Source organism: Zea mays, chromosome 9 (genome assembly GCF_902167145.1).
Source record: "Zea mays cultivar B73 chromosome 9, Zm-B73-REFERENCE-NAM-5.0, whole genome shotgun sequence".
NCBI classification, from domain to species: Eukaryota; Viridiplantae; Streptophyta; class Magnoliopsida; order Poales; family Poaceae; genus Zea; species Zea mays.
In genome coordinates this window covers 122,187,183-122,331,361 of record NC_050104.1, presented here as the reverse complement: position 1 = coordinate 122,331,361, position 144,179 = coordinate 122,187,183, and the positions used below count along the sequence as shown (strand labels likewise).

General features: G+C 47.3%; 2 protein-coding genes, 2 non-coding genes and 1 pseudogene across 9 annotated transcripts; 4 read left to right on the top strand and 1 right to left on the bottom strand.

Annotated features, from left to right (window-relative positions):
• Window positions 1–60,559: 60,559 nt before the first annotated feature.
• Window positions 60,560–104,441, top strand: LOC103640244 (probable xyloglucan galactosyltransferase GT19; annotated as a pseudogene).
• Window positions 104,442–104,789: 348 nt separating this feature from the next.
• Window positions 104,790–104,860, top strand: TRNAG-GCC (transfer RNA glycine (anticodon GCC)). The gene has a single exon. It is a non-coding gene; the product is annotated as a tRNA-Gly (tRNA).
• Window positions 104,861–107,768: 2,908 nt separating this feature from the next.
• LOC100275618 (uncharacterized) lies at window positions 107,769–111,298 on the top strand. 3 transcript variants are annotated; one of them, XM_008660129.4, is made up of 5 exons: window positions 107,769–108,213; window positions 108,310–108,417; window positions 108,506–108,595; window positions 108,680–108,995; window positions 109,876–111,298. In XM_008660129.4, exons 3-5 carry the CDS (start codon window positions 108,506–108,508, stop codon window positions 111,024–111,026), a joined length of 1,557 nt encoding a protein of 518 aa, XP_008658351.1. In that variant the 5' UTR covers window positions 107,769–108,213; window positions 108,310–108,417; the 3' UTR covers window positions 111,027–111,298. The 3 variants fall into 3 exon arrangements, with proteins under 3 accessions (XP_008658351.1, XP_020399173.1, NP_001143138.1); XM_020543584.3 differs by having other exon boundaries at window positions 108,287–108,417; NM_001149666.2 differs by lacking the exon at window positions 108,310–108,417 and having other exon boundaries at window positions 107,851–108,213; window positions 109,876–111,227.
• A 10,315-nt stretch (window positions 111,299–121,613) lies between these two features.
• LOC111590242 (U2 spliceosomal RNA) lies at window positions 121,614–121,803 on the bottom strand. Its single transcript, XR_004852942.1, has one exon. It is a non-coding gene; the product is annotated as a U2 spliceosomal RNA (small nuclear RNA).
• Window positions 121,804–131,668: 9,865 nt separating this feature from the next.
• On the top strand, window positions 131,669–139,303 carry LOC100273607 (Oxysterol-binding protein-related protein 2A). 4 transcript variants are annotated; one of them, XM_035962151.1, is made up of 11 exons: window positions 131,669–132,174; window positions 133,222–133,575; window positions 133,982–134,069; window positions 134,647–135,074; window positions 135,649–135,804; window positions 136,002–136,169; window positions 137,916–138,056; window positions 138,137–138,373; window positions 138,470–138,577; window positions 138,772–138,971; window positions 139,104–139,295. In XM_035962151.1, exons 1-10 carry the CDS (start codon window positions 131,845–131,847, stop codon window positions 138,967–138,969), a joined length of 2,208 nt encoding a protein of 735 aa, XP_035818044.1. In that variant the 5' UTR covers window positions 131,669–131,844; the 3' UTR covers window positions 138,970–138,971; window positions 139,104–139,295. The 4 variants fall into 4 exon arrangements, with proteins under 4 accessions (XP_035818044.1, XP_008658267.1, NP_001141495.1 ...); XM_008660044.4 differs by having other exon boundaries at window positions 131,845–132,174; window positions 138,464–138,577; XM_008660045.4 differs by having other exon boundaries at window positions 138,772–139,303.
• Window positions 139,304–144,179: the final 4,876 nt, after the last annotated feature.

Here is a 144,179-nt window from a genome sequence, read left to right as displayed (position 1 = left end):
AAAGGCTCATATATTCATTAAGTGCTAGTTTGAGAACCACATTTTCTTAATGGATTCGTATTTTCCACACTTTCATATACTTTGATAAAGAATGAATCTGGAGTTGATGCTAATTAGATGTTTCTTTTGTAGCTTTTGAATTAGAGGATATGGTGTAGAACTTATGAACTCTATGTAAAACTAACTGTAGCCTTTTTCCCTTCTGACCAGAGGGGTTTTAATGAGGCAGTCATTGCACAGCTCTAGTAACTTAATAGAAACTTAGTAATTTCATTTGTCTTGTTTTTTATTCTTTTTTATTAGATTTAATGTGTTTTTTGGATTTTATAATTTTGTTTTTTGGATTTTATAATTTTGGACAGTCTAAAAGTAGCTCGGCAGGTTTAAGCAATAATACGTCGTATCGTCGGTCGCCTCGCACAAGTTGGCCTAAAATTTAGATGTGGTGAACCTTGAAGTAACTGCATTGTTTACATAATATAGTTCGAAATATGAGATGCGGATGAGTAAGCTGTTAGAGATAGTTTAATAGACTCCACGTCATATTAATGATAATGTATAAGAAAAAGAATAAAGAGAAGGAAAGTGTTAGACAGTGTGTGGGTCGGCACTACTGTTGGACTACAGGTCCATTAGGGTTAGAGTTAAGTATATATATGTGTAACCTTCTTCTATGCAATACATCAAGAGTTCTTCCAGCATGGTATCAAACTAGGTTACGGTTAGGGTTTTCTTGTCCCAACCCCACAACCACCACCTTTGCCAACTCCTAGTCGCCGGCCTACCTGCTTCCGCTCCGTCGTCCACGGGAGGTTCGTCTTCCCTCCCAGGGCGGCTCCCCTTCCCATCCGCCAGCCGGCCCTCTCTTTGGTTGGCCCCGTCCCCTGCTCGCCTCCCTCCACAGCCACCCTGACTGTCACATACGCGTGCACTGCCGCCGGCCTCCTTGGCGGGGCTCCTCGACGACCGAACGATGGAGGAAGCAAGAAGGTCCCTCGTTTACTGCTTCTCTTTTGTTCTATCGTCCCGTCGACCGTTGATGCTCGAACGTTGACCCCTCCCGAAGAACAGACTACTGTTATGTGTCTTTTGACAACGCACCACCTTGATTTCGGCTACCTTGGCATCTATCGACTATAGTTTCCATGGAGTGCACGCTGGTCTCTACTCCAGCCACAACATTCGCACCTTCACGACATTGCGTCTGCAGGGGGATTTCAACCCATCAACTCCTACCTTCAGCTTCTACTCTAGTCTCATCATGTGTAGTGCCCCCGTTGTGACTTCAGGGATGTAGACTGTGGGGTGGGCACCACTGTTGGGCTGTCGGTCCATTAGGATTAGGGTTAGGGTTGAGTCTATCTGTATATGTAACCTTCTCCTATGCAATACATCAAGAGTTCTAGTTTCCAACAGAAAGCATGTTGTTGTAGGATCTAGGACACCGGCTAGAGGGGGGTGAATATACGGTTTTGACTAAAATAAAAAACACTAGAGAAATTTAATCAATATGACAAGAGGTATAAATTCTCTAGTGACAACAAGTAAACAATCTATGAGAATCAACTATCGTGATTGTAAACTCGAAGAACAATATGCAAAATACTAATCACTTGCACGACAATAAGTAATGCAATAAAAGACAGACACCGGATTTTATCCCGTGGTATCGGTGATTTGCCGATCACCCCTAATCCACGTTGAGGTGGACTTCAAGCTCTCACTTGCTCCTCTATCAAGACACGGCTTGATCTTTAAGCCAAGTGGACAAGAAATCACTCAATACCTCGTTTCCACTAATGTCACCTTTGCCGCTCCGGCGAGGTAGGCGCGAACCCCTCACAATTAACACCGCAGCTCCTTCACAATCTTCTTGGAGAGCTCGACGGAGACAACACCCGAGCCATCTAGGAGGCGGCAACCTCCATGAGTAACAAGTCGATGACGCTTGCTCGGTGTACCACCTAGTGCCTCAAGAATCACCAATGTACGCAAATGCACTAGGAACACTCAATCTCTCACTAGAATGCAATCTCAAGCAAGGAGTGTGAGAGAATGAGTTGGAGGATCACAAATGAGCTCAATGTGTGCAAGGAATGGCCAAGAGAACCCTCACACACGAGCTCCCCTTCTATTTATAGCCCACCTCACAAATCCAACTGTTATGTGCAACTTGCACATTTTCTGCACACACGCGGACGGTCCGCGCCCTAAGGCCGGACGGTCCGCCGTACATATGATGGCTATTTTTCTCGTTTGAAATCTGTCAGAGCTGTCAGAAAAGTGAGGTCCGGACAGTCCGCCAACCTTGGCCGGACCGTCCGCGACCTGGCAACTTGGAGCACCAGGGCTCTAACCAAGAGGAGTTAACACATGCGGACCGTCCGCCCTACAAGGCCGGACGGTCCGAGACCTAGGAGTCAGTACTGTCCGGGCTTATCCTCTGGACAGTTCGTAGTATAAATCCCAAAAACCACACAGTCCCTGCCCAAACCAATTTGGCACCTGCGGATAGTCCGCCCTACAAGGCCGGACGGTCCGCACAATAATACAGGGACTGTGCCGAGAGCAGCCTTCTCTGGTCAGGACTGCGGACGGTCCGCAGTACAAATGAACAGGACCAGTCCAAAGTAAACATACTTCGGACCCCACTGGAGGATCGCGGACAATCCGCCCACATAGCCCGGACAGTCAGCCCTATCCCAAGATTTAGTAATTTTCAAACACGCTTTTGAAAAGATTTTTAACTCTCAAAATTGGAAGCGTTGTTAGTCCTCATGCAAATGCAACCACTAGATGCTCTATGAGGCACTAAGTTTTACACAGATGAAAGTCAATGACCCTCTTAATAGTACGACTATCTAGCCTACTAATCCGATCAAATATCTTCTCTAAACTCCTGGAGACCGACAAAAACAAAACTAATGTTATACCTTTGCCTTCACTTGATTCACAACCAATGCTTATAAATCTCCAAGATTTTCTGTTCTATGTGGTCCAACCCTGGATTCTTATTTATCCCAGAACCGTTAGTCCACAAACAGTTGTCATTAATTATCAAAACATCACTAAGGGGCCTAGATGATTCACAATCTCCCCCTTTTTGGTAATTGATGACAACACTACACATTATATCCAAGAGAAGTTTTGGTTTTTAAATCTCCCTCATACCTTAGATATAATAAGGATTTTAGAGATGAGTTTCATAAGACTTATCTTGATTTGAAGTTTCGTCCGAGAGATAGATAAATCCCAATAAAACTCAGAATGTAGGAATAGCTCCCCCTATGTGTGTGCATGATATTTCTAGTTGAAGATACAACACACATAATCGATCGAAGTTTTGATGGAGATCTTCCTACAGTCATGGTTATCGAGGCATACAAGAAGTAATATGTAAAGTAAGCACAACAAATTTAATCACTCCTCGATCAACCATTCAAAGAATAATTCAAACTAATTTAAACATAAGATTTAACACACATAGTTCAACCCACTGAATATTACAAATAGTTGTCCACAGGCATAAGACATAGTTCACCAAATGCATAAGACATAAAGGAGGGGCCTCACTGACCACCAGGTGGAGGATACATGCTATAATAGTAAGTGCTGAAGGTGTCAAAGAGAGATGAGAACTGCCCAAAGTCCTGCTGGAGCTGCTCCTGCCTCTAACTTATATTTTGAATGCTTTCATTGGTAGATAGATTGTCAAACTGACTAGACACATCCCCTATATTGTCCTGAAAACTCTGCTGCATGTTGTTCAGTCTGGTCATGATGGGACCAGTGACATAGTCTTGGATGTGACTGCGAAATTCAGAAAGCTTAGAGTTTATCGCATCCAAGTTATCATCAAAGCGAGATTGCATGGCATCCATGCGCTGGTCCATATGGGTCATCATTCCCTGGAAGCGGACATCCATGTGGGTCTGAAGCCCTTGCTGCATGTTCTGAAAGTAAGTGTCAAAATAGCCTGGACCAGGCTGCCAGTACTGCTGAGGCTGAGGAGGAGGTGGAGGAGGAGGCATCTGCTCTGCATCAGCTTCAGGAGCTTCTCCTACATCATCACCAGCTTCTTCCTCATCATCTGGGAAGGGAGTAAGAGGCCTGGTGAGGAACCCAATCTCATTCTTGAAGGGCCTAAAAGGTATGTGAACTATCTCATAGTGCCCCTCAAATCTGATCTTGGCTTTAATGAGAGCCATAATGTATGGAGCATAGGCTAAGTTCTGGTTCTTGTCCATTTTGAGGTCATTTAATTGTCTCATCATGAATAGCACAACATTCATTACCTCACCATTCATGACATGGTGGATAATGTTCCAGAACTTGTCCCTAATTTTGCTCTTGTCGCCACTCTTGGGAAGAATTGTGACTCTGGCAATTTTGTTAATCACAGCAGGATGATGCCTCAGTCCTACTATCTCACCAAACCTCCTAGGAATTCCCAGCCTTGCTGGCTCATAGAATTGCACAAATTCTTTAAAGTTATCTTCAGTGTACAAATCAATCCCAGCTGAAATTGTATCATAATCCAGACTGTTGGCAGTACCAAATTCAGCAAATGTTGCAGAATACCTCTTGAAACCAGTCATCCATGTGATGGATTGCTCATCGATATCAATCTCAGCAGTGGCTAGGAATTGCTTTACAGTCATCTCACTGAAATCAGTCCTCTGACCCATAAAGTGATAGAGACCACATGCCTCAAATTTTGGAATCAGGTCCTCCATAACTGATTGACCCAGCATAAATGTCCAATCTATCACTTGATGCTTATGAAAGTTGGTATCCATCAGTGTGCCCCAAAAGACATCAAATTGGAGCTGAGTGTGAAAGAATTTAATATTGGTGTCTGAGGGTAGAGCATATTGATTGACAGTCCTCCTGGAGCAATATTCTGCCATAGAGAACCTCCTCTTTGGATAAGTCCATCTTGTGATGTCAATCGGATAGTCAGGATGAGCATGTGGAACATCTTCTGTGTCCATAGAGACACTACCCCCAGCTGAAGATTGGGCCTCTAAGTCTGTGGTTGGATTATAGTCTGCATCATCTGCACGAGGGCGCTTTGATTTGAAACGACCGGCAAGCTTCTTCCGAAGATCACCCAGACCACTGCAATATATGTGAGAAATAATCATAGGTGAATTGTTGATAACGCCACAATCATAGAGAAAGAAAGTGCAACTTTCTGTCAGGGGCCGGACTGTCCGCGCAAGGGGTCCGGACTGTCCGCGCAAGGGGTCCGGACAGTCCGCGCCAACCTGGCGAACGGTCTGCGACCGTCCAGGGGCGATTTTGCTGGAACCCTAGTCGCCCCATCCATTCAATCGACGATTCAACAGAAAATAGCCACCAAAACTCGTTCAAATTTTTGCACAACATTCACAATGAGTAACATTAGCAATTCCACCAATCATATTTGTAAATCCACTGCTCAATTCTAGATCAGAGAGAAAATCTGAAGAATCCCCAAATCTGAAGAAATCAGATAAAATCCAAGAGATTTTGAAATACTGGGATGAATACATGATTGTTGAACTTCCAACAAGCTTTCGGACAGTCCGTGCGCAAGTTCGCTTCATGGTCCGCTCACAATCGACGAGAGTCTCCTTTAGACGTGTGGAGAGTGTGAGAGGAGAAAGCAACGGATGAAAGTGACCATTTAACTGCCTCTTCCTGACATAAATGCATGTCGCGGACGGACCGCACAGGGACGGCGGACGGTCCATGCCCTGGTAATTCAGACTGTCTGCTCTGCTGACTCGGACTGTCCAGAACCTGATTGTCACACCCGACTTTAAAGGACAAAGTCGGGTGCATCTCATACATGCGCCAAGAAGACAACATATATAATAACAGAGTGTATAGAGATAAATGTCATAAAACATCAGAGTATTTATTACATAGCGGAAGACTTATTACAAAATAAAAGAATAAACATAAAACGAACTAAGGATCGTTGGCGCCAATGTCAACTGAGAAACGCCACCTAGATCAGATCATACTCCTCGCCTTGTGGCTCCTCCTGAACCACCTGCTCTTCTCCTGTGGGGGGGTGTGAGACAGCAAGGGTGAGCTCACACATGATCATAGCTCAACAAGTTGTGGGGAACCAGTGTACATAAACTCACAAAGGTGTGAGTTCATGTGATGTGTAAGGCTAATCAATGATAGGGGTTAAAGCTGAGCATTGCTTTTAAGTAGTTGGTCAAACTTTTATTAGCAGTTACTAAGTGTAAGTAAATACCAAACCATAAATAAAGTAATAGAACAAATTAATAATAAACCCATGCATATGCAAATGACAAAATTGAATTTAGGTTCCATAAATTAATCATCAGAGAGTCCTGAGCTGCTCATGACCGTGAGCTCGGCTAGTATACCAGTTTTACACTCTGTAGAGGTTGTACCCTTTACCCACAAGTCATGTTACCCATCTGCCAAGGGGTCGCGAATCCCATACACCTCTACCTAGGAAGCGCGGCAGGGCAACACTACGAGGCCTTTACAAAGTTCCACTAGCTTCTGAAAACCCGCTACAGTTTATAGGAAGCTCCAATGCAGGGTTCTTGGCTGACCGCCATCGCAGCAAAATCAACCAAGGACCTCCCTACACTGACCACTCCCCTACTGCCCTTGCCCCTTTCGGGTAAGGTAGTCTTCCACTAGCTTTCCTAATTAGTCAGCCAAGGGCGTCCCATTAAACCCTTGTGGTGGCACGTGGTTCTCAAGTTAAGCTCTATGTTCCAATTAACATTAATGATCTCAACATGAACATATATCGAATAACAAAAAGAATTGGAACATAGAGGTAATAAATGATTATCCCAAAACCATATAAAGCAATAGCAAACTACCCAAGTGATTCAGGGGTAAACAAGGTAATGAGATAAACAATCTAGGGTGACATATTGGGTCCCATCAAAATTAACCTATGCATGGATAAATGATATTAAAGAACATTATTGGGTAAAATATGGTCAAGGGCACAACTTGCCTTCAATGAGCTCCTGCTCAGCTACTTCAATCTGCTGCTCACCAGGGTCCTCGGTCACGGGCTCTTCTACTCGCCACAATACAAACAAGCACAGCGCGTATAGAGAAATTAACATTACACCAAACATATAAACAAAATACACAGTAATAATATACACATTAAAATAAAATCCTAGGAACAGGAATCATAATTTTTGGAGTTATAGATTTTAAGTTATGAATTTTCCAAGGTTTTATGCATTTAATACAAGATTGAGTGCTAGATAAATTTTAATGAGTCTTTCATGCCAAAACAGAGGCACTATTTGATAGAATAATATTACAAAATTATAGGAACTGGAATGGACCAATTTGGAGTTTATATGCATTTTCTATGAATTATACAAATTCTATGAATTGTTTTTATATTAAAAACTCATTTTCTAATTCATTCTCCCGATTTTATAATTCTCTGGACGAGGCCTCATTTTCTGGAAAACGCAGGGGTCTGCTCGCTAAATTCCCACAGACTCAGCCAGCCACCTGGATGGAGTGCGGGTTGATTCATGTAAAGTGCGGGGTCTCTTTAACAAAAATGCACGGCGAAGGGGTATGGAGTATTCAAATCTGTCCGATCTAAAACGGACCGCCCAGATCAGATCATTCCACGTAGTGAACCAGTGCCGTCTACAGGCCGTTGGATCAAGATCCGAGGGCCCAAATTCATTTCTACATGAGCTAATCTCAGCCACGCACGAGCAGATCAACGGCCCACGGTGCTTTCTCCCCAGATCTAATCCCGGCCATCCAAGAAAAGATCAACGACCAGAACTTTGTCTTCCTCCTCAGCCGGGCGGCGGCTGCGCGCAGGCCCTCCCGCGGTGGATTCATCGCACGAGACCCGAGGCCGGCAGCCAGCCATCACCTAGCCCCCACTGCCACGCCGCGGTCAAGCAAGCCCCATGGCGGTGAACCAATCCCGCGCCCAGGTGTACTACCTCCCAAAACCGACTGGCCTTCTATCATGCGGAGATTCAGGCGAGTGTGCGTGTAAGGGCACTGTACCGGTTCCTAAGGCGCAGAGAGCCCATGCTCGTATCGATGGCCGATCCATAGCGGTCACTTCCTACGGCAGGACGCGACAGCGGGGTACTCCGTACTCATCCATGGCGGAGGCCATGGCCAGCGCCCCCAACACGGCCCCAAGGAATACAGGGAAGAAGCAGACCCGCCCAGGCGCATGGCTACCGAAGCGGACGGAGTTAATCGATTCATAGGTCGTGGCGCATCGAATAGAGAACTTACCGAGGGTAGGTGCTACACCAAAGAGATCATCCAAGGGACGCAGTGACATGGTGGTGAGGGTTAGATTCCGATGATCCCGGCTTCCACCTCCACACGACAAGAACCCCAACGCCCTCTGCATGCTCCGCCCAACGCCCATGATCGCCCCAAGGGACCCGAGGTACAGCCAGTGTGGATTCACAACTTGGCGGACGATTCACCCACCAACTGCGTTCACGGCCGTGGAGGTGCTGTCGCGAGGTGGTGGTAGAGGCGAAATCAATGGGCGATGAACGCAGAGGAGAGGCTTCGGCTTGATTTTATACTCGTAGATCCACGGGAATCACGGAGGATTTGTGGGGAGTTAGTTGGGGAGCCCCCGCGCACAGCTCGGACGCAGAGAAGAGATAGGGGAGGAGAAGAGGATGGTTCTGACCGGCGGGTCCAGATGACAGAGGAAGACCATGGCCGAGCACCAGTGCGTGACTGTCCTGGTTGACCCACACATCGGCACCGCGAGATGGAGTTGGGTCTGGCGCACGCGGAGGGAAAAACAGTAATGGGCCGAATGGCGTGTAGTGAGCCCATCCAGCGTTTTTACCTTTTCTTTTATATTTTCTTTTATTTCTCTTTTTTTCCTTTTTCTTTTCAAATTCAAAATTTGAATTCCCTTTCCAACTCAAACTTCATGACAAATTTGTTCTCTCATTAAAGACTCATTTTAGACATGGTATGGATACATTTGTCTAAATTTAGTATTTACTTCATGATAATAGTGCTCTCTTTCTCAAATTTTAGAGTTTCTTTTAGATCTTAAATTCCCATTTGGGTATTAATATGTTTCTCTTTATTTTATTTTTGTATTGCCACAAAATGCACACAAAATAAAGTCCAGCATGATGCACAATTTAGTGACTTATCTTTTATTATTTATTTTTTTTAAATATAGTGTTCACATGTGATGGTAAATATATGCAATACACATATAAATAAAGAAAAAAATAATATTTTTTCTTCTCCTTTTATAATATCACTTACAAATTGAGTATTACAAATCCTACCCCCCTTAAAAATAATCTCGTCCTCGAGATTTATGAAAGACTAGGGAAAATGGGGAGAATCTATACGAAGCTCTTCTTCTCTTTCCCATGTACCTTCATCTTCTCCATGATGGTTCCATTGTACTTTGCACATTTTTATAACCTTATTTCTTGTAACTCGTGTCAATGTGTCAAGAACCTTGATAGGATACTCCGTGTAAATCAAATCACCCTGAACACTGAACTCATCCATTGGTAGCTATTCCTTAGGGACACGGAGACACTTCTTAAGTTAAGACACATGAAATACATTATGTACATCAGATAGATTATCTGGTAGCTCGCGTTGACAGGCCATCTCTCCAACTTGCCTAAAGACTCAGAACGGTCCAATATAGCGAGGGGACAATTTTCCCTTGACTTTGACTCTCCTCATTCCATAAAGTGGTGAAACCTTGAGGTACACATGATTCCTTTCCTTAAATTGCAATGGTCTTCTTCTATTATCCGCATAGCTCTTTTACCTGGTCCGATCTACCCTCAAATTCTCTCGAATTATACGAACTTGTTCCTCTGCTTCTTGAATAAGTTCAGGTCCGAAGAACTGTCTTCCTCTAGTCTTATCCCAATATAGAGGAGTCCTGCATTTCCTGCCATACAGAGTCTCGAACGGTAACATCTTCAGACTTGCCTGATAACTATTATCATATGAAGACTCAGCATGAGGTAGACTCTTGTCCCAACTATTACCATGCTGAAGGGCACAAGCTCTCAACATGTCTTCCAATTCTTGATTAGTCCTTTCAGTTTGTCCATCAGTCTGAGGTTGGTAGGCCGAACTAAAATCCAACTTCGTATCCATATTCTCACGAAAACTTTTTCAAAATTTGAAGGTAAATTGTGATCCTCTATCCGAAATAATCTTCTTCGGTACACCGTGTAGAGACACAATCCGAGCCATATATAACTCTACCAATTGAGATCCTTATAAGTAGTCTTGACCGGAATGAAACAAACTTTAGTCAATCTCTCTACAATCACCCATATAATCATATCCTTTCTGGGTGCGAGGCAATCCAGTAATGAAATCCATACCAATCTCTTCCCACTTCCACTCAGGTACCTTCAGTGGGTGTAACAATCCAGCTGGCCTCTGGTGTTCAGCCTTAACTTTTTGACATACATCGCACATAGCCACATGTGCAGCCACATCTCTTTTCAATCCATACCACCGATACTTCCGTTTCAAATCCTGATACATCTTAGTACTACTAGGATGAATAGAATAATCTGAATCATGGGCCTCCTTTAAAATAGTCTCTTGAAGGCTTTCAATATCAGGAACACACATTCTGTCCTTGAACCATACGGTGCCCTGCTCATCTTCGGTAAATTCCGGAACTCGACCTTCAGTAATCAAATCCTTAATCTCTTTTATTTTAGCATCACCAATTTGTCCTTTGCGGATCTCTTGCTCCAAAGTAGGTTCCACATCAATAGTAACTCCTTCAGTATGAGCAACTATCCCCAGGTTGAGTCTCCTGAAATCCTCAACAATCTCATCGGGTAGCTGGGCAACAATAGCTGAATGAACATGCTCCTTGCGACTCAAGGCATCTGCAACCGAATTCGCCTTGCCCGGGTGATAGTGAATCTCCAAATCATAATCCTTAATAAGCTCCAACCAACGGCGTTGCCTAAGGTTGAGATCCTTCTGAGTGAGTATATACTTCAAACTCTTATGATCCGTGTACACTTGGCACTTGGTCCCCATGATATAATGTCTCCAAATCTTAAGTGCATGCACAACGGCTGCCAATTCCAAGTCATGAGTGGGGTAGTTCAATTCATGTTTCCGCAACTGACGAGATGCATAGGCGATCACATGTCCTTCTTGCATGAGCACACATCCTAAGCCTTGGCCACATGCATCACAATAGATATCAAATCCTTTCTGTAGGTCTGGCATAACCAATACTGGTGGCGACATCAATCTTTTCTTCAATTGATCAAAGATGTCTTGACACTTCTCATCCCACTTAAATTCTCTTCCTTTCTCCAGAAGCGAAGTCATGGGTTTAGCGATCTTAGAAAATCCTTCAATAAATCTCCGATAATATCCAGCAAGTCCCAAGAAGCTCCGAATCTCAGTAACTGTAGTGAGTACTCTCCATTCCATTATCTCCTTAACTTTAGCAGGATCCACTGATATCCTCCCATCAGAAATGATATGTCCAAGAAATGGCACCTCGCCAATCCAAAACTCGCATCTGCTAAACTTGGCGTAGAGTTGAATATCTCGTAGCTTCTGTAGCACCAATCTCAGATGTTCCTCATATCACTTTCACTCTTGGAATAAATAAGAATATCGTCGATGAAAACCACAACGAATCTGTCCAGATCATGAACACCTTATTCTTCAGATCCATAAAATAGGCTGGTGCATTAGTTAGTCCAAATGACATAACAGTGAACTCATATAAATCATATCGAGTCGAGAAATCCGTCTTAGGAATACCCGATGGCCTAATCTTCATTTGGTGATAACCCGATCGGAGATCGATCTTCGAGCATACCCTAGCATCTCTCATCCGATTAAATAATCCCTTAATGCAGGGTAATGGACACTTGTTCTTCACAGTGACATCGTTAAGGGACCTATAATCCACGTACATCCCTTATGATCCATCTTTCTTCTGTACAAACAGTACCGGTGCTCCCCATGGTGAGGAACTCGGACGGATGTACCCAGCCTCTTGTAATTCCATTAATTGCTTCTTAAGTTCCTTTAGTTCTCCTACGAAGATCCTATATAGCCGTTTAGAAATAGGAGCAGTCCCAGGTAAGAGATCAATGACCAACTCAACTTCAAATCTTTGTCCTTTGGAACTGGTGAGTTCTACGTTTCCCTTAGCACATTGTATATACTGCCTTTGCCTTTCTTAACCATGACATACCAAGAATCACATTTATAGTGCTCTCTTCTAACACTATAGGGGTAGCCCATCTGGGTTAGAAACATAGGGTAAGAAAGGAAGAATTGTAGACGAGGCGAGTAATTACGAGAAATGTTACTGCGGGGGATTTATTAGCTAAGCAGATTAATGTTTTACCTACCATAGCTAATTCATTACCTTATGGTGGTACATGCTAAGATGTCCATCTATAATAATTCAATCAATCAAAGAAGCAAATCAGACATTTATCATCAGAACAATCAAACAACATTTTTAAATAGAGAAAATAGTTTTAATTTTGTCTTAGGCCTCCTATCTCTTAGAAAGATCATAGTGGTAGGATTCCAAGGTGTGAAATCCATCTTGTCTTAGAGTAGAAAAGATAAGATTAACTAGAGTAGAATAGAAAAAGGTGAGACAAGATCAAGATGAGATGAGTATAGAATGAATCAGAATAAGGTAAGTAGGAAAGAGTTTGTCCATTTCTATCTAGGTCTCGTCCTACAGTCAACATTTCCTCTGATACCACTTCTGTCACACCCGACTTTAAAGGACAAAGTCGGGTGCATCTCATACATGCGCCAAGAAGACAACATATATAATAACAGAGTGTATAGAGATAAATGTCATAAAACATCAGAGTATTTATTACATAGTGGAAGACTTATTACAAAATAAAAGAATAAACATAAAACGAACTAAGGATCGTTGGCGCCAATGTCAACTGAGAAACGCCACCTAGATCAGATCATACTCCTCGCCTTGTGGCTCCTCCTGAACCACCTGCTCTTCTCCTGTGGGGGGGTGTGAGACAGCAAGGGTGAGCTCACACATGATCATAGTTCAACAAGTTGTGGGGAACCAGTGTACATAAACTCACAAAGGTGTGAGTTCATGTGATGTGTAAGGCTAATCAATGATAGGGGTTAAAGCTGAGCATTGCTTTTAAGTAGTTGGTCAAACTTTTATTAGCAGTTACTAAGTGTAAGTAAATACCAAACCATAAATAAAGTAATAGAACAAATTAATAATAAACCCATGCATATGCAAATGCCAAAATTGAATTTAGGTTCCATAAATTAATCATCAGAGAGTCCTGAGCTGCTCATGACCGTGAGCTCGGCTAGTATACCAGTTTTACACTCTGCAGAGGTTGTACCCTTTATCCACAAGTCATGTTACCCATCTGCCAAGGGGTCGCGAATCCCATACACCTCTACCTAGGAAGCGCGGCAGGGCAACACTACGAGGCCTTTACAAAGTTCCACTAGCTTCTGAAAACCCGCTACAGTTTATAGGAAGCTCCAATGCAGGGTTCTTGGCTGACCGCCATCGCAGCAAAATCAACCAAGGACCTCCCTACACTGACCACTCCCCTACTGCCCTTGCCCCTTTCGGGTAAGGTAGTCTTCCACTAGCTTTCCTAATTAGTCAGCCAAGGGCGTCCCATTAAACCCTTGTGGTGGCACGTGGTTCTCAAGTTAAGCTCTATGTTCCAATTAACATTAATGATCTCAACATGAACATAAATAGAATAACAAAAAGAATTGGAACATAGAGGTAATAAATGATTATCCCAAAACCATATAAAGCAATAGCAAACTACCCAAGTGATTCAGGGGTAAACAAGGTAATGAGATAAACAATCTAGGGTGACCTATTGGGTCCCATCAAAATTAACCTATGCATGGATAAATGATATTAAAGAACATTATTGGGTAAAATGTGGTCAAGGGCACAACTTGCCTTCAATGAGCTCCTGCTCAGCTACTTCAATCTGCTGCTCACTAGGGTCCTCGGTCACGTGCTCTTCTACTCGCCACAATACAAACAAGCACAGCGCGTATAGAGAAATTAACATTACACCAAAAATATAAACAAAATACACAGTAATAATATACACATTAAAATAAAATCCTAGGAACAGGAATCATAATTTTTGGAGTTATAGATTTTAAGTTATGAATTTTCCAAGGTTTTATGCATTTAATACAAGACTGAGTGCTAGATAAATTTTAATGAGTCTTTCATGCCAAAACAGAGGCACTATTTGATAGAGAATAATATTACAAAATTATAGGAACTAGAATGGACCAATTTGGAGTTTATATGCATTTTCTATGAATTATACAAATTCTATGAATTGTTTTTATATTAAAAACTCATTTTCTAATTCATTTTCCTGATTTTATAATTCTCTGGACGAGGCCTCATTTTCTGGAAAACGCAGGGGTCTGCTCGCTAAATTCCCACAGACTCAGCCAGCCACCTGGATGGAGTGCGGGTTGATTCATGTAAAGTGCGGGGTCTCTTTAACAAAAATGCACGGCGAAGGGGTATGGAGTATTCAAATCCGTCCGATCTAAAACGGACCGCCCAGATCAGATCATTCCACGTAATGAACCAGTGCCGTCTACAGGCCGTTGGATCAAGATCCGAGGGCCCAAATTCATTTCTACATGAGCTAATCTCGGCCGCGCACGAGCAGATCAACGGCCCACGGTGCTTTCTCCCCAGATCTAATCCCGGCCATCCAAGAAAAGATCAACGACCAGAACTTTGTCTTCCTCCTCAGCCGGACGGCGGCTGCGCGCAGGCCCTCCCGCGGTGGATTCATCGCACGAGACCCGAGGCCGGCAGCCAGCCATCACCTACCCCCCCAGTGCCACGCCGCGGTCAAGCAAGCCCCATGGCAGTGAACCAATCCCGCGCCCAGGTGTACTACCTCCCAAAACCGACTGGCCTTCTACCATGCGGAGATTCAGGCGAGTGTGCGTGTAAGTGCACTGTACCGGTTCCTAAGGCATAGAGAGCCCATGCTCGTATCGACGGCCGATCCATAGCGGTCACTTCCTACGGCAGGACGCGACAGCGGGGTACTTCGTACTCATCCATGGCGGAGGCCATGGCCAGCGCCCCTATCGGGGACCATAATTAGGGGTACCCTCAAGACGCCTAATTCTCAGCTGGTAACCCCCATCAGCATAAAGCTGCAAAGGCCTGATGGGTACGATTAAGTCAGGGGTCAGTCCACACGAGTGACTCGATCATGCTTCACCCGAGCCTAGCCTCGGCCAAGGGCAGCCGACCTCGAGAGACTTCCGTCTCGCCCGAGGCCCCCTTTTTATGGCGGACACATCACCGGCTTGCCCGAGGCCTTGGCTTCGCTCAGAAGCAACCTTGACTAAATCGCCACACCGACTGACCAAATTGCAGGGGCATTTGACGCAAAGGTGGCCTGACACCTTTATCCTGACACGCGCCCCCGGCAGAGCCGAAGTGACCGCCGTCACTCCACCGCTCCACTAACCAGTCTGACAGAGGGACAGCGCCGCCTGCGCCACTCCGACTGCAGCACCACTCGACAGAGTGAGTCTGACCGGCAGTCAGGTCTTGACAAAGGCGCCACGGCGAACTCCGCTCCGCCCGACCCCAGGGCTCGGACTCGGGCTAAGACCCGGAAGACGGCGAACTCCGCTCCGCCCGACCCCAGGGCTCGGACTCGGGCTAAGACCCGGAAGACGGCGAACTCCGCTCCGCCCGACCCCAGGGCTCGGACTCGGGCTAAGACCCGGAAGACGGCGAACTCCGCTCCGCCCGACCCCAGGGCTCGGACTCGGGCTAAGACCCGGAAGACGGCGAACTCCGCTCCGCCCGACCCCAGGGCTCGGACTCGGGCTAAGACCCGGAAGACGGCGAACTCCGCTCCGCCCGACCCCAGGGCTCGGACTCGGGCTAAGACCCGGAAGACGACGAAACTCCGCCTCGCCCGACCCTAGGGCTCGGACTTCGCCCTGGCCTCGGCCGAATGACTTCCGCCTCGCCCGACCCCATGGCTCGGGCTCGGCCACGGCAACAGAAGACGGACTCGACCTCAGCTTCGGAGGAACCCCCACGTCGCCCTGCCTAGGGCACAGACCGCCACGTCAACAGGAAGCGCCATCATCATCCTACCCCGAATCGACTCGGGTCACGGAGAACAAGACCGGCGTCCCATCCGGCCAGCTCCGCCGGAGGGGCAATGATGGCGCTCCACAAGCTCTATGACGACGGCGGCCCCCAGCTCTCTTACGGAAGCAGAGCGACGTCAGCAGGGACTCGAACGCTCCAACAGCTGTCCCTCCGCCAGGCTCCGCCGCACCTCCGACAGCCACGACATCACACCAGCAGGGTGCCCAGATCTCTCCGGCTGCCACATTGGCATGTACCTAGGGCGCTAGCTCTCCCTCCGCTAGACACGTAGCGCTCTGCTACACCCCCCATTGTACACCTGGATCCTCTCCTTACGACTATAAAAGGAAGGACTAGGGCCTTCTTAGAGAAGGTTGGTCGCGCGGGACCGAGGACGGGACATGCGCTCTCTTGGGGCCGCTCGCTTCCCTCACCCGCGTGGACGCTTGTAACCCCCTACTGCAAGCGCACCCGACCTGGGCGCGGGACGAACACGAAGGCCGCGGGACTTCCACCTCTCTCACGCTCGACTCCGGCCACCTCGCCTCTCCCCCCTTCGCGCTCGCCCACGCGCTCGACCCATCTGGGCTGGGGCACGCAGCACACTCACTCGTCGGCTTAGGGACCCCCCTGTCTCGAAACGCCGACAGTTGGCGCGCCAGGTAGGGGCCTGCTGCGTGCTGACGAACAGCTCCCCGTCAAGCTCCAGATGGGCAGTCTCCAGCAACCTCTCCGCCCCGGGACGGTGCTTCGTTTCGGGACTCTTGAGTTCATGTCCTTCGACGGCAGCTACGACATGATACTTCTTCCACCGCCGCGCGACTACGACAATGGCGGCCGACAACCCGCCAGCCGGCGGCAGAATCGACGACGTCTTCCCCGCGTGGTGGAAGGGCAACATTCGGGCTCGCTCCGTTCTCTCCCCCGCTAACGGAGGAGACAGGGCCGTCAAGGCCAGGTGGGAGGCCGCGCTTCGTCGGCCGTCGAGCAAATCGACGCCCCCGACACCCCGACAGAAGGCATGCCGGACGTTGACCTCGCGTTCAAGACGGAGGCAAGCGCCGTCCCCCCGCGGCACGCTGACCCCGAGCAAGAAGACGGCGCCGGCGCGCTCGCGGAAAGCCTGCACGACGTCGCCCTCGGACCAGAGATGATGGTGCAACCAGTCCCCGATGTGACTACGTCGCTCCTCGTCGACCAAAAGGTAACGACTAACTCCCATCTTGCGTCATTTCGACTCGGCCTCAACCCGCCAAACGACCTCGTTTTGGCGGGCGCTCTCATTGAGGCGAGTGCAACCCCACTGAGGTTCCGTATGCGGTCGCCTTGGGACCGACTGACGAACGTCTCGACCTACGGGCCCTCTGGGTCCGAGGAAGATGACGATCCCAGCATCGGTTGGGATTTCTCCGAACTTGGCAACCCCAGCGCCGTGCGGGACTTCATGACCGCATGTGACTACTGCCTATCCGACCGTTCCGATGGAAGCCGCAGCCTTGGCGACGAGAGCTGCGGCCCAAGCCGCGAATGTTTCCACATCGAGCTAGGGAATCCCTCCGAAGGCAACCATCTTGGCATGCCGGAGGACGGTGATCTCCCTAGGCCAGCGCCTCGCGCCGACCTCCCACGGGAGCTAGCTGTGGTCCCCGCTCCGGCGGGGGGTTACGACCCACAACTCGAGCAAGTCCGCGAGGCACAGGCCAGGCTCAACGAGGGAACAGGAGCGCTTGAGCCGATCCGTCGGGACGTCGGACAGGCGTGGGTGGGCCAACCCCTGGCCGGAGAAATACATCACCTGCCCCGAGGTCTCCAGCACCGCGTCGCCGACGATGTCAGGATCAGGCCGCCGCCCGCATCCAGCGGGGTTGGTCAGAACCTGGCAGCCGCAGCAATGCTCATCCGCGCGATGCCGGAGCCGTCAACCACCGAGGGTCGGCGAATCCAGGGAGAACTCAAGAATCTCCTGGAAGGCGCTGCGGCCCGGCGGGCCGAGAGCACTGCCTCCCGAAGGCAAGGTTGTCCCTCGGAACCTCATGCCGCGACTTCCCGATTCATGCGGGAAGCCTCGGTCTACACCGGGCGCACGCGCAACACCGCGCCTGCGGCCCCGGGCCACCTCGGCAACGAGCACCATCGACGCGACCGTCGGGCTCGCCTCGACGAAAGGGTGCGCCGAGGCTACCACCCCAGGCGTGGGGGGCGCTACGACAGCGGGGAGGATCGGAGTCCCTCGCCCGAACCACCCGGTCCGCAGGCCTTCAGTCGGGCCATCCGACGGGCGCCATTCCCGACCCGGTTCCGACCCCCGACTACTATCACAAAGTACTCGGGGGAAACGAGACCGGAACTGTGGCTCGCGGACTACCGCCTTGCCTGCCAACTGGGTGGAACGGACGACGACAACCTCATCATCCGTAACCTCCCCCTGTTCCTCTCCGACACTGCTCGCGCCTGGTTGGAACACCTGCCTCCGGGGCAGATCTCCAACTGGGACGACTTGGTCCAAGCCTTCGCTGGCAATTTCCAGGGCACATACGTGCGCCCCGGGAATTCCTGGGACCTTCGAAGCTGCCGGCAACAGCCGGGAGAGTCGCTCCGGGACTATATCCGGCGATTCTCGAAGCAGCGCACCGAGCTGTCCAACATCACCGACTCGGATGTCATCGGCGCGTTCCTCGCCGGCACCACTTGCCGCGACCTGGTGAGCAAGCTGGGTCGCAAAACCCCCACCAGGGCGAGCGAGCTGATGGACATCGCCACCAAGTTCGCCTCTGGCCAGGAGGCGGTCGAGGCTATCTTCCAAAAAGACAAGCAGCCCCAGGGCCGCCCATCGGAAGAGGCTCCCGAGGCGTCTGCTCCGCGCGGCGCCAAGAAGAAAGGCAAGAAGAAGTCGCAATCGAAACGCGACGCCGCTGACGCGGACCTTGTCGCCGCCGCCGAGTATAAGAACCCTCGGAAGCCCCCCGGAGGTGCGAACCTCTTCGACAAGATGCTCAAGGAGCCGTGCCCCTACCATCAGGGGCCCGTCAAGCACACCCTCGAGGAGTGCGTTATGCTTCGGCGTCACTTCCACAGGGTCGGGCCACCCGCCGAGGGTGGCAGGGCCCGCGACGACGACAAGAACGAAGATCACCTAGCAGGAGAATTCCCCGAGGTCCGCGACTGCTTCATGATCTATGGAGGGCATGCGGCGAATACCTCGGCTCGGCACCGCAAGCAAGAGCGCCGGGAGGTCTGCTCGGTAAAGGTGGCGGCGCCAGTCTACCTAGACTGGTCCGACAAGCCCATCACTTTCGACCAGGCCGACCACCCCGATCATGTGCCGAGCCCGGGGAAATACCCGCTCGTCGTCGACCCCGTTGTCGGCGATGTCAGGCTCACCAAGGTCCTGATGGATGGGGGCAGCTGCCTCAACATCATCTACGCCGAGACCCTCAAGCTCCTGCGCGTCGATCTGTCCTCCGTCCGAGCAGGCGCTGCGCCCTTCCACGGGATCATCCCCGGGAAGCGCGTCCAGCCCCTCGGGCGACTCGACCTCCCCGTCTGCTTCGGGACACCCTCCAACTTCCGAAGGGAGACCCTGACGTTCGAGGTGGTCGGGTTCCGAGGAACCTACCACGCCGTGCTAGGGAGGCCATGCTACGCGAAGTTCATGGCCGTCCCCAACTACACCTACCTGAAGCTCAAGATGCCGGGCCCCAACGGGGTCATCACCGTCGGCCCCACGTACAAACACGCGTTCGAATGCGACGTGGAGTGCGTGGAGTACGCCGAGGCCCTCGCCGAGTCCGAGGCCCTCATCGCCGACCTGGAGAACCTCTCCAAGGAGGTGCCAGACGTGAAGCGCCACGCCGGCAACTTCGAGCCAGCGGAGACGGTCAAGGCCGTCCCTCTCGACCCCAGTGGCGACACCACCAAGCAGGTCCGGATCGGTTCCGGGCTCGACCCCAAATAGGAAGCAGTGCTCGTCGACTTTCTCCGCGCAAACGCCGACGTCTTTGCGTGGAGTCCCTCGGACATGCCCGGCATACCGAGGGATGTCGCCGAGCACTCGCTGGATATTCGGGCCGGAGCCCGACCCGTCAGGCAGCCTCTGCGCCGATTCGACGAGGAGAAGCGCAGAGCGATTGGCGAAGAGATCCACAAGCTAATGGCAGCAGGGTTCATCAAAGAGGTTTTCCATCCCGAATGGCTTGCTAACCCTGTGCTTGTAAGGAAGAAAGGGGGGAAATGGCGGATGTGTGTGGACTACACTGGTCTCAACAAAGCATGCCCGAAGGTTCCCTACCCTTTGCCTCGCATCGACCAAATCGTGGATTCCACCGCTGGGTGCGAAACCCTGTCCTTCCTCGATGCCTACTCAGGGTATCACCAGATCCGGATGAAAGAGTCCGACCAGCTCGCGACTTCTTTCATCACGCCGTTCAGCATGTACTGCTATGTCAACATGCCGTTCGGATTGAGGAATGCGGGCGCGACGTACCAGCGGTGCATGAACCATGTGTTCGGCGAACACATCGGTCGCACAGTCGAGGCCTACGTCGATGACATCGTAGTCAAGACAAGGAAGGCTTCCGACCTCCTCTCCGACCTTGAAGTGACATTCCGGTGTCTCAAGGCGAAAGGAGTCAAGCTTAATCCTGAGAAGTGTGTCTTCGGGGTCCCCCGAGGCATGCTCCTAGGGTTCATCGTCTCCGAGCGAGGCATCGAAGCCAACCCGGAGAAGATCGCGGCCATCACCAGCATGGGACCCATCAAGGACTTAAAAGGGGTACAGAGGGTCATGGGATGCCTCGCGGCCTTGAGCCGCTTCATCTCACGCCTCGGCGAAAGAGGTCTGCCTCTGTACCGCCTCTTAAGGAAGGCCGAGTGTTTCGCTTGGACCCCTGAGGCCGAGGAAGCCCTCGGCAACCTGAAGGCGCTCCTTACAAAGGCGCCTGTCTTGGTGCCCCCGGCGGACGGAGAAGCCCTCTTGGTCTACGTCGCCGCGACCACTCAGGTGGTTAGCGCCGCGATTGTGGTCGAAAGGCAAGAGGAAGGGCATGCATTGCCCGTTCAGAGGCCGGTCTACTTCATCAGCGAAGTGCTGTCCGAGACTAAGATCCGCTACCCACAAGTTCAAAAGCTGCTGTATGCTGTGATCCTGACGAGGCGGAAGCTGCGACACTACCTCGAGTCTCATCCGGTAACTGTGGTGTCATCCTTCCCCCTGGGGGAGATCATCTAGTGCCGAGAGGCCTCGGGCAGGATCGCAAAGTGGGCGGTGGAAATCATGGGCGAAACGATCTCGTTCGCCCCTCGGAAGGCCATCAAGTCCCAGGTGTTGGCGGATTTCGTGGCCGAATGGGTCGACACCCAGCTGCCAACGACTCCGATCCAACCGGAGCTCTGGACCATGTTTTTCGATGGGTCGCTGATGAAGACGGGGGCCGGCGCGGGCCTGCTCTTCGTCTCGCCCCTCGGAAAGCACTTGCGCTACGTGCTGCGCCTCCATTTCCCGGCGTCCAACAATGTGGCCGAGTACGAAGCTCTGGTCAACGGATTGCGGATCGCCATCGAGCTAGGGGTCAGACGCCTCGACGCCCGCGGTGATTCGCAGCTCGTCATCGACCAAGTCATGAAGAACTCCCACTGCCGCGACCCGAAGATGGAGGCCTACTGCGACGAGGTTCGGCGCCTGGAAGACAAGTTCTTCGGGCTCGAGCTCAACCACATCGCCCGGCGCTACAACGAAACCGCAGACGAGCTGGCTAAGATAGCCTCGGGGCGAACGACAGTCCCCCCCGGACGTCTTCTCCCGGGATCTACATCAACCCTCCGTCAAGCTCGACGACGCGCCCGAGCCCGAGGTACCCCCGGCTCAGCCCGAAGTACCCTCGGCACAGCCCGAGGTACCCTCGGCCCCCGAGGGCGGGGCACTAAACATCGAGGAAGGGCAGAGCGGGGCCACGCCAGATCAAGATTGGCAGGCCCCATACCTGCAATATCTCCGCCGAGGAGAGCTACCCCTCGACCAAGCCGAGGCTCGGCGGGTAGCGCGACGCGCCAAGTCATTCGTCTTGCTGGGCGACGAAGAGGAGCTCTACCATCGCAGCCCCTCGGGCATCCTCCAGCGATGCATCTCCATCGCTGAAGGTCGGGAACTGCTGCAAGAAATACACTCGGGGGCTTGCGGCCACCACGCAGCGCCCCGAGCCCTTGTCGGAAATGCTTTCCGGCAAGGCTTCTACTGGCCAACGGCGGTGGCTGACGCCACTAGAATTGTCCGCACCTGCGAAGGGTGCCAATTCTACGCGAAGCGGACACACCTGCCCGCTCAGGCTCTGCAGACAATACCCATCACCTGGCCCTTCGCTGTATGGGGTCTGGACCTCGTCGGTCCCTTGCAGAAGGCGCCCGGGGGCTACACGCACCTGCTGGTCGCCATCGACAAATTCTCCAAGTGGATCGAGGTCCGACCTCTGAACAGCATCAGGTCCGAGCAGGCGGTGGCATTCTTCACCAACATCATCCATCGCTTCGGGGTCCCGAACTCCATCATCACCGACAACGGCACCCAGTTCACCGGCAAAAAATTCTTGGATTTTTGCGAGGATCACCATATCCGGGTGGACTGGGCCGCCGTGGCTCATCCCATGTCGAATGGGCAAGTAGAGCATGCCAACGGCATGATTCTACAAGGGCTCAAGCCTCGAATCTACAACGACCTCAACAAGTTCGGCAAGCGATGGATGAAGGAACTCCCATCGGTGGTCTGGAGCCTAAGGACGATGCCGAGTCGTGCCACGGGCTTCACGCCGTTTTTCCTGGTCTACGGGGCTGAAGCTATCTTGCCCACTGACCTGGAATACGGCTCCCCGAGGGCAAGGGCCTACACCGAACAAAGCAACCAAGCTAGCCGAGAGGAATCGCTGGACCAGCTGGAGGAAGCTCGGGACAGGGCCTTACTACACTCGGTGCGGTACCAACAGTCCCTGCGACAATACCACGCCCGAGGGGTCCGGTCCCGAGAACTCCAGGTGGGCGATCTGGTGCTCCGGCTGCGGCAAGACGTCCGAGGGAGGCACAAGCTCACGCCCCCCTGGGAAGGGCCATTCGTCATCGCCAAAGTTCTGAAGCCCGGAACATACAAGCTGGCCAACAATCAAGGCGAAATCTACGGCAACGCCTGGAACATCAAACAGCTACGTCGCTTCTACCCTTAAGATGTTTTCAAGTTGTTCATATACCTCGCACCTACGCAAAGTTTAGTCATCAAGGAAGGGTCGGCCTAGCCTCGGCAAAGCCCGACCCTCCCTCGGGGGCTAAAAGGGGGGAGACCCCCTCTGCGTCGAATTTTCCCTCGAAAAAGGATCTCTTTTTAGCAGGATTTCTTTCGTGCTTCTTGACTACTTCGAAAAGCAGATCCTGGAAACAACGGAGTACACGTAAGCAGCCAAGGCTGACCGAGCCGAGGGACTCCTACGCCTCCGGGATACGGACACCTCACTCATCACCTTCTGCGATAAGTAACTTGCGCTCGGATAAAGCGACCCCGTGGACCGAACAAGTCTTCACGTTCGGAAGTTCTCCTGCCGAAGCAGTCCTTCAAGCTTTCTCGACTGAGTCGGGGACAGGGCCTCATGGACGGGTGAAAGTACGCGTAAGCGGCAAGGCCGACCGAGCCGAGGGATTCCCACGCCTCTGGGATACGGATACCTCACTCGTCCCTTCCGCGAAAAACAACTCTCGCTCACACAAACATCCCTGTTACCGACAGAGTCCAGATGCTCGAAACAAGAGGAAAAAAGGCGCAGCTTCGCAAGCGCGGCGAGGGTGTGTTTTTTCTGGCCTCGGCGGCCGCAGAAAGCACACGCTACAAGATGATCTGATCCTGCAGGCTCGGGTCTTCACGCTGAAGGGAGCCATAGCACCCTCGGCATCGACGACGTCTTCAGCAAAGTCCGACCCAGCCTCGGGCGGCGACGCGATCCAGGGACTCCTCCGGGAATCCGGCCCGAGCAGGCGGCTCAACCGGTTACCCCCGGGGCCTCGGTCAACCGGCTTCCAAGGGCGCCAGCCCGACCCGAGGCCTCAACTGATCGACTTTGGCATCGGCTCCGCTGACGGACAACATGACTAGGCTCCGGCCAACCAGGTTCCCATTCTCGAGCCAACTCCGCCTCTGTTCATACTGATATCGCTACCCCTGGCCTCGGTCCACCGAAGGGCGGCCGAGGGGTCTCTTTAACTAAGCTAGAGGAGCCCCAGACAACAAGGCCAAACGGGCCGAGGGATTCCTACGCCTCCGGGATACGGATACCTCACCCGTCACCTTAACACGGGGCGACTCATGCTTGGTAAAGCGGTTCAGATAATCAACCGGCGAGACTTAGTGCTCGAAAATGAGGAAAAAACACGGCTCCGTGCCGAAATTACATACATGTTCAGGCCCCGACAGCCACAATGAACAAAAAACGCTGGCATTCGAAGTGCCATTATGAACGGAACTCCGGTTCCCCTCTCCGCAGGTACGAACGACCCCATTCCATGGGGAAGGCCTGTGGAGCAACAGAAGACCGAGCACGCTGCAGCTGCCGGACGCCACGGGCAATGCCCGCTTCTCCCCCCATCACTGAGTGAAGGAGCGGGCCGCCGCCCACGCAGGGGCCGACCCCGACTCGGCACTCTCCCCTCCCCAGCCTTGATGATGAAAATCCTTGAGGCTGAGGGAGGGGCAGAGGCCGCAGCCCGGCTCGCTTTCCCCCACCATTAAGCTGGAGGTCGCCCTCTTGGGTGACCGCCGGTGAAGGGGTGCGACCGGGCTGCGCGACGAAAATCCTTGAAGCCGAACGATGGCTGAAAGGTACCAACTCCCATGGAGTTGCGTTCCTCCAACGAGGAGGCGGAAAGGCGGCGGATACCCCCCATCCGGGGGCTTGGAAGACGGGAAGGCACGACGCTTAAGGGAGGAAGAAGACATGGTTGCCTTCCGAAAGGAGTCTCCCTCTTTTAAAGGCAACTCTCCCTACGTGCGCCCCCAGGCGCCACAGGCTGAGTCTTCTCCAACACGCTCCAAGGCCCTCCCCTGCGACTCGGGGGCTGGGTCCCGCATGTCATGCAAGCCGGCTCAGGGCAGAAGAAGCCAAACCGCCGCGCGTGGTGCGCACGACCATCCAGCGGTTACAAGCGACCCCCATTTTCGCCTAGACCAACGGGCAGAAGGGGCGGGCAGCCATGCAGGCGGCATGCAACCGCGCCAGGTGGATGCGCTTCTCCAACTTCTGACACGTCAGCTTGGGAACCCAGGCCCACGCGTCGAGCAACCGGCGCGCCAGTTGCTGCATGCAAGCAACCGCACCGCTACTTGTGCCGCCATCGCACCTCTTCGGTTGCGGAGCCAATGCCGCGACTCGAGGCAACCCAACAGCACCAGCCTGGCGCGTCGGTCAAAGCGACCGAAAGCGGGCCGGCAGTAATAGCGGTGGCAGGCGGGCGGGCGCAGCGGTCACGTCGTCAGCCAGGCTCACATCCCATCCCGGGACAGCAAGAGAGCCACCTCTCACGGCGTGGAAACGGTGCACCCGTGACCCGTTCCTCGAACGGATCGCACACGCGCAACGGCCGCCCCGCCAACCACTCGCCCCGTCGCATTTACTCCGTGGCGGGACAGGCGGCGTCTCTGACGGGAGGAGCGCGCGACGCTTCACCTTCGCCATAATAACCGCGTCAGAAAAGGTACGCCACGTCGTCCGATTTCGTATCCTTTTCCGTTTTCCTCTTTCTCTATCTCTTGCAACAGGGACCGGGAAAGGGGGATGCCCCGAAAGGGATCCTTCTCCGCGAAGGAACCGGGCTCCGAGCCCCCCACTACTGATCAGGGGTTCGAAGGCTGGCCCTCCGAAGGGTTCAACAGCCGCCTCAGATCGCGTGGGCCCGACACCCACTACTGGTCAGGGGTTCGAAGGCCAGCCCCCCGAAGGGTTCCATGGCCGCCTCAGGCTACTCGGGCTCCGCGCCCATTACTGATCAGGGGTTCGAAGGCTGGCCCCCGAAGGGTTCACAGTCGCCTCAGACACCGAGCGAGGGATGACCAGGGGTACGTTCGATACATAACCGAGGCTCGGGCTGCGCTCCCGAGGTACCCTAGGACATTTCCGAGACCAGCGGGAACAATCTTGTAACGGAATCCCATCGGAGGGAGGCATCGAGCCCTCGGACCCCGTCGCCAGGGGACCGGGTCCGGCAAATCACCCACAGGTACTTTTGGGCGTGCCTCTGGGCCCCTAGCCGACCCCCAACGAACGGGGCACGGACGTCCACTCGGATTACCCGCTTGCAGCTCACCGGAGACACCATGTTCGGTGCCCATCGAGGGTAACATGGCGCACTCCCCCCCTCCTCCTTGCGGAAAGGCGACGTAGGGGCGTATGTAAAAAGTCGAGTCTGTCCCTGATCGTCCTCTCGCCCTGTGCGGAGGCTCGGGGGCTGCTCTCGCAAAAACCGGCTCCGGCCAAATCGTTGACAGCGTCAACATACCAGCCCGAGAGCTTGGGCCCCGACCGTGCACCCGGGCTACGGCCAGTTCGCATGAGGGAACGACCAGGCCAGCCGAAGCGTTACGCGAGGTATTAAGACCTCGAAGGAGTGTAACCACTCCTCCGAGGCCTCGGGGGCTACACCCGGCGGGTGCGCTCGCGCGCACCCGCCGGAACGAAAGGCAACCGAGAAAGGCTGGCCCCCTTGCAAAAAAGTGCGACAAAAGCCTCCAAGCGAGTGCTAACACTCCCTTCGAGGCTCGGGGGCTACTGTTGGGGACCATAATTAGGGGTACCCTCAAGACGCCTAATTCTCAGCTGGTAACCCCCATCAGCATAAAGCTGCAAAGGCCTGATGGGTACGATTAAGTCAGGGGCCAGTCCACACGAGTGACTCAATCATGCTTCACCCGAGCCTAGCCTCGGCCAAGGGCAGCCGACCTCGAGAGACTTCCGTCTCGCCCGAGGCCCCCTTTTTATGGCGGACACATCACCGGCTCGCCCGAGGCCTTGGCTTCGCTCAGAAGCAACCTTGACTAAATCGCCACACTGACTGACCAAATTGCAGGGGCATTTAACGCAAAGGTGGCCTGACACCTTTATCCTGACACGCGCCCCCGGCAGAGCCGAAGTGACCGCCGTCACTCCACCGCTCCACTAACCAGTCTGACAGAGGGACAGCGCCGCCTGCGCCACTCCGACTGCAGCACCACTCGACAGAGTGAGTCTGACCGGCAGTCAGGTCTTGACAAAGGCGCCACGGCGAACTCCGCTCCGCCCGACCCCAGGGCTCGGACTCGGGCTAAGACCCGGAAGACGGCGAACTCCGCTCCGCCCGACCCCAGGGCTCGGACTCGGGCTAAGACCCGGAAGACGGCGAACTCCGCTCCGCCCGACCCCAGGGCTCGGACTCGGGCTAAGACCCGGAAGACGGCGAACTCCGCTCCGCCCAACCCCAGGGCTCGGACTCGGGCTAAGACCCGGAAGACGGCGAACTCCGCTCCGCCCGACCCCAGGGCTCGGACTCGGGCTAAGACCCGGAAGACGGCGAACTCCGCTCCGCCCGACCCCAGGGCTCGGACTCGGGCTAAGACCCGAAAGACGACGAAACTCCGCCTCGCCCGACCCCAGGGCTCGGACTTCGCCCTGGCCTCGGCCGAACGACTTCCGCCTCGCCCGACCCCATGGCTCGGGCTCGGCCACGGCAACAGAAGACGGACTCGACCTCGGCTTCGGAGGAACCCCCACGTCGCCCTGCCTAGGGCACAGACCGCCACGTCAACAGGAAGCGCCATCATCATCCTACCCCGAATCGACTCGGGTCACGGAGAACAAGACCGGCGTCCCATCCGGCCAGCTCCGCCGGAGGGGTAATGATGGCGCTCCACAAGCTCTATGACGACGGCGGCCCCCAGCTCTCTTACGGAAGCAGAGCGACGTCAGCAGGGACTCGAACGCTCCAACAGCTGTCCCTCCGCCAGGCTCCGCCGCACCTCCGACAGCCACGACATCACACCAGCAGGGTGCCCAGATCTCTCCGGCTGCCACATTGGCATGTACCTAGGGCGCTAGCTCTCCCTTCGCTAGACACGTAGCGCTCTGCTACACCCCCCATTGTACACCTGGATCCTCTCCTTACGACTATAAAAGGAAGGACCAGGGCCTTCTTAGAGAAGGTTGGCCGCGCGGGACCGAGGACGGGACAGGCGCTCTCTTGGGGCCGCTCGCTTCCCTCACCCGCGTGGACGCTTGTAACCCCCCTACTGCAAGCGCACCCGACCTGGGCGCGGGACGAACACGAAGGCCGCGGGACTTCCACCTCTCTCACGCTCGACTCCGGCCACCTCGCCTCTCCCCCTTCGCGCTCGCCCACGCGCTCGACCCATCTGGGCTGGGGCACGCAGCACACTCACTCGTCGGCTTAGGGACCCCCCTGTCTCGAAACGCCGACAGCCCCCAACACGGCCCCAAGGAATACAGGGAAGAAGCAGACCCGCCCAGGCGCATGGCTACCGAAGCGGACGGAGTTAATCGATTCATAGGTCGTGGCGCATCGAATAGAGAACTTACCGAGGGTAGGTGCTACACCAAAGAGATCATCCAAGGGACGCAGTGACATGGTGGTGAGGGTTAGATTCCGATGATCCCGGCTTCCACCTCCACACGACAAGAACCCCAACGCCCTCTGCATGCTCCGCCCAACGCCCATGATCGCCCCAAGGGACCCGAGGTACAGCCAGTGTGGATTCACAACTCGGCGGACGATTCACCCACCAACTGCGTTCACGGCCGTGGAGGTGTTGTCGCGAGGTGGTGGTAGAGGCAAAATCAATGGGCGATGAACGCAGAGGAGAGGCTTCGGCTTGATTTTATACTCGTAGATCCACGAGAATCACGGAGGATTTGTGGGGAGTTAGTTGGGGAGCCCCCGCGCACAGCTCGGACGCAGAGAAGAGATAGGGGAGGAGAAGAGGATGGTTCTGACCGGTGGGTCCAGATGACAGAGGAAGACCATGGCCGAGCACCAGTGCGTGACTGTCCTGGTTGACCCACACATCGGCACCGCGGGATGGAGTTGGGCCTGGCGCACGCGGAGGGAAAAACAGTAATGGGCCGAATGGCGTGTAGTGAGCCCATCCAGCGTTTTTACCTTTTCTTTTATATTTTCTTTTATTTCTCTTTTTTTTCCTTTTTCTTTTCAAATTCAAAATTTGAATTCCCTTTCCAACTCAAACTTCATGACAAATTTGTTCTCTCATTAAAGACTCATTTTAGACATGGTATGGATACATTTGTCTAAATTTAGTATTTACTTCATGATAATAGTGCTCTCTTTCTCAAATTTTAGAGTTTCTTTTAGATCTTAAATTCCCATTTGGGTATTAATATGTTTCTCTTTATTTTATTTTTGTATTGCCACAAAATGCACACAAAATAAAGTCCAGCATGATGCACAATTTAGTGACTTATCTTTTATTATTTTTTTAAAATATAGTGTTCACATGTGATGGTAAATATATGCAATACACATATAAATAAAGAAAAAAATAATATTTTTTTCTTCTCCTTTTATAATATCACTTACAAATTGAGTATTACACTGATACGGCGGACGGTCTGCAGTCCTTACCCGGACGGTCCGCGGCCTGATACTCAAATCTTCAAACTTTGTCCACTTTCTGATTTTGAATTTCAAATTTGATTTGATGCTCATATATGGACATTTCGACCAATCCAAGGGTTAGTATGCATGCATATACACATTATGTATTTGAGGAATACACATTTTCATATAAAACTACTTAGATCAAATGAGAATGAAAAATTCATCAAAAATACCCAATAAATTGCCTAGAGAGCATATTTAGAAGCGAAATGCAATACCACACATGTGTGTTCAACCTCAAGCCACATTTGAGAGATCTATCACATTCATTTCACTTCTTAATGTGCAAAATCTCGTTTCATCCAATGGCTTTGTAAATATATCGACCAATTGATCATTCGTGCCAATTGAATATATAGAGATATCTCCCTTTCCAACATGATCCCTCAAGAAGTGATGTCGTATATCAATATGCTTAGTTCTTGAGTGTTGGGCCGGATTTGTAGCCAATTTTACCGCACTCTCATTATCACACATGAGAGGCACATTCTTAAAAATGATCCCATAATCCAATAGAGTTTGTTTCATCCATAATAATTGAGCACAACAATTACCGGTCAATATATATTCCGCCTCGACGGTAGAAAGAGCAACGGAATTTTGCTTTTTAGAAGACCATGAAACAAGTGATCTTCCAAGAAATTGACAACAACCGGAGGTGCTCTTTCTACCAACCTTGCACCTCGCATAATTCGAATCCGAATATCCAATTAATTCAAATTGAGCACCTTTGGGATACCATAGACCAATATTGGGAGTATACTTCAAATATCTTAGAATTCTTTTTGCGGCCTTTAAGTGAATCTCTCTAGGTGAAGCTTGAAATCGAGCACACATGCAAACACTAAACATAACATCGGGCCTAGATGCGGTAATATAAAGTAAACTACCAATTATAGAGCGAAAAAGTTTTTGATCAACCATAGTACCTCCCTCATCTAAGTCTATATGACCATTTGTTGCCATAGGAATCTTAATAGGCTTTGCATTCTCTAAGCCAAACTTCTTGAGCATATCCTTCAAATATTTTGATTGACTTATAAAGATTCCATCTTTCAATTGTTTGATTTGAAGACCAAGGAAGAAGCTCAATTCTCCTATCATAGACATTTCAAATTCTTTTGACATCATTTTTTCAAATTCCTCACAAAACATTTCATTAGTAGATCCAAAAATAATATCATCAACATAAATTTGACAAACAAATAAATATTTGTCAATTCTTTTAGTGAATAGGGTAGTGTCAACCTTCCCAATTCTAAAGTCTTTGGAAAGCAAGAAATCCCTAAGCCTTTCGTACCAAGCGTGTGGGGCTTGCTTAAGCCCATAGAGAGCTTTAGAAAGCTTAAACACGTGGTTAGGTCTTTTGGGGTCCTCAAAACCGGGAGGTTGTTCAACATACACTAGTTCACTAATCTTACCATTTAGAAAGGCACTCTTTACATCCATTTGGTAGAGCTTGATATTATGAGCACAAGCATAAGCAAGAAGGATCCGGATTGCTTCCAATCTTGCCACGGGAGCAAATGTCTCACCAAAATTCAATCCCTCTATTTGAGTATACCCTTGTGCAACTAATCTTGCCTTGTTCCCTACTACTAATCCATCTTCATTGTGCTTGTTGCGAAACACCCATTGTGTACCAATAACATTGTGGTTCTTTGGTCTCTCAACAATCTCCCAAACTTCATTTCGAATGAAGTTATTTAATTCTTCATGCATTGCATTCACCCAATCAACATCAAGTAGAGCTTCATCTACACGGTTAGGTTCCATACAGGATACAAAAGAGAAATGTTCACAAAATGAAGCTATACGAGGGCGAGTTTGAACACCCTTACTAATATCACCCACAATTTGATCAACCGGATGATCCTTCACAATAGAATGATGAATTCTTGATACCGTTTGATAATTGCTAGTTGAAGCTTGAGGAGGAACCGAATGACTTGAATTATCTTGATCATGAGTATCCATAATTTCATCATTTTGTTGGCTTTGGTGATTTTCTTCATTTAGGGTTGAAGAGGATGGAATGACAACCACACTATTTTCATCATCATCTTCCTTTGGTTTTATTTCACCAATGGTCATTGTTTTTATAGCATTTTTCAATTGAGTTCCACCAACATCATCAAGATTATCACTTTCATCTTGAGATCCATTAGTTTCATAAAACTCAACATCATATGCTTCTTCAATAATACCATGAGTTTTGTTGAAAACTCTATAAGCCTTACTATTTGATGAATATCCAAGTAGAAAACCCTCATCACATTTCTTCTCAAATTTAGAGAGCTGGCTTCCCTTTCTCAAAATATAGCATTTGCAACCGAATACTCCAAAATATGAGATATTTGGCTTTCTACCAGTGAGCAATTAATAGGGAGTTTTCTTCAAAAGCTTGTGACAATATAGCCTATTTGATGAGTGACATGCGGTTTTATTGCTTCAGCCCAATAAGAATCTGACACATTATATTCCGCTAACATAGACCTAGCCATATCAATGAGAGTCCTATTCTTTCTTTCAAAAATACCATTTTGTTCCAGAGTATATTTGGAAGAGAATTCATGTTTAATACCCTTGTCATCACAAAATTCATCAATTCTTGCATTTTTGAATTCCAACCCATTATCACTTCTAACTTTCTTGATACCAAAATCAAATTGGTTTTGAGCCAATATAGCAAATGACTTGAATGTTTCAAACACATTAGATTTATTCCAAAGAAAGTAAACCCAAGTGAATCTAGAATAATCATCCACAATCACAAGACAATAGGAATTACCGCCAATACTCACAAACGATGTTGGCCCAAATAAATCTATGTGAAGTAATTTCAAAGGTCGATGAGTAGACATTTTACTTTTATTTGGATGAGTATTTGCCACTTGCTTCTCGGCTTGGCAAGAGCTACACAATTTGTTCTTCTCAAATTTCACATATTTCAAACCACGGACTAAATCATGTTTGGTTAAACGATTGAGTTGCTTCATCCCAACATGACCAAGTCTTCTATGCCATAACCAACCTAGTGAAGCCTTTGAGAATAAGCAAGTTGTGAGCTTTGCCTCACTAGATGAGAAATCAACAAGGTAAAGATTTTAATATCTAAAACCTTTAAACTTAAGATTGCTACCATCAACACTAGATATAATAACACCATCAACGATGAAATTACAACTAAATCCCAAATCACATAATTGATCTACATATAGTAAATTAAAATTCAAGGACTCAACCAAGAGCACATTTGATATGGAATGATCATTCGAAATAGCAATTTTACCCAAGCCTTTAACCTTTCCTTTGCGATTATCTCCAAATGTGATACTATCATAATTTGAGCAATCTTCCTCACTCATTTGGGTGAACATTTTCATATCTCCGGTCATGTGTTGAGTGCATCCATTATCCAACACCCAATGATTCCCTCCCGCCTTGTAGTTCACCTACAAAAGAAAATCAATCTCTTTTAGGTACCCAAACTTGCTTGGGTCCTTGGATGTTAGTGACCAAGGTCTTTGGCACCCAAATAGCTTTGTTTTTGTTGCCAACAATTGAAGTACCAACAAATTTAGCATGAACAACTTTTGCATTATGAGAAAGAACATAACAATGCTCAAAACAAGTGAAGGATACATTCAAGAGCTTAGGACAATTCTTCTTAATATGTCCCTTCTTGTGACACTTGTGACACACTTTGTCACATTTTTTCACAAACAATGTCTTTTGCTTTATAAAAGCATTGTTTCCTTTCTTGGGAACATATCCAAGACCCTCACGGTTAAGTGAGCACCGTTGACTTCCCAATATGAAATCCAATTTAGCCTTTCCACCATATGCCTTCTCTAGGTCATGAGTTAGAGCATTTACTCTATCTACTAACACTTCATTCTCAACAATGATTTGTGATTCATCAAGAGCAATATCATCATTCATAAGAGAAATTTTGCATTTATCACAAATAGAGTTAGTAGGTAGTGGTTCACTTGTAGGACTATCAAGTAAGTCACAAGTGACTCCAACATCCTCGGTGACCACCACAACTTCATGCACAATAGATGAGTTTTGAGCTTCTGCAAGCTTCTCACAATTCTCTTTTAGATTGTTGTGAGAGGTCTTGAGCTCCTCAAAAGACACTTGGAGGTTTTTATACAATTTCTTCAAGGTCTTAAATTTTTCTTTTTCTTTGTGCATGTAGTCATCGGCCTCACCTAACATTCTAACAAGATCATCATATGAATAGCCATCATCATCATCATCAACATCATCATTTATATCATTTAAATCGGTGATGATTTTTACCTTAGCATCTCCCTTTGCCATGAGACAATGAGGGGATGAGAAAAGTGAAGGAGCTTCCTTTATGGCGATTCCGGCATTAAGCTTGGATGAGGTGTCATCATCATCATCCGAGCTATCATCTGAATCCCATTCAACTAGGTAGGCTTTGTCATCTTTCTTCTTGTTGTAGAATTTCTTCTTCTTATCATCTCCATCTTTGCCCTTCTTCTTCTTGTTAGGGCAATTCATGGAAATGTGACCGGGTTCCCCACACTCAAAACATTTTCTATCATTGAAAGCATTTCTTCTTGATGTTTGGCCTCTTCTAGGTTGACCTCTCTTCATCTTCATGAATTTGTTGAATTTCTTTACAAATAGAGCCATATCTCCATCACTCTCACTTTCATTTTCTTCATCATCACTATCTTCTTTTTTCAATTGCCTTAGAAGCTTTAGCTTTAAGAGCGATTGATTCATTCTTCACTTTCTTTGCCAAACTTATAGCATTGGCTTGAGATTTCTTGAATATATCTTGAGTAAGAATTTCCCCCAATACTTCGGTTGGAGAAGCTGTAGAGAAGAGATCTAAGGAACTTATGAGTGAAATCCACATCTGGTACATTAAAACCAAGTCCCTTGAGTTCATTCACTATCTCATTTAACCGGTTGAACATATCAGATACACTTTCATCTTCTTTCATAATGAATTGCTCAAATTTTCATTTGCACACATATAGCTTGGCACCCTTCACAATTGTAGTTCCTTCATGAATTTTCATTAACTTAATCTAAATCTCATGAGCGGTTGTGAGATTCTTGATACGGTTGAACTCATTTATATCAAGAGCATCATAGAATACATTCATGGCTTGATCATTTGTAAGAATGTTTTCATTGTCACTAGCCGATGGTTCATCTTCTTTCAACACAACAAATCCATACTTGTGAAAGGGAAATGTGCCCTTGGGCCATTTCTAAGTATTTTGGTGATTGAGTGCCAACTCGAGTGCTTAAATGTGAATTTATGCCATGGATGAACAAAGTGCAAATCTAGAGCAAAGGTATGTTTCTAAGTCTTAGTACATTGGTTTTGTGTACTAATATACTTGTCTAAGTATTGGAAACAGGAAGAAAAAGAAAAGAAATAAGTTGGCTGTGTACAGCCAGAAGGCTGTTTCGGTCTGGAGCACCGGACTGTCCGGTGGTGCACCGGACAGTGTCCGGTGCGCCAGGCTGCCTCGGCAGAAGAGGCCGCTCTCGGGAATTTGCTGACGGCGTACGGCTAAAATTCACCGGACTGTCCGGTGTGCACCGGACTGTCCGGTGAGCCAACGGTCGGCCGGGCCAACGGTTGGCCGCGGATTCTGCGCGCGACACGTGGCCAAGCCAACGGTCGGAAGGGGGCACCGGACTGTCCGGTGTGCACCGGACATGTCCGGTGCGCCAACGGCTCCCAGATCTGCAACGGTCGGCCTCGCCAATTAAGGAAAGGAATCGGGCACCGGACACTGTCCGGTGTGCACCGGACTGTCCGGTGCGCCCGATGACAGAAGGCAAGGATGGCCTTCCAGATTTGTTCTCAACGGCTCCTAGCTGCCTTGGGGCTATAAAAGGGACCCCTAGGCGCATGGAGGAACACACCGAGCATTCCTACAACATTCCTAAGCACCAAGACATCGATCTCACGCATTCGTTTCATTGTGATAGCATCTAGAGCTCCTGTTGAGTTGCGAACTCTTTGAGTTGTGTTGCGAGCTCTTGTTGCAACTTGTGTGCGTGTTGTTGCTCTGATCTTTTGAAGTCTTGTGTGCGTTGCTCATTCCCCCTTTGCTCTGTGTTCTTTGTGAACTTCAATTATAAGGGCGAGAGGCTCCAAATTGTGGAGATTCCTCGCAAACGGGATTGAGAAAAAGCAAGCAAAACACCGTTGTATTCAAGTGGGTCTTTGGACCACTTGAGAGGGGTTGATTGCAACCCTCGTCCGTTGGGACGCCACAACGTGGAGTAGGCAAGCGTTGGTCTTGGCCGAACCACGGGATAAACCACTGTGTCATCTCTGTGATTGATCTCTTGTGGTATTGTGTTTTGTTGAGACTCCTTTCTAGCCACTTGGTAATCATTGTGCTAACACTTAACAAGTTTTTGTGGCTATAAGTTTAAGTTTTCACAGGATCACCTATTCACCCCCCTCTAGGTGCTCTCAATTGGTATCAAAGCCGTTCTCTTCAAGAAAGGGACTAACCGCCCGAAGAGATGGATCCTAAGGGGAAGGGAATCGTGATCAACGACAAGGAAAAGGAGTCCTTCGTCAACGAGCCAAAAGATGACAAATCCAACGACTCTGGCTCGGGCCACAGACGTAAAGATGGGAAGAAGAAGAAGACAAGACGTATCAAGGAGATCGTCTACTACGACAGCGACGAGTCTACTTCTTCCCACAAGGACGACGACTACGACAAACAAAAGACGGTTAACTCAAACTTTTCTTTTGATTATTCGCGCATTCCGCACAGCTCAAATGCTCATTTGCTCCCCATTCCACTTGGCAAGCCTCCTCACTTTGATGGAGAGGACTACGGATTTTGGAGTCACAAAATGCGTACACACCTATTTTCTCTTCATCCAAGCATTTGGGAGATTGTGGAAAGTGGAATGAAATTTGATAGCTCGAATAGTCCTTCGTTTATTAATGAACAGATCCATAAAAATGCACAAGCTACTACTGTGTTGCTAGCCTCTTTGTGCAGGGACGAGTATCACAAGGTGAGCGGCTTGGACAATGCCAAGCAGATTTGGGACACCCTCAAGATCTCTCATGAGGGGAATGATGTCACCTTACTCACCAAGATGGAGTTGGTGGAGGGCGAGCTCGGACGATTCGCGATGATAAGGGGCGAGGAGCCGACGCAAACATACAACCGGCTCAAGATCCTTATCAACAAAATAAGGAGCTACGGAAGCACGCGATGGACGGATCACGACGTCGTCCGCCTAATGCTAAGGTCATTTACCGTTCTTGATCCTCATCTCGTAAACAATATTCGTGAGAATCCCAGGTACACAAAGATGACGCCCGAGGAGGTACTCGGAAAATTCGTAAGCGGGCGGATGATGATCAAGGAGGCAAGATACGTGGACGACGCCTTGAATGGACCAATCAACGAGCCTCAACCCCTTGCTCTCAAGGCAACAAGAAGCAAGGAGGCGCTACCTAGCAGGGTGGCACAAATTGAGGCAGCCGGACTTAATGATGAAAAGATGGCCCTCATCATCAAAAGATTCAAGACGGCGCTTAAAGGTCGCAAGGAACAGCCAAGCAAGACCAAAGCCAAGGGGAAGCGTTCGTGCTTCAAATGCGGTAAGCTTGGTCATTTTATTGCTAACTGTCCCGACAATGATAGTGATCAGGACCAAGGGAACAAGAGGGAGAAGAAGAAGAATTATAAGAAGGCAAAGGGCGAGGCTCATCTTGGCAAGGAGTGGGACTCGGACTGCTCTTCGTCTGACTCCGACAATGAGGGACTAGCCGCCACTGCATTCAACAAGTCATCCCTCTTCCCCAACGAGCGTCACACTTGCCTCATGGCAAGAGAGAAGAAGGTAATCACTCGTAATGATGTCACTTATGATTCTTCTAGTGACGATGAGTCTAGTGATGATGAAATAGATTACTCTAGTTTGTTCAAGGGATTAGACAGAAATAAAATTGATAAAATCAATGAATTGATTGATGCCTTGAATGAAAAGGATAGGCTTTTAGAAAAGCAAGAGGATTTGTTGTATGATGAACATGATAAGTTTGTAGAGGCACAAAAATCCTATGCTTTAGAAGTTAAAAGAAATGAAGTGCTTTCTAGTGAATTATCTTCTTGTCATGAAAAAATTGCTACTTTAAAGAGTGTTAATGATGACTTAAATGCTAAACTAGAAGTAGCTAGTAAATCAACATCTTGTGTAGAAATTGTTGAAACGTGCACTAGGTGTAAAGATCTTAATGTTGATGCTTGTAGTAAACATCTAGTTTCAATTTCTAAATTGAATGATGAAGTGGCTAGTCTTAATGCTCAACTTAAGGCTAGCAAAAGCGAATTTGATAAGCTAAAATTTGCAAGGGATGCCTACACGATTGGTAGACACCCCTCAATTAAGGATGGACTTGGCTTCAAAAGGGAAGCCAAGAACTTAACAAGCCATAAGGCTCCCATTCCCGCTAAGGAAAAAGGGAAGGCCCCTATGGCTACTAGTGCTAAAAAGAACCATGCCTTTTTGTATCATGATAGGAAAAATTCTAGAAATGCTTTTAGAAGTTATGATGCTTTTGATTCACATGCTTATGATTCTTATGCTATGACTGCTTCTAGTTCTCATGCTGTGCATGATAGAAAGGTTGGTAGAAGTAATGTTATTCACAATATGCCTAGGAGAAATGTTGTTAATGCTCATAGGAAAGTTCATGGACCTTCTACAATTTATCATGCCCTAAATGCTTCCTTTGCTATTTGTAGAAAGGATAGGAAGATAGTTGCTAGGAAGTTAGGGGCAAAATGCAAGGGAGACAAAACTTGCATTTGGGTCCCTAAGGATATTTGCACTAACCTTGTAGGACCCAACAAGAGTTGGGTACCTAAGTCCCAAGCCTAAATTTACCTTGCAGGTTTATGCATCCGGGGGTTCAAGCTGGATTATTGATAGCGGATGCACAAACCATATGTCGGGGGAGAAGAAGATGTTCACCTCCTACGTCAAGAATAAAGATTCCCAAGATTCAATTATATTCGGTGATGGGAATCAAGGCAAGGTAAAAGGGTTAGGTAAAATTGCAATTTCTAATGAGCACTCTATCTCTAATGTGTTTTTAGTAGAGTCTCTTGGATATAACTTGCTATCTGTTAGTCAATTATGCAACATGGGGTATAACTGTCTATTTACAAATGTAGATGTGTCTGTCTTTAGAAGAAGTGATGGTTCACTAGCATTTAAGGGTGTATTAGACGGCAAACTTTATTTAGTTGATTTTGCAAAAGAGGAGGCCGGTCTAGATGCATGCTTAATAGCTAAGACTAGCATGGGTTGGCTGTGGCATCGCCGCTTAGCACATGTGGGGATGAAGAACCTTCACAAGCTTCTAAAGGGAGAACACGTGATAGGTTTGACTAACGTACAATTCGAAAAAGATAGACCTTGTGCACCTTGTCAAGCAGGTAAACAAGTGGGAGGAGCACATCACAGCAAGAATGTGATGACCACATCAAGACCCCTGGAGCTGCTACACATGGACCTCTTCGGACCCGTCGCCTATCTAAGTATAGGAGGAAGTAAGTATGGTTTAGTTATTGTTGATGACTTTTCCCGCTTCACTTGGGTGTTCTTTTTGCAGGATAAGTCTGAAACCCAAGGGACCCTCAAGCGCTTCCTCAGGAGAGCTCAAAATGAGTTTGAGCTCAAGGTGAAGAAGATAAGGAGCGACAACGGGTCCGAGTTCAAGAATCTTCAAGTGGAGGAGTTTCTTGAGGAGGAAGGGATCAAGCACGAGTTCTCCGCTCCCTACACACCACAGCAAAATGGTGTGGTAGAGAGGAAGAACAGGACGCTAATCGATATGGCGAGGACAATGCTTGGAGAATTCAAGACCCCCGAGCGTTTTTGGTCGGAAGCCGTGAACACGGCTTGCCACGCCATCAACAGGGTCTACCTTCACCGCCTCCTCAAGAAGACGTCATATGAGCTTCTAACCGGTAACAAACCCAATGTATCGTACTTTCGTGTATTTGGGAGCAAGTGCTACATTTTAGTAAAGAAGGGTAGAAATTCTAAGTTTGCTCCCAAAGCTGTAGAAGGGTTTTTGTTAGGTTATGACTCAAATACAAAGGCGTATAGAGTCTTCAACAAATCATCGGGTTTGGTTGAAGTCTCTAGCGACGTTGTATTTGATGAGACTAATGGCTCTCCAAGAGAGCAAGTTGTTGATTGTGATGATGTAGATGAAGAAGATGTTCCGACGGCCGCTATACAAACCATGGCGATTGGAGAAGTGCAGCCACAGGAACATGATGTACGGGATCAACCTTCTTCCTCAACAACGGTGCTTCCCCCACCCCAAGACGATGAACAGGTTCATCAAAAGGAGGCGTGTGATCAAGGGGGAGCACAAGATGATCACGTGATGGAGGAAGAAGCACAACCAGCACCTCCAACCCAAGTTCGAGCGATGATTCAAAGGGATCATCCCGTCGACCAAATTCTGGGTGACATTAGCAAGGGAGTAACTACTCGATCTCGATTAGTTAATTTTTGTGAGCATTACTCCTTTGTCTCTTCTATTGAGCCTTTCAGGGTAGAGGAGGCCTTGCTAGATCCGGACTGGGTGTTGGCCATGCAGGAGGAGCTCAACAACTTCAAGAGCAATGAAGTTTGGACACTGGTGCCTCGTCCAAAGCAAAATGTTGTGGGAACCAAGTGGGTGTTCCGCAACAAACAGGACGAGCACGGGGTGGTGACGAGGAACAAGGCTCGACTTGTGGCAAAAGGTTATGCCCAAGTCGCAGGTTTGGACTTTGAGGAGACTTTTGCTCCTGTGGCTAGGCTAGAATCAATTCGTATCTTGCTAGCATATGCCGCTCACCATTCTTTCAGGTTGTTCCAAATGGATGTGAAGAGCGCCTTCCTCAACGGGCCAATCAAGGAGGAGGTGTACGTGGAGCAACCCCCTGGCTTCGAGGATGAACGGTATCCCGACCATGTGTGTAAGCTCTCTAAGGCGCTCTATGGACTTAAGCAAGCCCCAAGAGCATGGTATGAATGCCTTAGAGACTTTTTACTTGCTAATGCTTTCAAGGTTGGGAAAGCCGATCCAACTCTGTTCACTAAGACATGTGATGGTGATTTGTTTGTGTGCCAAATTTATGTCGATGACATAATATTTGGTTCGACTAACCAAAAGTCTTGTGAAGAGTTCAGCAGGGTGATGACGCAGAAATTCGAGATGTCGATGATGGGCGAGTTGAACTACTTCCTTGGGTTCCAAGTGAAGCAACTCAAGGACGGCACCTTCATCTCCCAAACAAAGTACACGCAAGACTTGCTGAAGCGGTTTGGGATGAAGGACGCCAAGCCCGCAAAGACTCCGATGGGGACCGACGGACACACCGACCTCAACAAAGGAGGTAAGTCTGTTGATCAAAAAGCATACCGGTCCATGATAGGTTCTTTGCTTTACTTGTGTGCTAGTAGACCGGATATTATGCTTAGTGTATGCATGTGTGCTAGATTTCAATCCGATCCTAAGGAGTGTCACTTAGTGGCGGTGAAGCGAATTCTGAGATATTTAGTTGCTACGCCTTGTTTCGGGCTCTGGTATCCAAAGGGGTCTACCTTTGACTTGGTTGGATACTCAGACTCCGACTATGCTGGGTGTAAGGTCGATAGGAAGAGTACATCAGGGACATGCCAATTCTTAGGAAGGTCCCTAGTGTCGTGGAACTCTAAGAAACAAACCTCCGTTGCCCTATCCACCGCTGAGGCCGAGTATGTTGCCGCAGGACAGTGTTGCGCGCAACTACTTTGGATGAGGCAAACCCTCAGGGACTTTGGCTACAATCTGAGCAAAGTCCCACTCCTATGTGATAATGAGAGTGCTATCCGCATGGCGGAGAATCCCGTTGAGCACAGCCGCACAAAGCACATAGACATCCGGCATCACTTTTTGAGAGACCACCAGCAAAAGGGAGATATCGAAGTGTTTCATGTTAGCACCGAGAACCAGCTAGCCGATATCTTTACCAAGCCTCTAGATGAGAAGACCTTTTGTAGGTTGCATAGTGAGCTAAATGTCTTAGATTCGCGGAACTTGGATTGAATTGTAGCATACTTGTATTTATGCTTTCGATCATGTTCCTTTCTGCATTTTGTTGCTTATTATGGTGCTCAAGTTGTACAAACACTCCCTGGACCTCACAAGTCCGTTGCAAAGTGATGCACATGTTTAGGGGGAGATGTGTTACAACTTGACCCTTTGAGACTAACTATGTGCTTGAGTTGATGATTTAGTCTCGAAGGAGGATTGAAAGGGAAAAGGTGGACTTGGACCAATGAAAGACTTCCACTGCACTCCGATGAGAGGGTAACTTATTCCAAGTTCATCTTTAAACTCTTATTGCCTATTTGCTCTTAATTGAAGATTTTGGTGAGGCAATGGGGTTAAAGGGCCAAGATTGATCCCGTTTTGGTGTTTGATGCCAAAGGGGGAGAAAATAAAGGCCAAAGTGATAAATGGATCAGCTACCACTTGAGAAATTTTGAAAATAGTAGAATAGAGCTTTGTGTTTTGACAAAACTCTTTTATTGTCTCTCTTGTCAAAAGTTGGCTTTTTGTGGGGAGAAGTGTTGATTATGGAAAAAAGGGGGAGTTTTTGGATTCTTGAATCAAATTTCTTTGGAAAACCTCTCTTTATATCTCTACAAGTGGATTTGACTTAGAGATAGGATTTTGAGTTTGATTTGCAAAAACAAACCAAGTGGTGGCAAAGGATGATCCATACATGCCAAATTGAATCAAAATCAAATTGAGTTTTATTTGAAGTGATTTTGCACTTGTTCTAGTTGCTTTATGTTGTGTTGGCATAAATCACCAAAAAGGGGGAGATTGAAAGGGAAATGTGCCCTTGGGCCATTTCTAAGTATTTTGGTGATTGAGTGCCAACTCGAGTGCTTAAATGTGAATTTATGCCATGGGTGAACAAAGTGCAAATCTAGAGCAAAGGTATGTTTCTAAGTCTTAGTACATTGGTTTTGTGTACTAATATACTTGTCTAAGTATTGGAAACAGGAAGAAAAAGAAAAGAAATAAGTTGGCTGTGTACAGCCAGAAGGCTGTTTCGGTCTGGAGCACCGGACTGTCCGGTGGTGCACCGGACAGTGTCCGGTGCGCCAGGCTGCCTCGGCAGAAGAGGCCGCTCTCGGGAATTTGCTGACGGCGTACGGCTAAAATTCACCGGACTGTCCGGTGTGCACCGGACTGTCCGGTGAGCCAACGGTCGGCCGGGCCAACGGTCGGCCGCGGATTCTGCGCGCGACACGTGGCCAAGCCAACGGTCGGAAGGGGGCACCGGACTGTCCGGTGTGCACCGGACATGTCCGGTGCGCCAACGGCTCCCAGATCTGCAACGGTCGGCTTCGCCAATTAAGGAAAGGAATCGGGCACCGGACACTGTCCGGTGTGCACCGGACTGTCCGGTGCGCCCGATGACAGAAGGCAAGGATGGCCTTCCAGATTTGTTCTCAACGGCTCCTAGCTGCCTTGGGGCTATAAAAGGGACCCCTAGGCGCATGGAGGAACACACCAAGCATTCCTACAACATTCCTAAGCACCAAGACATCGATCTCACGCATTCGTTTCATTGTGATAGCATCTAGAGCTCCTGTTGAGTTGCGAACTCTTTGAGTTGTGTTGCGAGCTCTTGTTGCAACTTGTGTGCGTGTTGTTGCTCTGATCTTTTGAAGTCTTGTGTGCGTTGCTCATTCCCCCTTTGCTCTGTGTTCTTTGTGAACTTCAATTGTAAGGGCGAGAGGCTCCAAATTGTGGAGATTCCTCGCAAACGGGATTGAGAAAAAGCAAGCAAAACACCGTGGTATTCAAGTGGGTCTTTGGACCACTTGAGAGGGGTTGATTGCAACCCTCGTCCGTTGGGACGCCACAACGTGGAGTAGGCAAGCGTTGGTCTTGGCCGAACCATGGGATAAACCACTGTGTCATCTCTGTGATTGATCTCTTGTGGTATTGTGTTTTGTTGAGACTCCTTTCTAGCCACTTGGTAATCATTGTGCTAACACTTAACAAGTTTTTGTGGCTATAAGTTTAAGTTTTCACAGGATCACCTATTCACCCCCCCCCCCTCTAGGTGCTCTCAACTTGACAATTGGCCAAATTTTTCAACCCATTGCTCTAAGATGCATTGACATTCTTATTTTCCAATAGTCATAGTTATTCCCATCAAAATGTGGTGGCTTCCCAATGTGCACATTATTGTTACTAGCCATTTTGTCCCACTCTGGGATGATTAGATCCACAAACAATGGAGTCCTCGGCTCCGATACCACTTGTAGGATCTAGGACACCAGCTAGAGGGGGGTGAATAGACGGTTTTGACTAAAATAAAAAACACTAGAGAAATTTAATCAATATGACAAGAGGTATAAATTCTCTAGTGACAACAAGTAAACAATCTATGAGAATCAACTATGGTGATTGTAAACTCGAAGAACAGTATGCAAAATACTAATCACTTGCACGACAATAAGTAATGCAATAAAAGAAAGACATCGGATTTTATCCCGTGGTATCGGTGATTTGCCGATCACCCCTAATCCATGTTGAGGTGGACTTCAAGCTCTCACTTGCTCCTCTATCAAGACACGACTTGATCTTTGAGCCAAGTGGACAAGAAATCACTCAATACCTCGTTTCCACTAATGTCACCTTTGCCGCTCCAGCGAGGTAGGCGCGAACCCCTCACAATCAACACCGCGGCTCCTCCACAATCTTCTTGGAGAGCTCGACGGAGACAACACCCGAGCCGTCTAGGAGGCGGCAACCTACAAGAGTAACAAGCCGATGACGCTTGCTCGGTGTACCACCTAGTGCCTCAAGAATCACCAATGGACGCAAATGCACTAGGAACACTCAATCTCTCACTAGAATGCAATCTCAAGCAAGGAGTGTGAGAGAATGAGTTGGAGGATCACAAATGAGCTCAATGTCTGCAAGGAATGGCCAAGAGAACCCTCACACACGAGCTCCCCTTCTATTTAAAGCCCACCTCACAAATCCAACCGTTATGTGCAACTTGCACATTTTCTGCGGACACGCGGACGGTCCGCGCCCTAAGGCTGGACGGTCCGCCGTACACATAACGACTATTTTTCCCGTTTGAAATCTGTCAGAGCTATCAGAAAAGTGAGGTCCAGACAGTCCGCCAACCTTGGTCGGACCGTCCGCGACCTGGCAACTTGGAGCACCAGGGCTCTGACCAAGAGGAGTTAACACATGCGGACCATCCGCCATACAAGGCCGGACGGTCCGAGACCTAGGAGTCAGTACTGTCTGGGCTTATCCTTCGGACAGTCCGTAGTATAAATCCCAAAAACCACACAGTCCCTGTCCAAACCAATTTGGCACCTGCGGACAGTCCGCCCTACAAGGCTGGACGGTCCGCACAATAATAGAGAGACTGTGCCGAGAGCAGCCTTCTCTGGTCAGGACTGCGGACGGTCCGGCCCCAAGGCCCGGACGGTCCGCAGTACAAATGAACAGGACCAGTCCGAAGTAAACATACTTCGGACCCCACTGGAGGATCGCGGACGGTCCGTCCACATGGCCTGGACGGTCTGCCCTATCCCAAGACTTGGCAATTTTCAAACACGCTTTTGAAAAGATTTTTAACTCTCAAAATTGGAAGCGCTGTTAGTCCTCATGCAAATGCAACCACTAGATGTTCTATGAGGCACTAAGTTTTACATAGATCAAAGTCATTGACCCCTCTTAATAGTATGGCTATCTAGCCTACTAATCCGGACAAATATCTTCTCTAAACTCCTGGAGACCGGCAAAAACAAAACATATGTTATACCTTTGCCTTCACTTGATCCACAACCAATGCTTATAAATCTCTAAGATTTTCTGTTCTATGTGATCCAACCCTGCATTTTTATTTTTCCAAAAATCGTTAGTCCACAAACAGTTGTCATTAATTACCAAAACATCACTAAGGGGCCTAGATGATTCACAGTTGTTCACTAGTAGTAAGCTAAAAGTGGTATATTCTTAAACTCCAGGACACTTCCAAGTACTAAATACACAGTTTGGTTCATGATAGATTTAGTATATAACTATAATTTTAGTTGGACATATGTGGCATGACAACCTCGTAAAACCCACTACCGTCTATATTATTAATAATGTTCTTAACATGGCTATGGACATGAAAATGTGTGACTTTTCTTATACTATGTTCTTATAAAAGTTCATAATTCTATATAAGTTATAATATTGCTCGAAATACTTTTGGTCTCCACGCTATCCCGTCAGCATTTAGTTAGATTTTTCCATAATTTGCGAGCCCTCACATGTGGGCCTGAGGAGTGAAAATGCATGTCTTACCCATGAAAGAGACATAAAATGTAAAAAATGTATAGATCGCTCTTAAATAGCATCTTGATCGACTATATTTCTTTTCCCTAATCATAGTGCATGGTGGAGGTAATGACGGTAGGAAGAGAAGAAACCTAATTCCCTATGCATGTGGCATCGCGTGGGGTAGGAGACTTGGATTTCACCATGGTTCCTACAAATTGGTGTCACATTGTGGCAAACAGGAGGCGGTGTCACAGTCTAGAGTGGCTTCATGGCGGGTGAGTACCTTATTTTTTCCACTTGAATTGCTCCTTTCTTTGTGATTATTGACCCTTAGGTGTGATAGATGTAAGTTAGGTAGTGTTGATCTAGACTCACAAATGTACGTGAACTCATTTTCATTTGTTTGTATGATGGACGCAAATAGTAGCTTCAACCTAGAAATTTGGATTATTGCTTTCAACTCTCGTGCTAGGTGGTTTAGCTTGAACAAGTCATGGATGATGATGTCACAGAATTTAGAGATCTAGTTGATGAAGTTGCGGATAAGTATCCTTGTGATTTTGGTGGCACGGTGAGATTGTTTTACTTCTATATTGACAATAAGATTAACATTATATTGAAGCATGATTTAACCAAGTGTTACTTGAAATATTTGCAAAAAAAACTTAAGGCCTCAAAAGTGCATATCTTCTTGTCCTTCTTACCATAGCTATTTAGTGAGCCTCATGTAATACCTTTATGGGATTGTAGCAGTATTGGTTAGTCTATTGAAGCCCCATTTACCCCTTTAATATTTTGTCCCTTACTTTCTAACCCTTTTAGTCAAGAGGGTTGTATCAACTTTTCCCATCTTTAATCCATTAGAGAGTATGAAGTCTCTCAACCTCACATACCATGTTCTAGGTGACTGCTTCAATCCATGCAATGTATTCTTAAGCTTGTGAATATGGTTGAGTTTCTTGTAATCTTTGAATTTAGGTAGTTGCTCAACATATACTATAGCTCATTGATGAGTTCATTCGAGGATGCGCTATTTACATTCATTTGATGTGGTTTGATATTGTGAGAATAAGCATATGCGAATAAGATCATTATTGATTTCAACCTTGTAATCAGGGATATGTTTTACCGAAGTCAAGACACTCTGCTTGAGCATAACATTGAGCCACAACTCTTGCATTGTTCCTCACCATAATGTCATATTTTATTTTGCATGTTTCTAAACACTCATCTGCTACCAATGGTATTGCAGTTTGTCGGGACTCTCAACTAGCTCCCAAACTTGATTTTTATTATGGATTTGTTGAGCTCTTCGTGCATAGCAATGACCCGATCAACATCCTTCAAAGCTTCAACAATATCAGGTGGTTCGTTGGAACACATAAATGAATAGTGCTCGCAAAAGTATGTAAGCCTTGATCTTGTTTGAACACTACCTTTTAGCTATTTACATAGTGAACAACATATGCGTGTGGCATGCAAAATTTTGTTTATCTCACAAATCTTGCATGTGCAAATACATTGCCAACCTAAAGAATATTGTGTTAACAAACATTTTTTAGTCATCACCGCCTCCCTCACATGCAAAATTATACTCTCTCCGTTTCTTTTTATTTGTCGCTGGATAGTGCAATTTTACACTATCCAGCGACAAATAAAAAGAAACGGAGGGAGTATTTTGGAGGACAGAGAGGGTGTGCAAATTTGCATAATCTCTCCCCGGATGTGTATTTTGCCTCTCGTGCTGTTGAAGACACATGCACTGCGCTATATTAGAGATATTTTCGCATTTACATAATCTTTTGTGTGGCACGTTTGAATGGAATAAAATTGGTGGAGGCAGCAAGCACGCCGCTAGGTGCTTTCCCCCAGCCGATTGAAGACACGTGGACCAGGGTGACGCATGAACCGTCCGTTCTCTTAGGAAACGTAGGCCCGGCTCCCGGTGCCTCTTTCCTGCGCTTGAACGATTCGTCGGCTCAATTTCACCAAAAGTTCAGACCGTACCATTGGTTTAACAGACGGTTCGTTGGAACACATAAATGAATAGTTATTTCTAGAATTCTATTTTCGTCGTTTGTACAATGCACACTCCAGAAATTCCAGAGCATTGGTTTAACAAGCATATGTTATTTATTTTCAGATATTATGTATCTGTATTTTTTGTAGACATGATTTGTTTTGCAAAGATAGAAAGAGTCGAAAAGATGCATCCGGAAACATTTTGATACTCAGCACAGAGAGGGAGCGGTGAGTTTTCGTGAACAACGGAGCTAATAGTCTAATGGCTAAGAAATTTCTAGTTAGCTAACTTTTAGCATATTTTAGCTAGATTGGACCAGCTAATAATGAACAAATGGTTAGTTAAAGGTAGAGCTAATAGTTAATTAGACTATTAACAGGAAGTGTTTAAGGTGTTTGATGTAATAGAGTTAATATTTAGTTGCTAAAAAACGGAGCTCAACAGAGCTCGTTGCGCACGTGGTCTTGGTTGGAGCATCGTCACCATGGTTTTGTCTCAGTGCGAGTATATGCACCGGGCGTTCGAGCGTCCACGAAAAACTCAGCACGCGCGTGCGTGGCGCTGACGGTGAAAGCGTGGACTCAAACAAAAAAAAAAGTCGGCGGGTGGCATGCAGTCTGGAACCATGACACGTACGAATTACGTGTGGGTCTGCCTGATTTAAATATTTTTCTCTGAATGAACAATGAGAGGGCGGGCAGCCGGGCCCGGGCAAGCCAGTCCATCCCAGAATAATAATCACCGACGAAACCAAGCAACAACTGAGCAACGTCAACGCGCGAAAAATTCTGCAGAAGCTTCAGCTAGCCCGCCGAATCCAGGCATCCTCCAGCGGCGTCGTGGATCCTACGACGTCGTCTGTCACGAAGCAAACTAATTTCTTCTTTCCTATTTTGCTTTCCATTAACGACGACCACGAATTAGTATGATGACTCAGAGTACGTGCCACGCAACTACTCCGTTGATTTGGTTTATTTAATTTCTTGTTGCGCGAGGAAAAGGAATATTAGTATATTTTTTTAAAAAAATAGTACAATGTATATATAAGTACGTCTCTACGGTAGTAAATGTAGCTTGGAAACTTTTGCCACCGCTAAAGTACGTACGCGTATGATGCCATGCCGGTGGCGTGTTTGACAACTTGATTTGCTCCGTTTTGTTTGTTTGTTGATTACTTACTGTATACTATGAATGTTCGATACTCTGACTGAGATCGATAGTAGGTGGGACGATGACTTGTGCTCCAAGGAAGACGTTTAGGACGATATCATTTTATAAATAAAAAACTATGGCTGCTGATATAAAAAAACTACACGGGTGTTGATTTGCTAGTCCCCTCTTGTACATGTCACGTTAGATTTATTCTGAATCGAACATTATAGTTTCCACTAATATTTTAGAAATTCTTAGTATTTACTCTCTCTGTTTTTTTATTTGCCACGGTGTAGTTTCAAATAAACTAACGAACTTCAAATATCCGAGAACGAAAATAATATAATTTTATGATACATTATGCATAGAGACTAGAGAGAGAGCACGTGTGTGTGGATTCGTAGCACTATCTCACGAGTTCGCGACGCGGCCGAAGCACCACCCGGCCGACGGGTAGGACGTCGATGGATGGACATGGACGGTGTGGGATGACGAGGCGGCGCGATAAAAATTTAAGCAACGTGCAACATGCATGCACTGATTTGACGAGATTGCCCTCCGCCTCTGCAACGGAACGCACGGTGCAGGTAGTTGGCAGTTGGCACCGAACGCGCGCTACTGGCCTAGACGCCTAGTACTAGTTTGTTATTTCCGCACGTTGCGCCATATGCTAGCGGTGGTAGTTGCACGAATTGAACTATATACATACATTCGTAAAGAAATGAGCTCGTTTGCGGCATGCAAATGCAACGCAGGGAACGTGACAGCGACACACAAATTTTGCAGAGACTTTGTTTTTCGTTCTTAGAACAATCCCGTACCTTCCAAAGTACTTACTTCGTTTCAAAATAGCAGTTGTTTTTAAAGAGTTAGTGAGTTCACACAATTCTTGATACATGTGTTTTGTATATGTGTCTAAATTTACCATCATTATAAATATAGACATAAAAGTTAAGAGCTACAACGATTAATATTTTAAAACGGGGAGTAAATAATGCATCATGCATGGTTCGATCAAAATCAGCTGCGTCTTGCATATGTGCTGGAAAGAATCCAAGCTAGGTCACGATGAGTCAGCAGCTGTATTGCAGAGCCAGCCTTTTTTTTACCGGTTCCAAGCTGCAAAGCAAGCTGAAGCTGCGACACAGAGCTGCTAGCTGTGTATATGCATGCACATGCACTCCTACATAGCCGTTCGAGCTAGCGTGTACGTAGAGACCGATTCACAGCTGCATGCTACAGTGCTCTGACGACGTGTCGCCAGATCACCATCGTGCTCTCGCGTGCAGCCTAGGGCTCCCAGAATGCACGTTCCCGCGTGATGCGTGGCAGACTTGCGGTGCAGTGCAGGCGTCGTCGCGCTGGACGTGACTGGACTCGTCGTCCTGTTGCGTACGGCAGTACATAACGTGTTAGTGCATGTCTGGGCGGAGTTGCAGAGCTACGGCCCGTTTTCCTTCCTCTGTCCTCCCACTCACCCAGCTGGCATGGCAGGTTGATGACATCGGACGCCGAGGGCGCATGGTGAGCCAGCCCATCTTGCGGGTTAAAGCTGTTAGAAATCAGTGGGCAACCCAGTGGAGAGAGACAGAGAGAAATGACAAGACTGTTGTCTTTATTGCAGAGTGTCATGTATTTATACAGGGGATACAAAGTCTCCCAAGGGGTGTGTCCCTTGGGAGTAACTGTCAGTTGATCACAGGACAATATTTTGTAACACTCCCCCTTGATCAACCAATATCCATTTGATCATCTGCAAGCTGTTGTCCAATGTTTCATCTCCTCAAAAACCCTGTGGGAAAAATAAGGAGTACACAATGCTTTTGGATCATGAGTAAAACTCACATTGAACTCCAAAAGAAAAATATGCTTGTAATCATCATTCGTAAAAACCCCCTTGGGGAAAAATCAATGATGAAGCATATAGCTTAGTTGATATTACCTCGTTAAAAACTTTGGATGAGAAAACCTCAATAAGGCAAAACTCATACAAAGAAAAGAGCGTAATATGATGGTTCAAAACAGGTCAAATATCATGGAGAATTACTCCCCCTGATCCTTGCAAGCACTTAAGTCTTCTCGTACCAATCCCCTCAACACATTTCTGAAACGTGGAGTGTGGTAGAGATTTTGTGAATAGATCAACAAGATTATCACAAGACTTTGTTTGCAAGATGTTAATATTTTTATTTTCCTGTTTCCATCTGAACAACACAAGCTCAATTATCCTTATAGATAATTGTCGGTGATTCAATCGAATCATGGTACGTTGTTCTCCAATGGACCTCTAGTCCAAAGAACAATAATATGTCTATAGCCATCATCTCAAAAACCCCAGTGGGGAAAATAAATGATGAGACATATAACTCAGGCTAATATTTCTCCAAGATAATCTTGCCAGAAAATCTGAGAAATCAACATATCAGCTGAGTCTCCTTAAAAACCCAGTAGGAGAAATAAGGAGAGTAGTCATACTCTATTGTTGATTCATTTGAACTCTAGGGAGATAAACTCATATCCTAGTTCAAATACAACAATAACTATGTCATAATGTATCATCCTCAAAAACCTCAACGGGAAAATAGATGATACGACATAGGCCTTGTGTTAATGTTGCCTCGTTAAAAACTTTGAATGAGAAACCCAAACAGGGGAAACTCATGCAAAGAAAAGAGTACAACATGATGTATAAACAAGTTCTTCCGATCAAGAGGAAACTCCCCCTGATCTTTGCAAATCACTAAGTCATCCCATACATGTTCTCAAACACATTAAAAATGTGGAGTAAGGTAGAGACTTAGTTCGTAACTTGTTTTTCATCTAAACAACACAAAGTAATATTATCTCCATAGATAATAAGGTCAATGATATAAAATCATGACCACCACATGCCCTCAGTATGTAGTATATCATTCTGTACAATCTCACGAAGTGTACTATAGAATGATTAGTGTAAGTGACCATTAATCTCTGTTGATCAACATTGATCAAATAGTAGGTCCAACTTACCAGAAGTATGTCATTGATCTTGTACCTGGGGATCTTCTATAGATATCCAAGATCAGTATATCCAAACATAAGGAGAGCATGAGTACATCTGGAGATCATAACTCGATCTCATGTGCTGTTAGCTAGCAAATCTTTGCAAAGCAATATCCGGCCGGATGCTCTTGCAAGATACAATAGCACATCTCATGATCGGAAAGAATCAAATAACAATGATTCTCTCATATTGAATTTCTTCAATATATGTTGGATATAGACAATTTTGTATCCAAGATACTCAAGATAGTTTACTTTGAATTGAAAATCTCTTTCAATTCATATCCTCTATCTTGAACTCCGTCGATAAGTAATGTATGTTTAAAATATGCTGCACATATTTACACTGAACATACCATTCTTTGTGTATCCTTTCAGAAGGAAGGATTCACTAGGTCGAATGTACCATATTTGACCTGGATGCTCTAAGTCACAAAGACTTTCCAAGCATCGCAAATTTGTGATTGGTGATTATGTATTTGGAATCCTTCAAGACTCCATAAATACCATAATCCAGTGACCACATAAGCATATGTTGTCACTACATCTACCAACTGCAACGGTAGATGATTTACTGCCCATATTATTGTATCGGAATTTAACTACTCACAGTAGAAGAGAATTTATAGCATTAAAATAATGCTTGGGTTTGCGTATAAACCCAGTTGCTACTAGCCATGCTTTCTCACCACCTCATTGTTTCCAAGTCCATGAAAACAAACTTGTATCCACAGTAAGATACCTTGAAGTGAAAATAAGTTAACACTTCTTTCCGGTGAGCAAGGCTATCTCTGCAACATTGTATCACTCAATAAGATCCAATTTGAGCATACTCGTGCTCTGCTATGGCCATAGTCTTTTGGATCACTTGGAGTGCATATACAATTGCTGAGATGTATGTGTCGACACTTGTAGCTTTTAAATAACACAATTCTCCAGTTGACATAAAGTCATTTTTTATGTACCCTTATGATTCCTCGTGAAATCCCAAAACGAGAATCAAGGGCTTCCGATAACCTAGCCTCATCAGTGCGCACTGAGCTAGGTTGTGAATGTCTTCCATTCACAGGATAATCCATATCCTCTAGGTGTCTACCAACACTAGGTTGGTTACCAACGAATAGTTGGTCTGCATTTACTATCTCAGAAGGCCTAGCCTTCAGCTGCTTGCAAGCATCTTAATCCCAATTTGTGACCATACTTCTCCCCCTCTTATTTACAACAACGTTGCAATAGGGAGTTTAGTGGTGTTCTATTTAACCACTCTTTCTGGCACTTCCACATAGGATTAATTTGAGTGACACCTCATAGTAAATGCATGTGGCAGTTAATTTGCAACTTCTTGCAAATCATTCGAACCCAAAGGTTCAGTTTTAGTACGTGATCCTGAGCCTGAATGCTTACTGCATTCATTATAATTTCCTGGCATTCATTTTTGGTACTTGAAATCTCCCCCTAATGCCTGGAAAAGCTCATGTTTCAAGCAAGCGTACGAGCCATAAATAGATTCTCATGAAGAGATTCTAAAACTTAATGATCGACGGAGAATGAATTCTCACATAGATCCCCAGTTTTCTGTGTGCCCATACATGTACGCTGCGGTGGTGAGATTGGGAACATACCCAATTTACGCATGGGAAATCTTTCTAGGATTCCCACGTACTAAAAACCATAGGGGAACTTGTACATGCAGTACATGCAGTTAATCACAAGTCAGAAGCGTGCAAAGCTTCCTGAATCCAACTATAACCAGTTGGAAATGACAATTCATTGCTGATGGTTATTAATGATCTGAAATTTTCGAATCTATCACAGACTCGTCATATCCTTTATGGATATCATGCTGAATACCAAGACAAACAATCACCATTGTAAGCACATTTGGTAAATTCAGTAGTGTGGAGGCTAATGTGCTCAAGCTTGAGACATTATTGCTTAATGGTCATGTGTTGTCTGAAGGACACACTTGAGGTCATCATATAGATGCACCAAAGAACCATATAAAGCCTTCAATGTCCATACAATCTATGTAATGGACCACACTCGTTCCTTTGAAACAATTCAAAGAACTTAACCAATTCAGATCAGATTTTAAGATAAGAGGGACTTAAAATCTCATTTCCGATGATACTCATCAAGTATCCATCTTATGGGAAAAACATGACCAATAGAATTGTTCATAACTTTTCATTTCATCCCAACAATGGGATGACCAATTCAATCTTACCCAGCATGGTAAGTAGCATCACTTGAAAAGTTATAACATATGCAACACTTTGTATGGGAGGATGTATGTAGAATACAGTCCATAAGAAATGTTTCTGAGAAACATATGCAATATCCATCACTATCACCTTGTGTTTCCACATGATAGTAATTTTATGGATATCTCTATAATTTGGTAAGATAAATTAGGATATATCAACACATCCTTGATACTTCCATTACCAAAAGGGGACTAGATATTAACATATCATGATATCGCGCGAAGCGATTGTTAAAATATTCTTTCCTTTTTCCAAAGAAATATGAGAATATTTTGTTTCCCCACTTATAGAGTTTGTGGCTCAATTCTCCACATTGCATTTTTCTTCCTCAATTGGAAGAATCCCTGTACAAGTTTGCACAACTCAAATCAATGAGTCTTCAACTCCCTTGATGAGTTGGTTCAACTCTAATCGATGAGTTTGTTTAACTCAAATTCATATGAGTTTTTACACTCAAATCACATGAGTGTGTTCAACTCACACCGCATGAATTGAACCTATCACAACATCAATTATGAGATTATACCAAATCTCATGCATCATTTAAATATTACTCAAAAGCAAATCATCTAACGAAGTGGTCTTCTCTTAGAAAAGGAAGTGTTGTTACATGATTAGTCCAAATCATGAATTACACAACTAACCACTGTTATCATGTCAGATGGAAGATTGAAGTACACTTCATATCTTAGCTTTCAAGAGTAGTATGCATCTATTGGGATTTCATATACATGATTAGATGCCTGGGCATACAACACTATATCATGTATAGTGTAATGACAAAAGAGTTTGTCATACTCATCGCCCTTCCCTTTTTAATGTGCTTATATATTTGCTTTCAAGCAAAATATATGAATACAAAGTGTTAGTCTACAACTTAATGTAGACATATACTCATGAGTCCACAAGTCTTATGATTTTCTTTGTTATTCATTTTGCGCTTGCACATCAAGCCGCAAAAGCACATAAGTTCTTTTCATAAGAACCATAAGAGAAAGAGAGCATCTCATTTTCTCCAAATTGAAGAGGTGAATTCCCATATCATGAAAAAAATGAAATGAACATTAAGGATAATTAAGCCCATTAGGCGAGTTCATCAAACTCTATTAAATAATTATCCCCTGAATTGCTTAACCATTTTCTGATGTTGTAATATGCCACAAAATATATCATATCTTTATATGATGGAGAATTCTAGGTATCACATAAAGTGTACCAAAGATTTTTGAAAATTGGTGTACACAACATAGATAATCTCCATGTAATGAAACAATGGAGTAGATCTCTCAGTAGTGGGCAAAACTTTTGCTGCCTAAAAGCATGGTCTCTGGGCTGATATATTCAAGGAACATACCGCAGCCAATGCTTAGGACTCCACTACCCTGTCCTTGACCAAAATTTCAAAAATAAAATGGAAATCACCATAAAGGTGAATAACCAACATCACATCTCCAACATATCTACTTGGAATAACACATAGGTAATCATCATAACCATATGATGTAGACCACTTACTGATGGGCAAATAACATTTTGTTGTCTAAAAGCTTGGTCTCAGGGCAAATAAATTCCAAAAACTTATTGCAGCCAAAGCCTAGATCTCCATCATGTGTTGAATAATCCCAAGTTCAAGATATGTATCATATCTTGCAAGAATTCATCATTTAATTAAGTAGGACTTAATTAAAAGAATTCTTTTAGCAGTCACCATGACTGCAGCGTCCAGCCTGGCTCCATAGCCCGCGACGCCTGCTTGGTCCGTGATCTTTTTGGGTTAGCACGTATAGGTAATCATCTCGAAAGATGTAGACCTCATAGTGATAGGCATTTCAAATGCGGCCTAAAGCACGGTCTCTGGGCTACTAAACTCTATAAAGAATTTAGCGCAGCCAGTGCTTAGGACTCCATCACCCTATGCTTTTCCAAAAAATGCAATATTTTGCATGAGGACCATTAGTTTCGACTTAATTATGTGCTATGTTTTTTATGCAAACATAAAAGAATGTAAAAACAAAAGCAAGTCGAAAATATGTGAATTATAAATGTAAATAAAATTATAATTCACTTAACAAGTCTGCATTTTTTATAATAAAAACAGACAAGTATGTACAATTACATATATCATCAGTAATCTAAACATCAAATTTAGATACTAAATACTGATTAATATAGTAATTATGTATAAATATGAATATGAAGACATATGTCTGAAATTATAGAAAATTGAAAGAGCAAATTTAGCCCAGCCAGCCCAGGTGGCCAGGCGCGGCCCAGGTGGCCACACGCGGCCCAGCCGGCCGACCCAGGTGGCCAGACGCGGCCTACGCAGTGAGACGCGAGGACGGTTAGGGTTTGCAAGTCCATCTTCCACCTTGCAGCCGCCGCCATGGTGACTCAGTCGGTCTTGGCGGCTCCGATCCGGGCTCCTCTGGCATGGGCGGGTGCGGGTGCGTCGGGACAGCCCCTCCCCGGCGCACAACACGGGCGCGGCCCGACCCCCGGCGTGGGCGAGCAGGGGCGCGGCGGCCTCGGCCCCGGCGACGAATGGGCGTGTGGCGTCCCTCGACCCTGGCGGCCCCCAGCCCCGACGGCTTGGGCGCGTGATCCCCTGCGTCGGCGCGCGGGCGCAGTCCTCCGGCAGTGCGGCCCCGTCCAGGCGGGCGGCTTTGGCGCGGCAAGAGGCTAGGCCCGGCGGCGCACAGCAAGCCGCTGCGAGGCGGGCGCGGGATCCAGCCATGGGGAGGACGGCCGCGGCAGTGCGAGCCGGTGCACAGCCCCAACCCCAGCCAGGGCCCCGGTGGCGGCGCGGGCACGGCCCCCGGCGTCGGCGCGCGTTCCGGCGGTCGCGCGGGCGCAAGGCCAGGCGAGGCGCGGCGCGGGCGCTCGGACCCCGGCGGCACCATCGCGGCCCGGTGGCACGGCCCCGGCCAGGCGCGCGCGACGGGCGGGCGCTCTCCGGCGCGCAGCTTCACGGCTCTGGCACAGCCCTCGGCCCCGGCAGCGTCGCGGGGGCAGGCCCCGGGTGGGCCATGGCGGCGCAGGTGAGGCGCCCCCCGGCGCGGGCGCGGCCACCCGGCAGAGCGCCGGTGCAGCCCCTGCGGCTCGCGGGCGAGGCCCCGACGGTTGTCGGCCCCGGTTCCTGTGCAGTTGCCTAGCCTTGGGCGGGCACGCGACTCGGCGGCAGCCTGGGCTGGTGGCTCCGACGCACAGCCCAGCGGCGGTGCGGGCAGGGGTGCCACGCGCAGTGCACAGCCGTGGGGTTCCAGTCCCACACGCGTACACAAAAACATTGTCCACGCGCATTGCATGTAGACGTAGGTAATAACATACTGAAATACTTACGATTTTCATGCTTTTGATCCTTTCTTCTTTTTTTTCATTTGGCTCTGATGGCCGACGCCATCGTTTTCTCCTGTTCTCGCGCTGCACGCATACGAGGGCAGATATGTTCTGGAACCTCTCGTTCATGCAGCGTCACGGCCTTCTGGTCTCCGCTCGGTGGAGAGCACGTGCTGATAACGTGTTAGAAATCAGTGGGCAATCCAGTGGAGAGAGACAGAGAGAAATGACAAGACTGTTGTCTTTATTGCAGAGTGTCATGTATTTATACAGGGGATACAAAGTCTTCCAAGGGGTGTGTCCCTTGGGAGTAACTGCCAGTTGATCACAGGACAATATTTTGTAACAAAAGCAAACGTACACTTCCACGGCCCACCAATGCTACTAGCTACTATGCAGATACGTATGTATGCTGACATGCTGTGTTAGTGAATAATTAGTGTGTGTGCTCAAAGATCGACTCAAGACCTAGCTGGTGAGCCAAAAGATGATGCTGATTGCTATAGGCATTATATTCAATGGCGGACCAAGGCTTTCTATATAGGGGGTGACACAACATTTTTTTATACACAATTGTGTGTGTATACTTCTAGTAAATTCAGTAACTAGTTCGGTAAATAGATAGAAAGTTTAATATTTACCTATTAAATGTGAAAGTTACATATATTAGAATACATGCAGTTTGAACATGTTATAATAGATGCATAAAAATTACACAAAGAAAAAAACCTTATAGTGTTAGTTTTAATAATATCTCGGAGTCTACAAACATCATGTGAAGACTATCTATATGTTCTAGGCTTCTATCTTTAAACAGGATCTATAAACACAGAGAAAACAACTTGTTGCTTTAAGTTGGTGTATGCTTTACAAGCACATACAACAAGCTTCCTCCTGCATAAAAAGTTGTCATAGCACCTCTAGGGTGTTACTCAAAGGAGAGAAAAAAACCTGATTAATCTATTCATAGCAATTTCCTATTCCCATCGTGTTCTCATCTAACTGTATGTGTTAATTCTCAAGGGTAAAATGCTACATTTAGTTGTTTTTTCAATGCTAAAATCCTGAATAATCTAGAAGTCTGTACCAGATTATTTTTTTAAGACACATGTACCAAGTCTATCTCGATATCCTAATTGTGTCACGCAAGTTTTGAACTACAGATGAACTTTACAGGGACCGGTGGGGTGATTGGATAAGGGGTATTTTCTTTGGGAACTTGCACTCAAATCAGCGTCTTCAAATAAATATACCTAATCCAAGCAGAACCTTGAAGATATAGCAGCATTGCCATCACTAAAGATTTTGCACAGACAACACATGACCGGATCAAGTTCAAACGATTAGCAACACAACATGCCACAACGCTGCTTGCTTGTGCAGTTCTGCCACTACAAACTGTAATGAATAAAAACACTTATAGAGTTATAGTACTCGCAAAGAGCACGATTCAGTTCATGATCCACAGACGCCGAGCGGGGGAGCCAGGAGGCGACGCGCGCGCTAGCCGTCGGGGAGGTAGGGCCGCGGGACCAGGTGCCGACGACGAGGCACACCAGCCTGGCGCTAGGCAGGGGTAGGGCACGTGGCGGCTGAGGCGCTGGCTGTGATGTCTGCTGACGGCTAGGCGGGACGAGCCACGACGGCGACACAGATCGTTCGGGCGTGCTACCACACGAAGCCCGAAGGGGAAGGGATCAACTAGGGTCTTGGTGGGCTGGGTGTGGCTAGGGTGTGCCACGGCCCACTTAGACCCACTTGTGGGTTCACCACTGATTATATTAATGACATTCTGGTATGACTTTTTGAGTTTACTAATATTTATAAAAGTTGTACCAAATACTATTTGTCTATTTTCTAAAATGGCTTTATATGAAAAGCACTTGTCTTGTTTGTTTTAGGTCCCCTTTGGCAGGGCTTTGGCAGGGCTTATATTCAGCGGCTTCTCCTTTAGCTTCACGCCTTTTCCCACAAGCCATACCAAACACGCTTTTATTAGATGGCTTTAGGTGGAAAGCACTTCCCTGTTTTGTACTAGATAGGTGAAGCCAAAAAATGTGGCTCACCCAGCTTTGGCTCCTGTCTTTTTTGTGAAAACCCCCTCCCACCGATCCCATCTCGTCTCTATTCGAGATTCGTACGCCTGCACACATCCTATCATGAAGAACATGAATCCCTTACGGACCTGGCAAGGGATCGCCGGCGCGGACGACGGAGGCTATGGCGCGGCCAGGCGAGGCCAAATCGCGCCCGTAGGAGGCGACGTAGCTAGTGGCGGCCACGGCGCAGCCGGGCGAGGCCATAGCGCGCCCGCACCCGCACTCGGCCATGGCGCGCCCGAAGGATCCCTCGGCGCGGCCAGTGGAGGCAATGACGCTGCTGGGCAAGGCCACATCGCAGGCGCGCCTGCAATCGGAATGGCTGGGGGAGGTAGCGGCGCGTCCGGGCAACTCCACGGATTAGCCGGTGATGGCCACGATGCGGTCCGTGGAGGCATCCGACCTGGGATTGCTGGAGGCGGCCGCGGATTCCCAGCAACACGCATGGCGGCGGGCCATCTTGGCGGCCTGGGTCTCTCCCATCCAACGACGGCGCGGTCTTCAGTTCCCATCGGCGCAGGCGTGGCCAGATTCCCCACCATCGCGGCCTCGGCTTGTGTGGTTCCCACCGGCGCGACAGGTTTGGATTCTTCCGTTCCACGCGATCTCCATTTGGTTTGCATCTGTTGCTGACCGGCGCTTGCAAGTAATTCCACGTTTGTTTTGTGCAGGGCTGCCAGACACCGTCTCCTCTGCATTTGTCTTGCCTGGGCGTAGCCACACCCCATTGGTGGACGGACTTGGCTTCTCCACGCCTGTGCACAACCAACCAATGACCGGGCATGGCCATGGATACACTAGACAGGGAGACGATAGTCAATCAGTACCACAAGATGTGATATCAAACGAAGAACAAGCTGGAAACGTCGACATAACAGATCCTAGGTAATTGCCGCATTTGCTACTTTCTATGTTACAAAGTTTGATATATTGTATGTTATCGTGTCATTTGGTTGTCTGTGATGTTATGTTCATCTGTCAAATTTGTTGTATACAGTATGGCCACTTGGTGTGATGAGTATACTAGGATAGCATGTGAAATTTTTGCTGACGAAGTCCTCATCGGAAATCGTTCAAGCACTCATTTGAACAAAACCGGTTACCAAAATGTGATTCAGAAAATCAAAGAAAGGACAAGAGTTGTGTACACCCATAAACAATTTAAGAACAAATGGGACAGATTGAAAATTGATTACGGGATTTGGAAGCAATTAACAAGACATACTGGTTTAGGTTGGGATGCTAGTGGTGAAAGTCGCCTAGAGGGGGGTGAATAGGGCGAATCTGAAATTTATACACTTAAGCACAACTACAAGCTGGGTTAGCGTTAGAAATATGAACGAGTCCGAGAGAGAGGGTGAAAACAAATCGCGGGCAAATAAAGAGCAAGACACGATGATTTGTTTTACCGAGGTTCGGTTCTTGCAAACCTACTCCCCGTTGAGGTGGTCACAAAGACCGGGTCTCTTTGAACCCTTTCCCTCTCTCAAACGGTCACTTAGATCGAGTGAACTTCTCTTCTCAATCAAACGGGACACAAAGTCCCCGCAAGGATCACCACACAATTGGTGTCTCTTGCCTCGGTTATAATTGAGTTTGATCACAAGAATGAATGAGAAAGAAAAGAAGCAATCCAAGTGCAAGAGCTCAAATGAACACAAATGTCGCTCTCTCTAGTCACTATTTGATTTGGAGTGATTCCGGACTTGGGAGAGGATTTGATCTCTTTGGTTGTGTATAGAATTGAATGCTATAGCTCTTGTAATGTGTTGAAGGTGGAAAACTTGGATGCAATGAATGGTGGGGTGGTTGGGGTATTTATAGCCCCAACCACCAAAAGTGGCCGTTGGGAGGCTGTCTGTTTCGCATGGCGCACCGAACAGTTCGGTGCGCCACTGGACACTGTCCGGTGCGCCAGCCACGTCAGCCGGGCGTTGGGTTCTAACCGTTGGAGCTCTGACTGGTGGGGCCTATGGGCTGTCCGGTGGTGCACCGGACAGGTCCTGTAGACTGTCCGATGCGCCTTCTGCGCGTGCTCTGTCCTCTACACGCGCAGGCGCGCATTAAATGCGTTGCAGTCGACCGTTGCGTGCGAAGTAGTCGTTGCTCCGCTGGCACACCGGACAGTCCGATGAATTATAGCGGAGCGGCCTCCCATTTTCCCGAAGGTGGTGAGTTCAGCGTCAAGTTCTCTGGTGCACCGGACACTGTCCGGTGCGCCAGACCAGGGTGCCTTTTGGGATGTCCTTAGCTCTCCTTATTTGAACCCATCTTTGGTCTTTTTATTGGCTTGTTGTGAACCTTTGGCACCTGTAAAACTTATAGACTAGAGCAAACTAGTTAGTCCAATTATTTGTGTTGGGCAATTCAACCACCAAAATCAATTTAGGAAAAGGTGTAAGCCTATTTCCCTTTCAATCTCCCCCTTTTTGGTGATTGATGCCAACACAAACCAAAGCAAATATAGAAATGCATAATTGAACTAGTTTGCATAATTGTAAGTGCAAAGGTTACTTAGAATTTAACCAATATAAATTCTCATAAGATATGCATGGATTGTTTCTTTATATTTTTAACATTTTGGACCACGCTTGCACCACTTGTTTTGTTTTTGAAAATTCTTTTGTAAATTTTTTCAAAGTACTTTTGCAAATGGCCAAAGGAAAAAATGAATAAGATTTTGAGAAGCATTTTCAAGATTTGAAATTTTCTCCCCCTGTTTCAAATGCTTTTCCTTTGACTAAACAAAACTCCCCCTTAGTGAAATCCTCCTCTTAGTGTTCAAGAGGGTTTTGCAATTTTCGAAGATACTACTTTCTCCCATTTTTGAACATACTTTCTCCCCCTTTTGAACACAATAGGATATCAATTTGAGAATCTTTATTTTAAAATTAGGTGGTGGTGCGGTCCTTTTGCTTTGGGCCAATACTTTCTCCCCCTTTGGCATGAATCGCCAAAAATGGATACTTGAGTGAAATATAAGCCCTTTTGACTACTTTCTCCCCCTTTGGCGAACAATATATGAGTGAAGATTATACCAAAAGTTGGAGAGTGGCTCGGAGCGACAGCGAAGGATGAGTAATTTGATGGAGTGGAGTGGAAGCCTTTGTCTTCGCCGAAGACTCCAATTCCCTTTCAATCTAAGACTTGGTTTGAAATACACTTGAAAACACATTAGTCATAGCAAATAAAAGAGATATGATCAAAGGTATAATTATGAGCTATGTGTGCAAAACATCAAAAGAAATTCCGAGAATCAAGAATATTTAGCTCATGCCTAAGTTTGTTAAAAGTTTGTTCATCTAGTGGCTTGGTAAAGATATCGGCTAATTGTTCTTTAGTGTTGATATAAGCAATCTCGATATCCCCCTTTTGTTGGTGATCCCTTAGAAAATGATACCGAATGGCTATGTGTTTAGTGCGGCTATGTTCAACGGGATTATCCGCCATGTGGATTGCACTCTCATTATCACATAGAAGAGGAACTTTGGTTAATTTGTAACCATAGTCCCTAAGGGTTTGCCTCATCCAAAGCAATTGCGCGCAACAATGGCCTGCGGCAATATACTCGGCTTCGGCTGTAGAAAGAGCTACAGAATTTTGCTTCTTTGAAGCCCAAGACACCAGAGACCTTCCCAAGAACTGGCAAGTCCCCGATGTGCTCTTTCTATTAATTTTACACCCCGCCCAATCGACATCCGAATAACCAATTAAATCAAATGTGGATCCCCGAGCGTACCAAAGCCCAAACTTAGGAGTATAAACTTAATATCTCAAGATTCGTTTTACGGCCGTAAGGTGAGCTTCCTTAGGGTCGGCTTGGAATCTTGCACACATGCATACGGAAAGCATAATATCCGGTCGTGAAGCACATAAATAGAGCAAAGAACCTATCATCGACCGGTATACCTTTTGATCTACGGATTTACCTCCCGTGTCGAGGTCGAGATGCCCATTGGTTCCCATAGGTGTCTTGATGGGCTTGGCATCCTTCATCCCAAACTTGTTTAGAATGTCTTGAATATACTTCGTTTGGCTAATGAAGGTGCCCTCTTGGAGTTGCTTCACTTGAAATCCTAAGAAGTACTTCAACTCCCCCATCATAGACATCTCGAATTTTTGTGTCATGATCCTACTAAATTCCTCACATGTAGATTCGTTAGTAGACCCAAATATAATATCATCAACATAAATTTGGCATACAAACAAATCATTGTCAAGAGTTTTAGTAAATAAAGTAGGATCGGCCTTTCCGACTTTGAAGCCATTAGTGATAAGAAAATCTCTTAGGCATTCATACCATGCTCTTGGGGCTTGCTTGAGCCCATAAAGCGCCTTAGAGAGTTTATATACGTGATTAGGATACTCACTATCTTCAAAGCCGGGAGGTTGCTCAATATAGACCTCTTCCTTGATTGGTCCGTTGAGGAAGGCACTTTTCACGTCTATTTGATAAATCTTGAAGCCATGGTAAGTAGCATAGGCAAGTAAAATGCGAATTGATTCTAGCCTAGCTAAGGGTGCATAGGTTTCACCGAAATCCAAACCTTCGACTTGTGAATATCCCTTGGCCACAAGTCGGGCTTTGTTCCTTGTCACCATACCATGCTCATCTTGCTTGTTGCGGAAAACCCACTTGGTTCCTACAACATTTTGTTTAGGACGTGGAACTAAATGCCATACCTCATTTCTAGTGAAATTGTTGAGCTCCTCTTGCATCGCCACCATCCAATCCGAATCTTAAAGTGCTTCCTCTACCTTGTGTGGCTCAATAGAGGAAATAAAGGAGTAATGTTCACAAAAATGAGCAACACGAGATCGAGTAGTTACCCCTTTTGAATATCGCCGAGGATGGTGTTCACGGGGTGATCTCGTTGTATTGCTTGGTGGACTCTTGGGTGTGGCGGTCTTGGAACTTGTTCACCTTCCTCATCTTGATCATGGGCATCTCCCCCTTGATCATTGCTCTCCTCTTGAGGTGGCTCAACTTCTTGACTTCTCCTTCATTATCTTGAGCCTCATCCTCATCTTGAGTTGGTGGAGATGCTTAGATTGAGGAAGATGGTTGATCTTGTGCATGTGGTGGCTCTTCGGATTCCTTAGGACACACATCCCCAATGGACATGTTCCTTAGCGTGACGCACGAAGCCTCTTCATCACCTATCTCATCAAGATCAACTTGCTCTACTTGAGAGCCGTTAGTGAAAGTCACCTAGAGGGGGGGTGAATAGGGCAAATCTGAAATTTATAAACTTAAGTACAACTACAAGCCGAGTTAGCGTTAGAAATATAAATGAGTCCAAGAGAGAGGGCGCAAAACAAATCGTGAGCAAATAAAGAGCGAGACACGATGATTTGTTTTACCGAGGTTCGGTTCTTGCAAACCTACTCCCCATTGAGGTGGTCACGAAGACCGGGTCTCTTTCAACCCTTTCCCTCTCTCAAACGGTCACTTAGACCGAGTGAGCTTCTCTTCTCAATCAAACGGAACACAAAGTTCCTGCAAGGACCACCACACAATTGGTGTCTCTTGCCTTGGTTACAATTGAGTTTGATCACAAGAACAATGAGAAAGAAAAGAAGCAATCCAAGCGCAAGAGCTCAAATGAACACAAATGTCGCTCTCTCTAGTCACTATTTGGTTTGGAGTGATTCCAGACTTGGGAGAGGATTTGATCTCTTTGGTTGTGTCTAGAATTGAATGCTATAGCTCTTGTAATGTGTTGAAAGTGGAAAACTTGGATGCCATTGAATATGGGGTGGTTGGGGTATTTATAGCACCAACTACCAAAATATGGCCGTTGGAAGGCTGTTGTCGCATGGCGCACCAGACAGTCCGGTGCGCCACCGGACACTGTCTGGTGTGCCAGCCACGTCAGCAGACCGTTGGGGTTCGACCGTTGGAGCTCTGACAGGTGGGGCCTCTGGGCTGTCCGGTGGTGCACCGGACAGGTCCTATAGACTGTCCGGTGTGCCAACTACGCGTCCTCTGTCCTCTGCGCGCGCAGGCGCGCATTAAATGCGTTGCAGTCGACCATTGCACGCGAAGTAGCTATTGCTCCGCTGGCACACCGGACAGTCCGGTGTGACACCGGACACTGTCCGGTGCTTCACCAGACAGTCCGGTGAATTATAGCGGAGCGCTCTCTGGTTTTCCTGAAGGTAGCAAGTTCAACGTCGAGTGCCCTGGTGCACCGGACAGTCCGGTGCGCCAGACCAGGGTGCCTTTTGGGATGTCTTTAGCTCTTTTTATTTGAACCCATCTTTGGTCTTTTTATTGGTTTGTTGTGAACCTTTGGCACCTGTAGAACTCATAGACTAGAGCAAACTAGTTAGTCCAATTATTTGTGTTGGACAATTCAACCACCAAAATCAATTAGGAAAAAGGTGTAAGCCTAATTCCCTTTCAATCTCCCCCTTTTTGGTGATTGATGCCAACACAAACCAAAGCAAGTATAGAAGTGCATAATTGAACTAGTTTGCAAAATGTAAATGCAAAGATTACTTAGAATTGAACCAATAAATATTTTCATAAGATATGCATGAATTGTTTCTTTATAATTTTAACATTTTGGACCACGCTTGCACCACATGTTTTGTTTTTGCAAATACTTTTGTAAATTCTTTTCAAAGTCCTTTTGTAAATAGTCAAAGGTAAATAAATATGATTTTGAGAAGCATTTTCAAGATTTGAAATTTTCTCCCCTGTTTCAAATGCTTTTCTTTTGACTAAACAAAACTCCCCCCTCAATAAAATCCTCCTCTTAGTGTTCAAGAGGGTTTTAGATATTAGTTTTTGAAGAGGGTGATCCAATTTGAAATTCTATCAAAAATAAGATATCAATTGAAAAATTCATCATTTCAAGACCCTTTTCTTAACTCAAATTTTGAAAATTGGTGGTGGTGCGGTCCTTTTGCTTTGGGTTATACTTTCTCCCCCTTTGGCATGAATCGCCAAAAACGGATATTTGAGTGAAATATAAGCCCTTATAACTACTTTCTCCCCCTTTGGCGAACACAATATGAGTGAAGATTATACCAAAGTTGGAGAGTTGCTCGGAGCGACGGCGAAGGATGAGTTATGGAGTGGAGTGGAAGCCTTTGTCTTCGCCGAAGACTCCAATTCCATTTCAATCTATGACTTGGTTTGAAATACACTTGAAAACACATTAGTCATAGCACATGAAAGAGATATGATCAAAGGTATATTTATGAGCTATGTGTGCAAAACATCAAAAGAAATTCCTAGAATCAAGAATATTTAACTCATGCCTAAGTGTGTTAAAAGTTTGTTCATCGAGTGGCTTGGTAAAGATATCGGCTAATTGATCCTTGGTGTTAATGTATGCAATCTCAATATCCCCCTTTTGTTGGTGATCCCTTAGAAAATGATACCGAATGGCTATGTGTTTAGTGCGGCTATGCCCAACGGGATTATCCGCCATGCGGATTGCACTCTCATTATCACATAGAAGAGGAACTTTGGTTAATTTGTAACCATAGTCCCTAAGGGTTTGCCTCATCCAAAGCAATTGCGCGCAACAATGGCCTGCGGCAATGTACTCGGCTTCGGCGGTAGAAAGAGCTACAGAATTTTGCTTCTTTGAAGCTCAAGACACCAGAGACCTTCCCAAGAACTGGCAAGTCCCCGATGTGCTCTTTCTTTTAATCTTACACCCCGCCCAATCGGCATCCGAATAACCAATTAAATCAAATGTGGAACCCCGAGGGTACCAAAGCCCAAACTTAGCAGTATAAACTTGTCGGGGACCATAATTAGGGGTACCCCCAAGACTCCTAATCTCAGGTGGTAACCCCCATCAGCACAAAGCTGCAAAGGCCTGATGGGTGCGATTAAGTCAAGGCTCGGTCCACTCAAGGGACACGATCTCGCCTCGCCCGAGCCCAGCCTCGGGCAAGGGCAGCCGACCCCTGAGGGTTTACGTCTCGCCCGAGGGCCCCCTCAAGCAACGGACACACCTTCGGCTCGCCCGAGGCCCAGTCTTCGCCAAGAAGCAACCTTGGCCAAATCACCACGATGACCGACCGTATCGCAGGAGCATTTAATGCAAAGACGGCCTGACACCTTATCCTGACGCGCGCCCTTCAGTCGACTGAGCCGAAGTGACCGCAGTCACTTCGCCGCTCCACTGACCAGTCTGACAAGAAGACAGCGCCGCCCGCATCGCTCCGACTGTTGTGCCACTCGACAGAGTGAGGCTGACAGCGGCCAAGTCCGGCCTCAGGCGCCATAGGAAGCTCCGCCTCGCCCGACCCAGGGCTCGGACTCGGGCTCGGCCCCGGAAGACGACGAACTCCGCCTCGCCCGACCCAGGGCTCGGACTCGAGCTCGGCCCCGGAAGACGACGAACTCCGCCTCGCCCGACCCAGGGCTCGGACTCGGCCTCGGCCCCAGAAGACGACGAACTCCGCCTCGCCCGACCCAGAGCTCGGACTCAGCCTCGGCCTCAGTCGACGGTCTCCGTCTCGCCCGACCCAAGGGCTCGGACTCGACCTCGACCTCGAAAGACAGACTCGACCTCGACCTCGGAGGAGCCTCCGCCTCGCCCTACCCAGGGCTTGGACCGACCACGTCACAGGAAGGGCCATCATTACCCTACCCCTAGCTAGCTCTGGCTACGGGGAACCAGACCGGCGTCCCATCTGGCTCGCCCCGGTAAAACAAATAATGATGGCGCCCCGCGTGCTCCATGACGACGGCGGCTCTCAGCCCTCTTACGGAAGCAAGGAGACGTCAGCAAGGACTCGACAGCCCCGACAGTTGTCCTTCCGCAAGGCTCCAGCGCTCCTCCGACGGCCACGACATCACACGAACAGGGTGCCAAAACCTCTCTGGCTGCCACGACATCATGTACTCAGGGCACTAGCTCCTCTCTGCTAGACACGTTAGCACACTGCTACATCTCCCATTGTATACCTGGACCCTCTCCTTACGCCTATAAAAGGAAGGTCCAGGGCCCTCTTACAGAGGGTTGGCCGCGCGGGGAAGGACGGGACGGCGCGCGCGTAAGCCTCTCGCTCCCTCCCACGCGGACGCTTGTAACCCCCTACTGCAAGCGCACCCGACCTGGGCGCGGGACAAACACGAAGGCCGCGGGTTTCCCCTTTTGTGCCTGTCTCCCTCTGGCTTTTCCCCCCTTCGCGCTCCGTCTCACGCTGACCCATCTGGGCTGGGGCACGCGGCGACAATTTACTCGTCGGTCCAGGGACCCCCGGGGTCGAAACACCGATAGTTGGCGCGCCAGGTAGGGGCCTGCTGCGTGTTGATGAATAGCTTCCCATCAAGCTCTAGATGGGCAGTCTCCAGCAACCTTTCCAGCCCGAGACGGTGCTCCGTTTCGGGAGTCTTGAGTTCATGTCCCTCGACGGCAGCTACGACATGATACTCCTTCCCCCGCCGCGTGACAGCGACAATGGCGGCCGACAACCCGCCCGCCGGCGGCGGAATCGACGACGTCTTCCCCACGTGGCGGAAGAACGACATTCGGGTTTGTCCCGTCCCCTCCCCCGCCGACGGAGGAGGAGGAGGGGCAACCAAGGCCAAGCAGGAGGCGGCACCTCGTCAGCTGTCGAGCGAGTCGACGGCGCCGGCGCCCCAACGGGGGACACACCGGGCATCAACCTCGCGTCTGAGACGAAGACGAGCGCCGTTTCCCCGCAACACGCCGACTCCGAGCGGACGGACGACGCCAGCACGCTCGCAAAAGACTTGCTGGGCGTCCCCCTCGTACCTGAGACGACAGTGCAGTCTACCCTTGACGTGACTTCGTCACTGCCCGTCGACCAAGAGGTACCGACCGATACCCATCTCGTGCCCTTTGGATTCAGCCTCGACCCACCAAGCGACTTCGCTTCGGTGGACGCTTTCATAGAGGCAAGTCCAAACCCTCCGGGGTACGGTATGCGGTCACCCTAGGACCGGCTCACAGCCGTCTCGACCTACGGGCCCTGTTCCGAGGAAGATGACGAGCCCGACTTTTGTTGGGATTTCTCCGGACTTGGTAACCCCAGTGCCATGCGGGACTTCATGACCGCATGCGACTACTGCCTCTCCGATTGTTCCGATGGTAGCCGCAGCCTCGGCGATGAGGACTGCGGCCCGAGTCGTGAATGTTTCCACGTCGATCTAGGGGGTCCCGGCGAAGGCAACCATCTTGGTATACCGGAGAACGGTGATCCCCCTAGGCCTGCGCCTCGCGTTGACATCCTACGGGAGCTAGCTGTGGTCCTAGTCTCTGCGGGGGGTCAGGACTCACAGCTCGAGCAAATCCGCGAGATGCAGGCCAGGCTCGACGAGGGAGCAGGAACACTTGAGCCGTTCCGTCGGGACATCGGGCAAGAATGGGCAGGCCAACCTCCGGCCGGAGAAGCGCGTCATCTACCCCAGGGCATCCAACACCGCATCGCCGACGATGTCAGGGCAAGGCCGCCACCGGCTTCCAGTGGGGTCGGCCAGAACCTGGCTGCAGCGACAATACTTCTCCGCGTGATGCCGAAGCCATCAACCACCGAGGGGCGGCGTATCCAGGGAGAGCTCAAGAATCTCCTGGAGGATGCCGCGGTCCGACGGGCCAAAAGCTCTGCCTCCCGAAGGCAGGGGTACCCCTCGGAGCATCGCACCCCGACTTCCCGATTCATGCGGGAAGCCTCGGTCCACACCGGGCGCACGCACAACACAGCGCCTGCGGCCCCGGGTCGCCTCGGCAACGAGCACCATCACCGCAACCGTCGAGCCCACCTCGACGAGAAGGTGCGCCGAGGCTACCACCCCAGGCGTGGGGGACGCTACGACCGTGGGGAGGATCGGAGTCCCTCGCCCGAACCACCTGGTTCGCAGGCTTTCAGCCGGGCCATACGACAGGCGTCGTTCCCGACCCGGTTCTGAACCCCGACTACTATCGCAAAGTACTCGGGGGAGACGAGGCCGGAACTGTGGCTCGCGGACTACCGGCTGGCCTGCCACCTGGGTGGAACGGACGATGACATCCTCATCATCCGCAACCTCCCCCTGTTCCTCTCCGACACCGCTCGAGCCTGGCTGGAGCATTTGCCTCCGGGGCAGATCTCCAACTGGGACGACCTGGTCCAAGCCTTCGCCGGCAACTTCTAGGGCACGTACGTGCGCCCTGGGAACTCCTGGGATCTTCGAAGCTGCCGCCAGCAGCCGGGAGAGTCTCTCCGGGACTACATCCGGCGATTCTCGAAGCAGCGCACCGAGCTGCCCAACGTCACCGACTCGGATGTCATCGGCGCGTTCCTCGACGGCACCACCTGTCGCGACCTGGTGAGCAAGCTGGGTCGCAAGACCCCCACCAGGGCGAGCGAGCTGATGGACATCGCCACCAAGTTCGCCTCTGGCCAGGAGGCGGTTGAGGCCATCTTCCGGAAGGACAAGCAGCCCTAGGGCGGCCAGCCGGAAGATGTCCCCGAGGCGTCCACTCAGCGCGGCACTAAGAAGAAAGGCAAGAAGAAGTCGCACGCGAAACGCGACGCCGCCGACGCGGACCTTGTCGCCGCCGCTGAGTACAAGAACCCTCAGAAACCTCCCGGAGGCGCCAATCTCTTCGACAAGATGCTCAAGGAGCCGTGCCCCTATCATCAGGGGCCCATCAAGCACACCCTTGAGGAGTGCGCCATGCTTCGGCGCCACTTTCACAAGGTCGGGCCACCTGCGGAAGGTGGCAGGGCCCACAACGACGATAAGAAGGAGGATCACAAGGCAGGAGAGTTCCCCGAGGTCCACGACTGCTTCATGATCTACGGTGGGCAAGTGGCGAACACCTCGGCTCGGCACCGCAAGCAAGAGCGTCGGGAGGTCTGCTCGGTAAAGGTGGCGGCGCCAGTCTACCTAGACTGGTCCGACAAGCCCGTCACCTTTGACCAGGGCGACCATCCCGACCGCGTGCCGAGCCCGGGGAAATACCCGCTCGTTGTCGACCCCGTCATTGGCAACGTCAGGCTCACCAAGGTCCTCATGGACGGAGGCAGCAGCCTCAATGTCATCTACGCCGAGACCCTCGGGCTCCTGCGGATCGATCTGTCCTCGGTCCGGGCAGGCGCGGCGCCTTTCCACGGGATCATCCCCGGGAAACGCGTCCAGCCCCTCGGACAACTCGATCTACCCGTCTGCTTCGGGACTCCCTCCAACTTCCAAAGGGAAACCCTCACGTTCGAGGTGGTCGGGTTCCGAGGAACCTACCACGCGGTGTTGGGAAGGCCATGCTACGCTAAGTTCATGGCCGTCCCCAACTACACCTACCCCAAGCTCAAGATGTCGGGCCCCAACGGGGTCATCACCGTCGGCCCCACGTACCAACACGCGTACGAATGCGATGTGGAGTGCGTGGAGTACGCCGAGGCCCTCGCCGAATCCAAGGCCCTCATCGCCGACCTGGAGAGCCTCTCCAAGGAGGCCCCAGACGTGAAGCGCCATGCCGGCAACTTCGAGCCAGTGGAGACGTTTAAGTCCGTCCCTCTCGACCCCAGCAACGATGCCTCCAAGCAGATCCGGATCAGCTCCGAGCTCGATCCCAAATAGGAAGCAGTGCTCGTCGACTTTCTCCACGCAAACACCGACGTTTTCGCGTGGAGTCCCTCGGACATGCCCGGCATACCGTGGGATGTCGCCGAGCACTCGCTGAATATCCGAGCTGGAGCCCGACCCGTGAGGCAGCCTCTGCGCCGATTCGACAAAGAAAAGCGCAAAGCCATAGGCGAGGAGATCCACAAGCTAATGGCGGCAAGGTTCATCAAAGAGGTATTCCATCCCGAATGGCTTGCCAACCCTATGCTTGTGAGAAAGAAAGGAGGGAAATGGCGGATGTGTGTAGACTACACTGGTCTAAATAAAGCATTTCCGAAAGTTCCCTACCCTCTGCCTCGCATCGATCAAATCGTGGATTCCACTGCTGGGTGCGAAACCCTGTCTTTCCTCGATGCCTACTCAGGGTATCACCAAATCAGGATGAAAGAGTCCGACTAGCTCGGGACTTCTTTCATCACACCTTTCGGCATGTACTGCTATGTTACCATGCCGTTCGGTTTGAGGAATGCGGGTGCGACATACCAAAGGTGCATGAACCACGTGTTCGGCGAACACATTGGTCGAACGGTCGAGGCCTACGTCGATGACATCATAGTCAAGACGAGGAAGGCCTCCGACCTCCTTTCCGACCTTGAAACGACATTCCGGTGTCTCAAGGCGAAAGGCGTAAAGCTCAATCTCGAGAAGTGCATCTTCGGGGTCCCCCGAGGCATGCTCTTGGGGTTCATCGTCTCCGAGCGGGGCATCAAGGCCAACCCGGAGAAAATCGCGGCCATCACCAACATGGGGCCCATCAAGGACTTGAAAGGCGTACAGAGGGTCACGGGATGCCTTGCGGCTCTGAGCGGTTTCATCTCGCGCCTCGGCGAAAGAGGCCTGCCTCTGTACCGCCTCTTAAGAAAGGCCGAGTGCTTCACTTGGACCCCCGAGGCCGAGGAAGCCCTCGGGAACCTGAAGGTGCTCCTCACGAACGCGCCCATCTTGGTGCCCCCCGCAACCGGAGAAGCCCTCTTGATCTACGTCGCCGCTACCACTCAGGTGGTCAGCGCCGCGATCGTGGTTGAGAGACGAGAAGAGGGGCATGCATTGCCCGTCCAGAGGCCAGTCTACTTCATCAGTGAGGTACTTTCCGAGACCAAGATCCGCTACCCACAAATTCAGAAGCTGCTGTACGCGGTGATCCTGACGCAGCGGAAGTTGCGACACTACTTCGAGTCTCATCCGGTGACTGTGGTGTCATCCTTCCCCCTGGGGGAGATCATCTAGTGCCGAGAGGCCTCGGGTAGGATTGCAAAGTGGGCGATGGAAATCATGGGCGAGACGATCTCGTTCGCCCCTCGGAAGGCCATCAAATCCCAAGTCTTGGCGGACTTTGTGGCTGAATGGGTCGATACCCAACTCCCAACAGCTCCGATCCAACCGGAACTCTGGACCATGTTTTTCGACGGGTCACTGACGAAGACAGGGGCAGGCGCGGGCCTGCTCTTCATCTCGCCCCTCGAGAAGCACCTACGCTACATGCTACGCCTCCACTTCCCGGCGTCCAACAATGTGGCCGAGTACGAGGCTCTAGGTCAACGGGTTGCGCATCGCCATCGAGCTAGGGGTCCGACGCCTCGACGCTCGCGGTGACTCGCAGCTCGTCATCGACCAAGTCATGAAGAACTCCCACTGCCGCGACCCGAATATGGAAGCCTACTGCGATGAGGTTCGGCGCCTGGAAGACAAGTTCTACGGACTCGAGCTCAACCACATCGCCCGACGATACAACGAGACTGCGGACGAGCTGGCTAAGATAGCCTCAGGGCGGACAACGGTTCCCCCGGACGTCTTCTCCCGAGACCTGCATCAACCCTCCGTCAAGACCGACGACGCGCCCGAACCCGAGAAAGCCTCGGCTCAGCCCGAGGCACCCTCAGCTCAGCCCGAGGCACCCTCGGCCCCCGAGGGTGAGGCACTGCACGTCGAGGTGGAGCGGAGCGGGGTCACGCCTAATCGAAACTGGCAGACCCCGTACCTGCAATATCTCCACCGAGGAGAGCTACCCCTCGACCGAGCCGAAGCTCGGCGGTTGGCGCGGCGCGCCAAGTCGTTCGTCTTGCTGGGGGACGGGAAGGAGCTCTACCACCGCAGCCCCTCAGGCATCCTCCAGCGATGCATATCCATCGCGGAAGGCCAGGAGCTCTTACAAGAAATACACTCGAGGGCTTGCGGCCATCACGCAGCGCCTCGAGCCCTTGTTGGAAACGCCTTCCGACAAGGTTTCTACTGGCCGACCGCGGTGGCCGACGCCACTAGAATTGTCCGCACCTACGAAGGGTGTCAGTTCTATGCGAGACAGACACACTTGCCCGCTCAGGCCCTGCAGACGATACCCATCACCTGGTCGTTTGCTGTGTGGGGGTTGGACCTCGTCGGCCCCTTGCAGAAGGCACCCGGGGGCTACACGCACCTGCTGGTCGCCATCGACAAATTCTCCAAGTGGATCGAGGTCCGACCCCTAAACAGCATCAGGTCCGAACAGGCGGTGGCGTTCTTCACCAACATCATCCATCGCTTTGGGGTCCCGAACTCCATCATCACCGACAATGGCACCCAGTTCACCGGCAGAAAGTTCTTGGACTTCTGCGAGGATCACCACATCCGGGTGGACTGGGCCGCCGTGGCTCACCCCATGACAAATGGGCAAGTAGAGCGTGCCAACGACATGATTCTGCAAGGATTCAAGCCACGGATCTACAACGACCTCAACAAGTTCAGCAAGCGATGGATGAGGGAGCTCCCCTCGGTGGTCTGGAGTCTGAGGACGACGCCGAGCCGAGACACGGGCTTCACACCGTTCTTTCTAGTCTATGGGGCCGAGGCCATCTTGCCCACAGACTTAGAATACGGTTCCCCGAGGACGAGGGCCTACGATGACCAAAGCAATCGAGCTAACCGAGAAGACTCACTGGACCAGCTGGATGAGGCTCGGGACATGGCCTTACTACACTCAGCGCGGTATCAGCAGTCCCTGCGACGCTACCACGCCTGAGGGGTTCGGTCCCGAGACCTCCAGGTGGGCGACTTGGTGCTTCGGCTGCACAAGACGCCCGAGGGCGGCACAAGCTCACGCCTCCCTGGGAAGGGCCGTTCGTCATTGCCAAAGTTCTGAAGCCCGGGACGTACAAGCTGGCTAACAGTCAAGGCGAGGTCTACAGCAACGCTTGGAACATCCGACAGCTACGTCGCTTCTACCCTTAAGATGCTTTCAAGTCGTTCGTACACCTCATTCACGCACAAAGTCTAACCATCAAGGAAGGGTCAGCCTTGCCTCGGCAAAGCCCGACCCTCCCTCGGGGGCTAGAAGGGGGGAACCCCCTCCGCGTCAAAATTTTCCTCGGAAAAGATCTTTTCTGCCAGAACGTCTTTCGTGCTTTTCGGCTACTTTGAAAGTGGGATCCTGAAAACGACGGAGTACACGTAAGCAGCCAAGGCTGACCGAGCCGAGGGACTCCTACGCCTCCGGGATACGGATACCTCACTCATCACCTTCTGCGATAAGTAACTCACGCTTGGATAGGTGATTCCGCGGACCGAACAAGTCTTCACGCTCGAAAACTCTTCTGCCGAAACGATTTTTCGGGCCTTCTCGACTATATCGATAGCAGAATCCTACGGATGAGTGAGAGTACACGTAAGCGGCAAGGCCGACCGAGCCGAGGGACTCCTACGCCTCCGGGATACGGATACCTCACTCATCACCTTCCGTGAAAAGTAACTCTCGCTCGGACAAACAATTCTGTTACCGACAAATAAGTCCAGATACTCGAAACAAGAGGAAAAGAAACGCAGCTTTACAACACGACGACAGTATGTTTGGGCCTCGGCGGCCGCAGAAAACATACGCACACTACAAGATAAACCGATCCTGCAGGCTCGGACCTCGACGGAGGGGGAGCAGCAGCACCCTCGGCGTCAACTACACCTTCAGCGAAGTCCGATCTAGCCTCGGACGGCAACGCGGTCGGAGGATCTCCACTCCGAAGGACGACATCAGCGCCGCGCCCAGGCCATCGCCGCCAGGGTCTTCTCCAGGAATCCGGCTCGAGCAAACAAGCTCGGCCGGCCACCCCGAAGCCTCAGCCAGCTATCCCCCGAGGACATCAGCCCGGCTCGTGGCCTCGGCAACTCGACTCCGGTGTCGGTCCCGCCAGTGGATGGCCCGGCCAGGCTCCGGCCGACGAAGTCTTCTTTTCGAGCCAACTCCGCCTTTGTTCGTGCTGACACCGCTGCCTCCGGCTTCGGCTCATCGAAGAGCGGCCGAGGGATCCTTTGACTAAGCGAGAGAAGCCTCGGGTGGCAAGGCCGACCGAGCCGAGGGACTCCTACGCCTCCGGGATACGGATACCTCACTCGTCACCTTCGCACGAGGCAACTCACACTTGGTTGAGCGGTTCAGTTAGCCGACAGGCGAGTCCTAGTGCTAGAAATAAGGAAAAAACACGGCTCCGTGCCGAAAATACATACATGTTCAGGCCTCGACAGCCACAATGAACAGACACTGGCACTCAAGGTGCCATTACAAACGGAACTCCGATTCCACCTCCGCGGGTACAAACAACCCCCCACATCGGAGGGCCCGCGGGGCAATAAGGCTCCAGGTCGCCCACCGCCGCCCGCTCCAGCAGCAGCGACAACGACCTCCGCTCCGGGTGGCCGAACTGCAGCAGCAATGGCCTCAGGGTGGACGCCGCTGCAACAATGCCCTCGCCCACGTCTCCGCTCGAGGGGCGAGGACAAGCTATCAAAGCCAAAAAGCCGGAGGCCCGGGGCGCGGATGGTGGCGGTGATCCCGTCGGCGATGAGGACTTCTTCAGCCGCCACCACCTCAGCACCGACGACGGAAGCCATCTGCCCACCGGCAGATCCCCACTCGGATCCTCCCGGACGAGCGGAGCACCGACCTCCGTGCAGAGGCGTCGTACCGGGGCAAAGGCAGGACAGCCCCAGAACACGAACGTCGCCCTAGCAGCGCGCGACGTCTTGGGCGGTCCTCCGGTGCGCGCGGCGCGACAACCGCTCTTGCGGCGGGAGGGGGCGCCGGGAGCCGAGCCAGAGCCAGCTAAGCCAGCAAGCCCAACGCGCTGAAGCTGACGGCGCTCGCCGCCGACCAGCCCCGCGTTGTCGAAGTCCGACCCTCCTGCTAGGCCGGTGAGCGCCCTCTCCCTTGAATGCTGAGGGAGAAGGTGACCCACGAACCCGCGCGGGAGGTAGAGCTCCGGCTCAGCCCAGCCTCCGCCCCAGCCAGAATGATGAAGATCCTTGAAGCTGAGGGCGGGACCAAGATCACAGCCCGGCTCGCTTCTCCCCACCATCGAACTGGTGGTCACCGTCTTGGGTGACCGCCGGCGAGGGGATGCGGCCGGGCTGCCTGATGAAAATCCTTGAAGCCGAACGATGGCTGAAAGGTACCAACTCCCGCGAAGTTGCGTTCCTCCAACGACAAGGCGGAAGGATTGCGAGTGCTCCCCATCCGGGGGCTCGGAAGGTGAAAAGACGCGATGCATAAGGGGAGCGCGAAGACATGGTTGCCTTTCAAGGGGTCACCCTCCTTTTAAAGGCAACTCTCCCCACTTGCGTCCTCAGCCATCGCAGGCTGAGTCTTCTCCGACACGCTCCAAGGTCCTCCCCCTACGACACGGGGGCTGGGTCCCATGCGTCATGCAAGCTGGCCCAGGGCAGAAGAAGCCAAACTGCCGCGCGCGGTGCGCGCAACTGCCCAGCGGTTACGAGCATTCCTCCACTTTCGCCCAGACCAGTGGGTGAAAGGGCGGACCGCCATGCAGGCAGCATGCAACCGCACCAAGGGGGCGCACCCTTTCGACTTCGACGCATCCAACATGAAGGCCCAGGCCCACACGTCATGTAACCTGCGCGCTGGTTGCTACGTGCAAGAAACTGCACCGCCACTCACGCCACTACCGTGCCTCCTCGACTGTGGAACCAGTACCGCGACTCGAGGCAACCCTGCGTATGACCCAACAGTGCCAGCCAGGCACGTCGGTCACGGGTCAGTCAGTCGCAGGAGAAAGCGCGACAGTCGAAACGGCCAGAAATGGGCCGGCAGTAAAGGCGGTGGCAGGCGGGCGGAAGCAGCGGTCGAGTCGTCAGCCAAGCTCACGTCCCCTCCTGGGACAGCGAGAGAACCCTCTCCCACGGCGTGAAGACGGCGCGCCCGTGTTCCGTTCCTCGAACGGCTCGCGCACGCGCAACGGCTGCCCCGCGAACCACTCGTCCCGTCGCATTAACTCTGCGGCGGGACAGGCGGCACCTTTGGCAGGAGAAGCGGGCGACGCTTCACCTTCGCCATAATGACCGTGTCAAAAAGGTGCGCCACGTCATTCGATTTCGTATCCTTTTCCTTTTCCTCTTTCTCTCTCTTACAACAGGGACCGGGAAAGGGGATACCCCGAAAGGGATCCTTCTCCGCGAAGGAAACGGGCCCCGAGCCCCCCTACTGATCAGAGGTTCGAAGGCTGGCCCCTCGGAGGGGTTCAACAGCCGCCTCAGAGCGCTCGGGCTCCGCGCCCGCTACTGGTTAGAGGTTCGAAGGTCGGCCCCTCGGAAGGGTTCAACGGCCGCCTCAGGCCACTCGGGCTCCGCGCCCACTACTGATCAGGGGTTCGTAGGCTGGCCCTCGAAGGGTTCACAGCCGCCTCAGACGCAGAGCGAGGGATGACCCTGGGTACGTTCGATACATAACCAAGGCTCGGGCTATGCTCCCGAGGTACCCTAGGACATTTCCGAGACCAACGGGAACGATTTTGTAACGGAATCCCATCAGAGGGAGGCATCGAGCCCTCGGACCCCGTCAAAAGGGGACCGGGTCCGGTAAATCACCCGCAGGTACTTTTGGAGCGCGCCTCTGGGCCTCTAGTCGACCCCTAACAAATGGGGCACGGGTGTCCACTCGGATTACCCGTTAGCTGCTCACTGGAGACACCATGTTCGGCGCCCTCCGAGGGCAACATGGCGCTTTCCCCCTCCTCCTTGCGGAAAGGCGACGCAGGGGCGTATGTAAAAAAGTCGAGTCTGTCCTTGACCGTCCTCTCGCTCTGTGCGGAGGCTCGGGGGCTGCTCTCGCAAACCCGGCTCCGGCCAAACCGTTGACAGCGTCAACATACCAGCCCGAGAACTTGGGACCCGACCGTGCACCCGGGCTACGACCAGCTCGCATGAGGGAACAACCAGACCGGCCGAAGCATCGCGAAACACATTAAGATCTCAAAGGAGTCAGACCACTCCTCCGAGGCCTCGGGGGCTACACCCGGCGGGTGCGCTCGCGCGCACCCACCGGAACAAAACGCAACCAAGAAAGGCCGGTCCCCTTGCAAAAAAGTGCGACAAAAGCCTCCAAGCGAGTATTAACACTCCCTTCGAGGCTCGGGGGCTACTGTCGGGGACCATAATTAGGGGTACCCCCAAGACTCCTAATCTCAGCTGGTAACCCCCATCAGCACAAAGCTGCAAAGGCCTGATGGGTGCGATTAAGTCAAGGCTCGGTCCACTCAAGGGACACGATCTCGCCTCGCCCGAGGGTTTACGTCTCGCCCGAGGGCCCCCTCAAGCAACGGACACACCTTCGACTCGCCCGAGGCCCAGTCTTCGCCAAGAAGCAACCATGGCCAAATCGCCACGACGACCGACCGTATCACAAGAGCATTTAATGCAAAGACGGCCTGACACCTTATCCTGACGCGCGCCCTTCAGTCGACTGAGCCGAAGTGACCGCAGTCACTTCGCCGCTCCACTGACCAGTCTGACAAGAAGACAGCGCCGCCCGCATCGCTCCGACTGATGTGCCACTCGACAGAGTGAGGCTGACAGCGGCCAAGTCCGGCCTCAGGCGCCATAGGAAGCTCCGCCTCGCCCGACCCAGGGCTCGGACTCGGGCTCGGCCCCGGAAGACAACGAACTCCACCTCGCCCGACCCAGGGCTCGGACTCGGGCTCGGCCCCGGAAGACGACGAACTCCGCCTCGCCCGACCCAGGGCTCAGACTCAGCCTCGGCCCCGGAAGACGACGAACTCCGCCTCGCCCGACCCAGGGCTCGGACTCGGCCTCGGCCTCAGCCGACGGTCTCCGCCTCGCCCGACCCAAGGGCTCGGACTCGACCTCGACCTCGGAAGACAGACTCAACCTCGACCTCGGAGGAGCCTCCGCCTCGCCCTACCCAGGGCTCGGACCGACCACGTCACAGGAAGGGCCATCATTACCCTACCCCTAGCTAGCTCTGGCTAGGGGGAACCAGACCGGCGTCCCATCTGGCTCGCCTCGGTAAAACAAATAATGATGGCGCCCCGCGTGCTCCATGACGACGGCGGCTCTCAGCCCTCTTACGGAAGCAAGGAGACGTCAGCAAGGACTCGACAACCCCGACAGTTGTCCTTCCGCAAGGCTCCAGCGCTCCTCCGATGGCCACGACATCACACGAACAGGGTGCCAAAACCTCTCCGGCTGCCACGACGGCATGTACTCAGGGCACTAGCTCCTCTCTGCTAGACACGTTAGCACACTGCTACATCTCCCATTGTACACCTGGACCCTCTCCTTACGCCTATAAAAGGAAGGTTCAGGGCCCTCTTACAGAGGGTTGGCTGCGCGGGGAAGGACAGGACGGCGCACGCGTAAGCCTCTCGCTCCCTCCCACACGGATGCTTATAACCCCCTACTGCAAGCGCACCCGACCTGGGCGCGGGACAAACATGAAGGTCGCGGGTTTCCCCTTTTGTGCCTGTCTCCCTCCGGCTTTTCCCCCCTTCGCGCTCTGTCTCGCGCCGACACATCTGGGCTGGGGCACGCGGCGATAATTTACTCGTCGGTCCAGGGACCCCCCGGGGTCGAAACGCCGACAAAACTAAATATCTCAAGATTCGTTTTACGGCTGTAAGGTGAGCTTCCTTAGGGTCGGCTTGGAATCTTGCACACATGCATACGAAAAGCATAATATCCGGTCGAGATGCACATAGATAGAGTAAAGAGCCTATCATCGACCAGTATACATTTTGATCGACGGATTTACCTCCCGTGTCGAGGTCCAGATGCCCATTGATTCCCATGGGTGTCTTGATGGGTTTGGCATCCTTCATCCCAAACTTGTTTAGAATATCTTGAATATACTTCGTTTGACTAATGAAGGTGCCCTCTTGGAGTTGCTTTACTTGAAATCCTAAGAAGTACTTCAACTCCCCCATCATCGACATCTCGAATTTCTGTTGTCATGATCCTACTAAATTCTTCACATGTAGATTCGTTAGTAGACCCAAATATAATATCATCAACATAAATTTGGCATACAAACAAATCATTGTCAAGAGTTTTAGTAAATAAAGTAGGATCGGCCTTTCCGACTTTGAAACCATTAGTGATAAGAAAATCTCTTAGGCATTCATACCATGCTCTTGGGGCTTGCTTGAGCCCATAAAGCGCCTTAGAGAGTGTATATACATGGTTAGGATACTCACTATCTTCAAAGCCGGGAGGTTGCTCAACATAGACCTCTTCCTTGATTGGTCCGTTGAGGAAGGCACTTTTCACGTCCATTTGATAAAGCTTAAAGCCATGGTAAGTAGCATAGGCAAGTAAAATGCGAATTGATTCTAGCCTAGCTACGGGTGGATAGGTTTCACCGAAATCCAAACCTTCGACTTGTGAATATCCTTTGGCCACAAGTCGGGCTTTGTTCCTTGTCACCACACCATGCTCATCTTGCTTGTTGCGAAAGACCCACTTGGTTCCTACAACATTTTGATTAGGACGTGGAACTAAATGCCATACCTCATTCCTAGTGAAATTGTTGAGCTCCTCTTGCATCGCCACCACCCAATCCGAATCTTGTAGTGCTTCCTCTACCCTATGTGGCTCAATAGAGGAAACAAAAGAGTAATGTTCACAAAAATGAGCAACACGAGATCTAGTAGTTACCCCCTTTTGAATGTCGCTGAGGATGGTGTTAACGGGGTGATCTCGTTGGATTGCTTGGTGGACTCTTGGGTGTGGCGGCCTTGGAACTTGTTCATCTTCCTTATCTTGATCATGGGCATCTCCCCCTTGATCATTGCTCTCCTCTTGAGGTGGCTCAACTTCTTGATCTTCTCCTTCATCATTTTGAGCCTCATCCTCATCTTGAGTTGGTGGAGATGCTTGTATGGAGGAAGATGGTTGATCTTGTGCATGTGGTGGCTCTTCGGATTCCTTAGCACACACATCCCCAATGGACATGTTCCTTAGTGCGACGAACGGAGCCTCTTCATCACCTATCTCATCAAGATCAACTTGCTCTACTTGAGAGTCGTTAGTCTCATCAAACACAATGTCACAAGAGACTTCAACTTGTCCAGAGGACTTGTTAAAGACTCTATATGCCCTTGTGTTTGAACCATATCCTAGTAAAAAGCCTTCTACAGCCTTAGGAGCAAATTTAGATTTTCTACCTCTTTTAACAAGAATAAAGCATTTGCTACCAAAGACTATAAAATATGAGACATTTGGCTTTTTACTGGTTAGGAGTTCGTATGATGTCTTCTTGAGGATTCGGTGTAGATATAACCGGTTGATGGCGTAGCAGGCTGTGTTGACTGCCTCGGCCCAAAACTGATCCGAAGTTTTGTACTCATCAAGCATGGTTCTTGCTATATCCAATAGAGTTCGATTCTTCCTCTCTACTATACCATTGTTGTGGGGTGTAGGGAGACGAGAACTCATGCTTGATTCCCTCCTCCTCAAGGAAGCCTTCGATTTGTGAGTTCTTGAACTCCGTCCCGTTGTCGCTTCTTATTTTCTTGATCCTTAAGCCGAACTCGTTTTGAGCCCGTCTCAAGAATCCCTTTAGGGTCTCTTGGGTATGAGATTTTTCTTGCAAAAAGAACACCTAAGTGAAGCGAGAATAGTCATCCACAATAACTAGACAGTACTTACTCCCGTCGATGCTTATGTAAGCAATCGGGCCGAATAGGTCCATGTGTAGGAGCTCGAGTGGCCTGTCGGTCGTCATGATGTTCTTGTGTGGATGATGAACACCAACTTGCTTCCCTGCCTGACATGCGCTACAAATCCTGTCTTTCTCAAAATGAACATCTGTTAATCCCAAAATGAGTTTTCCCTTTAGAAGCTTGTGAAGATTCTTCATTCCAACATGTGCTAGTCGGCGATGCCAGAGCCAGCCCATGTTAGTCTTAGCAATTAAGCAAGTGTCGAGTTCAGCTCTATCAAAATCTACTAAGTATAGCTGACCCTCTAACACTCCCTTAAATGCTATTGAATCATCACTTCTTCTAAAGACAGTAACACCTGTATCCGTAAAAAGACAGTGATAACCCATTTTACATAATTGCGAAACTGAAAGCAAGTTGTAATCTAAAGAATCTACAAGAAAAACATTGGAAATGGAATGGTCAGGTGATATAGCAATTTTACCCAATCCTTTGACCAAACCTTGATTTCCATCCCCGAATGTGATCGCTCATTGGGGATCTTGGTTTTTCTCGTAGGAGGAGAACATCTTCTTCTCCCCTGTCATATGGTTTGTGCACCCGCTATCGATGATCCAACTTGAGCCCCCGGATGCATAAACCTACAAAACAATTTTAGTTCTTAATTTTAGGTACCCAAATGGTTTTGGGTCCTTTGACATTAGATACAAGAACTTTGGGTACCCAAACACAAGTCTTGGAGCCCTTGTGTTTGCCCCCAACATACTTGGCAACTACCTTGCCTGATTTGTTGGTTAGCACATAAGATGCATCAAAAGTTTTAAATGAAATGTTATGATCATTTGATGCAGTAGGAGTTTTCTTCTTAGGCAATTTTGCACGGGTTGATTGCCTAGAGCTAGATGTCTCACCCTTATACATAAAAGCATGATTACGGCCAGAGGGAGACTTCCTAGAATGAATTCTCCTAATTTTGCTCTTGGGATAACCGGCAGGGTACAAAATGTAACCCTCGTTATCCAGAGCCATGGGAGCCTTGCCCTTAACAAAATTAGACAATCTTTTAGGAGGGGCATTAAGTTTGACATTGTCTCCCCTTTGGAAGCCAATGCCATCCTTGATGCCAGGGCGTCTCCCACTATAGAGCATACTTCTAGCAAATTTAAATTTTTCATTTTCTAAGTCATGCTCATTTATTTTGGCATTAAGTTGATCTATGTGATCATTTTGTTTCTTAATTAAAGCTAGGTGATCATGAATAGCATCAACATTAATGTCTGTACATCTAGTACAAATGGAAACATGCTCAATAGTAGATGTAGAGGGTTTGCAAGATTTTAGTTCAACAATCTTAGCATGTAAAATGTCATTTTCACTTCTAAGATTGGAAATTGTAACATTGCAAACATCTAAATCTTTAGCCTTAGCAATTAATTTTTCATTATTATTTCTAAGGCTAGCAAGAGATATATTCAATTCTTCAATCTTAGCAAGTAAATTAACATTATCATCTCTAAGATTGGGAATTGAAACATCACAAACATTTGAGTCAACCTTAGCAATTATTTTAGCATTTTCATTTCTAAGGTTGGCAATAATATCATGGCAAGTGCTTAGCTCACTAGATAGTTTTTCACATTTTTCTACTTCTAGAGCGTAAGCATTTTTAACCTTAACATGCTTCTTGTTTTCCTTAATTAGGAAGTCCTCTTGGGAGTCCAAGAGTTCATCCTTCTCATGAATAACACTAATTAATTCATTTAACTTTTCTTTTTGTTGCATGTTTAGGTTGGCAAAAAGGGTACGTAAATTATCCTCATCATCACTAGAATTAGCCTCATCGCTAGATGTCGCATATTTAGTGGAGGTTTTAGATTTAACCTTCTTCTTTTTGCCATCATTTGCCATGAGACACTTGTGGCCGACGTTGCGGAAGAGAAGACCCTTGGTGACGGCGATGTTTGCGGCGTCCTCGTCGGAGGAGGAGTCGGTGGAGCTCTCGTCAGAGTCCCATTCCCGGTAAACATGGGCATCACCGCCCTTCTTCTTGTAGTACCTCTTATTCTCCTTTCTTCTCCCCTTCTTGTCGTCGCCCCTATCACTGTCACTAGATAGTGGACATTTTGCAATAAAATGACCGGGCTTACCACACTTGTAGCACACTTTCTTGCAGTGGCATTTGTAGTCCTTCCCCCTCCTTTGTTTGAGGATTTGGCGGAAGCTTTTGATGATGAGCGCCATCTCCTCATTGTCGAGCTTAGAGGCGTCGATGGGTTGTCTACTTGATGTAGACTCCTCCTTTTTCTCCTCTGTTGCCTTGAATGCGACCGGCTGTGCTTCGGACATGGAGGGGCCATCTAGCTCGATGATTTTATTTGAGCCTTTGATCATCAACTCAAAGCTCACAAAGTTTCCTATTACTTCCTTGGGAGACATTAGTGTATATCTAGGATTACCACGAATTAATTGAACTTGCATAGGATTAAGAAAAACGAGGGATCTTAGAATAACCTTGACCATCTCATGGTCATCCCATTTGGTGCTCCCGAGGTTGCGCACTTGGTTCACCAAGGTCTTTAAGCGGTTGTACATGTCTTGTGGCTCCTCCCCTTGACGAAGCCGGAAGCAACCGAGCTCCCCCTCAATCGTCTCCCGCTTGGTGATTTTGGTCACCTCATCTCCTTCGTGTGCGGTCTTGAGTACGTCCCAAATCTCTTTGGCACTCTTCAATCCTTGCACCTTGTTATACTCCTCTCGACTTAGAGAGGCGAGGAGTATAGTGGTGGCTTGAGAGTTGAAGTGCCGGATTTGGGCGACCTCGTCCGAATCATAGTCTTCATCCCCCGGTGATGGTACCTGTACTTCAATCTCAACAACATCCCAAATGCTAGTGTGGAGTGAGGTTAGATGATGCCTCATTTTATCACTCCACATATTATAATCTTCACTATCAAACATAGATGGTTTGCCTAATGGGACGGAAAGTAATGGAGTACGTTTGGAAATGTGAGGGTAGCGTAGGAGAATCTTACTAAACTTCTTACGCTCATGGCGCTTAGAAGTTACGGACGGCATGTCGGAGCCGGAGGTGGATGGCGACGAAGAATCGGTCTCGTAGTAGACCACCTTCCTCATCTTCTTCTTCTTGTCACCGCTCCGATACGACTTGTCGTGTGAAGGGGATCCCTTCACCTTGTTGGCGGACTCCCGGGATGGAGCCTTCCCATGGCTTGTGGTAGGCTTCTCGCCGGTCCCGATCTCCCTCTTAGCGGATGCTCCCGACATCACTTCGAGCGGTTAGGCTCTAATGAAGCACCGGGCTCTGATACCAATTGAATCTCACCTAGAGGGGGGTGAATAGGGTGAATCTGAAATTTATAAACTTAAGTACAACTACAAGCCGGGTTAGCGTTAGAAATATAAACGAGTCCAAGAGAGAGTGCGCAAAACAAATCGTGAGCAAATAAAGAGCGAGACACGATGATTTGTTTTACCGAGGTTCGGTTCTTGCAAACCTACTCCCCGTTGAGGTGGTCACGAAGACCGGGTCTCTTTCAACCCTTTCCCTCTCTCAAACGGTCACTTAGATCGAGTGAGCTTCTCTTCTCAATCAAACGGAACACAAAATTCCTGCAAGGACCACCACACAATTGGTGTCTCTTGCCTTGGTTAGAATTGAGTTTGATCACAAGAACAATGAGAAAGAAAAGAAGCAATCCAAGCGCAAGAGCTCAAATGAACACAAATGTCGCTCTCTCTAGTCATTATTTGGTTTGGAGTGATTCTGGACTTGGGAGACGATTTGATCTCTTTGGTTGTGTCTAGAATTGAATGCTATAGCTCTTGTAATGTGTTAAAAGTGGAAAACTTGGATGCCATTGAATATGGGGTGGTTGGGTATTTATAGCCCCAACCACCAAAATATGGCCGTTGGAAGGCTGCTGTCGCATGGCGCACCGGACAGTCCGGTGCGCCAGCCACGTCAGCAGACCGTTGGGGTTCGACCGTTGGAGCTCTGATAGGTGGGGCCTCTGGGCTGTCCGGTGGTGCACCAGACAGGTCCTGTAGACTGTCCGGTGCGCCAACTGTGCGTCCTCTGTCCTCTGCGCGCGCAGGCGCGCATTAAATGCGTTGCAGTCGATCGTTGCGCGCGAAGTAGTCGTTGCTCCGCTGGCACACCGGACAGTCCGGTATGACACCGAACACTGTCCGGTGCTTTAGCGGAGCGCTCTCTGATTTTCCCGAAGGTAGCGAGTTTAGCGTCGAGTGCCCTGGTGCTCCGGACACTGTACGGTGGTGCAGCGGACACTGTCCTATGGCACACCGGACAGTCCGGTGCGCCAGACCAGGGTGCCTTTTGGGATGTCTTTAGCTCTTTTTATTTGAACCCATCTTTGGTCTTTTTATTGGTTTGTTGTGAACCTTTGGCACCTGTAGAACTCATAGACTAGAGCAAACTAGTTAGTCCAATTATTTGTGTTGGGCAATTCAACCAACAAAATCAATTAGGAAAAAGGTGTAAGCCTAATTCCCTTTCAGTTAGTCTCATCAAACACAATGTCACAAGAAACTTCAACTTGTCCAGAGGACTTGTTAAAGACTCTATATGCCCTTGTGTTTGAATCATATCCTAGTAAAAAGCCTTCTACAGCCTTAGGAGCAAATTTGGATTTTCTACCTCTTTTAACAAGAATAAAGCATTTGCTACCAAAGACTCTAAAATATGAAACATTGGGCTTTTTACCGGTTAGGAGTTCATATGATGTCTTCTTGAGGATTCGGTGTAGATACAACCGGTTGATGGCGTAGCAAGCGGTGTTGACCGCCTCGGCCCAAAACCGATCCGAAGTCTTGTATTCATCAAGCATGGTTCTTGCCATGTCCAGTAGAGTTCGATTCTTCCTCTCCACTACACTGTTTTGTTGTGGCGCGTAGGGAGAAGAGAACTCATGCTTGATGCCCTCCTCCTCAAGGAAGCTTTCGATTTGAGAGTTCTTGAACTCCGTCCCGTTGTCGTTTCTTATTTTCTTGATCCTCAAGTCGAACACATTTTGAGCTCGTCTCAAGAATCCCTTTAAGGTCTCTTGGGTATGAGATTTTTCCTGCAAAAAGAACACCCAAGTGAAGCGAGAATAATCATCCACAATAACTAGACAGTACTTACTCCCGCCGATGCTTATGTAAGCTATCGGGCCGAATAAGTCCATATGTAGGAGCTCGAGTGGCCTGTCAGTCGTCATGATGTTCTTGTGTGGATGATGAACACCAACTTGCTTCCCTGCCTGGCATGCGCTACAAATCCTATCTTTCTCAAAATGAACATTTGTTAGTCCCAAAATGTGTTCTCCCTTTAGAAGCTTGTGAAGATTCTACACTCCAACATGTGCTAGTCGACGATGCCAGAGCCAGCCCATGTTAGTCTTAGCAATTAAGCAAGTGTCGAGTTCAGCTCTATCAAAATCTACTAAGTATAGTTGACCCTCTAACACTCCCTTAAATGCTATTGAATCATCACTTCTTCTAAAGACAGTAACACCTATATCTGTAAAAAGACAGTTGTAACCCATTTTACATAATTGCGAAACTGAAAGCAAGTTATAGTCTAAAGAATCTACAAGAAAAGCATTGGAAATGGAATGGTCAGGTGATATAGCAATTTTACCCAATCCTTTGACCAAACCTTGATTCCCATCCCCGAATGTGATAGCTCGTTGAGAATCTTGGTTTTTCTCATAAGAGGAGAACATCTTCTTCTCCCCTGTCATGTGGTTTGTGCACCCGCTGTCGATGGTCCAACTTGAGCCCCGGATGCATAAACCTACAAAACAAGTTTAGTTCTTGATTTTAGGTACCCAAACGGTTTTGGGTCCTTTGGCATTAGATACAAGAACTTTGGGTACCCAAACACAAGTCTTGGAGCCCTTGTGTTTGCCCCCAACATACTTGGCAACTACCTTGCCTGATTTGTTGGTTAGCACATAAGATGCATCAAAAGTTTTAAATGAAATGTTATGATCATTTGATGCAGTAGGAGTTTTCTTCTTAGGCAATTTTGCACGGGTTGATTGCCTAGAGCTAGATGTCTCACCCTTATACATAAAAGCATGATTACGGCCAGAGGGAGACTTCCTAGAATGAATTCTCCTAATTTTGCTCTTGGGATAACCGGCAGGGTACAAAATGTAACCCTCGTTATCCAGAGCCATGGGAGCCTTGCCCTTAACAAAATTAGACAATCTTTTAGGAGGGGCATTAAGTTTGACATTGTCTCCCCTTTGGAAGCCAATGCCATCCTTGATGCCAGGGCGTCTCCCACTATAGAGCATACTTCTAGCAAATTTAAATTTTTCATTTTCTAAGTCATGCTCATTTATTTTGGCATTAAGTTGATATATGTGATCATTTTGTTTCTTAATTAAAGCTAGGTGATCATGAATAGCATCAACATTAATGTCTGTACATCTAGTACAAATGGAAACATGCTCAATAGTAGATGTAGAGGGTTTGCAAGATTTTAGTTCAACAATCTTAGCATGTAAAATGTCATTTTCACTTCTAAGATTGGAAATTATAACATTGCAAACATCTAAATCTTTAGCCTTAGCAATTAATTTTTCATTATCATTTCTAAGGCTAGCAAGAGAAATATTCAATTCTTAAATCTTAGCAAGTAAACTAACATTATCATCTCTAAGATTGGGAATTGAAACATCACTAACATTAGAATCAACCTTAGCAATTGTTGGGGGCCTTCGGCTTCTGAAGGTCCTCAAAAACATGATTTAACAATGTTTCTGGAGTATAATGTGTGAACAGGTATCTTCGGACTTGAATCAGAAAGGGAGAAGCTCAAAAGATACGAAGGTTGACACAGTGCCGAAGCTGTGAAGCAGGAAAGCTTCGGCATGTTCGCAGAAAAGGGGAAACCGACTTAAAGATGAAAAGGCCATTTAGACCTCGATAGAATGCTATAGAATTATCACCAAATGTAAAGGGCATGTATGTAATTTTGTATGGGTTGCACCCCGTGCCTATAAATAGGTGAACAGTACCCCCGTACTGTTCACGCTGACTTGGCATTTGCTTTTGCGTCACACTTGTATTTTCATCTCCTTCCAAGCCGAAGGTACATTTATAATTCAATATTGTTTCTATTTCTTTATGATGAATTAATAAAGTTAAATGAATAATGTTATATGATTATTCACGCTATCTTTTATGTTTCATATGCTTCGTCTTTTACTAATGTATATGATAGTGATGAAGGTTGATCCTTCATGACCTTCGTCCGAAGATCGTTATATCCTAAGGGAAATAATGCTTCGAAGGACGAAGGATCTTAATGTTTAACATTTTCTGTGTTGCCTTGTTCTTAACTCATAGCATTTGAGAACAAGTCCCCAACATTGGCGCCCACCTCCGGTGAACTCACTTCCACTTCGAGTCTTCGTGAACACCTTCGGAAGCTATAGACCTTCGCTATGGCGCCGAAGAAAGCTTCAGCGGCTGGGGCTGCAGCACTACAACCGCTGGACCACAACCAGGAGACCGTCTCTCTTCGGGAGGCCAGAAGCCAGAAGAGAAAAGCCGTCAGCCCGACGCTTGAGGAAGAAGAGCTAGACCAAGAAATCAGAGAGATGGAGATGCTACATCAACAAGTGCAGAGGAAGAAGGAGAAGATGGCCCGCCTAGCTGAGTTGCAAAGGCAAATTGACGAAGCTTCTGAGGAAGTTCGCCATCTCACTCACGATGAGCAGAACAGAAGGCCTCATCAGAAAGACCTTCATCAGGAGGGCTTCGTCAACGAAGACGACTGGAACAATCACTTCATGGCAGAAGTTGAAGGATATGTTACTGACCAGCTTTCAAGGATTTCAAACGAAGCCGGTTACAGCTCAAGCTCTCTTCCAGTGTATTCAGGATCACGAAGAATACCTTCAGGCGTATGTCCGAAGGTTCTTACGATTGAGGGCGCAGGCACCAACGGTGCCCAATGAAATCGTTATCGAAGCCATGATCAAGGGGCTTCGTCCTGGACCTGCAGCTCAATACTTTGCTCGGAAGCCTCCTCAGACCTTGGAGAAATTGCTCCAAAAGATGGATGAGTACATTCGTGCTGACAATGACTTTCGCCAAAGAAGGGAGGAGGCCTTCAGATTTTCTGAGATGACCAGGGGCTTCGGAGGAAGATACTACCCGAGGCATGTCCGTTCCATTCACAGCACTCAGAATGATGATAAGGGGAGTCAGCAAAACAGGCCGCAGTGCTCCTCACAGGCTTCGGGGCAACAACAAACTTCCTTTCGGCCACCAGCTCCAAGAGGCAGAGGCGCCAGGGGCTTCGGCGGAAGATTCGGAGATCAGCCAAGGAGACTGTTTTGCCTATTCTGTGGAGAGGGCAAGGGCCACACCACTAGGACGTGCCATGTTACAATCCAGAAGCAAAAGGAACTAGCCGAAGCTGCATCTCAACAAGCTCAGTCGAAGCAGGTTATGCATACTGCTTCGTTTCATCCGCCTTATGTCCCACAATACATAGACAACCACCCTGCGGCTTCTGTAGCTTCGGCAAGTCAACCTCAAGCTTCCTGGCAGCAGCTTCCGCCTCCACCTCCATTGCAGCAAGGTCAACAGCCAGAAGGGAGTCAATACGCTCCACAGCAGAGGGACTTCAGAGAACAGTCCGAAGCTCGCACAGTCAACAGCACTGTGCCAGAGTCGAAGCACATTTATTGACATATCCTACCTTTGATAGCAGTCTTTTCTATTCAGTTTTATTTTCTGTGAAGCAAAAAACATTGATAGTTTCCATGTAATAATTTCGTTGTTTCCACGAGAAAAATTTATTTGATTCACAGGCCTAAGTTGCCGAAGCCTAAAATTTCTTCCGTTACCAAGAAGGACCTTCGGACTAAAAATCCTTCGGAGTAACAAAAAGTCGTTCTAAGGAACGCAGAGTAAGTTTATAAAGTCACAAAAAGTCGTTCCAAAGGGAGCGCAGCGTAAGTTTTCTGCTCAGAAGTCGTTCCTAAAGGAATGCAGAGCCTACAGCGAAAAATCAACGCTGATACCGTCTAAGTAAAAGACGAAGAAGCTCCTAAGGGAGGCTTACAGCGAAAAGTCAACGCTGATACCGTCTAAGTAAAAGACGAAGAAGCTCCTAAGGGAGGCTTACAGCGAAAAGTCAACGCTGATGCCGTCTAAGTAAAAGACGAAGAAGCTCCAAAGACGTTCCTAAGGGAATGCAGAGCTTACGAATATATTTTATGTGTATCTTCGGAACAAATGTCACATGCATAACATAACATCATCACATCATTTTGCATAGCATAAGCATCATACATCATATCGCATTTGGCAAGAGAAGGGGACACTCTCAACCTTCGAAGGGATGCTTTGAAAAAGTGACATTGAAATTGTATAGCTTCGGAATACAGTTTCGGGGAATATTTTCACGAAACATGGGCGAATTTTATCAGATCAATATCAAAGTTGCATAGCTTCGGAAAATAGCTTCGGAAAATGTTTTCACGAGGCATCGATGTCATTCATCAGAATAATTTTGACGAAGGCTATCTTCTTCACGACGCATGAAAAGAAGGGAAGGTGTTTTTTCGCCGAAGGCTCAAAAGTGGTATGTATTTAAAGTTTCATGCATCGTAAAGAATTCAATAATGAAAAGAGACCTGTATATTACATTCAAATGTACAAAGTGTTGCATAGATTACACTTTAAATGTTTTTTCCAAATAGCACCTAATCTTCCCTCAATACTGCTTCGGCGGCTTTATTCAGAAGTTGGTCAACAACCTTGTCCATGATAGTTTCGGCCATTTGATTAATTTCTTCATCCCCTTTTGTGTGGGGGTCGGCAGATCGTCCAACAGTTTCTGAGCGAAGAGAACACTTCTTCAGTACTTTTACAAATCGCGAGCAAAGTTTAAAATAAAAATTACAACGCAACAAGAACGACTAGTTGGTACCTAACTGTCTTTCGGGCTCCCTACTCCTTTCGGCAGCGTCTGCTACTCTTCTAGCATCGTGAATGCCTTTTTCGCTTCTTTCAATGATCTCTCGCGCCATTCCTCGGCCGCCGTCGTTCCAGATATCAGTAAAAAATTTGCCTCCAACTGCGCTCGCTTCGGCCGAGGGGTCTTTGATGTCTTCGGTAGATAAGGTAGCTTCGGATCGAGCTAAAAATTTTACATGTTCGCAACCTTTCTTCTCTAAGACGGAAGCAATTCCTCTGGCGCCCGAAAAAGCACATATGTCGCCACGACTGTTCAGAATCTCTTCGAAGGCCTCTGCTTCGTGGCTAATCCATTCCAGCGGACCTTCGGGATTGCCTCGAGAGAAATTCTCTTCGCTGGAAAAAGCGCCTACACTGGCGAAGCTGGATTTAATTTTATTAACACATTCTACAGATTTCACATAATATTTCCCCTGAGATGTGCGAAGCTCCTTAACTCTTGATTCCAATTTGCTGACCATAAAATCACTAAGTTCTCGTTTCGTTTCCTCAAGAGCGCGATCCTCTTCGGCTCTGGCCAGCTGTTTCTGAAGATTTTTAATTTCGAGTTTTTGAGCTTCGGCCTGGGCCTTTGAAGCAGCTTCGTCTTTTCTCACTTTATCTACCAGTGTAAGCAGAATCTTATCTTTTTCCAAAGCTTCGTTTCTCAGTTTGATAACTTCGGAGCGTAAATTATTAAACGCAATTTCATAACTTTCATCTTCGGCGCTCTTTTGCGCTCTTAACGCGTTGCTTAGGATCAGGCCCTATATGAAAAAAGAATTCATATAAGAAAAAAGGAATGAGTTGCGTAAAAAAATAGGGGGTTTTTTCTCAAGTGTTTAATTCTCGTACCTTCAGGCTGTTGTACGCGAGGCTGTCTGCGAGATCCTCTTTCGTCATGGCACTTAACCCAGCTTCAAGCTTCGGAAAGCCTATGCTTCTCGCCATCTCTCGGCAGACGGATAGCTCTTTGTTATCAGGCAGGCAGTATAAGAAGTCATCTTCATTTGTTCCATTGAATATTACTGCCCCCTTCGGATATTTCAGCTCCTTTGCATAATGGTTGGCCTCATGAGTTTCTTCCTCAGATAGCTTTTTCCCCGAAGCATGTCGTATGATGTAATCATGCATGCCGGCAGGTGCTTCGGGGATGACGGTGTCCGTTTCTTCAACTAATATTGGTTCCGGAATTTTTACTGCTTCGGCTTCAAAAGGTTGTTCTTTGAAGGGCTCTGAAGGCCCAGCTTCAGCTTCAGCTTGTTGAGCCGAAGCTTCAGTAGAAGCTTCAGCAACTTCAACACTCTTTTTTGGAATTGTGCTTGAAGACTTAATTGTCTCCAAGACGTCTAGTACATTTACCATTCTTTTCCTTTTTGGGGTCACTGATGGCCCCTTTTGGTTTTTTGCTGTCCCAATGATTGCTGTAGGACTCAAAACTTCTGATGTTTTGGAGCCCTCAGTTGCTTCTCTTACCTCCTCAATTTTTTCTATGAGCGGCGCTTCGGTTTTCTCTTTTGTTTCTGACAACAAAATGTTTGATTGTTTTGATTCTATCTTTGGTGGCACTTCGGCCGTTTCTGCGATCTCTGGCAACAAGGCTGGCTCGATTAGTTTTTCAGCTTCGGTGGCTGAAGAAGTTTTCCCGGTAAACTCCGACACCGAAGCTGGTTCAATATAACGCGGCCGTTGTGTAAGAACCTTTATCTTTTTCCTTTTCGGTTCTGGCTCGCTAGGAGCAGCTGCAGCTTCTTCTTTTGCAGAGATTGTGTTTTTTCTCTTCTGCCTTCGAATGGGATAGCAGTAATCAGGGTAGACAAACCCAATGGCATCAAATACCCGATTCAGTCTCTTCTTTTTTCGGCCTCCGAAGGCTGCTGACATTGCATTATCTTCAGCCTTCGAGTAGGTCCCGAGTAGCTCATCACTTAAATTGTCAATGCTTTTCAACCAATCATCATCTGGCTCAATAAATTTATCTCCAAATTTGAAGGTGTACTTCAGTCTCACAAGCTCACCTTCGTCGGCCTCTTTTATGGTTTCTTGTGGCATTTCCCATTTCTCAGCAAGCGGCCACACCCTGAAGGCGATATGTTCTTGTACTAAGTCCCTTGTTCCTATAAAAGAGCAGACAACGCCGAAGGCTCTTTGGCACTCTTCGGCGGCTTCGTTCATTTCAACCTTCGGCCTCCGAAGGCCGAAGCTTTGCCAAATAGGACGCATAATTATACCTTTGATGTCTTCTCGTGCTGATAAGTCATTCTTCACATAAAACCATTCTGTCATCCAATCCCCGGGCCATCTCTTCCGAAAGGTTGGTACGGGACAGCTTGCCCCGGACCGAGAAACGAAGCTGTAGCAGCCAAAGTTGTTATGGTACTGTTCTTTGCCCCAAGGCTTTGTTTCATATAATAATTCATGAACATTACAAAAGCTTCTTGCGTCAGGCTTCAGACCTTGACTCCTCGCGGCCCACACGAAGATATTTAGCCTTATAATTGCCTCGGGAGTAAGTTGATGAAGATAGACTTCGAAGATTTTCAACACCTCCACGACGAAGCTGCTCAAGGGGAATCGCAATCCAGCTTTCAAAAAGCTTCGGTACACCACAACTTCATTTTCTTCAGGGTGTGGACAAGTTTTTTCCCCTTCGTCCGCCCTCACAATGGACAGATCCCGAAAATACCTTCCTCTCATATTAACAAGATGATTCTCTTTGATAGTTGATTTACCATAAACTGAATGGCTTGGTCGCCAGGGGCGATCTTCGGAGTCTTCGCCACCGCTGTCCATATCATAACTTTCACTGTCACCAGTATCTTCAGACAGCCCCTCCAGAATTTCCTTGGTAATCTTTTCTGTGTTGGACTTCGACATCGCTATAAGAAACCCTAGGTTCTTCTCTTCATCAAGACTCAGCTTCATCTCAGCAGCAGCCTTCTTAGCAGCTTCAGACATCTTCGGAAGCGCTAAAAAACTGTTTTTAAAAAGCCGAAGCTTCAAAGCTAAAAACTTAGCAGATCACAGTGCACAAGAGCTAAAAAATGAGTGAGCAGGAGTGGTTGGCCAGAAAGCGTGCAAAATAAGTTTGCGGTATGGCCTTATTTATACGCTTGATGCGTTGAAAGTTGAAAGACCCCACTTGTCATTGAATGTTGCTATTCTAGCAAAGGGAAGGTGTTTTTTCGGACCTTCGGCATAAAGCCTTCGTTCATATCGCAATCTGAATTTATTATTTCAAACAAATTAATATTGCGAGGGGCTACTGTTGGGGGCCTTCGGCTTCCGAAGGTCCTCAAAAACATGATTTAACAATGTTTCTGGAGTATAATGTGTGAACAGGTATCTTCGGACTTGAATCAGAAAGGGAGAAGCTCAAAAGATACGAAGGTTGACACAGTGCCGAAGCTGTGAAGCAGGAAAGCTTCGGCATGTTCGCAGAAAAGGGGAAACCGACTTAAAGATGAAAAGGCCATTTAGACCTCGATAGAATGCTATAGAATTATCACCAAATGTAAAGGGCATGTATGTAATTTTGTATGGGTTGCACCCCGTGCCTATAAATAGGTGAACAGTACCCCCGTACTGTTCACGCTGACTTGGCATTTGCTTTTGCGTCACACTTGTATTTTCATCTCCTTCCAAGCCGAAGGTACATTTATAATTCAATATTGTTTCTATTTCTTTATGATGAATTAATAAAGTTAAATGAATAATGTTATATGATTATTCACGCTATCTTTTATGTTTCATATGCTTCGTCTTTTACTAATGTATATGATAGTGATGAAGGTTGATCCTTCATGACCTTCGTCCGAAGATCGTTATATCCTAAGGGAAATAATGCTTCGAAGGACGAAGGATCTTAATGTTTAACATTTTCTGTGTTGCCTTGTTCTTAACTCATAGCATTTGAGAACAAGTCCCCAACAGCAATTAAATTAGCATTTTCATTTCTAAGGTTGCAAATAACATCATGACAAGTGCTTAGCTCACTAGATAATTTTTCACATTTTTCTACTTCTAGAGCAAAAACATTCTTAACCTTAACATGCTTTTTGTTTTCTTTAATTAGGAAGTCCTCTTGAGAGTCCAAGAGTTCATCCTTCTCATGAATAACACTAATTAGTTCATTTAATTTTTCTTTTTGTTGCATGTTTAGGTTGGCAAAAAGGGTGCGCAAATTATCCTCCTCATCACAAGAGTTATCCTCATCACTAGAGGTTTCATATTTAGTGGAGGATTTTGATTTTACCTTCTTCCTTTTGCCGTCTTTTGCCATGAGGCACTTGTGGCCGACGTTTGGGAAGAGGAGTCCTTTGGTGACGGCGATGTTGGCGGCGTCCTCGTCCGAGGAGGAGTCGGTGGAGCTCTCGTCGGAGTCCCATTCGCGGCACACATGGGCATCACCGCCCCTCTTCTTGTGGTACCTCTTCTTTTCTCTCCTCTTTCCCTTCTTGTCGTCGCCCCTGTCACTGTCACTTGACATTGGACATTTTGCAATAAAGTGACCGGGCTTACCACACTTGTAGCACACTTTCTTCGAGCGGGATTTGTAGTCCTTCCCCCTCCTTTGCTTGAGGATTTGGCGGAAGCTCTTGATGATGAGCACCATTTCCTCATTGTCGAGCTTAGAGGCGTCGATGGGTAGTCTACTTGATGTAGACTCCTCCTTCTTCTTCTTCGTCGCCTTGAATGCGACCGGTTGTGCTTCGGGCGTGGAGGGGCCATCTTGCTCGATGATCTTCTTTGAGCCTTTGATCATCAACTCAAAGCTCACAAATTTTCCTGTCACTTCCTCGGGAGACATTAGTGTATATCTAGGATCACCACGTATTAATTGGACTTGCGTAGGGTTAAGAAAAACGAGTGATCTAAGAATAACCTTGACCATTTCATGGTCATCCCATTTTTTGCTCCCGAGGTTGCGCACTTGGTTCACCAAGGCCTTGAGCCGGTTGTACATTTCTTGTGGCTCCTCCCCTTGGCGAAGCCGAAAGCGACCGAGCTCCCCCTCGATCGTTTCCCGCTTGGTGATTTTGGTCACCTCGTCTCCTTCGTGCGCGGTCTTAAGTACGTCCCAAATCTCTTTGGCACTCTTCAATCCTTGCACCTTGTTATACTCCTCTCGACTTAGAGAGGCGAGGAGTATAGTGGTGGCTTGAGAGTTGAAGTGCCGGATTTGGGCGACCTCGTCCGAATCATAGTCTTCATCCCCCGGTGATGGTACCTGTACTCCAATCTCAACAACATCCCAAATGCTAGTGTGGAGTGAGGTTAGATGATGCCTCATTTTATCACTCCACATATTATAATCTTCACCATCAAACATAGGTGGTTTGCCCAAAGGGACGGAAAGTAATGGAGTACGTTTGGAAATGCGAGGGTAGCGTAGGGGGATCTTACTAAACTTCTTGTGCTCATGGCGCTTAGAAGTTACGGACGGCGTGTCGGAGTCGGAGGTGGATGGCGACGAAGAGTCGGTCTCGTAGTAGACCACCTTCTTCATCTTCTTCTTCTTGTCACCGCTCCGACGCGAATTGTTGTGTGAAGGGGATCCCTTCACCTTGTTGGCGGACTCCCCGGATGGAGCCTTCCCATGGCTTGTGGTGGGCTTCTCGCCGGTCCCGATCTCCCTCTTGGCGGATGCTCTCGACATCACTTCGAGCGGTTAGGCTCTAATGAAGCACCGGGCTCTGATACCAATTGAAAGTCGCCTAGAGGGGGGTGAATAGGGCGAATCTAAAATTTATACACTTAAGCACAACTACAAGCTGGGTTAGCATTAGAAATATGAACGAGTCCGAGAGAGAGGGTGAAAACAAATCGCGGGCAAATAAAGAGCGAGACACGATGATTTGTTTTACCGAGGTTCAGTTCTTGCAAACCTACTCCCCGTTGAGGTGGTCACAAAGACCGGGTCTCTTTCAACCCTTTCCCTCTCTCAAACGGTCACTTAGACCGAGTGAGCTTCTCTTCTCAATCAAACGGGACACAAAGTCCCCGCAAGGATCACCACACGATTGGTGTCTCTTGCCTCGGTTACAATTGAGTTTGATCACAAGAATGAATGAGAAAGAAAAGAAGCAATCCAAGTGCAAGAGCTCAAATGAACACAAATGTCGCTCTCTCTAGTCACTATTTGATTTGGAGTGATTCCGGACTTGGGAGAGGATTTGATCTCTTTGGTTGTGTCTAGAATTGAATGCTATAGCTCTTGTAATGTGTTGAAGGTGGAAAACTTGGATGCAATGAATGGTGGGGTGGTTGGGGTATTTATAGCCCCAACCACCAAAAGTGGCCGTTAGGAGGCTGTCTATCGCACAAACACGTCAGCCGGCCGTTGGGTTCTAACCGTTGGAGCTCTGACTGGTGGGGCCTCTGGGCTGTCCGGTGGTGCACCGGACAGGTCCTGTAGACTGTCTGGTGCGCCTTCTGCGCGTGCTCTGTCCTCTGCGCGCGCAGGCGCGCATTAAATGCGTTGCAGTCGACCGTTGCGTGCGAAGTAGTGTTGCTCCGCTGGCACACCGGACAGTCCGGTGTGACACCGGACACAGTCCGGTGCATCACCGGACAGTCCGGTGAATTATAGCGGAGCGACCTCCCATTTTGCCGAAGGTGGTGAGTTCAGCGTCAAGTTCCCTGGTGCACCGGACACTGTCTGGTGCGCCAGACCAAGGTGCCTTTTGGGATGTCCTTAGCTCTCTTTATTTGAACCCATCTTTGGTCTTTTTATTGGCTTGTTGTGAACCTTTGGCACCTGTAAAACTTATAGACTAGAGCAAACTAGTTAGTTCAATTATTTGTGTTGGGCAATTCAACCACCAAAATCAATTTAGGAAAAGGTGTAAGCATATTTCCCTTTCAAGTGGTAAAAATATTGACATGCCTGAAGATTGGTGGAAAAAGATGGCAAAAGTGAGTTCCTTATTTTAGTATGTACCATCTTAATTTTAATCATGTTGCAACCTAGTTTGGTTAATTTTTCTTTAATTGATAAAATACAGGCTATTAAAGGATCAACTAGATTTAAGACTAGAGGGCTGCAGAATGAGGACCACTTAGCTACTATGTTCGAAGATCTACGCAACACTGGTGATGACCATTGGAGTGCATCCAGTGGTCTTCCACCAACTCAACAAAATGTAGAGCAATCACCTATAAATGTTGATGTGGAATTTGAACCTACCAATGAGGATGATAGTGAGCCTGAGGAGATCACCCCTAGTAGTGGTAAAGGAAAGAGGCCAAGAATCCCTGCCAATAACAAAGGTAAACGAGCAAGGAGTGGTAAAGGAAGTTGGGTTTCTGATGGTTTTGATCAAATACTTGAGATGACAAAAAGAACCACATAGACTTGTGAGTCCATTGCTAGGAGGTAGGATACATATGGATGCTAAATCCAACAAGTTATGACATTGGTAAAGGAATGTGGTGCCACTGTTGGAACAAAAGAGCATTTCATCGCCTCTATAGTGTTTACTAAAAGAGTGGAAAGAGAGATGTTCATGACTCTGGATACTCCTGAAGATAGGGTTCTGTGGTTAAAGAGCAAGCATGAATGGATGACAAGAAATGATGTGACTAGGAGAAATTAGTTGCATATTTAGATAAAATATTTTGCCTTGCATTTCTATTTGGATATTGTAATAATGAAAGCATTTGTTCGAACTATTTCTGCAGGGGTGATTATAATAATAATGTCGTTAATGATTGTTCGAACGTTGTATTCTTTCAATTGCAGTGATGATGTCGATGATGGTGTCGACCTGAATGAATTTTTTTGGATACAGATGATGATCAAATTACTTCCAGTTCTGGTACTACGGACAGTGATTCCGACGACGATAATATTATTGGGCAAGTTATTCCATTGCTACAATGTGCACAATACAGCCTACTTTGTGCTGCTCGTTTTGCTTCTAATTATTATTTCAAGTACTATGATAAAAATGAGGCTAGGACAGTTGGGCAAACTGGATATGGTTGGTTGATGGACACCTTAAAAACACCTGGATCAAGTTATAACATGTTTCGAATGAATAGTTCGTTGTTTTATAGTTTGCATGATTTGCTAGAGAGTTCGTATGGTCTGAAATCATCTATACATATGAGTTCTATGGAGTCGCTAGCTATTTTTCTTGTCACTTGTGGCCATGGTTGGTCAAACATTGCTTTAACAAATATATTCAGACATTCGGGGGAGACTATTAGCAGGAAGTTTCATGAAGTACTTCAGTGTGTGGTGTGTATGTGCAAGGACTACATCAGACCAATTGATCCAAAATTTTCCACTGTACATAGTAGAATTGCTGGTGATCGAAGGATGATGCCTCATTTCAAAGATTGCATTGGAGCATTAGATGGTACCCATATTAATGCCACACCGCCGCCAGAAGATGTTATTAGATACATTGGGAGAACTGGTAAAGCAACTCAAAATGTGATGGCTGTAGTTGATTTTGACATGAGATTTACTTATGCATCTATAGGCCAACCTGGGTCTATGCACGACACAAATGTCATATTCCATGCATTGAGGAATGATACCGAAAATTTTCCACACCCTCCTGCAGGTATGTATTAATAGTATACTACTTTTCAACATTTGTAGTAAGACCCTAATTTTTTATCATGTTATTCGTTTTAATTGTAGGGAAATATTATTGTGTCGACGCAGGATATCCAAATCGACCTGGGTACTTGGCACCATATAAAGGTCAAAGGTACCATGTACCTGACTAGAGGAGAGGACCGGCTCCAAATGGTGAGCAAGAGCACTTTAACCATTTGCATTCAAGTATTCGTAATGTTGTGGAGCGAGCATTTGGAGTCTGGAAAATGAAGTGGAGAGTGCTACTGAAAATGCCGTCTTACAAAATGGAAGTTCAAAAAATGATTGTGGCAGTGACTATGTGTTTGCATAACTACATTCGAGAGAACCATGCTTTAGATTTGGATTTTGTGAAGTGTGATCGGAATCCTGATTATGTGCCCACAATTCCAGAAAGGTATGCTAGATTTCAGCCATCGCAAAATGCATCGGATACATCGACAACACAATCAAATGATCGAACCATGGACAGATCCCGGGATGATATTGCTAGGGCAGTCTTTCTTTCTAGATCAGCGTGAATTTTATATGCATACATATTTGTATATAATGGATCATCGTCACTTTTATCTGAATATTTTACAATTTCTAGTTCATATGTGGATGACATTAATTAATCGTTGTTATATACTATTATGTTAATTTATTTGATACTTAACCGAAATCTTCATAATACTATTTTGTTTATATTTGCGTACGATTTCCAAAGTTCCTTATGTATGGCGACGACATCCAGATATTTTTAAAAAGTAATGATGCATATCGTGTACGTTATCAACTTGTGTATCTGCGTACGAGCAAACCAGCGAAGCAACAATACTACAATATATTAAAAAAACTATCAAAGGTTTATTTTGCAAAACAGTACAGAAGCTGTGTTACTAAACGATTTTTAAAAATGGCTTTAGCTCTCAAAAAAGCTGCTCGCACCAGGAAGCTAGAGCCAAAGCTATTTTTCTAAAAGCTAAAGCCCTGGCAAAGAGGTCCTTGTAGAAGGATGAAGCCAAAAAAAAAAAAGGGCTCCACCTCCACCAGCTTTGGCTTGCGCGCATGGTACGAAGAGACGCAGCCGGTCTTGGTACCGCACCGACGCGCGGCTCCTGAAACGAGGCTGCTTGACCGACGACGCGGCCAAAGCCGATGCCGTGTTCGTGCCCTACTAGGCTACTACGCGGCTCTCGACGCACTGCCGTCGTGCTCGATCCGGGCCGCAGGAGCATGCGATCCCGCACTCGACGTCCTTCCACCCGTCGTCTCTCGCGCACCTCCGCGCCACGCTGATGCTCTAAGCGGGCGCGGCGCCTCCCGCCCGTCCCGGCCCAACATCCGGGGCTCCATCCTCTCCGAGTGCGCGAACCGCACCGACGCATGCGTCGTCGTCGACTGCTCCGGCGGCAGATGCGCGCACGACCCAGTCCGGTACATGCGCCCCATGCTGCGCGCGGTCCAGGTTCTGCCTGCAGCCGCCGGGGGGGACGCCGACGCGGCGCTCCACGTTCGACGCCATCCTCGCCGGCTGCGTGCCCGTGTTCTTCGAGGACCTGCGGCGCGGAGGCAGTACGGGTGGCACCTGCCCCCGGTGCGGTACGGCGAGTTCTCGGTGCACATGCCCAAGGAGGCCGCGGTGTTCGGCGGCGTCCGGATCGTCGAGACGCTCGAGGCCGTGCCGGAGGAGGAGGTGCGGCGGATGCGGCAGCGCGCGCTGGAGATGGCGCCGAGGGTGGTGTACCGGCGGCACGGGAGCACGCCCGAGCTGAGGCAGGCCGTGAACGACGCCGTCGACCTCGCTGTGGACGGCGTGCTGCAGAGAATTCGAAGGCGGACGCACGCACTGGAGGAAGGACTGCCGGAGAGGCTTTACGCGCAAGAGGAGGATAGCGTTAGCGTTGACATATAGGATCAGGAGCACGCCCTTCGGCTGCATCAGGGCATTATTCAGTGAAATAGAGTGTGTACATGTTGCTGTTGTAGTGGAGAAATGAGATTTGTGTTCCATGTCTGTAACTGCAGTAGTTTATTTTTTTTGGTTACCTTGATTCACCCAACTGGGAGCCATGAAACGACATCATTTTTGAACCACCAATGGAACGAAGGCACTTTGGAATCAAAGAACGAAATGAAATCACGCAGCTTCAGGAAACACATATTGACCTTTTTACAGATGAAAGAGACCAAATTTGGTTGCAAATAATGTTGAGATGATAAATAGATGGCATTGCCATTGCGTTTCCTCAGTGTTCATTGTACAGTTGATGACTGTCTTATTGGCGCATCGAAACTCAACTGGCACATGCATCGATTTGGTGGAAGAAATAGGACCCCATCTGTTATGGCGTACTTGCACGCAGGAACAGAAGATACTGTAATTATCAGAACTTAGGCATGAAAGCACCAGTGGTCTAGTGGTAGAATAGTACCCTGCCACGGTACAGACCCGGGTTCGATTCCCGGCTGGTGCAATTTTTACCACTTTTTTTTTGTTCATGTTGTTTTGCTTTTGAACCCACACTCTTCAAGATTGTTTCCTCTGCAATTCCTATGGCAATGAAGAACAGTCTCATGTATACATCGATCGAATGATCAATGAAATGCTAACCCAGAAGTGTGCCTAATCCACTTCACATAACTAATTAAATGATTATGCATATTGCAGTTGAGATTAGCCTCAGCCCTCAGGTATGTCGAAAGAATATGGGATGGCGAATAGTAAGAAAGAAATTACAAGAACTTCTTGAAGCCTTCATTTGCTTCGGCCACCGGATGCTCGTCATCGCATTCATCACGGTGACTCTCAGGACGAGCTGCCTTGTTCATTGAATTAACAGCATACATCTGCTCCCTCCTTTCTTCGATCGATTGGGGGATGGCCACATTGCTCAGCGAGCCAATCATCATACTCAAACTAAACGTAAAGGTATGGATATATACGAAGAAAAATACAAGTGCATCAACGGTGAAATCTTTAATAATACATGGTTGTGGTCAGGTAACTAAGCATTGTCACACATCTCTAGGCTACTACCTGATAGTTTGAGAAGTTATGTATCTCTTAGGCCATCAATGTGCTGCTAGATTCAAATAGAAAGTTTTCACATTTTCCCATCATTTTTTCACTAGATGGAATGGAAGCTTGATCCGACCTGATAGAACACTAGCAACCCACTTACTTTGGAGTTCAAACAGTGGAAAGGGAACAATCTGGAAAGAACAGAGGTTGAAAGGTTTAAGATCTGACAAGGTAAGTTACAAGATGCATCTTAAGGGCCAACCGAACATGGCCTAGTCGGCTGGGGTTTATTTCTACAAAACTCAAATCATCTCTTTTTTTTTCTTAATTATTATGTTAAATCATTTAATGTACTGATATGATATAATATTCAGTGCTAATGAAGCTTCTGTAAAACTGCTATTGAGACTGATCTTTAGCCATACAAAACAGTAGAGATTTATTATGGACCGATGGACATAAACAATAAAATGTTCTTATCTCTCCCTTCTCTGATGAAAACATAAGATGCCTACACAAACATGACATATATGCTACAAAATAGAGTTAGCTACATACGACACAACATAAGAGAGAGAAAAACAATTTTATCAGAACGAAATGCCTACAGGATAAGGATATAAAACCAAGACATTATATATTTTTACACTATCTTGGACTGGCCGGTCGCTCCAAATGTGCTGTCGGCCTAAGGCCACAATTAAAATATAATTATCTACCCGCAAATAAAAAGACCACAATTAAAACCTACCGGCAAATATAAAGGCCACAATTAATCTGCTTATCAGGGCGAGAATCCATGCCACATGCGTTGTTGTTATCTTGTCTGGTTAGTGGGTTCATTTCATCTCTGATAAAAGGTAGGTCGAGTGTAGTATCACTGACAGCTACAAAAAAAAGTGTACCATAAAAAAAATAAAAGCAGAGGATTACAGGGACGGCAAAATAATGTGTTGTTGTTGCTTGTATTGTATTAGATCTTATGCATCAAAGGCTAAACTATGTGTAAACCTGTAAGCATCTCCAAACATCATGACATATAATTTAAAAAATAAGTATATTTTGTAGGATTTAGTACACCAATAAAATATTCTGCTGCAACAGTAAAGTCATAAATCTAGTTTATATGGCATTCCACTACGATCTATTATTTTTGAGGTACTTGAGAGATTGTTTTATAATTTTTTTTTATCAAATTTTATAAAATTAGTCATTGTTGGAGTAATTTTTTCTACATAGAGTCATATGTTTTAATTTAAGACACCAGTTTTAGACATTGTTGGAGACGCTTTAATAGTATATATAACAAATCTTTAGATCTTCTAGGTATTAAGCTATCTTCAGCGGTTCTTATATTCCACCTTTTATTTTAAAATCCACTCTATAAAAAGTATTGTCTACCGTGCAACATGTTTTATGCGGCTACATAGCATAGAGATATACTGAGATGAGTAGATGACTAGGATATGAAACTCTGAAGTTTGCGGTACATAGATTGTGGATTACGCAGCAGGTACGTTCCATCTGAAATTCTGAATGGACTAGATCGAGAGGTCAGCCTTCGTTTGGAACGTGGAAAGTTCTCCAGTTTCAATGTACAATAATTTTTTTACGTGAGTACGTGTACGTGACACTTCACAGCCTTTTCTGCTATAAATAAAATAAAAAAGGACGATGGACCTGGTTCTGTCTGTGGGCCAGAAGAATTATTATATGGATCGTCCACTCTGCGAAGCATCAGGAGCTGAGGGGACAAAACACGATTGGCTTTTCAGGGCGACGCTTAAAATCTGTTCAGAGATACTATTCCGGTATTCGCCTATGCCAGCTGTTTGGTAGTAGGATCTAAAGTTTAGCCCGTGATATATTAAATATTTAAATATCTATTATAAATATTAGATGTAGTTTAATTATAAAACTAATTACACAAGTCAAGATTAAATGACGTGAGAATTTTTTTAACCCTAAGTAATTCATAATCAGTAAACATTATTATAGGTCACATGATCGAATCATGTATTAATTAAATTTAAAACTTGTTTTACCATTTAGTCCTCATCCATATAATTAGTTTTGTATTTAGATTATATTTAATACATCTAACTAGTATTTAAACATTCAATACCACTTGACTAAAAATTAATAGGGTGCACCAGCTTTTCCCTAATGTACTGCGCCTGCGTACCATGTAGTATTTGTTGCGGTGGACCGTACCATCAGCCATCACTACCAGTGTTGAAGGTACAAATCCAAAGGAACACATAAAAAGTAACTAAACTGCAGATATACCTTTTTTTGAGACGAAAAAAAATAGTTGACGACAGAGATTATGAGCTATAGTGGCTTTCGGAACGCAGATTTGATCATTTGAGCCAGATATATCCATGCACATGTTTTAATAGGAAATACCAGTAACACCCAACAACACCTACTTCCTCCTCCGGAATTGTGATTCTTGACCACAAAGTGGCAGATTTGACACATCTCGGTCCCCAACCTCACCTCGCTCCTTCCTTGCATATGCAAGCGGCAACGACAGGTTCGCAGAGCCCTAGAAAAGATTAGATCCCCATCTCCCACTGCCCATGCAGCAGTAAATCAAGGCAGGTGAAAAAAGGCATGTGAGCCGAGAGAGAAACAGGAAAGAAGACGGAAAAAAAAAGAAAGAAAGAAGCCGCTGGGGCTGTGCTGACGGCTGGCGCTACGGGCAGCCGTCTGCACCAGTATCCAGCCGCGAAAAAAATCAGAAGATCCGAGACGGAGTTCGACGAGGGGAGGCGCGACAAAGAAATATCCAACGGAAAGGTTTCCTTTTCTCCCTGTTTATTATGCGCAATAATCTCTCCTTTTATGTTTTCCTGTTTTATGTATGTATTAGAGCTTCTCCTGTTGCTTCGGTAGCTAGGAAGCGGTTGTTCTTCACGGAGACAACCAAAAGAAAAGGATAGGGAGATTTGGTTAGTTGCCAAATTAAGGTCGGTTTCGTGTTTATGCTTGTAAGCTGCTGAGGTAGGGTTAACAAACTTTGGTAAAATTGGATTGCGAGGTTCCTTTGGGTTGCGACGAACATGAATGTGATGCGATATCCTTTTTGCAGATGGAGGATCTGAATAAGTTTTATGCTTCTTTCTGGAAGCAGTCTAGCAGTTCACTTAGTAGCCTGCACTCTGTTCATGAGCATAAGCTGGTGAGGAGAATAGCTAGATTTTTTTCCTCCCATGTAAATTGCTCTATTTTTATCTTGCTAAAGTAAGGGTTTTTGGTGCCCCAGATGAACTTGGGTTCGAAGCGCAATCAAACCCAAGAAGTTTCCACCAACTACAATAAACGTAAATCGTTGTCCGGAATTGTGGAACTGAGTTCAGATGTTAGGAGTTCAATCCGGAGGAAATCTGATGCTTATCGCGAAGTGATTGACTTGGAGAAGCCATCGGTTTATGGTGATGCCGTGGAAGCTATCGGTTGCTCTGGCCTTGGCAACCTTGCCAACCAAAATGGCAAGTCTCAGGATGTTTCTCCACAGAACAACTCACTTGCAGAGTCTCTTCAGTTGTGTAGAGACTGGAAGACATCGCGCGTAAGTGTTGGTGAGTGTCTATTTAACCTTTGTGTCTTGTGCTAACATGTTTCAGAACTACTTAGATGCAAGCATGTTGCTGTTATCTTGTACGACCTATTTTATGACTATTGATTTCTCATGCATATGTGCCGATAAGTTGAGCCTTTGTTGAAAAACGGATGTAGAGCTCAATTAATGAATGCTTGATCAAGAGGATGCTATTGCCGCACTGTTTGTTCACTGTCATCAGACAGTTACATAGATAGCTAAAGTTGTTATGTATCTTCTGACTACTGGCGGTAATTGAGTTTTGAAGAACAAGATCAATGTCATTTGACTACTTAGACGGTTTTTCCCTCTAGAGATCTGCATATCATTATATTATGGAGAAAAAATATTTTCCAATCTTCACAGAAACTAGAAACAGCTATGTCACGGCAATGTGGTTTTTTTTTCTAAATTCTATCCATGTTTGCATTCAAATATTTTCTGCATTTTTATAGGAAGTTTTGTTGCTAGCTAGCTCTACTGAGCCTTTTTCAATTCAAAGTTTAGTATAGAACAAGTCATGAACCTGGATCACATATTTGTAGCTCTAATATACCTCTAGATCTATGTCTATTAACTGAAATTTATGAACTTCTATATTAATAATTCATGTGAGTGTTCGGAGTTCTGCAAGTCCATATATTCCCATTGTAGCATCATTCATGCTTTAGTTGATATTAGACATGACCACGAGTCCAAGATCACAATGAGATTATTGGAACATTTTTCAGGTTTTATTCTCCTTACTTTATTCTCTTATGCGATGCTTTGTTCATTGCAAGCTAAATCATAATCCAACAAGGCAACAAGATGGCCTGCACATAGAGCTTCATGACTATTCTAACCTTATGCATTTTCAGGTTCAGTTGGATCTAGTCACACTCCGGATTGCCAGTCCCCTACCAAAACAAGTAACAATGAAGCAAGACAATCACTATTTGACCTGAATGTTCCTCCAGAAGAAAGCCTTCTTATGCCTTCTACTCTATTTCCTTCTTCCTCAACGTATTGTGGAAATTTTTCAGACAGACCTAGAGAAACTTCTGAAAAAGAACGTGTCTCTGGTATTGGATCAACGAAAGGATCTTCCATCACGGTGATCACGCCCGACTCAGCTGCAGACAGTTCAAGGGATGTGGTAACTGAATCGTCAGTCCAACAGAAGTTCCCTTTTGACCTTAACGTGTCACCTGAAAACACCAACATGCCATCAGAAATCAACGATTATAGAGATAAGGTTGTAAATAATGGTGTAAGTAAAGGAACAGCACCCGATCATTCTTTCTCCACGAAAAATGGCCTGCTTGCAGAAACGTCCACCAAACATGTGGTTCTTGGACATGATAGTGTATTGGCACACAAGCAGGATGACAGTCACGTGCTTCTCACAGTCCCGACAGCTAATGGTATCGATAAAGCTCACTCGCCACAGCCTGGAACCATTAACAAGGAGTTTTTAGACCCTGGATCTCCTCTTCTTGATAACAATTTCCATCCAAGACTTGGGACATCCCACAATGGAGCATCAGATATTCAGGAGTTAAGCATGCTTCAATGTAAGGTCGACGATGGTGGCACCACAGCTGATACTGCAGCTAGAACCCTTCTTTCCATGTTTCAGCATAGTTCTGAATGTGTTGCTCATCGCCCTGGAAGCAGCAACCAGACAGCAGCTCAGAAGGTGGACGACGAGCCTCAGCCTTCGTTGGACTCGTTCGAGAAAACCGTGTTGGATTCAGAGGAGGCCAAAGATGACGGGCAATCCGTCACCGTGACCCCACCTTTCAAGGAAGGGCCAGCATGTCGGATCAAGCTAAAGAGAGGGAGGGGCATGAGAAATTTCCAGAGGGAGATAGTTCCTGGGCTCCTTCTAGGGAGGCAGGAGATATGCGAGGACCTGAAAGCTATAGGTTACGAGGCAAAGAAGGCTCGGTCTAGGAAACCTCGCAAGGGTCCAGGTGCGTCTTCGGCTCGACCCAGGCCGCGCAAGCGTGGAGCTGCCAAGCACTGACCAGGAGCATCTGTGCGTTCCGTGGCAGGGCGCCATGGGGCAGGCGAGATCCAGAAGAATCGTTCTAACCATGTGAATATTCATTCGTGTGTATCAAGCCTAGTTTCAAACACTCGGTTTGCTAGCTAGTGGATATTTAGACCCTATTTGTTTTGCTCTCCTAGATTATATAAGTAGATTATATAAGTTCGATTATGGTGGAAAGTTATGAGAGTAAATTATTATTTTGATATCACAAATAAACTGAAATAAGGTACCCCAGTACTAGTTTAGATTTAACGTACTTCCCTAGGTTAGATTTATCTGTGCCTCTCGACTACTGCATCTCTGCAACAGCCCTCGCTGAGTCGCTGCAGTTGAGGCGATCCACAGGTTCCACTGGCCTGCGAACGAAAGAAAGGCTGTCTGTTAGTGCAATCTACGACCATACTGATCGGTCCTAATTAGTGGTCCCAGATTTGGTATCCTTTGCGCAGCCACGCGAAATTTCGCCAGAAAAAGGAGGGCCTTGCTCTCTTCTCTTCTCCAGCTGGTCGCCTGATCTTGCGACGTCGTCTGTCGTCTCCATTGGTGAGGTGGAAGAACAGGCAGGATAGTAATAATGCCCGGTGTCACGAGACATCGAGCAGGGATCGCCGACGAGAGCTCGGGCCTATTTAACGCCTGATCTTGCGAGGCATATATGGTAGGTACTCACTCATCAAGCAAGCGAAGGTGGCCTACTGGCTACTGCTACAGTGCTACTGCCATGATCCGAGCTGCTGAGACGGTGAAGTATGATCAGTCATCAGTGCTACTGCCATGATCTGAGACGGTGGATATATATGCTGGGTGGGCGACATCTGGGGCTGTTGTTGTATCGATGACTACTCCCTCCATGACCATGATCCAGGCGAAGCCGTCCGTACTCATCTGCTCCACGATCCTCGCACCGCGTCCGTCACGGATCACCCACCACCTGCAATAAAAGGGGAGGGACATGGTCGGTGGCAAAAGCCCAGCTAGCGCCGCACGATTGGCTTGGCGCCTAGATTTTACTGCCGTCGCCAGAGCCCGTATCGTTCGTTGCTCGTACGTTCGTCGTACCGGTCAAGGCGAGGCCAGATCTTGACAAAGACCAGCACGAATCTATAATTCAGAGAGATACTGAAACGCAGGCAGGTTGCTGCTGGGTGCTGATTGCTGTGCAGGCTGCAGGGCAGGTGTACGGCTGCGCATGGAATAACTCCCGTGGGCCCCGGGGTCCAGAGAGAGCCGGCTCTGGGAACTGGGTGCGGAGTATACATGTCCTTTGCTCTTGTTCAGTCTTCAGCGTTCATGTTTCGCCATGTCATGTGAGGCTGAACCGCTGAGCAGTGAAGCAATGACCACTAATAACTAAGGATGAAAACGGACAGAAACGGACGGAAAAACTCATCTCTCGTTTACGTATCCGCATTTTATCATCGGAAACGGGACCGGGTCCGGAATAGTCGGGAACGGAAACGAGAGCGGGATAAACGGAATTGCAAAAACCAACGGAAACGGAAATACTAACGGAAACTCATAATTTAATATAAATAGAAATGTTATTGATGTTTGACTAGTGATTGATTGGCAAAACAATAACATAAAACAAATAAATATAGAGAGGCAACATTCTATTGTTGTTTGGTTGCTAAATGTCTACATTTAGCTACATCCGATGTTGTTTAAGACTTTAGATCACTTGTCATTTGACCAATTGTGCTATAATTTATCACCTAAATACACGAGGATTTAGTTTATATACTAATGCATATTAGGCTCGTCTCATATTTCTCAAATACAGAATAAATACGGGTTCAATCCAGAAAAAGGGATCCCGCAAAAACGGACGGAATAAGTCATCTCCTGTTTGCATCCCGTTTTCATATTTTTCTGTAAATACAGAAAACGGTCGGATCAAATGTAGAAAACGGTACGGGTCGGGATGAGATTTTTTTCGTCCGTTTTCAACACTACTAATAACTCGCTCACTCGGGCAGGACCGCAGGAGTACGTCCCAAATCTCCTGGATAGAGGTCAAGTCTACAGTAGTTAGCACTGGCAGCTGTTTGATTGTTTCAGTGGTCAGCGTTGGCGTCATCAGCTGGAATACCAGAGGTGAAGAGACGCAGGGGCATGGTGATATGCATGCGCATCGCATGGCATGCCGTCGCTCACTTGCCCTGCATTTGGTTTGGATTGGATTGGATGGATGGAACCCATCTCATCATACTGCTGTCCATTCAGTCGTGAGGTTCTCGTGACTTTCAGTAAAATCTCCTGTCGTCGGAGAGCTCGCGCTGTTCCCAGAAGGGAAAGAAGCCAGCCAAAAAGGCGTGCGCTACCAGGACATGCCGCTGCGAGATCGTGAGGTTCCGGTGAACACAAGCATCCCCCGTGGACGGTGGTGGATGCGGCAAACACACGCTCAGCTCAGGAAGGACAAACGTCGCTGCCGATGCGGATGTGAATTGGCGATGGTTACCCAACGGTGGATGCCTTGTGCTTACGGAAGACAGACAGTGGTCCAGGTCAGGTGCCTCCGATCCGCAAGAGACACCTGAGGAAACTGGTGGGGCCCAGTGTCAGCCAAACAGATGTATGCCACGTCAGCCCGATCTATATTCTACGCAGTCGCTGACTCGCTTCCAGCCAGGAGATGCATAATTAATTACACAGTTAATCTGAACACCAATGTTCAAACCTGTCAATCTGTGTTCGAATAGTTTAACTACCTCGCAATTTACTTCCACATCAACACCCCGGACGCCTTTGCCTGGATTGTAGTTGCCACCAAACGAAACACCCCTGTTCAATGAAAACGCCATTGAAACAAATAAAACCCAACAAAGCAGCTAGCTAGCTAGCAAAAGCGGCCACCAAGAACACGAAGGGGGAGACAGCAACGCGCCCTGCTGCGGTTTCTTTCTTTCTTTCTATCACTGAAGAAAGGAAGGGAAAAAAAGGCGACAAGGACAGCGCGGGACAAACGAAAGAGAGACGGCCGTCAGAGAGCAGATAACAAGCAAAGCATGGGAGTGAGGTAGCACCAGTAGCAGGACAGCGCCATGAGTGACAAGGCCCAAGCAGAGGTAGAATGGAGCTCGTTCTAGTACAAATGCAACACGAGCCCGGCAACGGCCAACCTCTTCGATCGCCTGCCTCCCCAAGATGTTGCCAACGCATACTGCCAAATCGCGTGTCACGGAAACCTATTGGCGCTGGGGGGGGAAATCATGGTCCTTGGTCGACGGAAGGAAACAGACGAAGAGATTGATCGACGGGAGCAAACAAACGAGCGGCGACGTCCAGATGAAGAAGAGAACACGGGCGCAGCGCCAAAAGCACTTTAAACAGGGACGGTGATGAGAAGCCGTGAATCTCGCTCGCTGCCACGGGGAGGAGGAGCCGTCCGGGCGATCGGATGCTTTCTGTCTTGTCTTCTGCCGTCCTCTGCAAAGTGCACCAGAGCAGAAGCAAAGAAGGCCAAGGTATATTGGATGACAGAGCGACGCGATTGGAAGAGACAAGCTGTTTGAATGGACAGCCGAAAGCCGAAAGCAAAATGCTTCTCTATACCATTTCGAGATTCAAACACCCCCGAAAAAAATAGGCAGCGGTTTTTTACACGCACGGCAGGGCTCCATTTCCTGTGGCTCATCCACACCTGACAGGCTGACACTGCTGAAAAGCAGGGTCCCAAAACAACGCTAGAGAGGCCTAGCGATTAGCGTGGACATTAACGATGGCGGTTAGCGGTCACGGCGGTCGGTCAGTGCTCCAGCCACGTCCCGAGTCGGCTCGGCGGCGCCTAGACCTTGTAGATGATGAGGAAGCAGGGGAGCACGGCGCGGCTGTCGAGGACCACCAGCTCGCCGTCGCCCATGTCCACGGAGTCGTACGCGGCCGCGGCGGAGCTTTGGCCTTGGCCGTGGCGCGGGTAGTTGGCGGGGCAGACGCGGCCGGCGATGACGCGGCACACCAGCATCGCCCGTCGCCCCACCGCGGCGGCGGCGGCGGCGGCGCTGGCGTGCGCGGCGCCGCTGCAGGCAAACGTGCGCACGGCCGAGGCCGACGCGCCGAGGCGGCAGGTGGCGACGCCCGCGCCGAACACGCCGCCGGGACCGGGGGCGCGGCACTGGAACCGCATCATCTCATTGCCGTCGGCGCCGCACCGCGCCGCGGCGCCGCGCGCGCGGGCCGCCGCCGCCCTCGCCTCCTCGAACCGCGCCACCGCGCGCGGCGCGCTGCGGACGCGGAACAGCGCCTCCACCGACGGCGGCGGCGACGGAGACAGCTCCGGGGACCCCGCGCCTCCCCATCCGGACGCGAAGATCAGCTCCACGACCCGCCGCGACGAGTGGCCCTCCGGCAGCTCCGCCATCGTGAGGAACGCCGAGCTTACGGGCGCCGGCGACGGCGTGGACAGCGCCTCGGCGCCCGCGTCGTTCGCCATCGGCTTGGGCTTCTTCTTGGGCCGCGGGCGCGGCTCCCGCGCTAACCTCTGCCCCTCCATCTTCTTCCTCCGGGCCCGCTGGGCGTAGGCCACGGCATCCATCACGTCCGCTGCCGCCGCAGTGGCGCAGGGGAAGGGGAGTGGCGGCGGCGGCGGGGGCTTCTTGGCCGGGGACGGCGCGATGGCGGCGTCGGTCATGGCGTAGGAGGACCTGCAGCTGAGCGAGCGCACCCACGCCGTCGCCATTGGCCGTCGCCGCGGCAACTCCGGGTTTGGGCTTTTGGGGCTGGGGCGCTGGGCGGTGATGGACTGACTGGTGGAGTGGTGATGGTGGCCGCAGACGGTTGCCTCCTCTTCGGGTGTTATTAGAATGTTTGCAAAGTCTTTCTAAATTCTACATTATCATTTACGCACGTTTGGATCACTAGAATTGAATTTCATTGTAATAATAATAATTTAGACATATATCAATTAAGATAATTCAGTTTTATATAAAATATATTTATATGCTATTATTAGCAAGATGTCAGAGATATTTATGTGCTACATTTTTACTATAGAGGAGTGAGACGAAGAGTATCATGTAAGTTACAGAGTAGAAACAAATTCTACTAATGCATAAAATAATTTCTCATCCCCTACCCCATGAATTTGAGATAGGCTTATATATGAACTTTGGAAAGTAGTGGAATGTCAAATTCCAAACTAAATAAGTTACTCTATTGAGTGAATTCCAATTCCTCTAAAATGAAGGGATCCAAACGCCCCGTTAGGGATTTATTTATATAAACATTTTTTTATATATATTTTATTCTTTAATTCTTTTTTTATATTTCAGAGAGTTATTTTATTTTTTTTATTTTTGGCTTGCGAGAAATCTAAAATAAGAATGCCTATTTTCAAAATTTATTGTCTACAAAAGTTATTAGAAAATATTTTGTTTTTAAAATTTCTTTTTTGTGCAGTTTAGGAATAATATTCACGACCCTGTCGGTGGGGCGCCGCGTCGTTGACAATACTATTACACTGCACTTGTCTCCCTGGCTTTACAGCTTACTTGACTAGCCCACCACCAATATCCGTCGCTGACAGGTGGGCGCAGCCTTACGGGTCCAGGATGCCAGTTACAGTAGTCGCCCGTGACGGAAGTAGCTCTGGTATTGCACGGCAGGAATGATCGATCATTCGGATTGGGAGCACTTGCAATGCATGCCTCCCTCTCTGCTGTGCTGCCCTCCTCCCAGAATCCATCCCCCACCACTCCTCGCTGCTGGTTTTGTCTCTTTTTCAGCCTTCCTTCCTTCCTTTATTTGCTCTTTTTTATGGTTCCTGCTCTTTGTTAGAGGAGGCGTGGTACAGGAATGGATCTGCAGCGTTGATCAGTGAGTGCCTCCTCTTTCTTTTCTTTTCTTTTTTTCTAGCTACGATCTAGTACGACTGTGACGTACAGTTCGTGCGGTTTGATGTGGCACGCGTCGGTGAAATCTGCTAGTGTGTCTCTCTCTGTATATGTGTCGACAAAAGAGACTTCTCTTTTGGGTTGTTGTGGCCCTATCCCTTTTCGTCTTGCTACTTTGCTAGTGGATGGAGGCATTTTTTGCCGCTGATACAAATTGAGCGAGAGGGGAGAGCGCAGAGACGAGGAAACAGAGAATTCGAATTCAAACTGTTACGGGAGCGGGGCGCAAGCGCGACTAATGCACACGTATATTGGGCTGTTCGATTTGGATTAAATCCCGATGTTTAGACTAATACGTACAACTGCAATCTTTTGCCTGTTGGGATCAGGAAATGCCTCAACTCATAGGCATAGCTGCGTATTACTATGCATTTCTTCAGTGTAGAAGAAACAAAACTCGGTCTCTGCCATCAACGATTCTCGTGGGTTTGCGCATATGGAGTGATTCCCCGAGACCATATATGAGCGGCCGCCGGCCGGCAGCTGACCCAGAGAAACAGGCACATTTTAGGCATGCAAATGTCAGCTGGGCACGGCAACTGCAAGGGCGTACTACTGCTACTACTAGGAATGATTGGACGGTTCGCACGTGTGAGCGACGCCTGCCAGCTCGGAAAACTATAAAATCCCGCGAAACCGTCGTTTTGTTTGTTCCGGGATAGTACCACACGCTACGCCTACACGCACGTACACTACAGCGCAGTAGGTTCAGGCGACAACATCTGACAAGATTGCTTGCCAGCGAAACAGCTTAGCAAGTGTATAATCTCACTGCAGCATTTTGTTAGTCCCGTAAGATCAGTTCTTGATGATGCAGATCGGATTCCTCTCGAACTCGTTTTTAATTGGCAGTATGCCAACCGCAGAGAGAGAGAGAGAGAAGTTCAGAAGCGTGTGTCGTGGTCGTTGATTCTCTTGTCCGTGCAGGGAGGAGAGCGAGATGCCTGCCTCTGCCTTCTTGCTTGCTCTGCATGCTGCTGCCCCGATGCTACTCGATCTTGTCCGTGCAGCGGCCCATGCCTGCTTTCCCGGCCTTCGAGGGATCCATCATCCACATATCAATGGCAATGCCAACGCAAGCTTCTCAATGCTTTCCACCGACGACTGCGAGCCATCATTCCGGAGCTCAAAGCACAGGCGCCATCGCAATTTGCCACCCGCGCGAGGTCACTCTGGCCGGGTGATGATGGCGTCGTCGTATCGTATCGATCCACACGACCTGCGTCTTCGTACACATGGCTGCATGCTAGAGAGAACCCCACCCCGGCCGGCCGATCATTCCCAAATCCATGCGTCCACCACGTCTCATTCACCCTCGACCCGTTGCCCCCAAAACCGCTCATTGCCGCACGGCATCGAGGGCGCCTCAAGCCCGCGTCCAACGCATGCAGCGACCGTGCATATTATTTGAAACCATGCAATGCACCTCTCGCATATATATCTGAATGATGTCAGTGTGTCTCTCCATCTTTATTTGCTGTGTGCTGCTTTTCAGCCATGCATTGACGCCCATGCCTTCCTGATGCCTCCGAAAGTGACGCTCCAACTCGCAGCGACGACGCAGCACGCACCTAACCTGATCAATTCGGGGTTCAGACACTTGTCTGAATGTTTAGTGGGTGTTTGGTCTGAAGAATGGATCCATTTTAGAAAAGATGGTGCATTGTAAATTCATTCTACAAAAGTTAGTGAGATGAACTCATTTGTCATATCAATACTAATTATTAGTTTATAAGGAATAAATAGTGATGAATAATCAATTTATTTAATTTTACAAACCAAATAAGAATGTGAGGAGTGAGAAGACGATAACACGCTATCTAGTCAGATGAGCAGATAGATCGTTAGCAACTAGTGGTCGCCTTATGTTCATGGGTTATGCAGCCCACCAACGGATACATTAATTTTCGACTGCCTCTAAAAAGACCGAAAAAATCATGTTGTTTTCGGTTGCTACAAAAATCTGTTAAGGGCTACCCAATAAAAAAAATGGAAATCTCTTGTAAAATTAGGTTTCCAAACTAGCCCTAAAAATAACATAATTTTCAGTGGATAAAAAAAACCCGCACAACCTGCGTCGTCATTCCGTCCGCGTGCATATGCCAAAGCTAGCTATAGTCAACCCCGGCCCTTGCATTGCTTCAGATTATATTACGGAGTATACGCGGACGACCTGCAAATAACGCGGAGAGGCGCAATTAGATCGCGGTTTCAGTTATACATACATTGTAGGCAAACACGAAGTGTAGAAGAAGAAGCAAGACAATGGCACGAACGAACGGCCTTTGTGCGCAAGGAGCTCTGCTGCTCCCACGAGCAAAATCAATCCAGTCCACACCCTCCACATGCAACGGTGCTACGTCTATTTTGCAAACAAGCCTCTCCACGACTCTCACTCTTGCTATGTACATTTTACAAAAGCCTCCCTAATGCAGCACCGTTGGATGTGGAGGGTGTGGTCTGAATTGATTTTGCTCATGGGAGCAGCAGCGCTCCTTGCGCATAAGATACGGTCTCTTGCTTTAGAGCAGAACCGGCGCCCCCTGTGCTGTGTGGTTTGCAGAGGTGGCTGTTGAATTCACAGTCACAGTCGCGTCGCATGCATATATGAACCCCGGCTAGCGTGCATGCATGAGAATTCTTGCTTGATGAACCAGACAGATTTTCAGTCCTTGAAGCAAACCGCGCGCCGCTAAGGGTTACAGTATTTGAGATGCATGCTAACTTATCTAGTCAACGTTACGTCCTCGTGTATCCGGGTTTTTTTAAAGTCAGGGTGGATCTGCTCCTCTTCCTGCCTCCCGGGCATTAGTATATGTAGCTTCCTGACTCTAAAAGGATTTGAAGAAAATTTTTTTCTAAAAACATCTAAATATGTTTCTAGAATAAATATGCATTTAGAAAATATTAAATTTCTATTTACCACTAAAAATATTTTAACTCAGGAAAATATGAAACCAGTTACCTAAAGTCATGCTCTACGTTCTGAGCTACGTACTATAATCTAGAACATGTGCAAATCTGTTAACAACGATATCGGACAAGGATTCAAGGAATACAGTCACGTCCATTTGGATGTTTGTTAGGGTTGGATAAAATACTTGTGGTTGGTCGGCTCGCTCGATTAGTAATCGGCTCGAATCGGCTCGTTTGATTTTTTTTTTCACGAGCTGAGATAATATTCTAGCTCTATTCATGAACAAACCAACTCGGTTTATTGACGAGCTAGCTCGTGAGCTAAATGGCCTATTATATTTAAGCAAAATGAAACTATATGCATATCGTTTACGTACAATTGATGGACATGTTATATATATATGTGATGTCTATGGCCTACAAGTTAAATTAACGATTAATGAACTATGTCTATGTGTTAAATTGGTCCGTGCGAATATAATTGTGGGTAAAACGGATGAACATGTGTGTGATTTGTGAATTGATGAGTGATGAATTATATTAATTTAGTGTTACATTGATGTGGTATGTGAAACTATGAATTAGTTTAAAATTAACTAAAAAATGATTACCATGTACATATTTTTTCTGCTCTAGCTCGCGATCTAATAAACGAACCAGCTTAACCTCGTAAACGAGACGAGTCGAGCTGACTCTGACTCTGTGACTCGATAGCTTACCAAGCCGAGTCGAGCTGACTCGATATCTAGTCCTAGATGTTGTTGGTCAGGTCGTAGTAATCGGTTTGGGAGGCTAAAAAGTCACATGTCTTCATGGTTAAGCAAGACATTGCTGTCGAGTAAATGTTTTTTTAGTTTGCGTGGAGGGTTGCACGGTGATGCATCTTGCGGTCGGTAAAAAAATCTTGATCGGTATCCTCTATTTCATATTTGACCGGTTTGATATTTTAGAGACCGTGTATAAGATTCAACAATTTCTAAGAAAGGAATAAAACAGTATGATTTTAGTAAACATATGGAACTAGTTTCATTTTTTAAGATAAAATAAAACATTTTTATGTTTTTAATTTGAGTTTTAGTATTTTAAATTCATAATTATTCTACAAACATGGTTAAGTAAGTTAAAACAAACAGTTTTAACAGTTCAAAAAGTCTAAAAACGCTCTTTCAATTAAGAGACGTAAATCGAATTTATTCAATAGGTGAAAGGAGCTAAAAATAAACCTCCCAAGGACGTCCATACCTTGCACTCTGTGAGGCCCAAATCTAGTCCCAAAACCCAAGAGGAGTAACACAAAGGCTCCAAACGGCCCCAAACCGTGGTGGCCCCATACCACAAGCCCAGAAACGTGTTTTAGTCGAGTTAGATGGCCCACTCGTCATATGGTGAAACTTAGAAAAATCATAGGGCCCCTTTGGTAGAGCTTATTTTTCAGCTTCGGCTCTGGCTCATGTAAAAGTTGTGCCAAACACCTCTTTTTCAAATGGCTTTCACCAGTGAAGTGCTTTTCCAAAATGAACTAGAGGGCATGAGCCAAAAAAGTGGCTCACCCGGCTTCAGCTCACGTCATTTTTGCACAATAGCCCTCCCACCAGTCCAAATTATTATTTTTTGGTCCTGCCCTCAATCCCTAGCCACGTACAGGAGAGATCGACCAGTACAGGGTCTTTCTGAAAAACAACCTATAAGCCGTTTTGCCAAATGATTTTTCAGAATGGATTTGGCTCATCTAAAGAAGTGGCTTCACCTCGTGAGCCAGAGCCAAAGCCGTTTTTAGAGAAGTCAGAGCCCTGCCAAAGGGGCCCATAGTATGATGTGTGTGCGTTGTGATGGTTTACGTTTATAAAAAATAAATTTAATAATATATAGTCTATATATTAGATATTAAACTAATAATAACAAACATTATACTTATTTTACCCAAAAGGCTGAAAATGTATGAGTTGAAAATGAGCTTGAACCTTTTTTTTATAGGTTTATCAGTCGCTCATTATTCTTCGGCTATTGAGGTGGTACTTTGTAGGATCACTATGCTGACGAGGACTTCCCTATCGCGTTGGTCTATCATATTGACCTTGGGTGTCGCGTTGGACTTAGGTGGTTTCTTAAGGTTAAATTGTGTGTAATTGTCCATTGTTTGTTATATGATAAATGGGAAAGAGAAATAGACCTACGTGCTTTGCATGCGACGTACGACACACAACACATAAAAATAGTGCTTCAAAAGAGTAGAGAAAAGGAAAAATTGATGCAGACTCATGTCCTTAGACTATATCCAGTAGACTACTTAGATGGGCCTAGGCCGGGTGTCAAATTCCGGTCCGTCGGGCCCATGGCATTGCCCGCATACATGGGCTGGGCTAAAGCTGGCACGGGCCAATGAAGCCCATGTTGTTAAATTTATTGAATTTAGTAAGCTATGAATTTTATATTGTTGTAATATTTAGACTTTATTTGGTTAAAGGACGTTAACATTGTTTAATTGTTTAATATCTTTAATTTAGTAAGCTATGAATTTAAGCCCATGTTGTTAAATTTATTGAATTTAGTAAGCTATGAATTTTATATTGTTGTAATATTTAGACTTTATTTGGTTAAAGGACGTTAACATTGTTTAATTGTTTAATATCTTTAATTTAGTAAGCTATGAATTTTACGTTGTTATAATATTTTGATTTTATGTGGTCAAATATATAGGTCGGGATTGGGCCGGCACGGCCCAATAAAGACACGACGTGGTTTAGTGCCCGACGTGCCACTATTTTTACATTTCGAGTTAACACGACACAGTCTAAATATTTTTTAAGCTCTCTTGGTCTAAACCCGTTTGACACGAACAAACAGAATGAGCTCAAGCCGGGACGACCTAGCCCAATTCGCAGCCACCTCGGCTCCGGCTCATGCTCCTGGGCGGGGCAATCACGTTTTCCTTGACCATTGGGTGGCGGATTGAACCGTCGCGGCCGGCGGTCGCGCAGACATGGCTGAATGGGTCGCGGCCGCGGAGCACATGCATGTACGTGTACGTGTGATACAGACGTCTCGTATGTTTGTGCCGGCGGTTTTTGGTGGGCGGACGCGTTCTTGGCTTGGGTCAGGTCTCGTTTCGCTTGGCCCGCTAGATTCGCGCGTTCGTGGTTGCGACGCCGGATGCTCAATTGTCCGACCCGTTCTTCTCTCCGTCATAAAACATTTTCTTTGTGAAGCTTCTCCAAAATATACTAGTCCCATATAGGGGTGGAAACGAGGCTTGGCTCGCTCCGGCTCGCTCATGCAATAAGCCCAGCTCGGTTCGGCTCGTCCATCTTGCGAGTTCGAAAAAGTGGCTCGGCTCGGCTCGCTCCTGGCGAACGAGCCGACTCGACGAACCAACGAGCCTAGGCATAAACGTAAATCCACCCTCTAAATTATAATATAAAATTTTAAAAATATTTTAAATAACATATTTTAAATTAGTAAATTAGATATATCACTAATATAATATATAAAATAGATTATTTTTTATAATAATATCAAATAACATAAATTAATTGTCTACTCGGTACTAATATTACATGCTAATTAAGATTTTATATAATAAATTATTGTTGGGTCGAGCCACGAGCCAGCTCGCGAGCTGCACCGAGCCGAGCCGAGCTGACTCGCTCTTTTCAGGAGCCACAAAAACAGGCTCGACTCGAGCTTGTTCTGAACATCAAGCCGGTCCGAGTCAAGCCGAGCTGCTACGAGCCCGAGCCAACTCGTCAAACTGGAGCTTTTTTTTCGGCCCTAGTCCCGTATGCTCGAGGACCCTAGTGGTGTGGTACTAGCGGAAGCCCGAAGGACCATCGACCAAGGATGCCTTTTTTCTTTGTAGTACCGTCCATTTCGATGCAAGCAAGTTGCACGTTTTCTCCTTACGAGCATATTCCTGTCGCATCGTTGCCCCCCGCTCCTCTCTATGGAGTATGATTACAACTTCTAGATGGAATAGTAAAATGGGTATTGTCTAAAACAGTGGACAGCAATGAGGTAGAGCCAACTGTCAGGTCGGCCCCGCTCGCCAGCGTGCCTACACAGAGGACATGCCAGCCCAGCTGCAAGGCACACTGCACCGAAATTACTCACCCACCAGTCCACCACCACCAGCGACACGCCCGTTCCCCTGATCGGACCAACCAAGCGCGCACGGCACGAACACGGATCCTGCGTCCTGCCACTGCCGCTGTCACTCACGCGGGACCCAACAAGGCCGCGTGCCCGCGTCCAGCCGGCCGAACCACCCCGCAGCGCGCATCCACCGACACGCGGGGCCACCAGGCAGGCAGAGGCTGTGGCGCGGGGCAGGGCAGGAGCAGGCCGGTGGCTTGCTTGCGATTCGCGAAGACGCCAGTTCCCAACTATTCCGCGGAAGGCAGCGAGCATAACTCCCTGGCGCCCGCCCGCCGCATCAAGTTCAGAACCCTCTGTTGTAGTATACTCAGTGGTAAACAAGTAGAGAGACAAAGAAATGACAGCGATATTCTTTATTGCAGAGGAGATTCTATTTATATACAACCAAAGGGTGCATCCCCAAGGGATGTGTCCTTTAGGGAGAAACAGTCGCGCCCTTTGGAGTGGATTGATCACAAAATATTGTAACACTCCCCCTTGATCAATCCAATTCCATTTGATCATCTTTGTCTTCCAGTATATTATCTCCTCAAAAACCCTGTGGGAAAAATAAGGAGTACACAATGCTTTTGGATCATGAGTAAAACTCACATTGAACTCCAAAAGAAAATATGCTTGTAATCATCATTCATAAAAAAAACCCCTGTGGGGAAAAAATCAATGATGAAGCATATAGTTTAGTTGATATTACCTCGTTAAAAACTTTGGATGAGAAAACCTCAATAAGGCAAAACTCATACAAAGAAAAGAGTGTAATATGATGGTATAAAACAGGTCAAATATCACGGAGAATTACTCCCCTGATCTTGCAAACACTTAAGTCTTCTCATACCAATCACCTCAACACATTTCTGAAAACGTTGAGTATGGTAGAGATTTTGTGAATAGATCAGTAAGATTATCACAAGACTTTGTTTGCAAGATGTTAATATGTCCATTTTCCTGTTTCCATCTGAACAACACAAGCTCTATTATCCTTATGGATAATGGTCAGTGGTTCAATTGAACCACAATACGACATTGTTCTCCAATGGACCTCTAGCCCAAAGAACAATAATATGTCTATAGCCATCATCTCAAAAACCCCAGTGGGGAAAATAAATGATGAGACATATAACTCAGGCTAATATTTCTCCGAGATAATCGTGTCAGAAAATCTGGGAAATCAACATATGAGCCGAGTCTCCTTAAAAACCCAATGGGAAAAATAAGGAGAATAATCACGATCTATTGTTGATCATTTAAACTCTTATGAGATAAACTCATAACCTAGTTCAAATACAACAATAGCTATGTCATAATGTATCATCCTCGAAAAACCTCTATGGGAAAAATAGATGATACGACATAGGCCTTGTGTTGATGTTGCCTCGTTAAAAACTTTGAATGAGAAACCCAAAATAGGGGAAAAACTCATGCAAAGAAAAGAGTACAACATGATGTAGAAACAAGTTCTTCCGATCAAGAGAAAACTCCCCCTGATCTTTGCAAAACACTAAGTCATCCCATACATACTCTCAAACACACTTAAAATGTGGAGTAAGGTAGAGACTTAGTTCGTAACTTGTTTTTCATCTAAACAACACAAAGTAATATTATCTCCATAGATAATAAGGTCAATGATATAAAATCATGACCACCACATACCCTCAGTATGTAGTATATCATTCTGTACAATCCCACGAAGTGTGCTACAGAATGATTAGTGTAAGTGACCATTAATCTCTGTTGATTGACATTTATCAAACAGTAGGTCCAACTTACTAGAAGTATGTCATTGATCTTGTACCTGGGGATCTTCTATAGATATCCAAGATCAATATATCCAAACATAAGGAGAGCATGAGTACATCTAGAGATCATAACTCGATTTCATGTGCTGTTAGCTAGCAAATCTTTGCAAAGCAATATCCGGCCGGATGCTCTTGCAAGATACAATAGCACATCTCATGATCGGAAAGAATCAAATAACAATGATTCTCTCATATTGAATTTCTTCAATATATGTTGGATATAGACAACTTTGTACCTAAGATACTCAGGATAGTTTACTTTGAATTGAAAACTCTTTCAATTCATATCATCTATCTCGAACTCCGTCGATAAGTAATGTATGTTTATAAATATGCTGCACATATTTATACTAAACATATCATTCTTCGTGTATCCCTTCAGAAGGAAAGATTCACTAGGTCAAATGTACCATATTTGACCTGGATGCTCTAAGTCACAAAGACTTTTGAAGCATCGCAAATTTGTGATTAATGATTATGTATTTGGAATCCTTCAAGACTCCACAGATACCATAATCTAGTGACCACATATGCATATGTTGTCACTACATCTATCAACTGCACAGATAGATGATTTACTGCCCATATTATTGTATCGGAATTTAACTACTCACAGTAGAGGAGAATTTATAGCATTAAAATAATGCTTGGGTTTGCGTATAAACCCAGTTGCTACTAGCCATGCTTTCTCACCACCTCATTGTTTCCAAGTCCATGAAAACAAACTTGTATCCACAGTAAGATACCTTGAAGTGAAAATAAGTTAACACTTCTTTCCGGTGAGCAAGGCTATCTCTGCAACATTGTATCACTCAACAAGATCCAGTTTGAGCATGCTCGTGCTCTGCTATGGCCATAGTCTTTTGGATCACTTGGAGTGCATATACAATTGCTGAGATGTATGTGTCGACACTTGTAGCTTTTAAATAACACAATTCTCCAGTTGACATAAAGTCATTTTTATGTACCCTTATGATTCCTCGTGAAATCCCAAAACGAGAATCAAGGGCTTCCGATAACCTAGCCTCATCAGTGCGCACTGAGCTAGGTTGTGAATGTCTTCCATTCACAGGATAATCCATATCCTCTAGGTGTCTACCAACACTAGGTTGGTTACCAACGAATAGTTGGTCTGCATTTACTATCTCAGAAGGCCTAGCCTTCAGTTGCTTGCAAGCATCTTAATCCCAATTTGTGACCATACTTCTCCCCCTCTTATTTACAACAACGTTGCAATAGGGAGTTTAGTGGTGTTCTATTTAACCACTCTTTCTGGCACTTCCACATAGGATTAATTTGAGTGACACCTCATAGTAAATGCACATGGCAGTTAATTTGCAACTTCTTGCAAATCATTCGAACCCAAAAGGTTCAGTTTTAGTACGTGATCCTGAGCCTAAATGCTTACTGCATTCATTATAATTTCCTGGCATTCATTTTGGTACTTGAAATCTCCCCCTAATGCCTGGAAAAGCTCATGATTCAAGCAAGCGTACGGGCCATAAATAGATTCTCATGAAGAGATTCTAAAACTTAATGATCGACGGAGAATGAATTCTCACATAGATCCCCAGTTTTTTGTGTGCCCATATATGTACGCTGCGGTGGTGAGATTGGGAACATACCCAATGTACGCATGGGAAATCTTTCACGGATTCCCACGTACTAAAAACCATAGGGGAACTTGTACATACAGTACATGCAGTTAATCACAAGTCAGGAGCGTGCACAACTTCCTGATTCCAACCATAACCAGTTGGAAATTACAATTCATTACTGATGGTCATTAATGATCTGAAATTTTCGAATCTATCATAGATTCATCATATCCTTTATGGATATCATTCTGAGTACCAAGACAAACAATCATCATTGTAAGCACATTTGGTAAATTCAGTAGTGTGGAGGCTAATGTGCTCAAGCTTGAGACATTATTACTTAATGGTCATGTGTTGTCCAAAGGACACACTTGAGGTCATCATATAGATGCACCAGAGAACCATATAAAGCCTTCAATGTCCATACAATCTCTGTAATGGACCACACTCGTTTCTTTGAAACAATTCAAAGAACTTAACCAATTCAGATCAGATTTTAAGATAAGAGGGACTTAAAATCTCAATCCCAATGATACTCATCAAGTATCCATCTTATGGGAAAAACATGACCAATAGAATTGTCCATAACTTTTCATTTCATCCAACAATGGAATGATCAATTCAGTCTTACCCGCATGGTAAGTAACATCACATGAAAAGTTTAACAAATGCAACACATTATACGAGAGGATGTATATAGAATACAATCCATAAGAAATGTTTCCGAGAAACACATGCAATATCCATCACTATCATTTTGTGTTTCCACATGATAGAAATTTTATGGATATCTCTATAATTTGGTAAGATCAAATTAGGATATATCAACACATCCTTGATACTTCCATTACCAAAAGGGGACTAGATATTAACATATCATGATATCACACGAAGCGATTGTTAAAATATTCTTTCCTCTTTCCAAAGGAATATGAGAATATTTTGTTTCCCCACTTATAGAGTTTGTGGCTCAATTCTCCACATTGCATGTTTCTTCCTCAATTGGAAGAATCCCTGTACAAGTTTGCACAACTCAAATCAATGAGTCTTCAACTCCCTTGATGAGTTGGTTCAACTCTAATCGATGAGTTTGTTCAACTCAAATCACATGAGTGATCAACTCCAATCGATGAGTTTGTTTAACTCAGATATTTGAGTTTTTACACTCAAATCACATGAGTGTGTTCAACTCACACCGCATGAGTTGAACCTATCACAACATCAATTATGAGATTATACCAAATCTCATGCATCATTTAAATATTACTCAAAAGCAAATCATCTAACAAAGTGGTCTTCTCTTAGAAAAAGAAGTGTTGTTACATGATTAGTCCAAATCATGATTTACACAACTAACCACTGTTATCATGTCAGATGGAAGATTGAAGTACCCTTCATATCTTAGCTTTCATGAGTAGTTTGTATATATTGGGATTTCATATACAAGATTAGATGCTTAGGCATACAACACTATATCACGTATAGTGTAATGACAAATGAGTTTGTCATACTCATTGCCCTTCTCTTTTTAATGTGCTTGTATATTTGCTTTCAAGCAAAATATATGAATACAAAGTGTTAGTCTACAACATCATGTAGACACATACTCATAAGTCCACAAGTCTTATGATTTTCTTTGCTATTCATTTTGCGCTTGCACATCAAGCCGCAAAAGCACATAAGTTCTTTTCATAAGAACCATAAGAGAAAGAGAGCATCTCATATCCTCCAAATCGAAGAGGTGAATTCCCATATCATGCAAAAATGAAATGAACATATCCAATGAACATTAAGGATAATTAAGCCCATTAAGCGAGTTGATCGAACTCTATTAAATTATTATCCTTTAAATGGCTTAACCATTTTCTGATGTTGTAATATGCTGCAAAATATATCATATCTTCATATGTTGGAGAATTATAGGTATCACATAGTGTACCAACAGATTTTTGAAAAATTTTGGTGGACACAACGTAGATAATCTCCATGTAATGAAACAATGGAGTAGATCTCTCAGTAGTGGGCAAAACTTTTGCTGCCTGAAAGCATGGTCTCTGGGCTGATATATCCAAGGGACATACCGCAGCCAATGCTTAGGACTCCACTACCCTGTGCTTGACCAAAATTTCAAAAATAAAACGGAAATCACCATAAAGGTGAATAACCAACATTACATCTCCAACATATCTACTTGGGAGAACACATAGATAATCATCATGACCATATGATGTAGACCTCTTACTGATGGGCAAATAACATTTTGCTGTCTAAAAGCTTGGTCTCAGGGCAAATAAATTCAAAGAACTTATTGCAGCCAAAGCCTAGATCTCCATCATGTGTTGAAATATCCCAAGTTCAAGATATGTGTTATATTTTGCAAGAATTCATCGTTTAATTAAGTAGAACTTAATTAAAAGAATTCTTTTAGCAGTCATCATGACTGCAGCGTCCAGTCTGGCTCCATAGCCCACGACGCTTGCGTGGTCCGTGATCTTTTTTAGATAGCACGTATAGGTAATCATCTCGAAAGATGTAGACCTCATAGTGATAGGCATTTCAAATGCGGCCTAAAGCACGGTCTCTGGACTACTAAATTCTATAAAGAATTTAGCGCAGCCAGTGCTTAGGACTCCATCACCCTATGCTTTTCCCAAAAAGTGCAATCTTATGTTGCATGAGGACCATTAAGTTTCGACTTATTTATGTGCTATGTTTTCTATGCAAACATAATAGAATGCAAAAACAAAAGCAAGTCGAAAATATGTGAATTATAAATGTAAATAAAAATATAATTCACTTAACAAGTCTGCATTTTTCATAATAAAAACAGACACAGGGTAATCTCCAAAAATTTGGAGTAGACAAAGTATCATATTCATTATTTTTATATGAACATATGTAGGTAATCACTGTGTTGGTACACAGTGTAGACCTCTCAGTGACAGACGAAATTAATCGCTTCATTAGACATGGTGTCTAGGCAGGATTATTCATGAGAATAAAACGCAGCCAATGTCTATAACTCTATCACCTTATGTTCAAATTCAAAATAACGAGTGATATGTGATAAATATGTATGAGATAAATCCTTCTGAAAATTTAAATTTAAAGAATTCATCGCACGAACAATAATCAATGTATGTTTAGAATTATGCATGAAAGCATATATGAAAACATACATAGGTCGTTCATCCAGTTCTTTTATTGCTGGAAGCGGAAGCCCGTGTGCTGCCAGGCTGCAGCATCACATTGATCTACTGCGGACGCGTTCCCGCCGAGGTTCGTCGTCTCGGTCTCACAGAGTCTGCAGCCATAGTCCACTGCGCCAGCCATCTTTCCAATGATTTCTCTTCACATCCGTATTAACACAGACATAGAGTAACCATTTAATGCTGGGCATAATGAATCAGACAATGTGATTTTGAAATCCAGATTAAATCAATGGGAACATAGGAGATGGGGACAAGGAAAACAAAACAAAATTCCCCTTCCATCCACCACGGCAGCATCAGAACTGGAATGACAGGCCACATCGCCTATCTGCTTAGGATCAATATCAAAAAGGTCACATCGCCTATCTGCTTAGGATGCAGCTGTCTCGTGATCCCACTTTCTTTTGTCCCTCATCAGTCGCATGAGCAGGGAAGTTAGTTTATTTTACAATAAATAAACGATAACAATAATCATTGTAAGCGAACAAACAAACAAATTGCTCATCTCTGTATTGTGCGGCGACCACTATTCCTCCTGGCTAGTAGTGCACCTCAGCGCGGGTGCAGACGCCAGGACGTCGTCCGCGTGGTCCGGCGGCAGGAACCGCGCCCAGGCGGCGTCGGAGTCTGCAGCGGCCCTGAAGGGCGCCGGCGACACCGCAGACGAGTGGCACGCGTAGCCGAGCGCCGTCAGCGAGATGGCGTGCGCCACGCATTGCTCCGGTAGCCGGCAGACGATCTCCGCCGCCGATTCCGTCGCCATGAATGCAGAGTACTCGTACGTACGGCAGCGTCGCCGGTGTGTGTATGATGGTCACGTCGGGTCTCGATCGTGATAAAACCGCTCAGTGGAGAGCAAAGTTGCTGATAACGTGTTGTAGTATACTCAGTGGTAAACAAGTAGAGAGACAAAAAAATGACAGCGATATTCTTTATTGCAGAGGAGATTCTATTTATATACAACCAAAGGGTGCATCCCCAAGGGATGTGTCCTTTAGGGAGAAACAGTCGCGCCCTTTGGAGTGGATTGATCACAAAATATTGTAACACCCTCCTCCTCCCTCCGCGCGAGTCCACGTCTCGTCTCCTCCTCGCCCCACTCGCCAACCACGCCGGCCGCACCGAATCCGCTGCTCGAATACTAGACTAGTCCGAAGAGCCAAATGGTGGTCGCGTGAGGGGCGGGCGGCAGGAGATCGGCCCGCCCGGGGAGGGGGGAGACTACGATGCGGGCGTGGGAGATGCACCCGCTCTGCTGCCTCGCCGCCGGGGAGTGGCCGGCCTCGGGCGCGGCCCGCGACGACCGCTCCCCGCCGCCCGAGGGCTCGGGGGAGGCGCCGGCGGTGGCGGGGGTGCTGTACAAGTGGACCAACATCGGCAAGGGCTGGCGCCCGCGCTGGTTCGCGATCCGCGGCGGCGTGCTGGCCTACTCGAAGATCCGCCGGCGCGTCGCGGCGGCTCCTCCGCGTCCCGCCTCCGAGGCCGCGGGCGGCGTCAGGCTCATCGGGGTGGCGCGCGGCGCCGGGGAGCGCCCCATCGGATTCGTGCCTCTCAAGGTCACACCGCCTCGCGCTCGTCTCCTCTCCTTGTCGCTTCGATTCGTTTCCCCTCCCGCTCGCCCTCGCCGTGAATGATGTCGCCATTGTTTTATAGAGCAACGGCCCACTGCAGCGTCTCGGTTTTCCCTCCAAACTGCGAAACGTTGAGCATAATCAGCCGTTAAACAGTGCTAGCACTATGCATTTCATCGCGTAAATTAATTAATCAACCGTAGTATAGCCCGCTCAAGCGAACATGTATTCAAAACCTCTGTTACAAATTGCAATCCCTCCCTTTTCCGCGTCACGTCGGATCGGAACAGTCCAGTAGAGAAGCAACTCCGGTCTCCAGCTGTAAAGTTCCCTGGCGCCGTACGGTCGTCATGATCTGCAGCGGGGAACGCTCGCAAACACACTCGCACTCATCACACTTCACACGCCCGTGGTAAAGGAACTGCAGAAAGTTACTACTACAAGCGATTCCTAGCCCCTGTCGGAATAAAGCGATGCCTTGTTTTGATTGGAGGTCGCCTTTTACAGCGTCAGCTCAAAGTGTAGTGCTACTGCTCAATGTGAAACAACAGTCTTTGCATCGACTTGCAACAGTGACGTTCTTGTCCCGTGCTCTGGACTGGAGGCGAGGGCCCGGCGAGATGTTTACAGGTGGGGGCAAGGCAACCGGGCTCCCAGGCCCAGCTGAATCTTGTTCAAACGCCCTGGCGTCTTGGCGTTCGCGCCTCCGTTTTGTGTCGCATTGGGAGTCTATTGGTTGGTGGGAATCTGAGGCGGTACGGATCACTCTGTCCGTAGCGAATTAAAAGGGACTGGGAGCTTTTTCCCTCGCCTGCTGCCTGTGCTCCAGTCAATGGGCTGTAAAGCTGCTTGTCTTTTTTGGCTATCTGTTTCTTTAGCTGGAGGAAGCAGTGATTAACTGGCATGGCAATGCAATGGTGGAGGTTTCAAGATGTTTGTTTAAGTTTGGATGACACAATTCAAAGTTTCAGTTACTTGCATGCTTCCGAATAGTCTGCTTGCTGATTAGCCATTCTGTTTACCTGTTTGTAGATGTCATCATTTAGTGAAAGTAAATCAGATGATAAACGTTTTTATATAATTACTCCGACCAAAACACTTCAACTGAGGACTGGTTGCGCAAAGGACCGGGCGACTTGGATTGAAGCGCTTGTCACTGCAAGAAGCGAGTATTCTTTTAATGGGGATTTATCAGGTGACCAAAACGTCGCATCATTTTCTACAGAAAAGCTCAGAAATCGCTTGCACGTCGAAGGTGTTGGTGAGGCAGTTATTAAAGACTGTGAACAGATTATTCAGTCAGAATTTTCGCAGTACCAAACACAGATGAAGCAGCGTTGCGAAGAGTATTTGAGTTTTATTGGCAGTCTTCCACGGGAAGTTGAGGTAATGTTTTCTTGGAAATAGGTAAAATAACTTTATAGAGTTACTGTTCATATTACAATATCTTATTGCTTATAGCATGGCATTAAACTAATGATGGTTTTCCTTTAGAATCGTATACCCAAGTGTTATCTTTTTCTCTCGGATTGGGTCCTGCATGTGCCTATCTATTATGGATAAATTGCTGTATATTCAGCAGGTTACAATCATACTATATGTTTTTTTGCCAACTATAATTTGATCAACACTTGTATTTATAAGACAGATCATAGCAATTCTAGTCTACTAGCCAAATGCACTGTCACAAGTTAACTGAAAGGGTTATTTGGACTGTGATTGTAAGTCGAATAATAAATGGGTGGGAGTGGGACGATGTCCACTGATCAGACAACTTTTTCTGTTCATGCAGGTAGTTAATTCAGTAGATTCAACTGTCCCTGAGAAGTCACAGCTGGAACTGTTCAAGCATGACTGCTCCAGCTCCGGAAAATGTAGTGGTACTTGATGTTCCCTTTGCTGCTCCTTTTTCTTTGAAAATTTCTGCCTAGTCAAATTAAATTTTTACTCGGTAATAGTGATATAACCGTTTTCCAAGCCATGCTAGGGCTTTTGTCAGTGATGTAATATACATTCCATTGCTCCATATAGCTGTGGCTATTCATTGCACATTTTTACTGCTGGATACTTTTTCAGGAGTGATGTTTCAGTACATTGTTTCTTTCCTATCTTCATTTGATCATGTGGAATGAAATGTGAGTATAGCGAATAGTTTTATATCATTCCACCTGTAAACATGAAACACAGAAGCTCCCTGGGCTATAAATATCTATGACATGTCAATATTCAAAATGATGTTAGACGCTCAGCATTTGAGTTGTTGCTAGTCATTGATATCTGATCACTTGCACTTCTTGCATTTTCCCCCTTGGATTGCCTGGATATCAAATGGTTTAAATACCAGGAATAGGCATTGCCCAAGCATTATTGTGGCTTAGATGCACTTTTGTTGCAGCCATTTTCCTTTGCATGTGATCTGAAATAAGCTTACTATCCCTACGTTTGTTTTCTAATCAGAATATAGCAACACAGAATCTTCTGATGATGTTGGCAAACAAGAGATTAGTGAACTATCAGATGGAGATGATTTTCATTTCTATGACACAAGGCAAAGTTTCAGTGAATTTACTACGACTCCTGCTGACCTGAGAAAGGGATGTGTAAACACCGGAAATGAAGATCATAAATCTGTTGAATCACTGACTGTTGATGAGGCCGAGAAATATATGCTGTCACATCCAAAAAGGCGCTCACAGTTGCCTGAGCCAATAGAAAAGGAGAAAGGGGTTAGCCTTTGGTCAATGATTAAAGACAATGTTGGAAAGGATCTAACAAGAGTCTGCCTTCCTGTTTACTTCAATGAGCCTTTATCTTCTCTCCAGAAGTGCTTTGAAGAGTTGGAGTACTCTTATTTGCTGGATCGTGCATATGAATGTGGTTTAAGAGTATGCCTGTTTCTCTACTTTCCTGTTTTCCTCGACTCAAATATTTTCTTTTGAATGATAATCTGACCCAAACACCTAAATTTAACTACTTAAACCTGCTGAAATTTACTGTTGGGGGGAATGATCCAATAGTAGGGAATAGGCAGGCCCATGAAGAGAAACTGACTAACACAACGACTGGCAGTGAAATAAATAAAAATTTCGAGCCAAGGGTATATGATAAATATTTTAAATCAGTAAGTTTGCACTTTCAGTCTTAAACATTAGCACTGGATATTGGGTCATTTTTTTGGCTGGTGAACTTATCCTTCAATTCAGTCAGTGTTTTTTCCTAAAAACAAATCAACCATGTAGAGATGGCATCCCCTTACCTTTGTCTTAAAATAGTTACTGGAACTTCAGAAATATATCAGAACCAGTTCATAGGGAGAACCTAGGTTTGAGCCTGGGTGGTGGCCTCCTCGATGGGAGACACTACCAACCAAGTTATCACTCAGTTCTCAGACTAATTGTGTTTCTTATTTATCTCTAAATTGATTTGACAGTATTATAATAATTTTGCTCCTGCATTCAGGGGAATGGTCTGATGAGAATTATTTATGTCGCTGCATTTGCGGTCTCTGGATATGCGTCCACAGATTCCCGCCCCTGCAAACCATTTAATCCATTGCTTGGGGAAACCTATGAAGCTGATTACCCTGAAAAGGGGATCCGTTTCTTCTCTGAGAAGGTCAGTTTGGTATCCACCACATAAATTAATGCTCAATTATTGTTTAGTCACTTAACAGACTATACTGAATATAGGCCTGAAAGAGGAATCACTAAGAGCATCACGTACATGAATACAGCAATGGAGTATTATTACTAAAGTTCTATTATATATGAGAACACACCTGACTAAATGTGCTTATTTATTCTTGGCACCAGGTCAGTCATCATCCTATGGTCATGGCATGTCACTGTGAGGGGAAAGGTTGGAAATTTTGGGGAGACAGCAATCTAAAGAGCAAATTCTGGGGACAATCCATTCGACTGGATCCTAATGGTGTGCTAACTTTAGAGTTTGATGATGGAGAAACTTTCCAATGGAGTAAGGTATAATTTTCTTGTCAATGGATAATACTCGTATTTTTTTCTTTTGATTGATAACTATGCAGAAATTATCCCCCCTAGTTTACCATCTCCATTGGCTGTAGGGCATGTGCAAGCTAGATACTATGTTGCGGTTCTTCAAGCACTAGATATATACCTAAGAAACTTGTTCATACAATCCAATGTATTTAATCTTTATATCTTATTCACTATAACCCCCTAAGATACAACTTATTTATGTGAGTTGTATATGTGGAACTATATTAAGACTTAGAGAACCGTGCTAGAGACATCCTTCAACAAGATCAACAACATAGCCTTTTAGTCCCAAGCAAGTTTGGGTAGGCTAGAGTTGAAACCCAATAAGATGTCACCAAAAAGAGAAAGAGAAAGAACGGGGAGAGGAAAAGCTTTTGAGAGCACTAAAAGGAAAAAGGTCTAATCACGGTTTGGACACGTGGATAGCTTCTTTCTAAGTATTTCTATCCAAACACAACTCCGTTGTGATATTCCATTCCTTCAAATCTCTTTTGATTGTCTCTTCCCATGTTAAGTTTGGTCGACCTCTACCTCTCTTCACATTATTATTCCGTCTTATGATGCCTCTAAACACCGGTGTCTCTGGGGTTGGTCTCCGGTGGACATGCCTAAACCATCTAAACCGTTGTTGAATAAGCTTTTCATTTACGTCCTGTTTTTTTTTTGCACTTACGCCTTTAGATACCACTTAAGATACGGTTCATTTATGTGGGTTGTACATGCCCTTAACACATCCTAGTTTAATTATCTTTGTATATTGTGTTTCATTTATTACTAGAATTTGATTGCCTTAGAGATGCTGGCCTTGACCTGGTTCCATGGCCTCAAGGCCAAACTCAGAGGCCAGGAATCAGCCCATTTTAGCTAAAGATTCTGGCCTGATGGCTCAACGCGCATCATGGGTTGGTCCAAATATTTTTTTCATAAAAAAGTGAGATATTTGAGGTGGATCCTAGTAAATAAATTGGTTTTGTGGTAATCTAACAACATTTGCAAGATTTTAAATCGATCATATATGTGCACAACAATACAAGCAGTGGATTTAAAAACAAAAGCATAAAAAATTGATTTCAAATCCATCACATGGAAAAAAAAAATCTATGCATGCGTGGACAGATCATGAACAGTGCAACACCTCATCACCGCCGTCCAAGTGAGATGCAGATCAGCCCTCACGAGTGACGAAGTTGTGACCAGCGAAAACTCTGGGCAGGACAACGGTGTACAATGCTGTGAATGACCAGTCGAGCATCCATCAAGTCGCATCAACGCTCAACAGCAGTGATACGGTGCTGCACGGGTCCTCATCTGTATGACTGTATCACATATGCATACGATTCTGTCCGCATCAACGCTCAAAGGCACATGCGGGCTGCGGCATGGTGTGAGGGGTGGGGATGAAGTGGAGGCAGGAAGGTGGCGCGTCCAGCGGATTGGCCTTGGGCATCATGGTCAGGTGGTCGTGCGGGGACCAACCCTTCTTACGCATCGGGTCAATAGTTCTGGTTCTGTTGGCGCATTTTTTAATTTTGGACTTGTGGTTGATCTTTGCGGCCTATTGCCCTTGCTTTCGTGGATTGGGCCAACTATCCAATGGGTCAACCCAGCCCATCTCTGGATTGCCTTTACATATCTACACTCTGAGATCTTCAAGAGATAGTAAATGCTTGTTGACTATTATGCTTAAATGTTTTTCCTTTTCCTTGTCAGGTTACAACAACAATTAACAACCTTATCCTTGGTCGAGTATATTGCCATCACCATGGCACAATGAACATAAGTGGGAATAGACGATATTCATGCAAACTGACGTTTAAAGAGCAGTCTTTCCTTGATCGGAATCCTCGCCAGGTAAAGAAAGGATAAAAAAAAAGAGTAAGCGCACATAAGATTAATAATATGGGTTGTGCTAATATATATCTCTATGGAAGGTTCAAGGAGTTGTCAACGATGCTGATGGAAGCAAGGTCGCAACATTGATGGGGAAGTGGGATGAAAGTATGCATTATATCATCAACAATGATGCCTCCAAGACCAACTCCCATGGTTCACATGAGGGTTCTGGTGCCACTTTGCTATGGGAGAAAAACGAGCCTCCAGTCAATCCCACTCGCTACAACTTGTCCACATTTGCAATAACATTAAATGAGTTAACACCAGAGCTCAAGGTACACATGGAACATAAATATAACCCATCATTGGACTTCCGTTAGTTCTTAACCTATAATGCTAAGGCACATTTCTACCCTTTTGTTAAGGAGAAGCTGCCACCAACGGATTCAAGGCTGAGACCAGATCAACGTCACCTGGAGAATGGGGAGTACGAGAAGGCCAATGCTGAAAAACTGCGTCTCGAGACACGGCAGCGGATGGTTGTACCCATTTTGCATTGCTCTGCTTTTCATGAAAGTTACATCATGATCACTGATTGACTCCATTCTTATATTGTTTGAATACCTGCCTGGACCTTGTGGTCTTGGACGTACGTGGTGGACTGAATTCCATCGTTGGATGTCTGATGCTTTTCTGCCCTATAACTGAAGTTTTGTGTGGTCGTCGTCTGCAGGCAAGGAAGATGCAGGAGAGTGGCTGGAAACCAAGATGGTTCCAAAGGGACAGCGAGGATGGGACATACCGCTACGTCGGAGGCTACTGGGAGGCAAGGGAGCAGAGAACATGGGTTGGCTGCAATGACATATTTGGTAACTTGTCTAGCAGCCCAAAGCTGCCGCCATCCGGTCTCAACACTAGCTCAAGTATATAGAGGTAAGGGCATACTGTAGTCAGTATGTGTTGACGTCACATTAGTCACTTATGGTACATAATTGAGAGGGGCTTCTCTCGTTTCTGTTGTGTTACGTGTTAAGCTGTGAGCTAACATGCTTCTGTCGATACTAGGAGCTGACATCGCATTAATCACTTGGGTTTAGCTGTGAGCTAACATCACTTGTGGTACACTGAATCATTTGTCACATTGAAGCCAAGGACATTCAAGCTTAACCCAAGCTTTTGTCGATACTAGAAAGAACACGAGAAATATTGCCAAAACTATTGTTAAAAGAATTCTTTATGATATCATTTTCTTCTGCATTGCACAAGGACGTTTTGCATGTTTGGTGCTTGTGTTGTTTGTCTCGTTGGTGATGCTGCTCAAGGTTGTTCAAGAACTAGAGCATCAGGCTGGGCTTCATATTGTGATGCTAAAATTTGTAGGAAATTGGTCAAAGAATACTTCCCTTCCTCAAATCTCTGCTCAGCAACCAAGGAGCTGATCGCGTTAGCTTATGCTCCTTGTCTACAGGGATCTGATCATACAGACAATAAGCATAAACACAAAGAACATGCAACCAAATATCAAAAACTAGATTATAAGATGTTTCTGAGATTATTCTACTACTTGCTATGAACTCGTAGGTTTGAAAACTACTTAAATAATAGAGAATCCTACACAAAAAGTAGAGTTTAGGGGGCTGCTTTTGGGTAAAAAGAGGACATGAGATGGGATGCCATGAATCTACAGCCATAGAATATCCATGGGATTATTTGGTGTAAAGGCGAATGGATCCGATGTAGTGCAGGTGTGGAGAGAGAGAGAGAGACAAAGCTTCTAGGTTTCAGTTTGGTTTTAATGATTTAGTGTCGGGTCTTGGTTTAGAGCCCAGCTGCCCCAGCACTAGTCGAGACGGAGGAGCGGGCACCCTGGTGTGTGAATCTGGCGGCCCTACTGGGTGGGCATGCGTTGCAAACGGCGACACCGAATGGTTAGCGCGAGATGACAACGACATGGACATGGACGGAGCCGAGGCCGAGAGTTGGGCAACAGCGCACCGCCCCAACGTATAGATGGCCAAAAAGCACGAGGCCCGTGAGCCCGGCACGAAGCCCGCTTTTTGGGCCCGGTCTGAGCCCGGCACGGTAGAATAAGCGGGCGGGCTTGGACAGGAAACTAGGCACGGCGGGCTAGCCCGACACGACCCGTTTACCTCTAAGCCCGTTAAGCCCGTTTTTTTACACTAAAACGTGCTTACCGGCCCGTTTAGCCCGCTTTTTGGCCCGTTTTTTCGTGCTAAACGGTTTAGGCCCGCTGCGGGCCGGGCTTGGACAGAAACTTAAGCCCGCTGGCTCAGCAGGCCCAGACCGTTTTTGGCCGGGCTTCACCGGGCTCGGGCCGGGCTGGGCCGGCCCGTTTGGCCATCTCTACCCCCACGTCAGTTTGGCGAAACGAAACGGCGGTCAACCGCAGGCCAAACTGGACGTACGGTTGGCGCTGTCTGGTACGCGTGGAGATCTCGTTCGTCTCTTCTATGAGCGCTTTTTTTTTATCTCCTCCAAAAAGATCGGTGCGACTCGCGCGTACTACGTACTAGGAAGCAGCAGGGAAGCCTGTGGCGGTCGTGATGTTCTAGTAGCCCGGCCGGTCTCCCACTTTCCCCTTGTGATTTTCGATCTAGTAGTAGTGGATTAGATCCATGATTATTGATTGATGGTTCCTAGTATCTATCAGCTAGCCGTACGTACGTACGTTCCTACTCTACTACTCCCTCCGTTTCTTTTTATTTGTCGCTGGATAGTGCAATTTTACACTATCCAGCGACAAATAAAAAGAAACGGAGGGAGTACTTCCTAGTAGGAGGTCATTAATTAACAAGCAGAAGAAGCAGGGTGTTTGAATGCAAACAAAAATTATAACTAAAACAATTAATATAGCTTACATCTAAAAAAGGTCAGAAAAGCGGAGCTAGCGCTCCTGATCCATTTAGAGTTGGTCTAAATAAAATGTCGCTATCAAACATGCCTGCCCCTAGATGACGAAGCAGACATGGCCGAGCCTTAGCAGAAAAGTCGACGAAGTATGTATGTAAGGTCGCGCCTTGTTCCGTTCATCCTTCTTCATCAGTGGACCGGGTCATCGGCGGCGGCGTGCTTCGGTCTGGACTCTGGCTGGACAGGGGCAGGCAGCGTTGCGTTGCGTGGGCGTGGCTCTCCGAGCGCGTGCTCCTTCCAGGGACTGCGGTGGTGCCGAGGATCGTGTCGCAGTTGGTTTGTTCATCCTACTGTATAGGACTAGTAGTCGTAGTAGAACCGGCTACGGATAGAGCGCCACCGGACGCACGCTGCACGCCGCTTTAGCTTTTGCACGGGCACGACCGCACGAGTACTCAACGACGAGTCGGAGGAGGTGAGCAGCACGGCCCGGGGTGATGAGTAGTCAGCTCGTCGATGCGACACGCACGCACGGCCTTGTTAATGTTATCTACTGTGTCACGACGACGTCTATATGTTATCAGAGAAAGTACGTACGTACAGTACAGCTTTACGAAGGCGGAAGCCGATTCCCACTTGTTTACGGAGATGATGGTGGCGGCGCCCCAAAACAAACAAAAAGGGGGGGACGATCCATTCCATGGGGATTTAGCTTACTGTATGCGACTGCGTGTTGTCATGTACACCGATCCCCGCGCGTATATACTACAAACAAGAGACTATACTATACGGACTCGTTCCATCTCTCTACAAATGTGCGTCATGGAGAGCTAAACCAAGTCAGACGTGTGTAGGCGCGCCACTGCTTCCACTCCATATATTATTCCATCTTCAGTACGTACACAGGTGTGTGTGCCTGGTGCCCTTGACGTAGCTGCACCAGCTCTTGCTCTACTTATCCAAACACTGTGGGGTCGGGCTCGGAGTCGGATACAACAAGTGCGCCTGGCGTGGCCCCCAGCAGAGCGACGGTGCCTTCGCTTGGATGGTCACGTCTAGTGGTTATCAGGTTAGCAGGTTTCTCATTAGCTAGTGGGTATGGAGCAAGACACATACACTACTACAGCAAACCTCTGTATAGGCGGTTTGGTTCGCCTCTTCACAGGCGGTTCCAGGAACCGTTTGTGGTGCACCGTCTATGATGTAAAACAACATCACAGACGGTCAATCAAAAACCGCCTGTGAAAGACACACATTACAGGCGGTCCAGTTCAAAGGAACCGCATGTGATAGACACACATCACAGGCGGTTTCTTATCCTAGCCGCTTGTGTTAGCCACACATCACAGACGGTTTTTAATATAAGTCCGACTGCATACAATATAAATCACAGACGGTTTTTAATATATAGATTCATATACAGAATTTTCAAACACAGATTATACACAGATTTCATACACAGATTCACACAGATTGCATACACAGATTTATACATATCAAGTTCCATAATACACAGATTCATCCACATATCAAGTTCCATCGTCATACACAGATTTATACACATATCAAGTTCCATAGACAACTAAACATCCCAAAGTTCCATAGACAACTAAACATCTAAAGTTCCTAACTAAAGACCTAAACACTGTGTGATATTGTGTACAAACTTAGTTCTGGGAATTGTTGCAAATTTCCATTTGTATTGTAGAATAGCCCTTGTTGATGAAGAACTTCACGGCGCATAAAGTAAAGCAAGTCTCTTACAACCTTAGCCACGCCGACGGAAACCATATCTCTTTCTAACCATTCAGCATTAATCTTGGATTTAGGAACCTGCAATGAAAGCAAAAAACAAGCAGTGCTAAGAGTAATGTGATGAGCAACAATATAACATAAAAATTGCAACATAGACAATGATAGCGAACTTACATCCTCACGATTGACCATGTAATGGAAGGTGACACGACACCATTCGCATACATAATAACCGCACGGGACAGTACCCGGAGATTGTTTGTCACCATATGGAAATAATGATATTGACAAATTAGGCTTGTCCTCTGGATGTTCGCCGCCAAGATCTTTCCAATAAAAACGGTATGCACTGCATATAAGAATAGCATTGTGAGATTAAGAATACATTTGTTAAGTTGTAATAAGTACAAGTGTGCAATAATAATCATACTTCTCTAAAATCTTCAAGAAGTCATTATACATAGCCTTTTCCATTCTTAGTGAGTCGAAGACCACGACTTTACCATCCTTTGGAAAGATCATGATACAAATGTAGTGGTCACTATATAGACATAGACGAAAACACATGTTAAGATCACGATAGCCATAATTTATAGTTCAAAATTAAACCATGTCGATAACTTACTTAAAGTGGTGCGGAGCTATTATTAAGTCCTTGCCATGTTGTACATGATTATACATGGCTCGTCCAATGTATGCCGCCATTACCTTCATTTTCTGTCGGGGACCATAATTAGGGGTACCCTCAAGACGCCTAATTCTCAGCTGGTAACCCCCATCAGCATAAAGCTGCAGAGGCCTGATGGGTGCGATTAAGTCAGGGATCAGTCCATACGAGCGACTCGATCACGCCTCGCCCGAGCCTAGCCTCGAACAAGGGCAGCCGACCCCGAGGGATTTCCGTCTCGCCCGAGGCCCCCCTTTAACGGCGGACACATCTCCGGCTCGCCCGAGGCCTTGCCTTCGCTAAGAAGCAACCCTGACTAAATCGCCGCGCCGACCGACCGAGTCGCAGGAGCATTTAACGCAAAGGTGGCCTGACACCTTTATCCTGACGCGCGCCCCCCGGCAGAGCCGAAGTGACCGCCGTCACTTCGCCGCTCCACTGACCGGTCTGACAGAAGGACAGCGCCGCCTGCGCCACTCCGACTGCAGTGCCACTTGACAGAGTGAGACTGACAGGCAGTCAGGCCCTGCCAAAGGCGCCATAGGAAACTCCGCTCCGCCCGACCCAGGGCTCGGACTCGGGCTAAGCCCCGGAAGACGGCGAACTCCGCTCCGCCCGACCCAGGGCTCGGACTCGGGCTAAGCCCCAGAAGACGGCGAACTCCGCTCCGCCCGACCCAGGGCTCGGACTCGGGCTAAGCCCCGGGAGACGGCGAACTCCTTATAGTCGCCTAGAGGGGGGGGTGAATAGGGCGAAACTGAAATTTACAAATATAAACACAACTACAAGCCAGGGTTAGCGTTAGTAATAAGGAGCGAGTCCGCAAGAGAGGTTGCAAAACAAATCCC

Bases quoted from the DNA above. Each gene is read 5' to 3' on its own strand.
- LOC100275618 (XM_008660129.4), top strand. From the start codon at position 108,506: ATGGAGGATCTGAATAAGTTTTATGCTTCTTTCTGGAAGCAGTCTAGC. The intron at 108,596-108,679 runs GTGAGGAGAATA...TTGGTGCCCCAG, and splicing joins CTGTTCATGAGCATAAGCTG to ATGAACTTGGGTTCGAAGCG. The intron at 108,996-109,875 runs GTGAGTGTCTAT...ATGCATTTTCAG, and splicing joins GACATCGCGCGTAAGTGTTG to GTTCAGTTGGATCTAGTCAC.
- LOC100273607 (XM_008660044.4), top strand. From the start codon at position 131,845: ATGCGGGCGTGGGAGATGCACCCGCTCTGCTGCCTCGCCGCCGGGGAG. The intron at 132,175-133,221 runs GTCACACCGCCT...ACCTGTTTGTAG, and splicing joins TCGGATTCGTGCCTCTCAAG to ATGTCATCATTTAGTGAAAG. The intron at 135,805-136,001 runs GTCAGTTTGGTA...TCTTGGCACCAG, and splicing joins TCCGTTTCTTCTCTGAGAAG to GTCAGTCATCATCCTATGGT.